Raw genomic sequence first — 143,272 nt, 5'->3', positions numbered from 1 at the left:
CCTTTCTGAAGGCACTGTGTGTACTGTACAATGAGGCCTATTGAAGTTTTTAGGATGGTTTTCCTGTGCCTGAGACACAGGCAAATGTATACACACGCACACACACAAATGTATACACACACGCACACACACACAAATGTATACACATGCACGACAACCATATCTCAGCATCCCAATAATTTAATTGAAATAACGTGGAAACAATGTTGATTCAACCCGTGTGTGCCAAGTGGGATGTCTTGATCTCAATGACCTGACTTGCTTAGGCATCTTGAACAAGAGTCCAGAAATCAAAATAAATACTATTGAAGTAGGAAAATGGGAAAACATGACTAAAGTGAATAAATGAACAACTAAATGTTTCTATTTTGAACAAAACACCATATGAGCCATCCCTATATGAGCAGTAGACAGAGTATGAATAGGAGCCTCTGGTCATTTGCTTCTCCTGACCCTGCACAGAGCTGTGGGCATGTGCCAGTGATTTGTGTCTATCCTACATGCATCCCTTCAGATAATATGTCCCAAGGAAAAGTTTGCCGCTGACCCAGTTCCCTACTTAGCAGAAATAACTGCAGTCTTCAGAGATGTTGCCGCAAGAGAGAGAGTGAGCTTATCAAACTACTTCCACCTCTCTCATGCTCCATCCACAGCAGGAAGGATATGTTTTCTTTTATGCATACAGGCTTCATCATCAGTTTTTTACTGCAGTTTGAATATTTAATTCTGAGTAGAACAAGAACTGATACTGTTCGAAAGTAATGGATGTGTCTACCAACTATTACAACCTGCAAGCTCCCCCAGCACAATAGCCAACAAACAACTAGGTCATGCAAGGTTTATGGATTCATTTGGCCTTTTTCCTGCTCCCTTACTAAATAATCCTGTATATTTAGGGTATTTTGGTCTATTCAGCCCCAGACGAGTGGCTGTGTCACAGGATTACTGAGAGAGAGCAAGACAGGACTTATCCCTGATATAACTTGTCTATCTCTATCTGTTTGTTTATGTGTGTGTGTGTGTGTGTGTGTGTGTGTGTGTGTGTGTGTGTGTGTGTGTGTGTGTGTGTGTGTGTTTGTGTGTGTGTGTGTGTGTGTGTTTTCATGCGTACATACGTTGGTACGCATGTGCTTGCTTACCTGTGTTTGCTTTCTGTTGTTGTCCTCTCTGTTGATTTGGCCTCAAATTCAGGTCACAGTACATCCCTGCCTTAGCCACTGTGACATCACGCCAGTGTGAGCCAAAAATCCTAACCTAATTAGGAGGAACCACATAACACCTTACATCAGTCTCTACATCCCAAATGGCACCCTACTCCCCAGTTGACTACTTTTGACCATGACCCATAGGTCTCTGGTCAAGAGTAGTACACAAAATAAGGTGCCATTTGGGACACTTAATGGCCTTAGTTGGGGCAACTTCAACATACTGTGTGACCAGACTCTCACTTTTTTCAGTTTCACCATCATTGCCCATATTGATTTTTATAATGAAAAGACTGTAGTCCTGTTTATAAACATGTTAGTATGTCTTTAGTATTCTTGGGTTGATTGTTTTATTCAGTGTATCAATCTTGTCTTTCTTGATACAATGTAGGTTTAAACACTAGAATAATTTATAATTTCCAAAGACCAATGCACCCACGTCCCTTTTTATGTGATCTGCGCAGGGTTGCTAGGACAAGTGATGTCACAGGCGAGTAACAGCCAGTCCACAACGGAGGACAATCCTACAGTGGGGAAGAAGCTTCCATCAAAATCCGTCTCCATCCTGCTTCATTTCGGGAAAGAGTACATTTTAAAAAGCAAGAACATAGTCTACGCGTTCTGAGCTTTTGGCAATAGCAATATCGTTGTGTTCTGAAAAAGACATAGGTATAAAAGGGATGGTGAAAGTTGGATTGTTACAGAAGGAATTTAATAATCTTCTATTATTCCGGGGAGGGGGGCGTCTGAATAAAGGAGTTTGTATACCAGCAAAGTAAGGTGATATTTGGGGTGGTTAGGTAACCAAAGAGAGCAAAAACACCCGGGTGGATTTTTCAAAACAACACATTCTGAAGATTGCTTCGTAAGAATAACATTGAACCATGGAATTAAGAGTGGGAAACCGATACAGGCTGGGAAGGAAAATTGGAAGTGGATCCTTTGGAGACATCTATTTAGGTGAGTAACGTTAGTTAGCTAAATTCTCAACAATATTAGCTACACAATAACGTTACCGTATGCTAGTTAGTTAGCTAGCTAGGTACTGTCAATTGAACATTTAATCTAGCTAACGTTAGCTACTGTACTAGCTACCAAACACCGTCACTAACCTGATAAACTAGCTTACCATCGCAACATTACGTTGTACTTTAACCATGTTGCTTGGATTGTGAATAACATAAAACAAGCTGTCAATTCTCAGCACCTCTTGTCCCTTTGGCAAACCAGTAACGTTAACTAGCTATATACAGTCAGTATGAGGAAATAACGTTAGAATAGCCACTAACCAGCTAAATTAGCTTGTCAAATTGAGATGCCTCTATCCAAGCAAAGCCCATGACAGTTTCACAAAACAACAGGACAGCTAAAGCCAAGCAGGAAGGCCTAATTGTCATTATTAATACAGAGATGACTACCTAGCTAGTCAATGTAATCTGGAAACTGCTTGATTGTTATTCATATGTCTACTAAAGGTTTGGTTTTCAAACAGCAATAGGCATGACCCTGCTGGATCATGGATGGATAGAGGCTTTAAAAAAAAAAAAAATTAAGTAGAGTTCACTTGACAGACATACTGAAGAACAAGTCACCCACCCCAACTGAGTTTGCCAGTATACATCCCATCTGTCAAATTTCAAGGGATGAAGGGCAGTTCGCTAGCTGCAGTAGAGCTAGCCAAATACCCTGTTCTCTGCTCTGCCCTCCAGGCAGTGGCACTTGCCCACATTAACTGTAACTGTTGTCATAATGCTGGTATGCTTCGTGGAGTCATGTTTTCCTATGCGTAATAGGGAGGAGTATTCCTATGTTAAATGCTAAATGGGTTTTTACAGGGCCTCAGAGAGTTTCTGAATTTGGTGTATGTCCTATCCTCATTGTATGCATTTTCAGGTGACTGTAGGAATTCCTCTGGTTGAGTTGAAGCAGGAGCACATCTCGTCCAGCAACAGGGTTTGACACAATTGTCCAACTTCTTGGCACTACTGTAGCACATGGCAGTTAGTGTATACAGCAGAAAGAGCTTATTGTTGATGGGGATGACATCTGCAATGTTTCTAACAGCCATGTCGTTGTTTCACAAACCGTCTGTCAGATGTTTAACGCCTACTACTGCCCTACTATGTCCTGTCTGTCTGTACTAGCCTGTCACGAGTCACAGCTCCAAACCCCATCCCGCCACCTCTTCCCCTTTTCTAAACAAATAGTTCTAAACCCCATGTAAGGCAAAAAGGCTGCTTGACTTGCTTCTCAGTTGCTTGTTGTTGGATGTTTTGTTTTGAAAGGGTTGGGTCATTTGGATACTGACTGGAAACATTTTGTGGCAAATGTTATTCCCGTCTTTGAGTTGTTAAATGCACTGTTTGTGCATTTTCGGGTTCAGAGACAATGACTGGGAAAAGTAGATGATTCCTATGTTCTTACATGGCTGCAGTTATGGTCGATATATGAATTATGTTGCACATGTATAAGTCATTAAACTTCTATAGTGCTTTTCATAGAATCTCAAAGCCCTTTAAGAACAACAAACAAGCAACATATGATGACAGGTCAACCAATCGAGGCCAAGTCAAGTATGCAGATGAGAAACCGCATGTCCAACTCCATTGAAGTTCAATGTTCCAACTCAACAGACATGAATCGTGTAGGGCTGAGTAGATGTTTTTAGAGGAGTAAACCTCTAAAAAGGTAATCCAGCCCACCCCACACACCACTGCTCCAAACCACTAAGGATATGGCGTGGTTGTTTCCTTTTGACACCCTAGCTGGATTGTATAACCAGGCCTAGAACATCTTTATCTCTCCTAGAGGCTGCCTGCATCTTCATTAAGCCTCTAGAAAATATTGAAACATTAAAACATTCTGACACCAATAGAACTATGTTGAGTTCATATAGTTTGAAGTACACATGAAGCACAATTTGTTCAAATGTGTTTAATTGCTAGAGCATACAGACTTGACTGCCAATTCTGTCGATTTTCTCAATGCACATGAAGTAATCCATGTTTTGGACGGCTAAACCGTTATGAATGATGTCAGTCCTAAGTGCCCATTGTAATAGGCTTTGTAATGGGACAGACAATATAATGTCAGCGAGGGGTGGATTTGCCCCCATCCTAGGTCACCTGTGTGTTCCTGCGTACTCCTCCGGTGTCAGTTTGGGGGGGCACACGCAGGTGTGTGGTGAACCGTCCTACACACACAGAGGGGAAGCTCCAGTCAGCTGTATTTCCCTCTCTGCTCTGCTCTCCAGTGTGGACTAATGCATTCCCCTTTATGTAACCACATGTATGATTCATTCCACATGTTATTGTGTGTGCGTGCATGGAGGTGTTAAGTAAAGTGCTTTTCAGGAGATGGTCTGAGTCATACATGGACTGTAAGCCTACTTTTGAAATGAAATGTCAGATATGAAAAGCTCCCCTGTTTCCCCCTACTAACATACAGTGCAGCAAATGTGCACATCTTCAATGCATTTAAAAAAAAAAATCTCATATTGCCCTTTTTTCCCTCTTTGTATGAAAAGGGCCTTTTGCAAGCAGCGCAAAGAGAAGTAGGCCCAGTACTAAAGTAACAGGCTAGGTGTGTTTTACATTGTAACTCTTCATGTTGAGTCTTATGTAACACCTTGGACCATTTTTCACATATTAAGCATAATTTCATGTTCCTGGGTAATGCTCTGCTGGCCCTTTATAGCTGCTCAAGTCACTCTGAATTTATGTTTTCACTGCTGCTGGGCAGGGTCAACACAAATGACCACAGCCACAAAGTCATAATAATGGCTATTTCTACAATTTATCTTCTTAAAATCTGATTTTAACCTTAACCACACTGTTGACCTCATGCCTAACTTTTTAAATTAAGACCAGAAAGCTAATTTCTGTTTATATTAATTTGTATAATATTGCCTATTTATATTTTTTGTCTCTGGTAACTAGTGACAACCACTGTGCAGGGAGGGATGGGCCCCGACTCACTCTCTACTCCCCTTCCCTGTTCTGTTGTCCCTTGTCTGTGCTCTTGTAGAATACTGGTTGAGGGGTGGAGATGATGTAGTTAATTATTCCTTGCCCACGAACATTCGACCACCCATCAGAGATGATTGCAATACAGTCTGCTTTCTCTATGATTTGCTTGAACTCGGTCGAACTTTGCATCCAGCAAGTTAGTAGATAAAGCCTGTCTGGTTGGAGGGGTGTATGCTGGGTGGAGAATATTCAGAAATCTCTTCCAATCTTATCTTGCCTGTGAGCATCAGAGCTGACCAAGTTGCATACACAGCTCGAGCAAGACATTCATCAGTATTTCTCTGACTATGTTCCTCCATTGAGTCAAAAAAACTTCTGATTCCAGGAGGACCATGAGCTGTTGCTATCGATAAGGTGTCTGATTCATAATTTTCACCTCGAATAGAAGTAGAGGGACTTGTCAGAGGTTGTGAGTGCTGAGGGAACTTTATGCACTTGGTCAGCTGATTCTGCATCTTTGTTGCATTCTTCACATAGGATTATGCACAGTATTTGCAAATGTACACAGCTTTGCCTTCTACATTAGCTGCAGTGAAATGTCTCCACACATTAGATAGTGCTCGTGGCATTTTCATGTAAATATTGGGATTTTCTTTTGTAAGATTTGTTTTATTTTTAAATGAAATATGTATGGAAACAGGTGAATTAACACTCCTCAGTTAGCAGGCTCAAGCAAGCTAAAACCCACATGGTAGCAAGAACTAACTAGCAGAATTTAACAATTTAGAACAATTTAGAAATGATTAAAACACACTTTTGCTGTAGGCTACTACTAGTTAACAAAAAATCATGTATGTCATATAAAAAATGTTCACCCCACCCAGTATTGTAATCAAAACTTACCAGAAAGCATGTAGTCCTTGGCTCAGACAGTGTAGTAGTGTGGGCTCAATAGCATCTCATTAGTGTTGAAGATCTTAAGAATCAGCTGTACATGTGTTGGAAGAATGAACTGTGCATGCAGAGGGTTGCAATTCCATTGAATTGGGGATAGTTTAACCAAACTTCTTCAATGAATTTAAGCAAAATTCCCGGGCTTAACTTCCCATGGAAAATGTCTGGAAAATCTTTGGAAATTTACCGGAAAATTTCTGACCCTTTGCAACCCTAGTCTGAATACTTGTTGAATGCACTGTGTATCCCCCGTCTGTGCTGCAATGCTCAGTCAGCAGGGACATGCACATCACAAGGGACCAGAGTTTCCCCTCCCTTCGTGGTCAGGAAAAAAACATCCAGGCCATAAACATTTCTAAGCATAAATCATGCTCTGTGAACCAAAATCAGTAATTGACTGCTCTCTATTCATCTCCATACATTTTTATCGATAGTCCTTCTCTTTGTCCCCCAGGCACAGACATCTCAGTGGGAGAGGAGGTCGCCATCAAGCTGGAATGTGTGAAGACCAAGCACCCACAGCTCCACATCGAGAGCAAGATCTACAAGATGATGCAGGGAGGAGGTGAGACCTGGGTCTAAACCATTATACATGGGCCTTGCTGTGGGCTATCAGTCCTGGTCAATCTCTCCCCACTCCTCTCCTATCTACCCCCTCCATTGCTCTCGTGCTCCCCCCACCCCACCTTCCCGCATGTTAATGTGGTTTTTCACATCGCTGGACAAGTAGGCAGTCATCCACATGAGTCAGTCAGTCCAGTCATGCCAGCCAGCAGCCTGAGAGAGTGGAGTCAGTGGAACCTGTCATCCGATCACAGAGCCAGAGAAACACCACACAGGAAATCACATTAAACCCAATAGAAAAATGTCATTTAAGTGAACTAGAGATGGGTTTAAAAACAGATTAAATAACCATGATTAAGTTGAAGTCATCAATTTGCTTTCCCACTTCTAACCTCCCATGTGTGTTTCTTCCATAACAGTGGGCATCCCTACAATAAAATGGTGTGGAGCAGAGGGAGACTACAACGTGATGGTGATGGAGCTGCTAGGCCCCAGTCTGGAGGACCTGTTCAACTTCTGCTCCCGCAAGTTCAGCCTCAAGACTGTCCTGCTGCTGGCTGACCAGATGGTGAGACACAACTGACGGAGCGGGTGTTCACCAACAGCATTAAATATTCCGCTCTTATGCTGACTATTAGGGCCACTTGTATCTTCTGAAGTTATGACCACTATATGCAATGAAATTTGCTTGCATGTTCGCTAGCTATTATTTGTTAGCAGATTAGAAGCGCAAAGTAAAGCTCTCCAGGAGGAGTAGTGTCCACTCATGCTCTTATGTATGTGAAAAAAACCTCTTTTTCAGATCAGCCGTATTGAGTACATCCACTCTAAGAACTTCATCCACAGAGATGTGAAGCCTGACAACTTCCTGATGGGCCTGGGCAAGAAGGGCAACCTGGTGTACATCATTGACTTTGGCCTGGCCAAGAAGTACCGCGACGCCCGCACACACCAGCACATCCCCTACCGCGAGAACAAGAACCTGACCGGCACGGCACGCTATGCATCCATCAACACACACCTGGGGATAGGTAGGTTGCATACACACACCTGGACATTGATCTCACACACACACTATTCAAACAGGGCCAGTGTGTAACTTTCTCCTTCCCTACCTCTCTCTACAGAGCAGTCTCGTCGTGATGACCTGGAGTCTCTTGGTTACGTCCTGATGTACTTCAACCTGGGCTCTCTGCCCTGGCAGGGCCTCAAGGCTGCCACGAAGAGGCAGAAGTATGAACGCATCAGTGAGAAGAAGATGTCCACCCCTATCGAGGTGCTCTGCAAGGGATACCCATGTAAGTAGTCTGATTTATCATTCCTGGTTTTAGCATAGTTGATTTGAACAAACACACTCCTACTCTGTGCTTAGGTATGGATATCTATGACAGTGTAGGATGGTCTTTGTCCATTTGATTGTCTGTAATGTTTCTGTACCTCTTCAGAGGCCATGCTATGACCCTGTAAAATAAAAGATGAAGTAATTTCCCTACAGGATGATAATAAAGGATTCTAACACTTTTCTCCCTCCTCACAGCGGAGTTCTCCACCTACCTGAACTTCTGTCGCTCTCTGCGGTTCGATGACAAGCCAGACTACTCGTACCTGAGACAGCTGTTCAGAAACCTGTTCCACAGACAAGGCTTCTCCTACGACTACGTCTTTGACTGGAACATGCTCAAGTTTGTGAGTACTGCCTCTATTCATTGTTAATTAACAATCTATTAAACATATACTGTTTTTATTGCACATCTTAATAATCCTCTTAACAATTAGCCAATGGTACCTCAGTGGCAGTTTTCTGATCTAGTCTCCATTTCTACCCCTCTGACTGCCCCTAATTCCAAGGGGGCCAACCGTGCAGCGGAGGAGGCGGAGCGGGAGCGGAGGGACAGAGAGGATAGGCTGAGACACGGCAGAAACCCTGGGGCCAGGGGACTCCCGGCCGCCTCAGGACGACCCCGAGGAACACAGGATCCGGCGCCGCCTACACCCCTCACACCCACCTCACACACAGGTTAGTGTCTCTCTCTCTCTCTCACACTTTGATATATGGTTTACATAATAATGTTATTGTCTCTTGTCATGGTCAGGAAGTACAGTGGGGCAAAAAAGTATTTAAACCACAGCCATCATGTTTCCCAGCATGCTCAATGCAGGTGATTTAAAAAAAAAAAAAAATTTTGTGGGGGGGAGGTTTTGTACATTGATTAATGTTGTGCTACTCAAATATAAATTCCATACATTTTTCTAAACTAATCCAATGTGTTACTTGGATGTATTGCACACATTACTGAAATGTTTGTCAATTTTAAATGCATTCGATACTCTCATATTTTAGTCTTCCCAACCCTGGCAGTCATTCTGAATAAAAGTTGAGTGAAAACAAATTCCTAATGTTGATGTTCCCACTCTGGCTGAATTCCAATTGGAATTACACATTACTTTACAAGCCATCGTAAATGTGAATTTCAGGCCTGATGTGGCCTGTAAACCATGTGTTTCTGGCCACTGTATTGGGGTAAAACTAGTCCCTCAACATAAGGCCTTATGAAGCATGTACAGTGGGGCAAAAAAGTATTTAGTCAGCCACCAATTGTGCAAGTTCTCCCACTTAAAAAGATGAGAGAGGCCTGTAATTTTCATCATAGGTACACTTCAACTACAACAGACAAATGAGGGGAAAAAATCCAGAAAATCACATTGTAGGATTTTTTATGAATTTATTTGCAAATTATGGTGGAAAATAAGTATTTGGTCAATAACAAAAGTTTATCTCAATACTTTGTTATATACCATTTGTTGGCAATGACAGAGGTCAAACGTTTTCTGTAAGTCTTCACAAGGTTTTCACACACTGTTGCTGGTATTTTGGCCCATTACTCCATGCAGATCTCCTCTAGAGCAGGGCTGTTGCTGGGCAACACGGACTTTCAACTCCCTCCAAAGATTTTCTATGGGGTTGAGATCTGGAGACTGGCTAGGCCACTCCAGGACCTTGAAATGCTTCTTACGAAGCCACTCCTTCGTTGCCCAGGCGGTGTGTTTGGGATCATTGTCATGCTGAAAGACCCAGCCACGTTTCATCTACAATGCCCTTGCTGATGGAAGGAGGTTTTCACTCAATCTCATGATACATGGCCCCATTCATTCTTTCCTTTACACGGATCAGTCGTCCTGGTCCCTTTGCAGAAAAACAGCCCCAAAGCATGATGTTTCCACACCCATGCTTCACAGTAGGTATGGTGTTCTTTGGATGCAACTCAGCATTCTTTGTCCTCCAAACACGACGAGTTGAGTTTTTACCAAAAAGTTATATTTTGGTTTCATCTGACCATATGACATTCTCCCAATCTTCTTCTGGATCATCCAAATGCTCTCTAGCAAACTTTAGACGGGCCTGGACATGTACTGGCTTAAGCAGGGGGACACGTCTGGCACTGCAGGATTTGAGTCCCTGGCGGCCTAGTGTGTTACTGATGGTAGGCTTTGTTACTTTGGTCCCAGCTCTCTGCAGGTCATTCACTAGGCCCCCCTGTGTGGTTCTGGGATTTTTGTTCACCGTTCTTGTGATCATTTTGACCCCAAGGGGTGAGATCTTGCGTGGAGCCCCAGATCGAGGGAGATTATCAGTGGTCTTGTATGTCTTCCATTTCCTAATAATTGCTCCCACAGTTGATTTCTTCAAACCAAGCTGCTTACCTATTGCAGATTCAGTCTTCCCAGCCTGGTGCAGGTCTACAATTGTGTTTCTGGTGTCCTTTGACAGCTCTTTGGTCTTGGCCATAGTGGAGTTTGGAGTGTGACTGTTTGAGGTTGTGGACAGGTGTCTTTTATACTGTGCCATTAATACAGGTAACGAGTGGAGGACAGAGGAGCCTCTTAAAGAAGAAGTTACAGGTCTGTGAGAGACAGAAATCTTGCTTGTTTGTAGGTGACCAAATACTTATTTTAAGACAAAATAAATTCATAAAAAATCCTACAATGTGATTTTCTGGATTTTTTTTTTCATTTTGTCTGTCATAGTTGAAGTGTACCTATGATGAAAATTACAGGCCCCTCTCATCTTTTTAAGTGGGAGAACTTGCACAATTGGTGGCTGACTAAATACTTTTTTGCCCCACTGTATTTGTTTCTCCTGTCTCTTTCTCTCTCCTCTAGCCAACATGTCTCCACGACCGGCATCCGGTATGGATCGAGAGAGGAAAGTGAGCATGCGGCTTCACCGGGGAGCTCCCGTTAACGTCTCCTCGTCCGACCTGACGGGACACCAGGACACCTCTCGCATGTCCACCTCACAGGTACAAGCTCGTCCCAACCCCAGATGCACCCCCTCGGCCCTCACCAGAACACCCCTGACCTCATACGACCACCGCCCATCATGACCCACCCCTCCAGAGGAATATGGAGAACAGAACCAATAAAATTGTCTATAGTCAAAACCTAAACAGGAATTTCTCTTGACTTTGGATCTCAATAAGGAGTAGCTAGCTGTAAGTCTAGGAGTGCATCAGTAAGGCCTGGCTTTATGATTCAAGACATGAATAAACATGAAGATGTTTATTGGAGGGAGGCACTTCAACTAGCTAAGTAAAGGGCCCTGGCTTTAGTCTGCCAAACAAGACTAAAGGAAAAGATGCACGGAAGGAAATTCACCCCAGGATTGAGGGTACTGAAGAGGACACTAATGAAATATCCCCACTCTCCTTAGGCAACATCGCCCTATTCTCCTTGGCGATCTCTTTACGTTTCCACCAGGTGATCATGAGAGTTGTAGTTTTTATCTCACACACATTGGTGTGTTATAGTAAGCATGCCATACTACAGACCCAGATCCAGTTGTCTGACTTGACCTATGGCCTTCTCTCTCCCTCCCCTAACCTCAGAATAGCATTCCCTTCGACAATCACGCCAACTAGATGCTCGCCATATCCTTGTGTGATGGCCCGATGGCCACACTGGGTGAGTCCCGCTGAGGCTGGCGCTGGGTTCTAAAGTACCAGGGATGCACGCCTCCAGTCCTAATGGGAAGTACTGTCTGTCTGCAGGCTCTCGTTCCTCTCTGATATACGCTATGAAAGGGAGTTGAGACAAGTAGCTTCAATGTTAACAGCTTATGACAAAAGGAACTACTTTTTGTTAGTCAGCTGGCCAGCCTATTCCCTTTCATAGCGTATTGATCATTCAATGAGCCTGACTTGCCAGGTCCTATTGGACCAGATGCCTCAGTTATTCTGATGCATCTGACACTGTCTCCCTTGAGAACTGGAGCGGTGCATTCCAACCTTGTGATAACAAACCAACGTGTGGAACCAGTGTTTCTGCTATTTCTGGCTGTTACCTTACCTAGCTCTGTGACCTATCCTCAGCACAGTGCTTGTGACTTGTTGCAGTGGTTGGACTGTGGTGATGCCTGTCTGACATTCTCCAGCATGTGACTGCATTGGTTCCTATCCTGCTCCTAACTCCCCAGTCTTACCTATAGAGGAGTGGGTGTGTGTGTCCTTCAAAACCCTTGTCTCCCTTGGCTTTTACCACTGCTCAATGCTGCATGGTTTTTCATAGGTCTCTGGAAATGATCACCAAGCTAAAGTTTAGATTTGCTATGTCTGAAAGCAAATACTGCATTTTGTTTTCTTGTTCTGATGAGTGAATGACACACCAGACTGAGGCCATGTGGCCCATCGCTGCTTGCCTTCATCTCTCACACTATGTATCACTCTCAGCATATCTTCTGCACTACATGGAAATACTGCTGTTTCTGCTGAGCAATGTGACAATATTAATCTATTGTCAGGCCTTCATGCATGATATGGTTTTGAAACTTCTGATGTTTCAAGTCTGGTATTTTTATTTCAACTTAAGTGCAGTGTTGTGTAGATCAAATTGATTAATGTAAGTATAGTTCAGTATATTTAATGATAAGATGGAGATTGCATGCAGAGAAGCGAGAGTAGAGATCCCCGCCTGCTGTAAATGTATGAGAGTATAAAAGTTGACCCCTCCCCTCTCTCTTCTCCCCTCAGTTGGTGTCTGGCATGATTCCTGGTGGCCTCCACTCTGCAGCGCCTCGATGAGACAAGACCCACAATGCCACTGGCACAGCAGAGGACTGCACCAAGCCTGGCTCAACCAATCGGCAGCCAGCTTGCTAACTACTACAGAAAACATCTGAAGACCACCTCTCTCCTGACCTGGCAGTGTCTGGTTGTTCCTTTCTTTCACACTAGTTATCTTGTTCCTTGCCCACTCGGTCTCTCTCTCCCTCTATGCTCTCTTTCTAGCTTTCTCTGTACTCTCTCCTGAACACTTACAATTGTTCGATAAAAAAACTTGGAAATAAGTACCACATCTGCGACCTCTTTTCCCAGAGACATTTTCCATGCCTGTGCAGAGACTGGTCTTCGCTGTGATGGCGATCTAACCGAGTTCTTTTAAGACTGAAACGATAAACGGAACGACAACTGCCACCGTTATTGCCGTGGTTACTACTCCTCATCCATGGCACTTTGTCAATAAAGACACTCATTTCTACTCCCACTGTACATTACTACATAATAAATCTGATATGAAAAGAGCTGATCCAAGATTGAGGCTCTGTTTTAAATGGGTCTTTTTGGGTGTACTCCTTTTCATTTGTACTTATTTACAGATCTTTTTTCTCTGACCACCAGCTGGTTTTCTATTGTTTTCACAGCTCTGGTCTGTAACTCTAAAGCCATTTGCAATACATACTATTTGCATGTTTTAACACTCTGCCTCCCTTTGAACTGCTGATATGTAGGGTTTTAACTCTAAATCACATCTGAAATTCTCATCTGTATTTCTAGATGGGGTTTTATGGTCAAAGTTGCTCAAGTTGTATATGTATAGGAGGGCCCCGTAAAGGTTTCCTTTTCTCCCCAACCAAGTCATTCTCTCATGGACTACTGTACAGATCTACTTGCTCATTTCCTGTTATTTGTAATATTTCTAAGCTGTGAAATACATGTAATATAGATGTTTACTTTTTGAGGTGAATTTGGGTTGGGTTTCTTAAATTGGGTCTGCTCAAAAGTGTGACATCACTGTCCTATAATCGGTCCAGTTTTGGGCTGTCATAATCATTGTCCGTGCCCAGGCTTGTGCTGCGTCTGTCCAAAAAGATGAAGTGCAGGATTGTTTTAGTTGGAGTGCCTCAAATTCACAAGAATTGAGAGCACTCACACAGAGACTTACCAGTGTCAGTTTAAAATAGCAGCCATTTAACAATGATTTTGTTTTATTGATTGTGAACTGACATTTTTATATTTTCTTATTGTCTCCATGATGTGAACACTGGTGTTATTTTTTACATGTTTTGAGAAATAAAATGGTGCTGCACTGATGTGGCTACAAGCAGAGGCACGTGCACTTAACTAAACATCTGTGTTTACTTTGTATCTCCTGATAAATTAACCGATTGACACTTCTCTTGGGTGGGCTATGGTCTTTGACGTTCAACTCAATGGTCGCGTTACCCTGTTCAGACGTTGCATGCATCAACCAATGATTGCGTGCCACATCGACTGCTGTCGGGCACGAGATCGCTATAACATCTGGTTAGCTGATACGTTAAATACCTATCCATGCTTTGTAAGATCTGACATGCGTCAGCAACACCTGGACAGAGTAACGTGCCAAATCTCTACTTGATCTTCAGCAAAGAGTGTGGAGCAAGAGTTTGGGATATTCAACTCAACCTCAGTCAGCAAAATTTGTATTTTTAGGGTCTGCAGAGCTGAATCGTTACCATGGTTCACTCCTATAGAACCATTTTAATGCAGGCCTGATTCCTGACTAGTCATTTTATCCTATGGTTTAACCCATGGGCAGTTTGGTCAATCACTGACTCACCCTTCTATGTGTAATTAACTAAGCTACCAGCTCTGAAATAATATTACTTTATCTCTCATTAGTATTTGCCACTGTATTTGTGTACTTTAAAAACTGTAAATAAATGAAGTACTTGTACTCTGTGTGCTTTCATTTTCAAATGTGGAAAGAAAAGGTATATATAGTTAATATATTTGATGTCTTAACCTGTGTGCAGACTACCACTAGACGCGCACACACAATTGCCCTACGCTGGACACCTGAGGGTAAGACCTAACCCGGGGAACCCTAACCAAAAAGGCCGCAGACCGGAAGCAGTGGGGCACTCTTGTGGATGCCTCAAGACAAAAAGAGGATGTAATAAATTAGTAAATGTCTATCACCCTATATTGGAGATGATCTCCTAGATCAGGGGTATTGCTCTGTTTTACCTGACACCTTTTGTTTTAGGTCTAAATGAGTCCTTGATTAGAGGGGAAGAATGAGAAAAAATATTTTTCATTATCATACTAAAATACAAACCATGCCTGTGTTGGCCAAGAGTGTGAGAAAGGGTTGTGTTACGCCCAAAGACCCTTAGAGGGCGGTATTAGACAGCCTTGAACGCTCTCAAGGGGTATACTACAATGCACAATCAATGCCTTAGCCAGCTTTGATAAACAACCAGAAATAAACACTTGATTTTCCTGCTTCGTTAAGAAAGTGTTCGGTTGTTGAGTCAATTAGACCGTGCCCATTTCAAGCTTATCGTTCAAAAAAATTCTAAAGTTATTTCAGAATATTCAGGCAAGTTAACTGGCAAGTTCAGGCAAGTTAACTCCTTGGTCTTGTTTTGTAGTACACCCCTCAGATGCTGTACCTCAGGGAGAAAAAAAAACATGATTCAGTCAACTGAGATACACTACTAATTGTGTTAATAATGGTTCTTAATCCCATTTGAAGTGATTAAGGGCCGTTGTTGATTTGGCATAGCGCTACCACCAATACACTACCCCCAGCTAGGGTTCTATACAACACAAATCTTGCCTAAAATGATTGGAGAGTTGGCCTAACATGTATGTGTGTTTTATTACATACCCATTAGAGCATTTGAAGAGTCAACCACCATTCAAGCACTTTCTCCAAAGAATATATGTATTAGGTTGGCATAGCAATACGTCAGGAAGCCAACTACACAGTATCTCAGAAAGATAGGTATTGAATAAATCCGCAGGTTTTACAATCAACAAATACCCAGCAGAGGGTGCTCATGGACATGATTATGTATTTGAGGTTTTGTGTCTGTATATCTAGAATTCATAAATACAAAGATCTCACACAGACAGGCAGAACAAGATACAATCAGAGGATAGGACAATACTGACTACACACAGTTTTACAAGTGCAAAGCGAACCTTTGCTCTGCTCTACAATGTGTGTTTGGCTGAGATAAGTGGTAAACTTGTGATCAAGTGACTTCATTGTAATAGAGAATTCAACAGTTGACAAAAATATCAAAGTACTAAACTCCCTTTTTCAGGACCCTGTCTTTCAAAGATAATTCGTAAAAATCGAAATAACTTCACAGATCTTCATTGTAAAGGGTTTAAACACTGTTTATCCATGCTTGTTCAATGAACAATAAACAATTAATGAACATGCATCTGTGGAAAGGTCGTTAAGACACTAACATGCTGAACCAGACTGGACAAGTCGCGTGCGCGAGCGTCGCTCTGCTCCACGCTGAAAGTCCTGCCTCTCCCATTTCCTCGTTGGTTTATAGAAGCAGGTACCCACGTGCCATTTCCTCATTGGTTATACCCCAGTGGGTGATTGAAAGACGAAATGTTTTGCCGGTTGTCTGGTAAAAGTGTAGATGCCAATCACCATAAGTTCAAAAGATGAAAAAGCCAAGAAGGAGGAGAGATGACTAGAAACGATTCGGTTGGCCGTTTTATGTGTGGATTAATTGTCAGAGTAGAAGACCTTGTGCGTTTAAGGTAAAATAACAACTCAATGTTTATATACCAGGACAAATTAGCTAGCAACAGCAAGCTAGCTAAATAGGACAAATTATTTAGCAAGTGCAAGCTAACTAGCTAAATTGCCATACATGTTTAATGCTTTTCAACCTGTCCCCAAATTAATGTAATTGGTTCCGAGTTTTTTGAAATTTTAACCTGCGTGTCGTGATCACGTTTGGTGTAGGGGGACAGCCGGTTTGGATTCCGTGTAACAGCTTACACACGGTAGGCAATTAAGGTCACAGTTATGAAAACTTAGGACACTAAAAAGACTCTGAAAAACACCAAAAGAAAGATGCCCAGGATCCCTGCTCATGTGTGTGAACGTGCCTTAGGCATGCTGCAAGGAGGCATGAGGACTGCAGATGTGGCCAGGGCAATAAATGGCAATGTCCGTACTGTGGGACACCTAAGACAGCGCTACAGGGAGACAGGACAGACAGCTGATCATCCTGGCAGTGGCAGACCATGTGTAACAACACCTGCACAGGATCGGTACATCCAAACATCACACCTGCGGGACAGGTACAGGATGGCAACAACTGCCCAAGTTACACCAGGAACGCACAATCCCCCCATCAGTGCTCAGACTGTCTGCAATAGGCTGAGAGAGGCTGGACTGAGGGCTTGTAGGCCTGTTGTAAGGCAGGTCCTCACCAGACATCACCGGCAACAACGTCACCTATGGGCACAAACCCACCGTCGCTGGACCAGATGGGATTGGCAAAAAGTCCTCCACACTGACGAGTCACGGTTTTGTCTCACCAGGGGTGATGGTCGGATTCACGTTTATTGTCGAAGGCATGAACGTTACACTGAGGCCTGTACTCTGGAGCGGGATCGATTTGGAGGTGGAGGGTCCATCATGTTCTGGGGCGGTGTGTCACAGCATCATCGGACTGAGCTTGTTGTTATTGCAGGCAATCTCAACGCTGTGCGTTACAGGGAACACATCCTCCTCCCTCATGTGGTACCCTTCCTGCAGGCTCATCCTGACATGACCCTCCAGCATGACAATAGCACCAGCCATACTGCTCGTTCTGTGTGTGATTTCCTGCAAGACAGGAATATCAGTGTTCTGCCAGCGAAGAGCCCGGAACTCAATCCCATTGAGCACATCTGGGACCTGTTGGATCGGAGGGTGAGGGCTAGGAGCAATCCCCCCAGAAATGTCTGGGAACTTGCAGGTGCCTTGGTGGAAGAGTGGGGTATCTGGTGCAGTCCATGAGATGCACTGCAGTACTTAATGCAGCTGGTGGCCACACCAGATACTGACAGTTACTTTTGATTTTGACCCCCCTTTATTCAGGGACACATTATTTCATTTCTGTTGGTCACATGTCTGTGGAACTTATTCAGTTCATGCCTCAGTTGTTGAATCTTATGTTCATACAAATATTTACACATGTTAAGTTTGCTGATAGTTTATTCTATTATTGGGTAATCAGCTCTTTATATCGCCATATTCAATTTCACAGCAGCCAATGTGTCAGGTTTAATAAAGAACTACTATACACTGACTATACCAAACAGAGAACCTTCCAAATATTGAGTTGCACCCCCCCCCCCCTTTTTTTTGCCCAAAGGAACAGCCTCAATTCGTTGGGGCATGGACTCTACATGGTGTCAAAAGCGTTCCACATGCATATGTCAAGTTGGCTGGATGTCCTTTGGCCGGTGGACTATTCCAGCGCTGCAGTTCTTGACACACTCAAACCGGTGCCCCTGGCACCTACTCTGTTCAAAGGCACTTCAATCTTTTGTCTTGCCCATTCACCCTCTGAATAGCACACATACACAATCCAGGTCTCAATTGTCTCAAGGCTTAAAAATCCTTCTTGAACACCTCCACTGATTGAAGTGGATTTAACAGGTAACATCAATAAGGAATTATAGCTTTGACCTGGATTCACCTGGTTAGTCTGTCATGGAAAGAGCAGGTGTTCTTAATATTTTGTATATTTCGTGTAAAAAATAGGTTGTCCTCCATATTACAAATCTGTGGGTTGGACTGGGCTGGGGTTTAGCTATGATGCTTAGCTATAATGTCACATTCTGTCACATGTTAAGGGATCCCCTTTTCAGATTTAAAAAGATCCTGACAGTTGTGACCAAACAAAACCCTGCACGTTTAGATACACCAACAATACAAAACAGTATTTTTGTAGACTCCCATCTGTAGACTGCCAATATTCTTACTCCACTTCTCAGCATAAACAGATGCTTCAATTTTTTTTCAAAACACTTGGTATTTGAAACAAACAGCATTCTAGCAGCCACATGACATGTTGATATCCTCCGTATTAGAACTGTCCATCTCAACGTGGTTTACCAGACAAACTCAGCTGTAACAAAGTCCTTACAGTTGAAGACAGAGAAATACATGTAAAATGAGGCTTAATTAACTTGTATAGATCTGTGTAACTCAGCAGTTCATGGAGTAAAATATATTTGTATTGCATCTTTGTTTGTATGTTAGGTTACTGGCTGAAGATGTGTTGTTCATTGAAAGAAACAAGTGATATTTATCTCAACATCGAGATGCTCTCATAACATTTCACCAAGCACTTAGACCTTACTGTAACAAGTCAAATGTACTCGGTAATATTTTACCCATACAAGTTAAAGGCCCAGTGCAGTCAAAAATGTGATACCTGTGTTTTTATATATCCATCTCCACATTAAGAGGTTGGAGTAATATTGTGAAAATTATGATAATGCCCTTTTTAAATGTAAGAGTGGTTTGAAAAGACCACCTGAAATTGCAGCCTGTAGTTTGGGTCTGCCTGGTGACATCACGAGGCAGTAAATTAGTTAGACCAATAAGGAGTTCCAAACCTCAACTAGATATTCCCCTCAGACAGTCCTAGCACAATTCTTGCTTGAGAATTTTCTCTTTGCTAAAGAAGCTATTTTTTCAATTTTTTATTTTCAATTAAGAATTTGAGCATGCGTCTCAGTCTAATGCTAAGCCTATTCTGGGTTCGGAAAACCAGCTTGATGTCTTAAAAACAATATTTTTTAACAAGGCAAGTCCATTAATAAGAACAAATTCTTATTTGCAATAACGTCCTACCCCGGGCCAATCACGGCCGGTTGTGATAAAGCCTGGAATCGAACCAGGCTCTGTAGTGACGCCTCTAGCACTGAGATGCAGTGCCTTAGACTGCTGCGCCTACAGAGATGTTTCTAGTCTTTGAAGAGAAGTCACTTCAAGATTAGGCAGTGACAAGTATTGGTTAGTTCAAAGTTTCGTGTGTACGCTATTAGGTGCCTGGAGTGCATGTGGGTGTGTGTGTGTGTGTGTGTACGTACTGTGGGCACAACAGTGTGTTTTTGGCAGTGCGATTCTAGATAACATTTAATAGTGTTCCTCCTGCTGTGCCTGCTGGTCTGTATTCAGCAAATTCTCCAGTTTTAAATCAACAGTGTTAAATTGAACACCGTTTCAGTGTCTATATGGGTCCACAGTTTCAATGGTAAATTAACACAGTGTACAGTGTAAAGCCTTATTTGCATACTTCGCAGGATGCCTTGCCTTTCGAGTGAATTGTAGAGTCACCACCCTGTATTTGTGAGTGACAGACATGGTTGCTGCATTCATTCATTTTTCAGTCCTGTGGCCTTCACCAAATGAGATCAAGTGAATGTTATCATTCAAATGTAATTCTTTATAACAATATAGTGGGGCAAAAAAGTATTTAGTGAGCCACCAATTGTGCAAGTTCTCCCACTTAAAAAGATGTGAGAGGCCTGTAATATTCATCATAGGTACACTTCAACTATGACAGACAAAATGAGAAGAAAATAAAAATCCAGAAAATCACATTGTAGGATTTTTAATGAATTTATTTGCAAATTATGGTGGAAAATAAGTATTTGGTCACCTACAAACAAGCAAGATTTCTGGCTCTCAGACCTGTAACGTCTTTAAGAGGCTCCTCTGTCCTCCACTCGTTACCTGTATTAATGGCACCTGTTGTTTGAACTTGTTATCAGTATAAAATACACCTGTCCACAACCTCAACAGTCACACTCCAAACTCCAGGCTGGGAAGACTGAATCTGCAATAGGTAAGCAGCTTGGTTTGAAGAAATCAACTGTGGGAGCAATTGTTAGGAAATGGAAGACCTACAAGACCACTGATAATCTCCCTCGATCTGGGGCTCCACACAAGATCTCACCCCGTGGGGTCAAAATGATTACAAGAATGGTGAGCAAAAATCCCAGAACCACACAGGGGGACCTAGTGAATGACCTGCAGGGGAGCTGGGACCAAAGTAACAAAGCCTAACATCAGTAATACACTACGCCGCCAGGGACTCAAATCCTGCAGTGCCAGACGTGTCCCCCTGCTTAAGCCAGCACATGTCCAGGCCCGTCTGAAGTTTGCTAGAGAGCATTTGGATGATCCAGAAGAAGATTGGGAGAATGTCATATGGTCAGATGAAACAAATAACTTTTCGGTAAAAACTCAACTCGTCGTGTTTGGAGGACAAAGAATGCTGAGTTGCATCCAAAGAACACCATACCTACTGTGAAACATGGGGGTGGAAACATCATGCTTTGGGGTTGATTTTCTGCAAAGGGACCAAGACGACTGATCCATGTAAAGGAAAGAATGAATGGGGCCATGTATCATGAGATTGAGTGAAAACCTCCTTCCATCAGCAAGGGCATTGTAGATGAAACGTGGCTGGGTCTTTCAGCATGACAATGATCCCAAACACACCGCCCGGGCAACGAAGGAGTGGCTTCGTAAGAAGCATTTCAAGGTCCTGGAGTTGCCTAGCCAGTCTCCAGATCTCAACTCCCTCCAAAAGATTTTCTATGGGGTTGAAAGTCCGTGTTGCCCAGCAACAGCACCGAAACATCACTGCTCGAGGAGATCTGCATGGAGGAATGGGCTTACAGAAAACATTTGACCTCTGTCATTGCCAACAAAGGGTATATAACAAAGTATTGAGATAAGTATTTGGTCAATAACAAAAGTTATTTTTCCACCATAATTTGCAAATAAATTCATTAAAAATCATACAATGTGATTTTCTGGATTTTTTTTCCCTCATTTTGTCTGTTGTAGTTGAAGTGTACCCATGATGAAAATTACAGGCCTCTCATCTTTTTAAGTGGGAGAACTTGCACAATTGGTGGCTGACTAAATACTTTTTTTGCCCCACTGTACATACTTCATAAGGCCTTATGTTGAAGGACTAGTTTTACCCCAATACAGTGGCCAGAAACACATGGTTTACAGGCCACATCAGGCCTGAAATTCACATTTACGATGGCTTGCAAAGTAATTTGTAATTCCAATTGGAATTCAGCCAGAGTGGGAACATCAACATTAGGAATTTGTATTCACTCAACTTTTATTCAGAATGACTGCCAGGGTTGGGAAGACTAAAATATGAGTATCGAATGCATTTAAAATTGACAACCATTTCAGTAATGTGTGCAATACATCCAAGTAACACATTGGATTAGTTTAGAAAAATTTATGGAATTTATATTTGAGTAGCACAACATTAATCAATGTACAACCCCCCCCCCGCAAAAAAATATATTTTTTAAATCACCTGCATTGAGCATGCTGGGAAACATGATGGCTGTGGTTTTGGTTCACAACATCGGTTATTAACAGACACTGAGGTTCTATTACACCACTCAGTGTCAATTTAACCCTTAGAGTTAATTTTACTCCAGAATCAAAACAAAAATGTTACCCTGAAAAAACACTAGGTAACACTGGCCAATTTGCTGTGTATATTAAAGCATACAACACATGTACAGCACAATGCATTCCATCTCTTCATCCCTCCCTCCGCCAGTGTGTGTATTCTTATGTTCGTCCCTATTGGTAGTGTTTAATAAAAGCTTGTCAGTCGCTCTAAAAATCAATTAACAAATATCCCTTCTCTCTCCATCACAGAGCTGTCTCTGGGTTTCCCACCCCTCTATTCTTTTCCACTCCCTATTTTGCCTCGGCGGCGCCACCCCTCACCCCCGTCGGCTGCGCCCTCTCATGCTCTCCTGCCTCCAGCAGGCTGTTGAGCTTATCCATCTCTATGGGGGCGCCATTCTCTAGATGGGCCTCAGGTTCATCTGGCTTCTTCTTGATGCACAGGAAGTTGCCCATGCAGATGACGATGGAGGCCAGAATGACCTCACAGCCAGCCAGCAGGAACACGTACATGTAGTTATGTGTGGCGTCCAGCAGACGACCTACGGGAGAGGAGAGGTATGAGAAGAGTTTATTACCTGTTATACATTCAAGGCATACACAGTTTATCACCAGCTAAAATGTCTATACTGGCTTTGATTGCTTGAAGACTTCGTTCAAAACCCTAATGTCATGTCCACACCCCGGCTCAACCCTAACATTACAAAAGAATGCAGTTTTGAAACTGCAGTCGACTGCACTCTAACTGCAGTTACACTGCTAAATTACTGCAGTAAAAACAACACAAAGGGGAAGTTATTTGTAGCATACTGCAGTTACACTGCACTCTTACCAATCTTTTTCGGAAGAGTATCCATAACTCTTGGACTTTGGGAGGCAAAAAAATAGAGCAAGCTAGCTAGCCTTTTTAGCTTCCCACATCTTCATGTGAAATTAATCAGATTTATAATTTACAATTATGCCCTGGCAAATATTCTTATGTTTGCTGGTTAAACCTAAAACAGTATCCCAGTTTGAAATGCTGCTTGTGTATTCAGTCCCATAATCAGCTGAAAATAGAAAGTCATGTTTTGGTCAGGCAGACAAAAGCACATGGCTAGCTAGTTGGCTACAGCAGGTTCTACAATTTCACAGTAGTGTGTAATCACCATTTATTACTTCTAAACAAAAACACCTTTTTGGGTGGATTCTTGTTGTTTGCTTTACTGTTTGAACAGTCGCTGAGATTATTTTGTTATCAATGCAAAATAGGCAACTGATGAATAGCCAATAAATAAGATCTAGGAAGCAAGTGACAACACTGCCCCCATGGCTGCAGAAGAAAGGATACTGCATGTCTCAATTTTCAGGTAGTTTAAAAAAATTAAAAATGTTTTTTTTAAGTGTCAAATGCCAGAGTGTATTACCAGGCCTTTTAGAAAAAACAACATTGTGACACTCCAAATCTTACGTGTGCGTAGATCTTGTTGTAAGCGTAAGCATAACCTTAACCCAACTTCACATCCACACCCCGGGCTCAACCCCAACTTCACATCCACACCCCGGGCTCAACCCTAACCCTAGCGTCACATCCACATTATGGCTCAACCCTAACCCTAGCTCCACGTCCACAGCCTGGTTGAACCCCAACCCTACGTTCACGTCCACAGCCTGGTTGAACACCAACCCTAGCTTCACATCCACATTATGGCTCAACCCTAGCTTCACATCCACATTATGGCTCAACCCTAACTTCACATCCACATTATGGCTCAACCCTAACTTCACATCCACAGCCTGGTTGAACCCTAAACCTAGCTTCACGTCCACAGCCTGGTTGAACCCTAACCCTAGCTTCACATCCACAGCCTGGTTGAACACCAACCCTAGCTTCACGTCCACATTATGGCTCAACCCTAACTTCACGTCCACAGCCTGGTTGAACCCTAACTTCACGTCCACAGCCTGGTTGAACCCTAACGCCAACTTCACATCCACAGCCTGGTTGAACCCTAACCCCAACTTCACGTCCACAGCCTGGTTGAACCCTAACTTCACATCCACAGCCTGGTTGAACCCTAACCCCAACTTCACGTCCACAGCCTGGTTGAACCCTAACCCTAGCTTCACGTCCACAGCCTGGTTGAACCCTAACCCTAGCTTCATGTCCACAGCCTGGTTGAACCCCAACCCTAGCTTCACATCCACAGCCTGGTTGAACCCTAACCCTAGCTTCACGTCCACAGCCTGGTTGAACCCTAACCCTAGCTTCACGTCCACAGCCTGGTTGAACCCCAACTTCACGTCCACAGCCTGGTTGAACCCCAACTTCACGTCCACAGCCTGGTTGAACCCCAACCCTAGCTTCACATCCACAGCCTGGTTGAACCCCAACCCTAGCCATAACCCTAATCCTAACACTAACCCAATCCTTCTCCCTGTGTACTGACCTGCTCCAGGCGGTCCGACCAGCACAGCGATAGCCTCCATGAGCAACACCAGCCCTAAAGCGCTGGAGAACTTCTTTGTGCCCACGATGGCCATGAGAACCTCGAACTGCAGCGCCCCCACCATCCCGTAAGAGAGCCCGAAGAAGATACAGAACACCACCAGACCAGGGTAGTCTGTCGCCTGCCAAAAGAGAAGAAACACCCTTGGTTATATAATTCACAACAACATAATATGACCAGAGAAATGACTGATGACCAACCATGACTGATTAATCATTCAAATTCTATGGATACAATAGCTCCGGGTCTCGAAGGCTGCAGAGTCCACAATAATACACTATATATACACAAAAGTATGTGGACACCCCTTCAAAATTAGTGGATTCAGCCATTTTAGCCACACTTGTTGCTAACAAGTGTATAAAATCGAGCACACAGCTATGCAATCTCCATAGACAAACATTAGCGGTAGAATTGCCTTACTGAAGAGCAGTGATTTTCAACATGGCACCGTCATAAGATGCCACCTTTCCAGTTTGTCAAATTTCTGCCCTGCTAGAGCTTTCCTGGTCAACTGTAAGTGCTGTTATTGTGAAGTGGAAATGTCTAAGAGCAACAAAGTCTTAGCCACGAAGTGGTAGGCCACACAAGCTCACAGAACAGGATCACAGAGTACTGAAGCTTATAAAAATCATCTTTCCTCAGTTGCAACACTCACTACCGAATTCCAAACTGCCTCTGGAAGCAACGTCAGCACAAGAACTGTTCGTTGGAAGCTTCATGAAATGGGTTTCCATGGCCGAGCAGCTGCACATAAGCCTAAGATCACCATATGCAATGCCAAGTGTCAGCTGGAGTGGTGTGAAACTCGCCACCACTGGACTCTGGAGCAGTGGAAACATGTTTGAATGATGAATCACTTCACCATCTGACAGTCCGACAGTCAAATCTGGGTTTGGCGGATGCCAGAAGAATGCTATCTGCCCCAATGCAATGCCAACTGCAAAGCTTGGTGGAGAAGGAATAATGGTCTGGAGCTGTTTTTCATGGTTTGGGCCAGGCCCCTTAGTTCCATTGAAGGGAAAGCTTAACCCTACAGCATACAATGATATTCTAGAGGATTCTGTGCTTCCAACTTCGTGGCAACAGTTTGGGTTCAGTATTACAATGCCGCCGTGCACAAAGCGAGATCCATACAGAAATGGTTTGTCGAGATCGGTGTGGAAGAATTTGACTGATCTGCATAGAGCCCTGACCTTCAACCCATTGAACACCTTTGGGATGAATTGGAACGCCGACAGTGAGCCAGGCCTAATCGCCCAACATCAGTGCACGATCTCACTAATGCTCATGGCAACAATGTTCCAAAATCTAGTGGAACGCCTTTCCAGAAGAGTGGAGGCTCTTATTGCAGCAAAGGGGGGACCAAATACATATTAATACTCATGATTGTGGAATAATATGTTCGACAAGCAGGTTTCCACATACACTATGTGTCAACACAGGAATGTAATCACGATACAACACAGATTAAATACTGTTTATGTATCGTTTACATCCCATAGAAATACATCCATCCATACAAATAATATGAATAAAAACAAGTTCCAGACTTACCTGTGAGCTGATCACATCGGTAATGCCATTAAAGAGTATGGCGAAGCTGAAGAGATACACAGATCTAGGCCGGACCCACTTCATCCCCGCAATCAGCCCACATGTGGGGCGGGCAAAGATATCGATGAACCCCAGGATGGTGAGGAGGAGGGCAGACTTGGTGTCTTCATTTCCCATCTCCTTGGCATAGCTCACCACAAACACGGGCGGCACAAAAAGGCCCAGTACCATGATGGACGCAGCTATGGCATAGATGAGGAAACCTCTGTCTTTAAATACACTAAAATCCAGGAGCTTTTTCTTAGGCTTGAGCTTTCTTTCTGCTTCGCCCACAGCCTGCAACTCCTGGTCCTGGGGTTTCTTGGGGCCCACCAGGGGCCTCATCAGGGCCCCACAGGCGCAGCAGTTGAGCAGCAGGCCCCCCAGGATAAGGAAGCCGCCTCTCCAGCCATAGTGGTACTGCAGCACCTTTGGGGAGAAATATGAAGAAAAACATGAACGATGAGCCGTAACTCTGATATGCCGCCAACACAGCATACAACTTCCCCTTTGTGTTGTTAATCCTTCAGAGTAGCACACGTCGCTCATTGTGTTCATATGCTTCTCCCTACATCATAATACTGATCTACAACTGCAGATAGGGAGACTGAAGAGGTGTAGTACCTGTCCCAGAGGAGAGAGGCAGCAGAGGGCCACAGGGCTCCCAGCAGCAGATAGTCCATTAGCTAGAGGCCTCTTCTCACTAAAGTAACGATTCAGCATGATCAGAGACGGCTGGAAGTTCAGCGCCAGGCCAAGACCTGGTAGACAGGGGGCAAACTGTTTTTAAAGTGTGTATGTGTGTGTGCCCACCAGTAAAGGTTGATGTGTGTATTTATTTACTAACCTGTTATAACTCCAGTACAGATGTAGATGTGTATGATACTGGTGGCCAAGGAGGCCAGGACCATTCCCAAGGAGGCAAAGAGCCCTCCCACCATCATCACTGGCCGACACCCAAACTTGTTCACCAGCACACTGCACAGTGGACCTACACACACACAGAGTATTGTACAGCTAACCTTGTGGGGACAGACAATTCAGTCCCATTCAAAATCCTATTTTCCCTAAAAAAACAACCCAGCGCTGAGTAAATAGTGGACAGAACACACATTGGGTTGAAGAGGTAGGGTTTCAGATGTTTTTGAAAGATGGGCAGTTCCACCACTGTGGTGCCAGGACAGAGAAGAGATTTCACTGGGCTGAGTGGGAGCTGCCCTTCCATAAGGGTGGGATTGTCAAGAGACCAGAGGTGTCAGAGTATTCAGGTTGGGGTGTAGTGTTTGAGCATAGACTGAAAGTAGGGAGGGGCAGTACCTCTTGCTGCTCCGTAGGAGGACATGGGAGAACTTGGGAAAGTTGAACACCAAGCAGCTTGCTGCATTCTGGATAAGTTGCAGGGGTATGATGGCACAAGCAGGGAGCCCAGCCAACAGAGAAATGCAGTAGTCCAGATTGGAGATGACAAGTGCCTGGATTAGGACCTCGCTACTTCCTGTGTCAGATAAGGTCCAAGTCTACAGATGTTGTAGAGCATGAACCTGCAGGAGAGAGTCACTGCTTTGATGTTTGCAGAGAATGACAGGTATGTTGTCCAGGGTCACAACAAGGTTCTTTGCACTCTGGGAGGGGGACACCGGTAGTTGTCAATTGTGATGGAGGTCATGGAGCAGGCAGGCCTTCCCTGGGAGGAAGAGCAGCTCTGTTTTGTCGAGGATGAGCTTGAGGTGGTGGGCCGACATCCAAGCTGATATGTCGGCCCAACACCTGCCAGGCACGCAGAGATGTGTGTTGCCAACTGGGTGTCAGAAGAGGGGAAGGAGAAAAGGGTGTCATGAGCATAGCAACAATAGGAGAGACCATGTGAAGCTATCAGAGACGAGTGATTTGGTGTATGGAGAGAAGTGGAGATAGACCACCACTAGTAAGAGTACGTGGAACAGAGAGAGTCAGCTTTGGCAGTGCAGAGACCCTCCGTGACAGAGGAGAGCAGTCTTGGTTGAGTGACCCGTCTTGAAGCCTGGTTAGGATACATAAGACAGCTCAATACAATCATTTAAAAATCCCCAATAAAAAAAAACATTCTCAGATCTTTCAGCACTCTGACGGAGTTGACGTTAGACACAAATTACACTTTCTTCAAGTGGTGTACACAATAGCAATTTTGTTTTTCCCTCAGTTGCTTAATGATTCTTAAACATAATTAAATGTAACATATTTTAACTTAATCTATCAGGAAGATAAGTTGACAGTTTATGGTTGAGGCCATGGTGATTCCAATATTGTTTGTTTAAATCTTTTAAAATATAGAGAACTTTACAGGCCATTGTTGCACTACATGTAATGAGGACATGAAGGGGTCCTTACGGTATAGCTGACCCTACTCATTCCTGATTGATGCTGATAAAAAAATAAAAAAGCAAATCTAAAAGCTCATTTCCTGTACATACATTTAAAAAAAATCAAAATGGCTTATGATGTGTTCACATTTCAAACTTTGACAATTACTTTCCCATTGTTCCTCAAATGCAGTGTATGATAACATTTGTAGCTCTATTTCAACTGTTGCTACATAAGACCAAATCCAAATGGTGAGTCACATATGCTATCTGGGGGCTGCGGGGGTGTGTGCTAGGTCAGTTAGTGGGGGGCTATCAATGGTTTGGCCCCTAGATGCACCTAACCTGCTTAATGTGATAATTGTGTGCTTTATGTTGTAAATATATATCTTAAACTTTGTGTGCTGCTATTTTGGCCAGGTCTCCCTTGTAAAATATATTTTTAATCTCAATCAGACTTACCTGGTAAAATAAAGATACAATTAATAATAAAAAGGTCCTGCCTAAATTGTGTAGACTCCGGAGGTAGTAACGCCCAGATCTGACACTTTCTCTAATCTCCTGCACCTTTTCCTTGTACTGGCTCATCGAGAAAACACTTCTGTTGGATATACTTACAAATTCCTGTGAGTGAGTGAGAGATAGATATATATCTATATATCTATATCTATATCTATATCTATATATATATATATATATATTCGTACCTGTGCCGTAGAGCATGGCCAACAGTATAGAAGAAATCCATGCACAGTCGCTGTATCCCACTCCGAACTCCCTGATCAACTCCTTGAAGAACACACTGACGGCCTTGGGGAAGGCGTAGGAAAACCCAGTGATGACGAACCCCCCGGCGAGCACTGCCCAGCCCCACCCTCCGTCTGGTGCCTTGACATCACTAGGCTCATCATCTACCACGGCTCCTCCCATGATCCTCTCTGCTAGCAGATTCCCTCAACAGTCTGTTCCGTCAACTTGGGTCAGAACTGAGAGAGAAAAAGAAACAAGGGAGGAATGATTTTTAAAAGAATGGCGGTGGAATATATTGCGGCCATTTTGTGTGTTTTTTGGCACCGATTTTAACTTTCTTAGTACATAATGTATCCTATGACCGAAAAGAGCTTCTGGACGAAGATTTCTACTGCAATGAGTCTGCGGTATAGGACATACTGCTCACCCCGGACCAGGTCCCAATACTACACACTCAGAAAGGAAAGAGAGAGGCCGACATCCAGGTACCCCGGTGAAACTACGGTGGCGAGTAAATAATCCGCCTCTACCCGCTCTTCTATTGATGAACGTAGAATCACTGGAGAACAGAACTGTAATAACCTGTTTCTCGTAAACTTGGCTGAACAAGGACAATATTCTAGCGTTTTTCTTCTATGCATCGGCAGGACAGAACTGCACCGTCAGGTCAGCTCAAAGTGGGTAGTGTGTGTTGCTTAACAGCTGGTGCGCAATCTCTAATATTATGAAAGTCTTGAGGTTCTGCTCGCCTGAGTTAGAATACCTCATGATAAGCTGTAGACCATAAATTTCTTTATATTTTTCGTAGCTGTCCATTTACCACCACAAACCGATGCTGGCAGTAAGTGGCACTAAGACTGCACTCAACAAGCTGTATAGGGCCATAAGCATAAATAAAATGCTCATCATAAAGAGGCAGCGCTCCTGTTTTACCAGTGATTTTAATGCAGGAAAACTGAAATCTGTTTTACCTCATTTCCATCAGCATGTCACCTTCGCAAATAAAGTTAAAAATATTATTATCACCACCACCTTTACTCCACACACACAGCTCTCCCTCACCCTTCATTTGGCAAATCCCTGACCCAGTCTGTAATATCTACATTTCAAGTAGACCACCAAAGTCCCAGTACCCAAGAACAATGCCAAGATAATATGTCTAAATGACCGTAGCACTCATCTGTAGCCATGAAATGCTTTGAAAGGCTGGTCATGGCTCACGTTAACACCCTGGACCCACTCCAATTAGTATACCGCCCCAACAGATTACACAATCTCAAATCGCACACCACACTGCCCTTTCCCATCTGGACAAAAAGGAACACCTACAGTACGTGAGAATGCTGTTCATTGACTACAGCTCAGCGCTCAACACCATAGTACCCTCCAAGCTAAGAACTCTGGGACTGAACACCTCCCTCTACAACTGGATCCTGAACTTCCTGATGGGACGCCCCCCAAGTGTTGAGTTGAGTTTACGCAACACATCCACTACGCTGAACTTCAACACAGGGGGCCCTCAGGGGTGCGTGCTTAGTCCCCTCCTGCGGTCCGATTCACCCACGACTGCGTGGCCACGCACGACTTCAACACCATCATTAAGTTTACAGTACCAGAATAAGTCATAATACCCTAAAACCGAAGCGGTCAAAACAGGGGAATGGTTCCAATCATTTTTCCAGCATAATTGTGTCCCCACCAAAGGTGATTTTAGAAACACTTAAAATAAGGGCTGCGTTTCGTGTAGGCTTACCTTGGCATGACGTTTTGATAGATATATTTGCCTGTATTTACCCCCCAAAAATGAAATGCAATGAGCTGCTAATGTGGCTATCATACAGAACTACAAATGCCATGTTGCTCTGGATGAGACTGCCGAATCAAGGCAAAGGTAAGAATCTCTGGATTAAACTTATGTTTACTAAATGTAGTTATGAATACATTGGCTACATTTAATTAAATTGACAATTCTGTGAAATGTCTTGGGTAAGTTTTTTAAAAATGTAACCTTTTAGCAACGGTGTCAGCTAAAGAGGACGTGCAGGAGCTTGCAGGGATTTGTAGTCCTGCATAATGTCTACTTGGATGCTGATTAGCATTTGAAATTAGAGTAAATAGAGCCGAAACTATTGATTAAAGTCCCCTTGTCCGAGAGAGACTTACACGATTATCAATACGTCATGCCAGGGTAAGCCTACACAAAAACACAGCCCTTATTTTAAGTTCTAAAATCCCCTATGGGAAAAATGCATGGTGGAAAAAACAACTGGAAACATTTTCCTGTTTGATCCCTAGGTTTTATGGGTATTAAGACACCTCCACTGTGGGGCTCGAATCCGAATCACATCGACAGGGCTTTAGTGGAGCAGGTTGAAAGTTTCAAGTTCCTCGGTGTCCACATCAGTAAGGATCTATTATGGTCTAACACCAACACAGTCGTGAAGAAGGCACGATAACGCCCCTTTCCCATCAGGAGGCTGATAAGATTTGGCTAGGACCCCTCAGATGTTCAAAAAGTTCCACAGCTGCACCATTGAGAGCATATTGACTGGCTGCATCACCACTTGGTATGGCATCTGCTTTGCATCCAACCGCATGAAATACAGAAATCTAATTTACATAAGTATTCACACCTTTGCAGGTGATTACAGCTTTGAGTTGTCTGTATCAACTTTGCACATCTGGATTTTATTCCATTCTTCCTTGCAGATTTCCTCAAATTCTTTTGAGTGAGACGCAATCTTCAAATCTTTTCACGGATTTTCAATGGGATTCAAATTTGGGCTTTGGCAATTTAACCTCTCTGGTACAAGTGGGACAGTAGCGTCCCACCTCGAAAACAGCCAGTGAAATTGCAGGGCGCCAAATTCAAAAACAGAAATCCCTCAAAAGTAGTATACACCATTTTAAAGATAAACCACTTCTAAATCCAACCAGTGTCCGATTTCAAAAAGGCTTTACTGCGAAAGCACACCATGAGATTTTGTTAGGTCAGCGCCTAGTCACCGAAAACCATACAGCCATTTTCCAGCCAAGGAGAGGGCTCACAAGTCAGAAATAGCAATTAAAATAATCACTAACATTTGATGATCTTCATCAGATGGCACGCATAGGACTTCATGTTACACAATACATGCATGTTTTGTTCGATAAATTTCATATTTATATCCAAAAATGTTTACATTGGCACGTTGTTCAGAAATGCATCGTCTCAAACAAACATCCAGTGAGTGCAGAGAGCCACATCAAATTACAGAAATACTCATCATAAACTTGTATAGATCAATGTTTAACATACATTTAAAAGATAAACTTCCTTAATGCAACCGATGTGTTAGATTTCAAAAAGACTATGGCGAAAGCACACTGCGATCATGTTTGGTTTTCTGTGGCTAGGCGCTGACCTTTCAGCCATTTTCCTACCAAGGAGAGGTGTCTCAAAAGTCAGAAATAGAGTTAAAAATTAATCACTTACCTTTACTGATCTTCATCTGATGGCACTCCCAGGACTCCATGTTAGACAAATGTTCGTTTTGCTCGATAAAGTCCATCATTTATGCCCAAATACCCCTTTTGTTTGCGTGTTTAGTCCAGTAATCAAAATGCACAAGCCACGAGCATAAAGTCTAGACGAAAAGTCAAAGTTCTTACAGTTGTATCATAAATCTTCAATAATATTCCAACCGGACAATTCCTTTGTCTTTAGAAATGAAAAGGAACGGAGCTTGCGCTCACAGCCGCACACGTGACAAAACTAATGGCTTTCAGCCAGACCCCTGATACAAACAGCTCATATTCGCTCCCCATTCACAGTAGAAGCCTGAAACAAAGTTCTAACGACTGTTGACATAGAGAGGAAGCCTTAGGAAGTGCAATCTGACACCATAGACACAGTATATTGGATTGGCAATCACTTAAAAAAACTACAAACTTCAGATTTCCCACTTCCTGGTTGGATTCTTCCCAGGTTTTCACCTGCCATATGAGTTCTGTTATACTCACAGACATCATTCAAACAGTTTTAGAAACTTCAGAGTGTTTTCTATACAATACTACTAATAATATGCATATATTAGCCTCTGGGCACGCTTTTCATCCAAAATTCCAAATGCTGCCCCCTACCCTAGTGAAGTTAAGGACTTTCACATTCTTGTTCTGAAGCCATTCTAGCATTGCTTAAGCTGTATGCTGCTTGAGGTCATTGTCCTGTTGGAACATAAATCTTTGCCCCAGTCTAAGATCGTTTGCACTCTGAAGCAGGATCTCATATTTGCCTCCATTCATTGTGCCATCTATCCTTACCAGACTCCCAGTCCCTGCCTCTGAAAAGCACTCCCATAGCCTGACGCTGCCACCACCATGCTTCGCAGACAGTAGGGATGGTGTTAGACAGATGATTAGTTGTGCCTTGTTATAGCCAGCCATAGTGCTTTGCATTCAGGCTAAATGGTTACATTTTTGGCTCATCAGACCACAGAATCTTCTACCTTATGATCGGTCTTTCTGCATACTCCAGGCGTGCGGTCATGTGCTTTTTCACAGGAGTGGCTTCTTCTGGGTACTCTACCGTAAAGCCCAGATTGGTGAAGCGCTGTAGAGACTTGTCTTTCTTGCAGGTTCTCCTATCTCAGCCAAGAAACTCTGTAGTTCTGTCAGAGTGGTCATATGGTTCTTGGTCACCTCCCTGACCAAGGTCCTTCTTGCCCGGTTGCTCAATTTGGTCAGACGGACAGCTCTAGGCAGAGCCTGTGTTCCATATTTTTTCAATTTCCCAATGGACACCACTGTGTTCTTGGAAACTTTCAACTCTAAAAATAGTTTTATACCCTTTCCCAGATATATGCCTCATCACAATTCCAGCTGAGATATACAGACAGTTCCTTGGAATTCATGGTATAGTTTGTGCTGACAAGCACTGTCAACTGTGGGACCTTATATAGACAGGTGTCTTTCTAAATCATGTCCAAACAATTTAAATTGGTCACAGGTGGATTCCAATCCAGTTGTAGTGACATCAAGGATGATCAACCAAAATTGGATGCACCTGAGCTCACGGGTGAGTATTGAGATCTGCATTTAATTTTCAATCAAATTTTTTTTTTTTTTATGTTGTTTTCACTGTCACAGTGTGTGTGCAGATGGGTGAGATTTAACATCCTAGATCTGAATGAAATATTCTTAAATACTTTTTTCTTTACATAGTAGAATGTGCTGACAACAAAATCACACAAAAATCAATTGAAATCAAATTTATCAACCCATGGAGGTCTGGATTTGTCACACAAAGTCACACAAAATTAAAGTGGAAAACCACACTACAGGCTGATCCAACTTTGATGTAATGTCCTTAAAACAAGTTAAAATGAGGCTCAGTAGTGTGTGTGGCCTCCACGTGCCTGTATGACCTCCTTAACATGCCTGGGCATGCTCCTGATGAGGTGGCGGATGGTCTCCTGAGGGATCTCCTCCCAGACCTGGATTAAAGCATCCGCCAACTCCTGGACAGTCTGTGGTGCAACGTGGCGTTGGTGGATGGAGCAAGACATGATGTCCCAGATGTGCTCAATTGGATTCAGGTCTGGGGAACGGGCGGGCCAGTCCATAGCGTCAATGCCTTCCTCTTGCAGGAACTGCTGACACACTCCAGCCACATGAGGTCTAGCATTGTCTTACATTAGGAGGAACCCAGGAGGGACCCAGGGCCAACCGCACCAGCATATGGTCTCACAAAGGGTCTGAGGATCTCATCTCGGTACCTAATGGCAGTCAGGCTACCTCTGGCGAGCACATGGAGGGCTGTGCGGCCCCCCAAAGAAATGCCATCCCACACCATGACTGACCCACCGCCAAACCGGTCATGCTGGAGGATGTTGCAGGCAGCAGAACGTTCTCCACGGCGTCTCCAGACTCTGTCACGTGCTCAGTGTGAACCTGCTTTCATCTGTGAAGAGCACAGGGTGCCAGTGGCGAATTTGCCAAACTTGGTGTTCTCTGGCAAATGCCAAACGTCCTGCATGGTGTTGGGCTGTAAGCACAACCCCCACCTGTGGACGTCTGGCCCTCATACCACCCTCACGGAGTCTGTTTCTGGCCGTTTGAGCAGACACATGCACATTTGTGGCCTGCTGGAGGTCATTTTGCAGGGCTCTGGCAGTGCTCCTCCTGCTCCTCCTTGCACAAAGGCAGAGGTAGCGGTCCTGCTGCTGGGTTGTTGCCCTCCTACGGCCTCCTCCATGTCTCCTGATGTACTGGCCTGTCTCCTGGTAGTGCCTCCATGCTCTGGACACTACGCTGGACAGACACAGCAAACCTTCTTGCCACAGCTCGCATTGATGTGCCATCCTGGATGAGCTGCACTACCTGAGCCACTTGTGTGGGTTGTCGACTCCGTCTCATGCTACCACTAGAGTGAAAGCCCCGCCAGCATTCAAAAGTGACCAAAACATCAGCCAGGAAGCATAGGAACTGAGAAGTGGTCTGTGGTCACCACCTGCAGAACCACTCCTTTATTGGGGGTGTCTTGCTAATTGCCTATAATTTCCACCTGTTGTCTATTCCATTTACACAACAGCATGGGACATTTATTGTCAGTGTTGCTTCCTAAGTGGACAGTTTGATTTCACTGAAGTGTGATTGACTTGGAGTTACATTGTGTTGTTTAAGTGTTCCCTTTATTTTTTTGAGCAGTGTATATAAAAGGCTGAATTCAGTCTAACATAATGTAGAATAAGGGGTGTGAATACTTTCTAAAGGCACTGTACCTCAATTACCTCTTACTCCTTCACGTCGACCTGGTACCTCTTGTATATAGCCACGTTACTGTTAATAATTGAATATCTATTATTACATGTTTTACTTTTCTATTATCTCCATTTTCATTCTCTGCATTGTTGGGAATGCAGAGAATGTAAGTAAGCGTTTCACTATTAGTTTGATGTGTACTTAAGTCAGCAATAATAGAGAAGAGAGGATCACATCAGGGTTAGACACTCAGGGTATGCAAATAAATTAACCTAATTTGTGCTCATCTAAGGATTACTCCTCTAGATGATGCATCATGGGTGAATAAACCCATTTACAAACTGGAACTTGAAAGTGTTTTGGTAATGAGACACGTCCACAGACTTTAAACTATATTTATTACCTACAATGTAAACTTCAACTAGTATACCACTTATGAACAATCTTTTAATCAAATAAATTAGGTTGGGGAAAAAAAAATACAATTGCGTAAAATGACCTGAATTTAATCCGGACGAATTTCGGTAATGAGAATTTGGGATGTACAAAATTTCAGGCAACAATGTAAAAAGTATTTTAATTGAACTTTCCTAAAAACTAGACATCTTAGTCCTGATAATGATTGTTGATTTTTTGCAGATGCATCATGGTTTTGTAACTCAATTTGCTAAAGACATACAAATAAAAAAATTGTAAAAACACTTTTTTAAAGGTTATGAGAATCACCCAATTACACAATCATTAATTTGTTAGGCTAGATATCAGAAATATTATCTGGCCCCATGTCATTTAGGTAAGATCATTTAAGATTTTCTGTAAGGTTCAATGTCTTATTGTAGCAGTCTGGTCCCATGCATTCATTTGGGGTAACAATTTTGTGTAGCAACTATGACAACCTCTGGTAAATAGTTACGTACTGTATACGTTCCTATTTTTAATAGGACACTAATAAAAAGGCCGCAGATATTGGCTAAGTGCATGGCTCCATATTTGCCCAGAGTTTAATGTCCTTGAGAAGGTCTGCCGAGTTAGTGCTTTGAGTGCGTCTCCTCTGCGCTCTTCTCACACAGCATGATATAGGAGAGTTTGCTTTTGCGCATGTATGTGGATAAGGTGATGCTTTCTGAGAGAGGGGACAGCTTGTCTGCACCAAAGAGTCAACAGTAAATCAACACAAGGAGAAATCCTGTCCAGTTCGGGCTCACCCTGCAGAAAGTCTGACTTGATGCACAAGTCAGACTTTCACCTCAATCATTCACTGATGTCAATGGGACATTTGTGAAAATTCAGATCTCAAGTTAGAATTCTATCAGCCATATAATCAATCATTCATATATCACCCATATAGTCCATCTGAGGTTAGCTACAAACAACAAGTGTCAATCCAGATAATGGAAAGGCACCCACAAGAGAATATTCAAGGACTTAGTTGCACGTCATTTGCAGCGTGCATGCTCACAAGCAAAGTCCTTTTAGCTTATCATTTCACTTCCTTTGAGAAAACCATGAGCATGGGCTGTACCGCAGCTTGCCGGCAGCTTTGTTATCGAAAAGGTGGCACTGTGTCCATTACAAAATACCCTGAACAAAAATGCAACATGCAATGTGTTGGTCCCATGTTTCATGAGCAGAAATAAAAAGATCCCAAAAATGTTCCATACGCACAAAAAAAAAAGCTCCTCTCAAATTGTGTGCACACATTTGTTTACATCCCTGTTAGTGAGCCTTCCTCTTTGCCAATACAATCCATCCACCTGACAGGTGTTGCATATCAAGAAACTAATTAAAACAGCATGATCATTACACAGGTGCACCTTGTGCTGGGGACAATAAAAGGACACTAACATTTGCAGTTTGGTCACACAACACAATGCCATTTGCATGCTGACTACAGAAATGTCCACCAGAGTTTCCGCCAGTGAATTTAATGTTAATTTCTCTACCAACATAATTTTAGAGTCTTTGGCAGTGTTCTACTGCAAACCATGTGTAACCACACCAGCCCAGGACCTCCAAATCTGGCTTCTTCACCTGCGGGATCGTCTGAGACAAACAACCCGGACAGCTGATGAAACTGGATTTGTACAACTGCACAGACTGTCAGAAACCATCTCAGGGAAGCTCATCTACGTGCTCGTTGTCCTCAACAGGGACTTGACCTAACCACAGTTTGGCTTCGTAACAGACTTCAGTTGGCAAATGCTCACCTTCGATGGCCACTGGCACGCTGGAGAAGTGTTCACTTCACAGATGAATCCTGGTTTCAACTGTACTGGGCAGATGGCAGACAGTGTGTATGGCTTCATGTGGGCGACCGGTTTGCTGATATTAACGTTGTGAACAGAGTACCCCATGGTGACGGTGGGGTTATGGTATGGGAAGGCATAAACTACAGACAATGAACACAATTCCAATTTAAATCGATGGTAATTTAAATGCACAGAGATGCCGTGACGAGATCCTGAGACCCATTGTTGTCCCATTCATCCACCACCACCAGCAGGCAAAGTTAATCTCCCTCGAAGGTAATAACCTGAAATATTCAAGAGACTAGCAAGCTGGTCCTGGATTTGTCATATGCATTGATTTAGGGAAAACTTCACCACTGATGGAACCATCCTTGACTTCGCCATCTATTGTTAATCTTTTGAATATGTCATATTTCACAGGCAGGAGCATGGATAAATGGAGAAGCCACTCCTTCACAACCAACTCACCCAGAACAGTGTGCTGACCTCTGTTGCTTGTGGGCCAGGCTTGTGAGTGGGGTTCATTAAGTAGGGTGACCTGCAAGAAGTGGCTGGGTGTAAATCTGTACGCAATGACTGAAGGTGGCTCAGAAAGACCATCTGCATGGGCTGAGGGCAATGGGACCTGGCTTTTCTCTGAGAGAATGTTGGTGCTCTGTCTATAAAACTCCCATAGAGAAGTGTATTGCTGATCTATCTACAGTGGGATTATTCACAGTAGAGGTCGACCGATTAATCGGAATGGCCGATTAATTAGGGCCGATTTCATGTTTTCATAACAATCGGAAATCTGTTTTTTTGGGCGCCGATTTACGATTTTTTTTATTAAAGTGGCAGCGCACGGTGAAGGCTCTGTGCAGATTTCACCACAAGTGAAGCATCTTTTTTTGTTGTTCCAGGCTGTAAGGGTTGTTTTCTGTCCTTGGTGGATGTTGTACAGACTTAGGGTTGAGGCTGACTCTGGACCTATATGTTAGAGGCCCTAGGTAAAGCTTAGCCAAACAGGTGAAGGGACTGCCTAGTAAATTGACATTTTTGCCTGCCCCAACAGGTAATGTGGAAGACCAGAAAACAGATGCAGGGGGCGGAGTGTACAGGCCCCAGAGCTGTGCTGCTGGGGAGCGCTCTGCTGGTTTGTGGATTTTCTATTGGTGTGAGGGGTTGGGGGTGTCCCTTGTCAGAATTGGAGCGATTTGCCATGCCTTTGGAAGCCTTTCCCATCTCCCTCTGGCCCAGCCAATACTTCCTGGGTCAATTTCAACTTGTGAGTGTGGAAAAACAAAATACAGCACACAGGTATCCTTGTACTCCCCACAATATTTTAGTGGTGTGGTGAACAGATCTGTCAGAGACGTTGTCAGAGTGATCATAGTGCACTCATGACCAGCACTCATAAATGTGCATGTCACATCTGAATGAGTGGGTACTTCCTCACTGAAGATACAAAATACTGATAGATGCTTTTCAGAATGGACTTTATTGTGCATTAACATCAGAAAGGGTTGTTATATGAACAAATTTGCATCTATAACAGCTGAGGTCAGATTGAGATCCAGTGCAGAACAGTTGTCAGATAACTGGCAGTAAGAACTCTTTAATATCTACAACCTATGACTAGATTTTGCCACTAACACATTCAGCAAGCCTTTTTTGTGCCAGCAACACTGCAGAATTCATAAAAAGAATCATCAAAAGTAGTCATCACATTTCAAAGCATTGCATCTGTAGCTGTAGCCAAGTGCCTGTAACTCTGAATTGGAACGAGAGGTGTGCAAGCATGCATGTCTACCGTATGAACTACTCCTGTGTCATGTGTAGCCGCCTGGCTCCCAACCAACAGGAAAACACACATACTTCTCCACTTGCCTCACCCCTCTATAGCAGTGTGCCCCGACCCCTCACGCACAATGCAGCATTCCGCAAGCCCAGACTATCAGCTCTCCTAAAATAAGACCCGGACATTTTCCATCTCAGGACAGACACACGGCAAAAAGTGGTGATAAAGCTGCAATGGGTATATTGTTGAAAGACTCAGACAATAACTTGATACTTATCTTTTAGCATTGAATGCAATGTATTGACTTAGAGTTGAAGTCAGAAGTTAACATTCACCTTAGCCTAATACATTTAAACTCAGTTTCACAATTCCTGACATTTAAATGCTAGTAAAAATTCCCTGTCTTAGGTCAGTTAAAATAAAGTGGTAATCCTAAGGATGTGAAATGTCAGAATAATGGTAGTGACTTATTTCAGTGTTTATTTCTTTCATCACATTCCCAGTGAGTCAGAAGTTCACATACACTCAATTAGTATTTGGTAGCAATGCCATTGAATTGTTTAACTTGGGTCAAACGTTTCAGGTAGCTTCCCACAATAAGTTGGGTGAATTTTGGGCCATTCCTCCTGACAGAGCTGGTGTAACCGAGTCAGGTTTGTAGGCCTCCTAGCTCACACGCTTTTTCAGTTCTGCCCACAAATTTTCTATGGGATTGAGGTCAGGACTTTGTGATGGCCACTCCTTTTGCCACAACTTTGTATGTTTGAGGTCAATGTCCATTCGGAAGACCCATTCGCCTGCCATATCAGTTTTGTTATACACAGACATTGTAACAGTTGAAAACTTTAGTATTTTCTATCCAAATCTACCAATTATATGCATATCCTAGCTTCTGGGCCTGAGAAACAGGAAGTTTACTTTGGGCACGCTTTTCATCCAGAGGTGAAAAGTGCCCCCTACCCTAGTGAGGTTAACTTCCTGACTGATGTCTTGAGGTGTTTCAATATATCCACATCATTTTGCTTCCTCATAATGCCATCTATTTTGTGAAGTGCACCAGTCCCTCCTGAAGCAAAGCACCCCCACAACATGACGCTGCCACCGCTGTGCTTCACGGTTGGGATGGTGTTCTTTGGCTTGCAAGCCTCCCCCTTTTCCCTCCAAAACATAACAATGGTCATTATCGCCAAACAGTTCTATTTTTGTTTCATCAGACCAGAGGACATTCCTCCAAAAAGTACAATATTTGTTCCCATGTGCAGTTGCAACCCATAGTCTGGCTTTCTTATGCCGGTTTTGGAGCAGTGGCTTCTTCCTTGCTGAGCGGCCTTTCAGGTTGTCGATATAGGACTCGTTTTACTGTGGATATAGATACTTTTGTACCCGTTTCCTCCAGCATCTTCACAAGGTCCTTTGCTGTTGTTCTGGGATTGAGTTACACTTTTTGCACCAAAGTACATTCATCTCTAGGAGACAGAACACGTCTCCTTCCTGAGCGGTCCCATGATGTTTATACTTGCGTACTATTGTTTGTACAGATGAACGTGGTACCTTCAGGCGTTTGGATATTGCTCCCAATGATGAACCAGACTTGGAGGTCTACACTTTTTTTTTCTGAGGTCTTGGCTGATTTCTTTTGATATTCCCATGTCAAGCTAAATGGCACTGAGTTTGATGGTAGGCCTAGAAATACATCCACAGGTACACTTCCAATTGACTAAAATTATGTCAATTAGCCTATCAGAAGCTTCTAAAGCCATGACATCATTTTCTGGAATTTTCCAAGCTGTTTAAAGGCAGAGTCAACTTAACGCATGTAAACTTCTGACCCACTGGAATTGTAATACAGTGAATTATAAGTGAAATAATCTGTCTGTAAACAAATTGTTGGAAAAATTACTTCCGTCATGCACAAAGTAGATGTCCTAACCGACTTACCAAAGCTAGTTTGTTAGAAAGAAAACCAGCCCCGTCGCCGACCACAATGTCCTGCTCCCAGACAAACTAAATTTTGCTCGCTTTGAAGACAATACAGTGCCAACGACACGGTCCGCTACCAAAATCTGCAGGCTCTCCCTTCACCGCAGCCAATGTGAGTAAAGCATTTAAACGGGTTAACCCTCGCAGTGCTGCCTGCACAGGCCGCGTCCTCAGAGCATGAGCAGACCAGCTGGCTGGTGTGTTTACGGACATATTCAATCAATCCTTATCCCAGTCTGCTGTTCCCACATGCTTCAAGAGGGCCACCATTGTTCCTGTTCTCAAGAAAGCGAAGGTAACTGAGCTAAATGACTACCGCCCCATAGCACTCACCTCTGTCATCATAAAGTGAGTTGAGAGACTAGTCAAGGATCATATCACCTCCACCCTACCTGACACCCTAGACCCACTCCAATTTGCTTACCGCCCCAATAGGTCCACAGATGACGCAATCACACTGCCCTAACCCATCTGGACAAGAGGAATACCCATGTAAGAATGCTGTTCATCAACTACAGCTCAGCATTGAACACCATAGTACCCTCCAAACTCGTCATCAAGCTCGAGACCCTGGGTCTCAACCCCACCCTGTGCAACTGGGTCCTGGACTTCCTGACGGGCCACCCCTAGGTGGTGAGGTTAGGAAACAACATCTTTACCCCACTGATCCTCAACACTGGGGCCCCACAAGGGTGCGTTCTCAGCCCTCTCCTGTACTCCATGTTCACCCATGCACGCCTCCAACTCAATCATCAAGTTTGCAGACGACACTACAGTGGTAGGCTTAATTACCAACAGCGACAAGATGGTCTACAGGGAGGAGGTGAGGGCCCTCGGAGTGTGGTGTCAGGAAAATAACCTCACACTCAATGTCAACAAAACAAAGGAGATGATCGTGGACTTCAGGAAACAGCAGAGGGAGCACCCCCCTAGCCACATCGACGGGACAGTAGTGGAGAGGGTGGAAAGTTTTAAGTTGCTCTGCGTACACGTCACGGACAAACTGAAATGGTCCATCCACACAGACAGCGTGGTGAAGGCTCAACAGCAGATGTTAATGCGGGTGTAACGAAATACTTGTGCTTCTAGTTCTGACCCTGCAGTAATATCTAACAATTTCACAACAACTACCTTACACACACAAGTGTAAAGGAATAAATAAGAATATGTCCATAATATATATGGATGAGCGATGGCCGAACGGCATAGGCAAGATGCAGTAGATGGTATAGAGTACAGTATATACAGATGAGCAGTGTATGTAAACATTATATAAAGTGGCATAGTTTAAAGTGACACATTTATTACATCCAATTTTTAATTATTAAAGTGGCCAGAGATCGAGTCAGTGTGTAATATTAGTGATGGCTATTTAACAGTCTGATGGCCTTGAGAGAGAAGCTGTTTCAGTCTCTCGGTCCCAGCTTTGATGCACCGCTACTGACCTCGCCTTCTGGATGATAGCGGGATGAACAGGCAGTGGCTCAGGTGGTTGATGTCCTTGATGATCTTTTTGGCCTTCCTGTGACATTGGGTGGTGTAGGTGTCCTGGAGGGCAGGTAGTTTGCCCCCGGTAATGCGTTGGGCAGACCACACTCCCCTCTGGAGAACCTTGCGGTTGCGGGCAGTACAGCCCGACAGGATGCTTTCAATTGTGCATCTGTAAAAAAAATTGTGAGGGTTTTAGGTGACAAGCCAAATTTCTTTAGCCTTCTGGAGGTTGAAGAGGCTCTGATGCACCTTCTTCACCATACTGTATGGGTGGTCCATTTCAGTTTGTCAGTGATGTGTACACCAAGGAACTTGAAGCGTACCACCTACTCCACTGCAGTCCCATCAATGAAGATAAGGGGGGTGCACCCTCTGCTGTTTCCTGAAGTCCACGATCATCTCCTTTAATGACAGTGAGTGAGAGGTTGTTTCCAAGCACCACACTCACCTCCTCCCTGTAGGCTGTCTCGTCATCATTGGTAATCAAATCAAATTTTATTTGTCACATACACATGGTTAGCAGATGTTAATGCGAGTGTAGCGAAATGCTTGTGATTTGATTTGATTTGAAAAAAACGTACTGATGGTGAGTTGACGCTGATCTTATATTCAGTAGTTCTTGTCGGCTGTATGTAAAGAAACCTAAGATGACCTGGGGTACTAGTGTAAGAAATAACACATAAAAAAACAAAAAACTGCATAGTTTCCTAGGAACGCGAAGCGAGGCGGCCATCTCTGTCGGCGCCGGAAGTAACTGGCCTACTGTTGTGTCGTCTGCAAACTTGATGATTGAGTTGGAGGCGTGCTTGGCCACACAGTCATGGGTGAACAGAGAGTACAGGATGGGGCTGAGCAAGCACCCTTGTGGTGTCCAAGTGTTGAGGATCAGCAGAGTGGAAGTGATGTTTCCTATCTTCACCACCTGGGGGTAGCCCATCAGGAAGTCCAGGACCCAGTTGCACAGGGCGGGGTTCAGACCCAGGACCTTGAGCTTAATAATGAGCTTGGAGAGTACTATGGTGTTGAATACTGAGCTATAGTCAATAAACAGCATTCTTACATAGGTATTCCTCTTATTCCTTATGCTTCCAACACCCTACTGTAAGCAGGGTTCAGATTTTAGCATCAGGGCTCTTAACAAACCCCCCTTTTACAGAAGACACCATCTTCCAATAACTTGTGTAGTGTAATGAAACCATGAGTATTGAAGCAAGGGGTATGCCGTTCCCAGCTATTTTGCCACTCTACTCAAAATCCAAATACACAAAAATGGCCTAAGAAATAGGTTAAAATACCAGAGATTCTCACGTGACACGTTATATTAAGCAGTATTATTGAGCTATATCAGCCAATAGGGTTGACGTAGTTTGAAAGCGCAGTTAGGGAATAATGTAATTTTAGGAGCAGGCCAATTTGTAAGCAGAGTAAAATACATGTGTTATCAATATTCCTTTACATAGCCTATCATAAAGGAAGTTAAAGACAACTGCGCCATGCTTCTCCGCCATATAATCTATGCTATTTAATTGAGACCACGCGTAAGCACACTTGATCTCGCATTCCCAACAAAATAGAAGGTAGGCTACAGAACATACATCAGCAAGTATTAGGCTATTAGCGTTTGTGAATATTGCGACAGAGGAATAGTCTACAAAACAGTCTCGAAATAATATTTCATAACTTTGATAGGAAAGGGGACAATTTGCAGGCAGACACAAATACATGTTATTAATATTTATTTCCAGTCAATGTCGTAACCTAAACTATAGCCTATCATATTTAGGAAGTTAATTTCCATGGAAACACAACTCGGTGTGCTTCTCTGCCCATGAGTATAGTCGACAGGCTATTTAATTGAAACCACGCAAAGGCACATTTGATCTCAGGCTAGTGTACAAGCAGCATTATCCCATGGGAGTTTGTGAATAATAAAGCAACAAAGAGGTGCTTAAATTACAGCTGTCTCCCAAAATTATCAACGGGTATGACACTTTAATCATGCCAATGTTTAATTTTTTTTTACCTGTTGTTCTTACCTGACGAAGCTTTGTCTGTAACGTCTTCTGGTCTGGACCATGCGTTCACGCCTCCTCATGTGAGTATTTATTTCGGCACGGCTGCGATTTTCTGGAAACCCATTTGCGGTGACTAATGCCACGTTCAAAACAACTGGGAACACGGACATATATACAAGGTCAAGTAATGACGCCATGAGCTCTAGAAAGAGGCCCAAATTCCGGAGTTGGAATTCCGAGTTGGATGACCGTTAAAATACATTTTCCCAGTCGGAACTAGTTTTTTTCCGAGTTCCCTGGTTTTTTTTGAACGCACTGAGGTCGGAAATGTCTAATTCCGAGTTCCCAGTTGTTTTGAACGCTGCATATTGCAGCGTTCAAGTGTTGGTCGGAAAAAGATTTCTGCGCATGCAATTAAATAAAATAAACTATTATTATTATATTTGTTTTATGTAGCTACTGCCCACTTTGCTGCCTACGTAGCTGCTGCTCATGCCTCGATCAGTACGACAGCATCATTGCATCACAACGGCACAATAAATTCTGCAGTCAAACTAAATTATGTAATCCACCATTTGAAATAAAAATCAAAGTTTATTGGCTGTGTACACAGATTTGCCGATGTTCTCGCAGGTGCAACAAAAATGCTTGTGTTTCTAGCTCTTAACAGAAAATCTCTTACACAAAATCCCACAAAACAAAATTATGAAGAAATAGCAGAATGAGCAATGAAAAAAAAAACGGAATATATATGTATATACATATATACTGAACAAAAATATAAATGCAGCATGAGCTCAAATAAAATATCCCAGAAATGTACCATAGGCACAAAAAGCTTAATTCACTCAAATATTGTGCACAAATTTGTTTACATCCCTGTTAGTGAGCATTTATCATTTTCCAAGATAATCCATCCACCTGACAGGTGTTGCATATCAAGAACCTGATTATTACACATCAAATCAAATCAAATCAAATTTTATTTGTCACATACACATGGTTAGCAGATGTTAATGCGAGTGTAGCGAAATGCTTGTGCTTCTAGTTCCGACAATGCAGTAATAACGAGCAAGTAATCTAACTAACAATTCCAAAAAAAACTACTGTCATACACAGTGTAAGGGGATAAAGAATATGTACATAAGGATATATGAATGAGTGATGGTACAGAGCAGCATAGGCAAGATACAGTAGATGATATCGAGTACAGTATATACATATGAGATAAGTATGTAAACCAAGTGGCATAGTTAAAGTGGCTAGTGATACATGTATTACATAAGGATGCAGTCGATGATATAGAGTACAGTATCAACGTATGCATATGAGATGAACAATGTAGGGTAAGTAACATTATATAAGGTAGCATTGTTTAAAGTGGCTAGTGATATATTTACATCATTTCCCATCGATTCCCATGATTAAAGTGGCTGGAGTAGAGTCAGTGTCATTGACAGTGTGTTGGCAGTAGCCACTCAATGTTAGTGGTGGCTGTTTAACAGTCTGATGGCCTTGAGATAGAAGCTGTTTTTCAGTCTCTCGGTCCCAGCTTTGATGCACCTGTACTGACCTCGCCTTCTGGATGGCAGCGGGGTGAACAGGCAGTGGCTCGGGTGGTTGATGTCCTTGATGATCTTTATGGCCTTCCTGTAGCATCAGGTGGTGTAGGTGTCCTGGAGGGCAGGTAGTTTGCCCCCGGTGATGCGTTGTGCAGACCTCACTACCCTCTGGAGAGCCTTACGGTTGAGGGCGGTGCAGTTGCCATACCAGGCGGTGATACAGCCCGCCAGGATGCTCTCGATTGTGCATCTGTAGAAGTTTGTGAGTGCTTTTGGTGACAAGCCGAATTTCTTCAGCCTCCTGAGGTTGAAGAGGCGCTGCTGCGCCTTCCTCACGATGCTGTCTGTGTGGGTGGACCAATTCAGTTTGTCTGTGATGTGTATGCCGAGGAACTTAAAACTTGCTACCCTCTCCACTACTGTTCCATCGATGTGGATGGGGGTGTTCCCTCTGCTGTTTCCTGAAGTCCACAATCATCTCCTTAGTTTTGTTGACGTTGAGTGTGAGGTTATTTTCCTGACACCACACTCCGAGGGCCCTCACCTCCTCCCTGTAGGCCGTCTCGTCGTTGTTGGTAATCAAGCCTACCACTGTTGTGTCGTCCGCAAACTTGATGATTGAGTTGGAGGCGTGCATGGCCACGCAGTCGTGGGTGAACAGGGAGTACAGGAGAGGGCTCAGAACGCACCCTTGTGGGGCCCCAGTGTTGAGGATCAGCGGGGAGGAGATGTTGTTGTCTACCCTCACCACCTGGGGGCGGCCCGTCAGGAAGTCCAGTACCCAGTTGCACAGGGCGGGGTCGAGACCCAGGGTCTCGAGCTTGATGACGAGCTTGGAGGGTACTATGGTGTTGAATTCTCACATAGGTATTCTCACATAGGTATTCCTCTTGTCCAGATGGGTTAGGGCAGTGTGCAGTGTGGTTGAGATTGCATCGTCTGTGGACCTATTTGGGCGGTAAGCAAATTGGAGTGGGTCAAGGGTGTCAGGTAGGGTGGAGGTGATATGGTCCTTGACTAGTCTCTCAAAGCACTTCATGATGACGGATGTGAGTGCTACGGGGCGGTAGTCGTTTAGCTCAGTTACCTTAGCTTTCTTGGGAACAGGAACAATGGTGGCCCTCTTGAAGCATGTGGGAACAGCAGACTGGTATAGGGATTGATTGAATATGTCCGTAAGCACACCGGCCAGCTGGTCTGCGCATGCTCTGAGGGCGCGGCTGGGGATGCCGTCTGGGCCTGCAGCCTTGCGAGGGTTAACACGTTTAAATGTCTTACTCACTTCGGCTGCAGTGAAGGAGAGACCGCATGTTTCCGTTGCAGGCCGTGTCAGTGGCACTGTATTGTCCTCAAAGCGGGCAAAAAGTTATTTAGTCTGCCTGGGAGCAAGACATCCTGGTCCGTGACTGGGCTGGGTTTCTTCCTGTAGTCCGTGATTGACTGTAGACCCTGCCACATACCTCTTGTGTCTGAGCCGTTGAATTGAGATTCTACTTTGTCTCTGTACTGGCGCTTAGCTTGTTTGATAGCCTTGCGGAGGGAATAGCTGCACTGTTTGTATTCAGCCATGTTACTAGACACCTTGCCCTGATTAAAAGCAGTGGTTCGTGCCTTCAGTTTCACACGAATGCTGCCATCAATCCACGGTTTCTGGTTAGGGAATGTTTTAATCGTTGCTATGGGAACGACATCTTCAACGCACGTTCTAATGAACTCGCACACCGTATCAGCGTATTCGTCAATGTTGTTGTCTGACGCAATACGAAACATCTCCCAGTCCACGTGATGGAAGCAGTCTTGGAGTGTGGAGTGCAACTTGTGCTGTGGATAATACAAGGCAACTCTAAAATGTGCAGTTTTGTCACACAACACAATGCCACAGATGTCTCAAGTTTTGAGGGAGCGTGCTATTGGCATGCTGACTGTAGGAATGTCGACCAGAGTTGCCAGAGCATTGAATGTTAATTTCTCTACCATAAGCCGCCTCCATCGTTTTTGAGAATCTGGCAGTACGTCTAACCGACCACGTGTAACCACACCAGCCCAGGACCTCCACATCGGGCTTCTTCAACTGCGGAATAGTCTGAGACCAGCCATGAAACAATGTATGGGGTATTGTAGTTTAGCATCGTATCTGACTACAGTGGGCAAATGCTCACCTTCGATGGCCACTGGCACACTGGAGAAGTGTGCTCTTCAAGGATGAATCCCGGTTTCAACTGTATTGGGCAGATGGCAGACAAGCGTGTATGGTGTTGTGAAGGCGAGCGGTTTGCTAAAGTCAACGTTGTGAACAGAGTACCCCATGTTGGCGGGGTGTTATGGTATGGGCAGGCATAAGCCAAGGACAATGAACACAATTGCATTTTATCAATGGCAATTTGAATGCACAGAGAAACTGTGACGAGGCCCATTCTCGTGCCATTCATCCACCACCATCGCCTCATGTTTCAGTATGATAATGCACCGCCCCATGTCGCAAGGATCTGTACACAGTTCTTCCATGGCCTGCATACTCACCAGACATGTCACTAATTGAGCATGTTTGGGATGCTCTGGATCAACGTGTACGACACCATGTTCCTGTTCCCGCCAATATCCAGCAACTTCGCACAGCAATTGAAGAGGAGTGGGACAACATTCCACAGGCCACAGTCAACAGCCTGATCTACTCTATGTGAAGATGATGTGTCATACTGCAGGAGGCAAATGTTGGTCACACCAGATACTGACTGGTTTTCTGATCCACGTCCCTACCTTTTTTTAAGGTATCTGTGACCAACAGATGCTTACTGCTAACCTACAAAGTATTACATGGACTTGCTCCTACCTATTTCTCGAATTTGGTCCTACCGTACATAACTACATGTATGCTACGGTCACAAGACGCAGCCCTCCTTACTGTCCCTAGAATTTCTAAGCAAACAGCTGGAGGCAGGGATTTCTCCTATAGAGCTAAATTTTTATGGAATGGTCTGCCTATCCATGTGAGAGACGCAAACTCGGTCTCGACCTTTAAGTCTTTACTGAAGACTCATCTCTTCAGTAGGTCCTATAATTGAGTGTAGTCTGGCCCATGGGTGCAAAGGTGAACGGCAAGGCACTGGAATGATGAACCTCCCTTCCTGTCTCTGCCTGGCCGGCTCCCTTCTCTCCACTGGGATTCTCTGCCTCTGACCCTTTTATGGGGGCTGAGTCACTGGCTTACTAGTGCTCTTCCATGCCGTCCCTAGGAATGGTGCTTTACTTGAGTAGACTGAATCACTGACGTGATCTTCCTGTCCATTTTGCGCCCCCTCGTGTAGTGGAGATTTCCGTTGGCTATACTCAGCTTTATCTCAGGGTAGTAAGTTGGTGGTCTGTTGATATCCCTCTAGCGGTGTGTGGGCTGTGCTTTGGCAAAGTGGGTGAGGTTATATCCTGCCTGGTTGGCCCTGTCCAGGGTTATTGTCTGACAGGGTCTCAGAGTCTCCGACCCCCCCTGTCTCAGCCTACAGTATCTATGCTGCAATAATCTATGTGCCGGGGAGCTAGGGTCAGTCTGTCCTATCTGGTGAATTTCTCCTATCTTATCTGGTGTCCTGTGTGAACTTAAGTATATTCTCTCAAATTCTCCCATATCTCTCTCTTTCTCTCTTGGAGGACCTGAGCCCAAGGACAATGCCTCAGAACTACCTGGCCTGATGACTCCTGGATGTCCCCAGTCCAACTGGTCATGTTGCTGATACAGTGTCTGCAGTTTTGCCTGTGGCTATGGAACCCTGACCTGTTTACCAGAAGTTCTACCAAGTCGTGTTGCTGCTTCAGTTTCAACTGTTCTGCCTGCGGCTGTGGAACACTGACCTGTTCATCAGACATGCTACCTTGTCCTGGACCTTCTGTTTTTGACCCTCTCTCTCGCTCCCTCCCTATTTCTCTCTCTCTACCGCACCTGCTGTCTCGACCTCTGAATGCTCGGCTATGAAAAGCCAACTGACATTTACTCCTGAGGTGCTGACCTGATGCACCCTCTACAACCACTGTGATTATTATTTGACCCTGCTGGTCATCTATGAACGTTTGAACATCTTGAAGAACGATCTGGCCTTAAAATGGCCATGTACTCTTATAATCTCCACCTGGCACAGCCAAAAAAGGACTGGCTCTGCCAATAACAGCTCATTTTAAGTTTTCCCCTTCCCACTCTGACCACTCCCAGATAGTCCTAGCTAAATTATTTATTGAGTAATTGCTCTTTGCTAAGAGGCTATTGTTGTTTCTTTTTGACCATTTTAACTAAAAACAATCATATTAAGGTAATAATTTTTCCCCAGAAATTATTTGATTTTGAGATTTAAAAATGCTGCATTGGTCTTTAATGTTATATCTTTCATACCTCCGTACTTACCTTAGTTGTATGCGCAAAGCATCATGGGTGTTAAATGTGGTTATCACTGCATTATATGTTATGACCCCTATGTCCAGACTACGCTCTGCGAATTGGACCCCGCAGACACTAGGTTACCCCTGACCCCAATTAATTTTTATATACAGTGCATTCTGAAAATATTCAGACCCCTTGACTTTTTTCACATTTTGTTATGTTACAGCCTTGTTCTAAAATTGATTTAAAATATATATATTCTAATCAATCTACACACAATACCCCATAATGACAAAGGAAAAACTGTTTTTTAGATATTTTTGCAAATTTATTTTTAAAAAACGGAAATATGACATTTCCTTAAGTATTCAGACCCTTATCTCAGTGTTTTGTTGAAGCACCTTTAGCAGCGATTACAGCCTTGAGTCTTCTAGAGTATGACGCTACAAGCTTGGCACACCTGTATTTGGGGAGTTTCTCCCATTCTTCTCTGCAGATCCTCTCAAGCTCTGTCAGATTGGATGGGGAGCGTTGCTGTACAGCTATTTTCAGGTCTCTCCAGAGATGTTCGATCAGGTTCAAGTCCGGGCTCTAGCTGGGCTACTCAACGATATTCAGAGACTTGTCCCAAAGCCATTCCTGTGTTGTCTTGGGTGTGTGCTTAGGGTCGTTGTCCTGTTGGAAGGTGAACCTTCGCCCCAGTCTGAGGTCCTGAGCACTCTGGAGCAGGTTTTCATCAAGGATCTCTCTGTATTTTGCACCGTTCATCTTTGCCTCAATTCTGATGAGCATTGACTAGCCTCCCAGTCTCTGCTACTGAAAAACATCCCCACAGCATGATGCTGCCACCACCATGCTTCAACGTAGGGATGGTATTGGCCAGGTGATGAGTGGTGCCTGGTTTCCTCCAGATGTGAAGCTTAGCATTCAGGCCAAAGAATTAATTCTGGTTTCATCAGACAATAGAATCTTGTTTCTCATGGTTTGAGAGTGTTCAGGTGCCTTTTGGAAAACTCCAAGCGGGCTTTCATGTACTTTTTATTGAGGAGTGGCGTCCGTCTGGCCACTACAATAAAGGCCTTATTGGTGGAGTGCTGCAGAGATGGTTATCCTTCTAGAAGGTTCTCCCATCTCCACAGAGGAACTCTAAAGCTCTGTCAGAGTGACCATCGGGTTCTTGGTCACCTCCCTGACCAAGGCCCTTCTCCCACGATTGTTCAGTTTGGCCGGGCGGTCAGCTTTAGTGTCACGTATACTCCCTCTCCCGCCTCTAGGTCATCAGGCTGCTGATTATCCCACACACCTGTCACCATCATCAAGCGCACCAGCGCTCTTGACACTCACCTGGACTCAATCACCTCCTTGATTATCTCCCCTATATCTGTCACTCCCCTTGGTTCTTTCCTCTGGTGTTATTGACTCAGTTTCATGTCGGTGCGTTGTTTGTGATTTGTGTTTAACGTTGTATTTATTAAAACACTCACTACAATACAGTACCAGTGAAAAGTTTGGACACCTACTCATTCAAGGGTTTTTATTTATTTCTACTATTTTCCACATTGTAAAATAATAGTGAAGACATCAACACTATGAAATAACACACATGGAATCATGTAGTAACCAGAAAAGTGTTAAACAAATCAAAATATATTTTCGATTCTTCAAAGTAGCCACCCTTTTCCTTGACAGCGTTGCACACTCTTGGCATTCTCTCTTGCAGGTTCATGAGGTAGTCACGCAGAATGCATTTCAATTAACAGGTGTGCCATGTTAAACGTTCATTTGTGGAATTTCTTTCCTTAATACGTTGGAGCCAATCAGTTGTGTTACAAGTTATGGGTGGTAAACAGATGATAGCCCTATTTGGTAAAATACCAAGTCCATAAAAAAAGCTAAAATAAGCAAAGAGAAACGACAGTCCATCATTACTTTAATTATGACATGAACGTCAGTCAATCTGGAAAATGTCAAGAACTTTGATGGTTTCTTCAAGTGCAGTCGCAAAAACCATTAAGCGCTATGAAAGAACTGCCTCTCATAAGGATCGCCACAGGAAAGTAAGACCCAGAGTCACCTCTGCTGCAGAGGATAAGTTCATTAGAGTTAACTGCACCTCAGATTGCAGCCCAAATAAATGCTTCACAGAGTTCCAGTAACAGACACATCTCAACATCAACTGTTCAGAGGAGACTGCGTGAATCAGGCCTTCATGGTCGAATTGCTGCAAAGAAACCACTACTAAAGGACACCAATAAGAAGAAGTGACTTGCTTTGGCCAAGAATCACAACCCTTGGACATTAGACCGGTGGAAGGCTGTCCTTTGGTCTGATGAGTCCAAATGTGATAACAGCCGTGTCTCTGTGAGATGCAGAGTAGGTGAACGGATGATCTCCGCATTTGTGATTCCCCCCATGAAGCATGGACGAGGAGGTGTGGGGTGCTTTGCTGTTGACACTCAGTGATTTCTTTAGAATTCAAGGCACACTTAACCAGCATGGCTACCACAGCATTCTGCAGCAATACGCCATCCCATCTGGTTTGGGCTTAGTGGGACTATCATTTGTTTCTCAACAGGACAATGACCCAACCCACACCTCCAGGCTGTGTAAGGGCTATTTGACCAAGGAGAGTGGAGTGCTGCATCAGATGACCTGGCCTCCACAATCATCTGACCTCAACCCAATTGAGATGGTTTGGGATGAGTTGGACTGGAGAGTGAAGGAAAAGCAGCCAACAAGTGCTCAGCATATGTGGGAACTCCTTCAAGACTGTTGTTAAAGCATTCCTTGTGAAGCTGTATGAGAGAATGACAAGTGTGCAAAGCTGTCATCAAGGAAAAGGGTGGCTACTTTGAAGAATCTAAAATATATTTAGATTTGTTTAACACTTGTTTGGTTACTTCATGATTCCATATGTGTTATTTCATAGTTTTGATGTCTTCACTATTATTCTACAATGTAGAAAATAGTAAAAAATAAAGGAAAACCCTGGAATGAGCAGGTGTGTCCAAACCTTTGACTGGTACTGTATATTTTGTTTGGGAATATATAAACCACATAAATACTACACTTTATGATATAACAATACAATACTTACTATATAATTCTGTATTAAACTGTAGAATACTATAGTACTGCAGTATCCCTTGATCATGTGTAGTACTTAGTATAGCATTTGGTAGTATACTGTAGAATACTATTGTAAATACTACAGCATTATACACAAAAAAACACTGTAGTAAATACTACAGAAATACTACAAAAAAGTCTACAAAAAATTTTTTTTTGGAACTATAGTAAATACTACAGTATTTAATTTGTCTATACCCTGCCCATTCTCTTCCCCTATATACCAATTTGTGCCACCTGTAAGTGAGAAACCTACATGCCATGTATAGACCATACTGTGTTCCCTATACTTACAGAAAAGAGCAGAAGCTCTGAACTCTCCATTCAGAACCCAGTCCTACCTACTTAAAGGTTATGAAATGTGCTCTATCAGTATTTCTCCAGTAGGTTTCCTCAAGGAGAAAGCCTCCCACTTCTATATCAAAGATAACAACAAAAAACACTTCAGTAAATACTACAGTATACTATACTACAGTCCTCAAAAACTACACTAATTACTAAAGTATACTACAGACCGCAAAAACACTACATCAAATAATACAGTATACTACAATCAGCAAAAACACTACAGTAATTACTATAGTATTTACACTGAGTGTAGAAAACATTAGGAACACCTTCCTAATATTGAGTTGGACACTCTTTTTCCCTCAGAACAGCCTCAATTCCTCAGGGCATGGACTGTACAAGATGTCAAATGCATTCACAGGGACGCTGGCCCATGTTGACTCCAATGCTTCCCACAGTTGTGTAAAGTTGTCTGGATGTCCTTTGGTCGGTGGACCATTCGTGATACACAAAGAAAACTGTTGAGCGTGAAAAAATTGTTGCAGCTCTTGACACACTCAAACCGGTGCGCCTGGCACCTACTACTGTACCCCGTTCAAAACTTTTGTTTCTCTCATTCACCCTCTGAGTGGCATATCCATGTCTCAATTGTCTCAAGGCTTGAAAATCCTTCTTTAACCTGTCTCCTCCCCTTCATCTACACTGATTGAAGTGGATTTAACAACTGACATAAATAAGGGATCATAGCTTTCAACTGGATTCCCCTGGTCAGTCTATGTCATGGAAAGAGCAGGTGTTCCTAATGTTTTGTACACTCGGTGCACTACTCTTTTTTTTAACTACAATATGTATATTATAGTAAACAGTAAATACTACAGTGAATACTTCAGTAAAGTCCGCAAAAACACTACAGTCACATTTTTGATTGCACTGGGACTTTACATACTCACCACATTTGGGAGAAGACAATTTCCTTGCCCCAAGTACTTTAAACAATGTATTAACATAAAGTTTTTCAGTATAAAGGACTTGGATTATGTTTTATCACTGATATACTATACAATCATGGACCATGAAAACATAGGTGTAGACATAATCTTTGGCTCCCTAGCTGAAAATGTTCAGGGCCCCAAACTGTACAAGTGTACCAAGTTTCATGCTTTTATGAAAAGTTAAAAAGTGCACCTAAATTGTGCAGATATCTCCTGGACCACATTTAAATCTTGCTTGGTAGTATGCCAGAAGAGATTAGCAGTGAGTGATGTTTTTGTACTTTTTGAAAAAAAAAAACATATTGTTTAGTATGATTGCATGCATGTGATTTCAGCTTTAGTACAGTCCTGCCTTCAGGACTATGTAACCAGTTTTATAAAATTAAAAACTTTCCAGTGATATGTTTCTCTTGAATTCTGATTTCTGTCAGAAGACATGTTTCCACAGGTGAGGCACACCCACCAAAAGACTGAGCAGATGGGTAAGTGTGTGTGTGAGAGAGCCCACTGTTTCTTACTTTAAGTCAGCACTTTCTAGTATTATGTGTGTGAGTGAGTGAGGGAGGGAGGGAGAGAGAAAAGAGATAGCTGATGAGAGTGACCTCTGGAGGAAGAGGTGTAGTCATGGTGACGCATGTGACCACAGGCAGGTAGAGTAGGTCAGGTGAGTCCGGTGAGTTCCAGGCAGGTGTATTGGTTTCCTCTGTCATCAGCTTCCTTCGTCTCTCTGCATGGCAGCAGCACATAACTTCTCTGGCTGGCTGTCAATGAAGAACCTCATTTAATCAGTCTCAATCTCTATCCAAGTATGGTGAATGCTTTGCGTACATTTGCTATAACAATACATTACATTACACAGCAATGAACATAATGTTTTCTCTTGTGCCTGCATAGAAGAGAGCCATAGCAGCTATTTGATAAAGTAATCTGAACCCATTAAAGACCTAAACAAGTTTGTACATAAACATTTTTATTATAACATTTTGTAGTAGCGGAACCTTTCGTTCTTCACAAACACATTTTCTACACGGACGAATTACACAGACGGACAACGCTGGTGTTTCCATAGAAACAGCGGGAGAACTCAAATTAGCATTTTAACAAAGTGTTGACTGCAAACGATAATACATCTATAGCTAAACAACTCTTTATAAGAGCGACATTAGTTAGTTGCATGCTGTCGAGGTACGTTAGCGTTAGAAAACCAGCTGCTAGCTTAGCCCTCCTAACGGTAATGTAACGCTAGATAACGCGTTACTTAGCGAGCAACGTCTGCTTTCATTTCGGAAATTGTGTGTGTAAAGTGTTTTCACGGTGCAGTGTGTGCATTGACCCTCTAGACTTTGATGTGTGTGTGTCTTCTCTAGCCATGCAGGCTAATGATGGAGCTGACCTGGACACCCAGTTGGCATGTAAGGAGAAAGAGTGGAAGGAGCTCCAGACCCTACGGGTCCAGCAGCAGGATGTGTCCCTCCGTGATGCCCAGGAACAGCTCTCTCTCCTCAGGGAACGCTTCCAGCAGCTCAAGGAGGACTTCTGCTTTAACCTGGCCGTGCTGGAGGAGAGAGACAGAGAGCTGGAGAGATATGACGCCATGGCTGCCCGCGCACAGGCCACAGAGACTGCCAGGTCAATCATTCAATCAAATGCATTTTATAAACCCCTTTTAACATTGTGTGTGAGAGAGAGTAATGTTGTGTTATTTGTTATGTATCCCGTGACCCCCTGGAATACATTGACTATTGTCACTAAGAGGACTATTCCAGCTTTAACATGTGACTTTCCTTATTGAAGGCAGGAGGAGTTGAGTCAGTTACGTATCCAGATAGCCAAGCTGCAGGAGGAGAGGGAGAGCGAGGCAAGGGAGGTGAGACACAGCCAGCAGAGAGCTGCCGAACACAGGCTGCAGCTAGAGAGGCTCCAGAGGTGAGTGGGATGGGGTTAAGGGCAGGGGAGTGGGGTACAGATGGGATGGTTGCCCCAATTTTATTCCAATTCAAAAGACACAAACAAAGCTCTTTTGGGGGCTTCTTTTCCCTCACTGTATTCCAGTAATTGTCACTGACTGACTGTAGTTAGAGGACAGCCTAACGATCATGCTGAGAGAAAAATGCTGGTCTCTAGCCTCAAACAAAGATGTCTATTAAAGCTGATGATTACCCTAGATTGTTGTACACATTAAATGATGCCCCAACCCCACATTTATCCCCACGGTGACTCACCAGGCCCATCTGTATGGGTTATATTTAGACGGGAGGACCCATTGACTCCGTCAATTAAGTTAGTATTATGGAGTATCTGTATGTGTGGGGTACAGAGTAAAGGTCGACCGATTAATCGGAATGGCCAATTTTAATTAGGGCCGATTTCAAGTTTTCATAACAATCGGAAATCTGTATTTTTGGGCGCCGATTTGCCGATATAATTTTTTAAAATATATTTTTTTATACCTTTATTTAACTCGGCAAGTCATTTAAGAACACATTCTTATTTTCAATGACTGCCTAGGAACGGTGGGTTAACTGCCTCGTTCAGGGGCACGACGACAGATGTTCACCTTGTCAGCTCGGGGGATCCAATCTTGTAACCTTACAGTTAACTATTCCAACGCAATAACGACCTGCCCCTCTCTCGTTGCACTCCACAAGGAGACTGCCTGTTACGCGAATGCTGTAAGCCAAGGTAAGTTGCTAGCTAGCATTAAACTTCTCTTATAAAAAACAATCAATCATAATCACTAGTTAACTACACATGATTGATGATATTACTAGATATTATCTAGCATGTCCTGCCTTGCATATAATCTGACTGAGCATACAAGTATCTAAGTATCTTACTGAGCGGTGGTAGGCAGAAGCAGGCGCGTAAACATTCATTCAAACAGCACTTTCATGCGTTTTGCCAGCAGCTCTTCGTTGTGCGTCAAGCATTGCGCTGTTTATGACTTCAAGCCTATCAACTCCCGAGATGAGGCTGGTGTAACCGAAGTGAACTGGCTAGCTAGTTAGCGCCCGCTAATAGCGTTTCTAACGTCACTCGCTCTGAGCCTTCTAGTAGTTGTTCCCCTTGCTCTGCATGGGTAACGCTGCTTCGAGGGTGGCTGTTGTCGTTGTGCTGCTGGTTCGAGCCCAGGGAGGAGCGAGGAGAGGGACAGAAGCTATACTGTTACACTGGCAATACTAAAGTGCCTATAAGAACATCTAATAGTCAAAGGTTAATGAAATACAAATGGAATAGAGGGAAATAGTCCTATAATTCCTATAATAACTATAACCTAAAACTTCTTACCTGGGAATATTGAAGACTCATGTTAAAAGGAACCACCAGCTTTCATATGTTCTCATGTTCTGAGCAAGGAACTGAAACGTCAGCTTTCTTACATAGCACATATTGCACTTTTACTTTCTTCTCCAACACTTTGTTTTTGCATTATTTAAACCAAATTGAACATGTTTCATTATTTGCTTGAGGCTAAATTGATTTTATTGATATATTATATTAAGTTAAAATAAGTGTTCATTCAGTATTGTTGTAATTGTCATTATTACAAAAAACAAAACAAAAAAAATAGTCCGATTAATCGGTATCGGCTTTTTTGGTCCTCCAATAATTGGTATCGTGTTGAAAAATCATAATCAGTCGACCTCTGGTACAGAGATGAGGTAGTCATTAAAAAAAATAATGTTAAACACTATTATTGCACACAGAGTGATTCCATGCAACTTATTATGTGACTTGTTAAGCACATTTTTACTCCTGAACTTATTTAGGCTTGCCATAACAAAGGTGTTGATGCTTATGGACTCAAGACATTTCAGCTTTTCATTTGTAAAAAATAAATAAATGAAAATACATAATTCCACTTTGACATTTTTGGGTATTGTGTGTAGGCCAGAGACCAAAAATCTCAATTTAATTAATTTTACATTCAGGCTGTAACACACTAAAATGTGGAAAAAGTAAATGGGTGTGAATACTTTCTGAAGTCACTGTATATGGCATTTAGTGCACAGTTTATATTATAGGCTGTAATTTAATTTTAAATTATTATTAAGCTTTCACTATTATTTCGCTACAGTTTTCGGCTCTGTTGTATACTCGGTTCCAGTGTAACTCAGTTGGTAGAGCGTGGCGCTTGCAACATTTTGTGGGTTCGATTCCCACAGAGGACCAGTACGAAATAAGTATTCAAATGTATGCAATCACTGCTCTGGATAAGAGTGTCTGCTGAATGACTAAAATGTAAGTGATTTGAACTGTGTAACTCTTTTAGCCTCATAGCAGGCAAAACACTTAGCCTGAAATATGTGCAAGCCCTCTCCATGGTTCCTCCGTGTTCTCAACTTTGAGAGGTAATCTAGTGTCGTGGTGGTTTCAGTGACTGGTGTCTGTGTATTTCCTGATGCCATGATGGCTTTTGCATCCGGTGTGTGTGTATTTGCCAATGTCATGATGGCTTCAGGGTATGGTGTGTGACTGTGTGTGTGTCATCTTTCTGTCACTCAGCGGACAGGCTGGGGACCTTCAGAAGCAGAGAGCGGAGTACGACGGGATGAAACGAGATCTCCAACGCAGAGTCCAGGAGGTGGAGGGACAGCTGGCTCTACAGAAGCAGGTACACACACACTTGGCAAGGGGCTTTTTTATGGTGCTCCTGAGTGGCGCAGCGGTCTAAGGCACTGCATCTCAGTGCTAGAGACGTCACTACAGCCTGGAATCTAACCAGGGTCTGTATCACAACTGGCTGTGATTGGGAGTCCCATAGGGCAGGGCACAGTTGGCCCAGCGTCGTTAGGGTTTGGCCGGGGTAGGCCGTCTTTGTAAATAAGAATTTGTTCTTAACTGACTTGCCTAGTTAAATAAAATAAAAAATATAAGGGAAGTGGGAGGGTGCAGTGGTAGGCCGCTCTTCTCAAATTTGAACAGAAGAGTCGCCTTTCCCTGTGGAAACCACATGCAGACAAGACATTTAAACCAGATCAGCCAGATGGGCGATATCTTTACAATTACAGTCTGGACAAAAAAGCAGTTAATCTACCCGGATTAAAATAGTAAATCACCAATTAGACCAGCCCTTAGTAAACTTTTGGAAAAAATTGTTTTACCAGAAACAATGTTGTTTCACTGTAAACAGATTAACAACAGACTTTCAGCATTCTTATAGGAAAGGGCACTCAACATGTACGGCACTGAGACAAATGACTGATGATTGGAAATTGATAATAAGAAGATTGTGGGAGCTGTATTGCTAGACTTGATATTATCAATCATAATCTGTTGCTGAAAAAATTTATCTGTTATGGCTTTACATCCTCTGCCATATTGTGGATTGAGAGCTACCTATCTAATAGAACACAGTCAGTGTTTTCTTTAATGAAAGCCTCTAACATAAACCAGGTAGAGTGTGGAGTTCCTCAAGGCAGCCGTCTCGGCCCTCAACTGTTCTACATTTTTTTACTATTGACCTATTAGTGTTGAATAAGCCTGTGTGTATATATATATGTACGCAGATGACTAAACATTATATACGTCAGCTACCACAGGAAGTGAAATCACTGCAACCCTTAACAAATAGCTGTAGTCAGTTTTAGAATGTGTTGCTAGTAATAATCTAGTCCTCTCTCTCTCTCTCTCTATATATATATATATATATATATATATATATATATATATATAAACTAAAAGCATTGTATTTGGGACAAATCATTTGTGAAACCCTAAACCTCATCTAAATCTAGTAATGAATAATGTGGCGATTTACCAAGTTGCCGAAACTAAACTGCTTGGTGTAACCCTAGATTGTAAGCTGACATTGTCAAATGCTGCAATGAAGTATATAGGCAAATTACAGTTGGCTCAGAACAGAGCAACGTCAGAGCAATGTACACGGAGGGCTAATTTATACAGCATGCATATCAATCTCTCCTGGCTCAAAGTAGAGGAGAGATTGACTGCATCACTACTGGTCTTTTTGATAGGTATTGACGTGTTAAAAATACCTAACCGTCTGTTCAATTGGTTAACACACAGTTCAGTCACTCATACATACCCCACGAGACATACCACCAGAGGTCTCTTCACAGTCCCTAAGTCCAAAACAGAGGCTAGGAAATGCACAGTACTATATAGAGCCATGACTACATGGAACTCTTTAACCTCAAGCTAGCAGTAAAAATGTTTTAGATCAAACGACACCTCACGGCACAACGCGGACTGTGAAGAGACACACACACTCCACACTCACTCACACATGATTATTATGTAATAATGGAGCAATGTAAATTTGTATAATGCACAATGTTTTGTTTGATGTGCTGTTTAATATCTGTTTGGACCCCAGGAAGAGTATCTGCTGCCTTGGGGATCCTAATAATATACTAATACTATACCAACTGCCTGCTAAACCTCTGTGTGTGTTTTTATGTATACGTGTTTGTGTTTGAGCATACTTGTGTGAGTGTGGTATTTCAGTCTAAACTCCGTGGCATGCAGCGTGTCCTGCTGCTGTCTGTTGTCCTGGCTCTTTGCTGTGTCACTCGATCTCTAGAGAGAATACCCCCCTTTGAGCAGCACTGTATGTGTGTGTTAGTCTGACTGTGTGTGTGTGCGAATGTGTGTGTTTGTGTGTGATTACCCCCACAGCCCCACCCAAATCTGTAACGTAAGGAGAGAAGGTGCTAACACCTGCTGTGATGAATGAGGCTGGCTTGTCTGCTAGTTTTGGCTCTGTGTATGGCGTCTGGAATAGGTCAGCTGGAAATATACCTTTCAGGGATGTCTGTCTGGGATATTTGGAAGCTTCATCAGGAATTCATCATCCTCTCTATCCCTCACATGTTCAGGAGATGATGACAGACTTTGATAATGAGATGAGGCAGAGAGAGCATGAGTTCAACCTGAGGATGGATGAGATGAGAGCCGTGGTCCTGTCTCACGAACTCAGGGTAAGGAGCAGGTGTGTGTGTGTGTGTGTGTGTGTGTTTACCTACCTCCAGGTAAAACTGCTGAGTAAGATGGGAAGATATGTGCTGATACTTTATGTGCGTGGGTGCGTGCCTCTCCCCAGGTGAAGCTGCTCTCTAAGGAAACAGAGGTCCACTCCCAGGCCCAGGCTCAGGCTGTGGAGGCCCTGAAGGCCTCAGAGGATCTCTGTCAGCACACACACACACAGCTACAGCACAGACACTGGGAGATAAAGGACATCACTGCCGTCAAGGACGCAAGGTGTGTGTGTGTGTCCTACCACGTTGACTTAGAGTTATTCATGCCAACGTTATTTCCCATCGTTTCCCATGTCTTAGATAAAATGTGATTGTCATTTCTCAGGATAAAGGAGCTAGTGGACAAAATAAAAGCTCTACAGACCAAGATGAAGAGAGAGGAGGAAGTCTACAACAAGAAGTGCGTCCTGCTATACAAATTCAACATAAGACCGCAAAGACAAACTACCAGCATATCAGCAGTAGTCCTAGACTAATGGTAGTCTAATGGTGAGTCTTTTGATGTTCCTATCTATAGGCATGAGCAATTGGACCGGGGAGTGCGTGAGAGAGAGGCTCAGCTGGATGCGTTAAAGGACGCTCACAGAGAACAGCTACGACAGGCGGAGACACATAGCGGTCAGCTACAGTCAAAACTGGAAGCCATGGCAACACACACACACAGGACCCAGAGAGACCACGATGACACACTGCGAGAGAGAGATCAACAGATAGACAGGTGAAACACTGTGTGTGTGTGTGTGTGTGTGTGTGTGTGTGTGTGTGTGTGTGTGTGTGTGTGTGTGTTTGTGTGTGTTTGCACGTTCTGCATTAGCTGTCTGTTTTTTCTGGGTGAGTGTGTATGTGCTTTATTTAAGCGTGTGTCTCTGGTCCAAAGCCCTGGATGATCACAGTGTTTGCACATGCTCAGTGAGTGAGAGGGAGTGTGTGAGACAGTGTGTGGGCATACATTACTCTGAAGCTGTCTGTCAGGAAGCAGTGATTATGTAACAATGTGTGATAGGAAAAGAGCCTCCAAGGCCCGCTCTTAAGGGGATGAAACACACAGAACATTTAGCAATCATCACACTTGATCATAAATGACTCTTTACAATATACAGTGAAAATATACAAGTGTAGGATCTTAATTAGATCACCCTGTTGCAGGAGAACTTTCCAGGAAATTCTAAACTTGTAGTGTATTTGAGGTTTAAAAAAGCTTCTGAAGTCTGTAATTTCCACTTTGAAATCAACCCTTACAAAAATGTACATTCATTATAATTCACGTAATAATTCACCTTTCCTTTTGTTGCAAAAAACAGCTACCATTTTGTAACACAACACTGAATAGATTCATGGCTCTCCTCCAGGATGTTCAAGGTATTCTTAATAAAAGGAGGTGAACACTTTAGTGTTGTTTCGGTAGGACAACTTCAACCTGTGTGTTATTGTGTTGTGAAGGCTTCGTATGGAGCTGGAGACGACTCGTAGTGGCTGGGACACGTACATCACTCAGATCTCTAAGGAGACGGTTTTTAAGGACACAGAACTGCTAGCCCTGCAGGAGATAGAAAGCAAATTACGGACCGAACTTGATCGGAGCAGGGGGGAGACAGAAAGGTTGGTTTGTGTGTCTTTTTTGCAGGTAAAGGGGTTATTTGTATACGTGTGTATGGCTCAGGTGTTAACACTGTGTGTGTGTGTGTGTGTGTGTGTGTGTGTGTGTGTGTGTGTGTGTGTGTGTGTGTGTGTGTGCTTGTTGTTGTTGCTTGCTTGCTTTGCTTGCTTGCTTGCTTGCATGTGTATCCCAGGTACAAGCAGCAGCTGTTTGTGGGTGTGGAGCGAGAGAAGGCTCTAGAGCAGAGAAGAATCCAGGTGGAGCTGGAGTGGCAGAGACGCTGCGAAGACAACAAGACTGAACACTACTTGCACAGTGAAGAGTTAATACAGGGCCTGACACAGGCCAGAGACCAGGTGAGATTCTCCATTCCTCATACAGGTGTACTCACATACAGGTACAGTTGAAGTCGGAAGTTTACATACATTTCAACTCAGTTTTCACAATTCTGACATTTAATCCTAGTAAACATTCCCTGTCTTAGGTCAGTTAGGATCACCACTTTATTTTAAGAATGTGAAATGTCAGAATAAAAGTAGAGAGAAGTATTTATTTCAGCTTTTATTTATTTATTCACATTCCCAGTGGGTCAGAAGTTTACATACACTTTTCAGTTCTGCCCACAAATTTTCTATAGGATTGAGGTCAGGGCTTTATGATGGCCACTCCAATACCTTGACTTTGTTGTCCTTGAGCCATTTTCCCACAACTTTGGAAGTATGCTTGGGGTCATTGTCCATTTGGAAGACCCATTTGCGACCAAGCTTTAACTTCCTGACTGATGTCTTGAGATGTTGCTTCAATATATCCACACAATTTTCCTCTCTCATGATCCCATCTATTTTGTAAAGTGCACCAGTCCCTCCTGCAGCAAAGCACCCCCACAACATGATGCTGCCACCCCCGTGCTTTACAGTTGGGATGGTGTTCTTCGGCTTGCAAGCCTCCCCCTTTTTCCTTCAAACATAATGATGGTCATTATGGCCAAACAGTTCTATTTTTGTCTAAGGTCTTGGCTGATTTCTTTAGATTTTCCAATGTTGTCAAGCAAAGAGGCACTGAGTTTGAAGGTAGGCCTCAGAAGCTTCTAAAGCCTTGCGATAATTTTCTGGAATTTTCCAAGCTGTTTAAAAGGCACATTCAACTTAGTGTATGTAAACTTCTGACCCACTGGAATTGTGATACAGTGAATTATAAGTGAAATAATCTGTCCATAAACAATTGTTGGAAAATTACTTGTGTCATGCACAAAGTAGATGTCCTAACCAACTTGCCAAAACTACGTATAGTTTGTTAACAAGACATTTATGGAGTGGTTGAAAAACAAGTTTTAATGACTCCAACCTACGTGTATGTAAACTTCCGACTTCAACTGTATATAGTACCAGTGGTGGAAAAAGTACCCAAATGTTATACTTGAGTAAAAGTCAAGATGCCTTAATAGAAAATTACTCAAGTAAAAGTGAAAGTCACCCAGTAACATACTACTTGAGTAAAAGTCTAAAAGGTGTTTGCTTTTAAATATAGTTAAGTATTAAAAGTAAATGTAATTGCTAATATATAAGTATTAAAAGTATAAACCATTTAAAATTCCTTATATTTAGCAAACCAGATGGCACAATGTTCTTGTTTTTTAAATATTTACGGTTAGCCAGGGGCACACTCCAACACTCAGACATAATTTACAAATGAAGCATTTGTGTTTAGTGAGTCCGTCAGATCAGAGGCAATAGGGATGACCAGGGATGTTCTCTTAAGTGCATGAATTTGAGCATTATCCTGTCCTGCTAGCCATTCAAAATGTAACGAGTACTTTTGGGTGTCAGGGAAAATGTATGGAGTAAAAAGTACATAATTTTCTTTCGGAATGTAGTAAAGTAAAAGTTGTCAAAAATATAAATAGTAAAGTACAGATACTCAAAAAAACTACTTAAGTAGTACTTTAATGTATTTTTACTTAAGTACTTTTCACCGTTGTATAATACTAGTGAGCCCATATACCAGTGCAAGTCGAGGTAGAAAGATATGGTCAAGATCGGTAGAGGCCTCTCATCATCATCAGTTCATTTTGATTCTGTATTTCCTGTTGACCTCAGGCTAGTGCGGAGCTGAGAGAGAAGGAGAGAGAACTACAGGACATGGCGGTACTACTGCACACTGTTACCAAGGAGAGAGACCAGGCCCTGGGTCTGCCAATCAGAGAACAGGTGAGAGACCAACTAAAACACAGGAGAGGGATGTCATCCAATCATGTTGGAGCTGTAACTACTTGCCACAGAGTTAAAGGTGAGAGTGATGGGTTACAGTGACAGGACTGGCCTGTTATGAGAGAGAGACAGAAAGAGATAATAATACCTAGATGTCCTACTGCGGATCTATTTCTGTGTGCAAAAGAGAAATGTTCTGTATTACTAACCCCTTCACCCCACAAACAGTGTTGATACAACAGCTATTCTAAAAATAGCACTTGAGTCCCACTTGTAGTTGGAGTAGGGTGTTAGACTACAGTACTGTGGGGGGGTAAGAAGGGGAGGGAACTGACTTTACCCAAGAAACCCTAGCCCTTGAGTGATGTTACCACAGCTATTCTGAAGAACAGCAGGAGCCCCACATGTGTCCTGGATAGTGAGAGAAAGGGAGTAGGGGGGCATGACTGATACGGTGTCCCCTCACCCCTGTCTTTAGGCTGGTGGTTAATCTTTGGCATGTAAAGGTCTTTAAATAGTGCAGCCTTCTGACAGAATGGCTGCACCCTCTTTCTCACATTCTGACAGCCACTCCAACAGACTACAGCCACCCTTACGCTTTCACATTCTGACCAAGCTAACAGACAACAGCCAAACCACTGATCATTAGGGCAGACTGCTGGGAGTGGGGGGAGAGTGATAGAATATGGGAGACAGACACAGAGAAATAGAGACAGAGAAAATAAGCTGTTACCAGGCCAGAAGTGGTAGCCTTTCAACAGCCCTCGGCTCCTGTCAACACCACCTCTATTACCATTTGATTAATTGCCAAAGTTACACGGCTTATCTGGTTTATACCCTCCTCTTCCTCCTCCTGGCCTGGTGCTACTGAGCTTCCTGGTCTGAACTTAATCGCATACTGGACCTTCTTCTCCCTTATTTGTCCTACTCTTCCTCTTCTTCAGATGGGCCCTTTTTCAGGGTGTACTCCAGAAATAGTACCCTAACTTTGACCTCAGAAAACATTGATTTCTTTCATTCATTATTTTCTGTGTTCTATCAGTCAATACTTTCTCTGTTCTCCATTCAATAGTTTATTGTTCCTTTATTCAAAGGTTCTACTGTTCTGTTTTCCATTCTTCAGTGGAGTTACTTGGCTTTCTTCAATGCCCAGATTCCTCTCTTATCTAAAGCGACTTCTTCCATTCTATCATATGGACTCTTGCTCACAACAACACACACACACACACACACACACACACACACACACACACACACACACACACACACACACACACACACACACACACACACACACACACACACACTTGAGTGTTATCTCTACCCTTATGATGCCCCTCCATTCCTAGAGGGGGGCTCTGGTCCCGTCCACAGCCTTTTTTAGGAGGTGCCCTTTCCTTGAGCAGCCCAAGTGGTCTGATGCCAAGAAACTGAAGATCTTTTACAACGCTGTGTACTACTCCCTTCACAGAACAGTGCAAACTGTCTCTAACCAGAATAGAAAGAGGAGTGGGAGGCCCCGGTGCACAACTGAGCAAGAGGACAAGTACATAAGGGTGTCAAGTTTGAAAAACAAATGCTTCACACGTCCTCAACTGGCAGCTTCATTAAATAGTACCTGCATAACACCAGTCTCAACGTCAACAGTGAAGAGGCGACTCCGGGATGCTGGCCTTCTAGGCAGAGTTGCAAAGAAAAAGCAATATCTCAGACTGGCCAATAAAAATAAAAGACTAAGATGGGTAAAAGAACACAGACACTCGACCGAGGAATTCTGCCTAGAAGGCCAGCATCCCGGAGTTGCTTCTTCACTGTTGACGTTGAGCTTGGTGTTTTACGGATACTATTTTATGACGCTGCCAGTTGAGGACTTGTGAGGCATCTGTTGGTATGGTCACAGGTTTTGAGTTAATAGTGCGTGCATTAAAGTATGTTTTGAAGATAAAAAACTGATTGATATATATGATGGTTTAAATGTTTGCCCGCCATCAACCAACAACTACAATCAGAACCTTACCTCCATCTAGTGGTCATTGGTTGAAACTGCTCACAGCCAGATATTATTGTGTATGCATCTGTGTTTATGTGAGTGAGTGTGTGTGTGCATATATGAGTGTTTGTGTGTGCGCATGCGTGCGTTCATGTCTCTGTGTGTGTGCGCGTGTATTTATTTCTCTGTCTGTCTAGCTATCTGCACTGCAGGGCCACAGACCTGGTGGTGGTGTCTCTGTAGGAGAGCTGCCCTCCGACGAGATCCATCGGCTGCAGCAGCAGAACAGCAGTCTGAGGGCTGTCATAGCCCAGATGAGGAGGGACATGGAGGATCTCAGCCAGCCTTCTCATCCTCCAGGACCCCCTGACACCTCCACCCAGATCCCTAAAGGACCTCTACCCCAGCTTCCAACACAGAACTCAGCCAAGCCAACTGACAGCACTGCACAGCCCAGCCTGGCAGGTATAAACACACAACCCTAGACGGCCCAGACAGTCCTGGATCCACCCACACCTCAACCCCGACCTGTTGACCACTCGCTAAAGCACCAGGCCAACAACTGTCAGCACCAGCATGTCCCACTGCTTACTCTGTGTTGGCTCACACCGACACCCCTTCCCACCTGCACCACAAACAAATCTACTATGCGTGCATCCCTAACCCCATACATCCCTAGCCCCCCATCCATTCACCTCCCACCACAAAAAACACCTGCACCCTACCAGAGCCTTAAAAAGCACCCTATCACCATCACTACCCCCATCATCCTGCTGGCCCCTAACTAGCTCAAAGCCCAGACCAACAGCTGTCAACACTAACCCGTCACACAGCCAGGTGCAGACCTGTAAGGAGTATATTAATGTCAACATAAAGTTAAAGTGTAATATGAGTTTTTATGGTTACAGCTAGCTAGTAATGGACTGGCTGTGGAGGCATAACCCTCGACCTTTAGGAAATAGAGAAGGGTAGTAATATAATCATAACTCAGTCACACACTGAGAAATCTGTGTGTGTGTGTATTGTTTGTTTGTTTGTTTATCAGTGGTAGGTACCCCAGAGTATACCCAGGTTCTAGAAGAGGAGGTAGCAGAACTGAAGGCCAGGTGTAGGTGCTTAGAGGACCAGCTAGAGGGCTCCACCAGACCCCAGAACACCGCCACGGTTACCCCGGCAACCACACTCATCCCCATCGCCCCCGACAACGCATACCTCCAGAACCACATCCGCTCCCTCAACGAGACCATCGGTAGGACGACATTTCAATAATATACAATATAATGGTACTAGGACAGAGATAATGGTATCACTTGTCACACCTTATAAAGTTCTGACCAGAGATCTGAGAGTGGTGGTTACTTGTGTTTCAGTCTACTGCTATGCTGAGTATTAAAATGAGCAAAATAAGTTTTATTTTTCATTCAACAATGATTATAGGAATTTGACTTGGTGTTGAAATATAAAAAGAGATAACAACATAAAACTCATAGCCATTGTCTATGTAATGTTTACTGCAGGTGGCCAGCGAGTAGAGAAGGTGGCCAACACAGCAGCTCTGAGGAAACAGGAGGTCAGGGTAGCTCACCTGGAGGCTGCCCTGGCCTCGCTCACCAAACAGGTACTGACTCTCTTCATCCCAAATCAGCCCTTCTGTCATTTAAACTGCAGGCACTGTTGTATTCAGGCAACGGTTGGTGGATTTCAAAACAGTATTAGTAGTCATTGTCCACCCGCACGCCCCCTCTTTCTCGCTCTCTCTCACGCTCTCTCCCCACAGTGCCACACCAAACAGATGGAGGGGGAGGAGCTGCGTCTGGAGCTAGCCAATCAGAAGAGGAGCTGGTCATCTGAGGAGAGAGGACTACGTCAGCGTTTGGTTGTCGTGGAGATGGAGCTGGAGGAAGTGAGGCGGGAGAAAGAGGAGTACCAGAAAGGAAGCATCCTCAACAACCTCGAAACTGTTGCCCTGGGTAACCAGGTAATGCCAAGTGACAGCTTGCCTCAAACCTAAGACTTTTAATCAACCCTAAACAAACAAAGATAGTAGACAATGAATGTAAATGGCAAAAAACATTTTTTTTGGTGATTTAGTTCAACTTTACTGGAATCCTCTGTCAGATAGCCCACAAAACACTATCGTAACAATGACATTTGAGGTCAGGGTATTTGTCAGCTTATTATAACAGATTTTACACTGCCATTACACAAACTTTTGTTGTGGCCAGGTGTCTGCACTGAAGATTGACATCGCCAGCAGAAGGGATCCCATCGTCTGTGAAGAGGTAAACCATCTCAGAATGAATGACAAGACATAGAGCAGTGGTTCCCAAACTAGGGGTTATGACCCCATGTGGCGTTGCCTGATATGAAAATGTCGTCGCGGGATAATTTTTTAAAATCCTGAAGAAAAATATGTGTATAATTTTGTATAGAACAAAATGTATAATCGTATCGTTTTTGTGTCTCGAAATCATTATGTAATCTAAAAATCTAAATGAAACTTATTCAAATCTAAAAGATACAATTCAACCAGAGAGCACCCTTAGATCATGGGAAAGGGATGCACTTGTATTTTTATTTAATTTAACTTGACCGTTGCAGTGAGTCTATGTTCCATGGTTTTGATGTGTCTGTTGTGTCCACTTGTCCATATTAATGTTGGAAACAAGCAGCCCTATGTTTTCACCCAGAATCACATTTGTTTATTTTTCAAACTATAGCACACAATATTTCACATAAAGCAGGTTTTTAAAGGACTAAAGAGTTTAGTGTGGTTCATGTTTTTCTTTTTGCCATGGAAAATCTGGTACTGTATTACCGTGCTAATGGTATCATGACAACCCTGGTCCATATACACCCATCTTTCCCTCCCTCCCTCCCTCCCTCCAGAGTGAAATGGTGAGGCAGCTCCAGGAGGAAAACCTGTGTTTGAGGCAACAGCAGCTGTCCCTGGGCCTGAGGTCCGGTGGGGCAGGCGGGTACGGGCCAGGGTGTGGGGGGGTACAGGGGGATAAGCTCAGTGCCCCTCTCAATGCCCATCTCCTTCAGTCCAAACTGAAGCAAGCAGTGCAGTGTATCGCCCGTCTGACCAGGGACAAACAGCAACTGATTGAGATGGGCAACAGGCTTCGGGCACAACTGACCGACGCTGGACTGGAGGGTAGGACTGACGCACAGGAGGCTGCTGAGGGGAGGACGACTCATAGTAATAGCCGGAACAGAGCTAATGGATTGGAATCAAACACATGGAAACCATGTGTTTGATGTATTTGATACTATTCCACTAATTCCACTCCAGCCATTACCACACACCCGTCCTCCCCAATTAAAGTGCCACCAACCTCCTCTGGACTGACGCTACTGTAGAAACACATACTAACAGCATTGCCATTCACAATACCATACCAGAGAATTAAAAGATACAACACTTTAGTTTACTCCAATTAGGGTAAGTATAGTAGGGTAGGATGGTTAGAGTAGGGAGAGAGGGAGGGTAGGGATGGTTAGAGTAGGGAGAGAGGGAGGGTAGGGATGGTTAGGTTAGGGAGGGTATCAATGGTTAGAGTAGGGATGGTTATGGTAGGGATGGTTAGGGTAGGGATGGGTAGGTAGGGTAGGGATGGTTAGGGTAGGGATGGGTAGGTAGGTTAGGGATGGTTATGGTAGGGATGGTTAGGGTTGGGATGGTTATGGTAGGGATGGTTAGGGTAGGGATGGTTAGGGTAGGGATGGTTAGGGTAGGGATGGTTAGGGTAGGTAGGGTAGGGATGGCTATGGTAGGGATGGTTATGGTAGGGATGGTAGGGTAGGGATGGTTATGGTAGGGATGGTTAGGGTAGGGATTGGTTATGGTAGGTAAGGTAGGCATGGTTAGGGTAGGGTGATAGGGAGGGGATGGTAGGGGTGGTTGGGTAGAATAGGGATGGTAGGGTAGGGATGGTTATGGATGGTTAGGGTAGGGATGGGTAGGTAGGGTAGGGATGGTTATGGTAGGGATGGTTAGGGTAGGGATGGTTATGGTAGGGATGGTTAGGGTAGGGATGGTTATGGTAGGTAGGGTAGGGATGGTTATGGTAGGTAGGGTTGGTATGGTTATGGTAGATAGGGGAGGGATGGTTAGGGTAGGGAGGGAGGGATGGTTAGGGTAGGGAGGGGAGGGGAGGGATGGGTAGGGTGATAGGGATGGTTAGGGTAGGGAGGGGATGGTTGGGTAGGGTAGGGATGGTTAGGGTAGGGATGGTAGGGTAGGGATGGTTGGGTAGGGTAGGGATGGTAGGGTAGTGATGGTAGGGTAGGGTAGGGATGGTTAGGGTCGGGAGGGTCGGGTAGGGGGGGATAGTATATAGGGGAAAAAGTATAATAAGGGAGATTAGAAATTATGCGAACAATTAAATTGATAGACTAGGTTCTATCTGCAATATTAAAGCCAATCATATTGCAAATGGCTGCTAGGCTATATAGAACAGATATCACATAACCAATACTGCATGATGACAGCTTAATCCCCCAGACTATGAATCTATTTTTAATTAGTCCGTGATAACAGTCTAATGTACACTCATTTGATTGGCCATGTTATGATAACGGTATAATGTAAACTCATTCGAATTGGCTTTGCAGGGAAAGTGTAAACAGGAAGTCCAGCTGGTGTGGTCCGGCTGTGTTGTGATTGGTCGGGTGGTGTGGTAGTGTTGACAGGGACAGGAAGTATTCTCTGCCGTGTTGCTCTTCCACCCCGCCGGTCACCCTGATCCCTGCTGCCGCGCGGGATTATGGGTGATTCAGCAGAGATCACACGCAGCCCCAGGGGCCGGAGGAATAACACAAACACCCTGGACACCTCTGCTCTCCCTCACACACACACACCAATGGAGGCTGCTGATGGGAGGACGGCTCATAATAATGGCTGGAATGGAGTGAATGGAATGGTAGCAAACACATTCACACCATTCCAGCCATTACACTTCATTACACTCATTATTATGAGTCATTCTCCCCCCGCAGCCTCCACTGACACACACATACGTATACAGATTTCTCTCCTTGCTATTTTCTTACACTTATAACTCTCTTGTTATTTCTCTCTCTTTCAGTTCTCCAGTCTGCTCCCAAAACCTCTCTAAACCCAGTGTCTATGGAGCCAGAGAGAGACCCATCTAGAGACACCCAGCACCAGCAGGGTCGGCTTTCTGCCCTAGAACAACTGCAGTACCAGCTCACCACACAGGTCTGATCACTTACCCCTTGATGTCAATGAGACAGTAGTGTGAAAGCTACATTGTCATATCTCAGGTTAGGACTGCAATGTAGATCCTCCAACTGCTCTTAAATTCAAGCAAAACTAAATGCATGCTCTTCAAGCGATCGCTGCCCGTACCCGCCCGCCTGTCTAGAATGGCAGACTAATACTTTTTTGCCCCACTGTATTTCACTGGTCACCCCCCAAAGTCAATTGCTCCTTTGGCCGCCTTTCCTTCCAGTTCTTTGCTGCCAATGACTGGAATGAATTACAAAAATCACTGAAGCTGGAGACCTATATCTCCCTCACTAGCTTTAAGCATCAGCTGTCAGAGCAGCTTTCCGATCATAACACCTGTACACAGCCCATCTGTACATATCCCACCCAACTACCTCATCCCCATATTATTATTTTTTTTGCTCCTTTGCACCTCAGTATCTCTACTTGCACATTCATCTTCTGCACATCTATCACTCCCATGTTTAATTGCTAAATTGTAATTATTTTGCCACTATGGCCTATTTATTGCCTTACCTCCCTAATCTTACTACATTTGCAAACACTGTATATAGATTTTTTTCTATTGTGTTATTGACTGTACGTTTGTTTATCCCATGTGTAACTCTGTGTTGTTTGTGTCACACTGCTTTGCTTTATCTTGGCCAGGTCGCAGTTGTAAATGAGAACTTGTTCTCAACTGGCCTACCTGGTTAAATAAAGGTGAAAAATAAAATAGAAAATGATCAGTACTCTGTGTGACCATCAGAGGGAGCACCAGAGTAAACCATGATTCTCTTCAGGAGCTGCAGTATGCCCAGAGGGAGCAGAGGAAGGGGGCTCCTATCATGGTGAGGCCTCTCCTCTCAGAGAGCAAGAGTGGAGACAGAGACAGGGTCATCAACCCCTGGGGCCAGGGGCACAAGGACACAGACAGACATGAGGTAATAACAGTAATGTCTGTCTACAGTGTCAGATACCACCTGGCCTGAGGACCAATACTGCAAGAGCTTGGCTTCTCAACTCACTTCAATAGACAGAGTTGATGTCTTGCCATTTATCCCTCTGCCATTTTCTGGTTGCTAAAATTCTAATAGTTCACCTAATTTCAGTTTATGTGACTAGAAAGCAAGTATAGTGTAGAGAATCATTGTACCATCTAAACTGCTGTGAAATATATTTTCAATAACCAACAATGTTGTGTTTTCAGCTGCTTGATAATAAAAGATGCAAAAATGAAACTTAAGAACGGGACGCATAGAAATAGTCACATAGAACATATCTGCTGCTTCTTAGACTTGCTTTCAATGAGAGAGACATGTGTTATAGATCTGTCAATGTGAATTTGGTCCGTCCCCAAAAAGTTACATATTGCATTATTAACTATAGCAACAGAGAAAACATAGCACTGGTATCATACTCAGTTTAAAATTATGTGCAAAATGTAATATTACTTATTTACACCTGAGTAAGAAGTTGTTAACTAAAACAAAGACAGTGTCTTCACTTCATCTTCTCTCCTCTTCCTCAGCGTCCTAGGACTAAAGAGAACACCCCACCTATCAGCCAATCCCAGAGCTCCCTGCAGCTGGACCTCGGGTCACGAACCGCTTCCAGCCCGTCAGGTCCTCTACTGCTGTCGTCGGTGGCGACGGAGGGTTCACTAAGGGAGGTGTGGCAGATACTAGACAGAGGTCTCAGCCCCTCCATACTCACACCCCAGGAGAGCTGTTCTGAGAGAGGTGAGAGTTTACCTGGAGACAGTGAGGTGAAGGTATTTGTCTAATTACTTGTCAGTGCTCTCCTTTCTCTCTTTCTTTCTTTCTTTCTTTCTCCCCCCCTGTGAGTCACACCATTATAAACCCACTGGTGTGTCTGCATTCTATTGGCCATTTAGCACTTAGCGGAGTATCTGGTACAGGAAGTCCAGTATCACTCTTTCATGACACACACACACACACTAATAACTAGGCCTCAGACCGAAAGGCTATTTGTATGAGATGATGATAATAGTGTTTATCATTTCACCTAGCTGAGGTTAAAGTAAAGACAGAGTTGCAGTCTGGCCACAGAGGAGGAGGGAGGTTGCCCAACTGGTGGCCTTGTATCTGTCCCAAATAGCACCCTTTTCCCTATTGCACTACTTTTGACCAGAGCCCTATGGGTCCTGGACAAAATGAGTGCACTACATGGGGAATAGGGTGCCATTTGGGACGCACCCTTGAGTCTGGGGCCAGATCACAGCGGTGACAGGGTGAAGGCTCTGACCAGGGACTCTGTTCTGCACTGGGAACAGTTTCTCAATCAGTGGACAGGGGAGCCACTCATGGGTTAGGTCTGGCTCTGTTGACACTGGTGTTGTTTGCAGAGCCCACGGCACTGGCCAGGCCTGGCTGGCACCAACACAGCCACCGCCTGCTAGAAGAAGTGCTGAATGATAGCCTGGATCTATTGCTGCGTGTTCGTATGTGTCTTGCCTCAGCAGCAGCCGCTGCAACAGGTCACAGACAGTAGTGAAGGTCATCCAACACAGTGTCCATCTTTCAGATTGGATTTAGAACAGAGGCATTGCATCACAGTTGGCCCAGCAGTAGACTGCCAAGGGTTTCCACATTATGCTGAGTAAACGTTGAGAAGAACACACAGGGCTCTCACGTGTGAGGAGAATGGGGCTGGGGGGGCATGCAACAAGTGTATACCATCAGAGACTTCAACAAAGAGGATTGTGGTATATACCAATATCATAATTGCTGGGTAAATGAGAGGAAAGCAATCTTTAGACGCATTGGTATAGATAGGCAATCTTTAGACGCATTGGTGAAGATAAGGAACGTCCATAAAGGTGTCCAAGTTGAATTGTGTTGTTACGAACACATACTTACTTAGTATTTAGTACTCTGTCAGGAGAGGGGATAATGGTAACCATGGTGTTGTACAGTAGTATAGATAATGGAGATGTTGGTGCAATAAGCCTCTGCCTCTCTGTGTCTCTGTGCGGTGGAGAGAGATTCAGATAAGCACAATGTGAGCTCTGTCTCTAGGCAGCCATGCAGGCGCTCTGCACCGCAGTCACTTTCGGTGGCAGTCCCTTAGGCCTCATCCTCGCAGATGCTTTCAGTGCTGCCCGGTACATTGTATTCAACCTCAAATACCTTGCAGGGGGTTGGATTTCACAGCCAGCAGACTTTTCATTGCTAACATTTTGAAAGGCGTCTCAGGTTGGAAATAATGTCCTTGATCAGGCAGCACTGAGTGAGTGTGTCTGTGTTTCTCTGTGGGAATAAGCCCTCATTCACTGTCTGTTTGGAACTGAGGGAGACAGGCACTGTACTGCAACACACAGTCTCACTCACTGTCTCATTCTGCCCATGAAACAACCTTTTACAAGGCTGGAATTGAATTTCTACACATCTGCACCCAGGTGATGGTGAGCTGAATGAACCTAGCCCTGGGGACCAGGCAGTGCGGGTGAAGGGGTGCAGAGCACCTGTCCTGGAGAGGATGACACCAGCCAGGCCGTCTGCCACCGCCAGGAAGACCAAGACTAGTGCGAGGGGGGGCAAGATCAGGAACTACAATATCAAAGACTGATGGAGACTTTCTGGTAGGCTAACAGAATTCAACACAATTGGTAACTGTTGGTACCTGGTACCAAATGTTGCCCTGTGGTGCTTGATTTAACGAATACCAACATACTTAGTAGGTAGAAATCACAAGTAAATACCTTGTCATTTCTGTACTGTAAACTAGAGTGTTACTATAATATCAGAGGCTAATGCAGAAGGTAATAGATATTGCGTGGGTGGTGCCAGGCTGGTTCTGCTCTAGCCAGGCTAGTTTGTCTTGGCATGGCCACCAGGGGAGTGGTGCTGACAGCAGATCCAGTCTGGCACCCAGATTAGGTAGATAGTAACTATCTGCTCAGGCCAGGGGGAACCACTTGGCCTTACACCTCAGGAAAGAGAGGATTCATTGAAGTTATTACTGGGCTTCCTTTCACTGATGCTCACACTGAAAAGCACAATTTTATACCTTCTCATGTTTTTCTCTCACCATGACAAATCAACTGTTAGGTGCTCTTGTTGTATGGGTCCTGAACAGGCCTTGATATCTGTGTTGATTTTTATACCAAATCATGAAGTTGTGATTGTTCCAATAAAACATTAATTCAAATTTAAAATTTTTAGAAATGTTCCTTTATTGAAAAAGTGTTACAGCAAACCAGAATTGTTACAAATTTGACCTTGAAAAGGGATCTTATGAAATATGAATTAACACATTATGTACATATTTCCACATGTTTTCTACAGATTATCTTGGTTAGTAAATAAGTACAGTCCAAGATATTTACAGAACAGTACAAAGTAAGTTGTAGTTTTTCTCTACATCATGCCATCCTCCACATGCCATTTTCACCATTGAACTCAAGTAACCCCAACAGTCAGGCAGCATTTCTGATTACATCACCATCCTTGCTGCCCTGGCAACAAGCTCCTCCCCTCCCTGTCATCACATCACCCTATCTCCTAGCAACACCCTCACATCCACGCTGATTGGAGGTGCCCACACACCCCTGCTCTGTGATTGGTTCATTTTCACGTTTGTAAAATATCACAACTATGATCACAGCTGGCACGATTTGGGTGTGTGCTACCTGGTTTGTCAGCCTGACTGTACATTCGCCATAATAATCTATTTCAGGTGGGTTGATATGGTTGCTCCTCAAGTACAACCTACAGAAGAAATGCCTACTGAATGCCTACTGACTAAAAACATACATGAATAAGCACAAACTATTTTATAAACTATAAAATACGTATTTAGTTATTTATGAACATTTATACTCATAAGCATTAACATTCATGAACATTTACATGTTTATGTATAAAGCATTTATAAGTAATTATAAACATTTTATAATGACTTATTGGTGGAAGTTTTTATAAACTATTACCAAACCTCTTGTTAAACAATATAAACGACTGTGAATACTTGGGTGCAATAAAATAAATGAGTATCTTTCTATACATGCAAAACAATGGATATACAATATTTCAATGATTTAAAAAAAATAAGAAGTTATAGATGACTCCTTCAATTCGTACAGGTGATCGAACACATGCATTGATAGATATATCATTTCTACAACGTCAACCACAGGTGACCATGCAGTTCATACAAATTATATTCAACATAGTGTTGGCCTAATCTGCACTAGTAGACTTCCAAATGCGTTACACATGCTGTAAAGAATACATTAATTCATCATTAATAGGTTAGGGGGGAATATTTACCTTGTGTAGGCTAAATCCACCATTATTTAATGGTATATCCATCTCCAATAAATTGCATTGTCAAAAATCATACATTTGTGAATAAAAAGGGGAAAAATCTAATTGATCAAGATTGTCAAATGTGTTTCCCAAAGTCCATGGACTATTGCATGTGTCCTCCTTTCTGCAAGATTTCGAAATTAGTTATTGTTCAATCAGTGTGAAATCTGAACACAGCTCAGACCTGTAAGTGATGGTTCTGCGCTTTGAACTTGAGTGATGAACTTGGACTTGGCTTTGAGCTTTATCAATATAATGGGGCGGGGGAAACCGAGCTAGGCTCCCGGTGCACTCGCACATAGGATACATCCAATGCTATCCGAATGTACTACAGTAACCTTTCCATCGCTTTCTTCCGTTTTTTTCCGAAACTACAGCGTTCAGCGAATCACCCCATCACTGGCTGAGACTGTGAGCCCTGCCTCTTTTCTCATTGGACTGGACAGCCTATCAAAGCTGTCAGCCCATGTGGCGTGGCCGGGGAGAGCATGTCAGACATTTAAATTAAATAGAGAAAGGGAATCAAAGAAGCGAGAGAAATTGGAAGGGCTAGGCAGGGAACGGGAAGAGCTCGCGATTCCTCCCGAACAACTGTAGCACGGACACATCACAGGCAAGCGCGCTCTCACCGACGGAAGATAAGGGATTATCGAGGGAATTTTTGATAACGTTAACTGTTTCTTTACTAATATTTCTCTCATTTTGGTGGTTTCTACAGATATTAAAACACCTAATTACAGGTAAGTTGTTCTGATATTGCTAGACTAGCAATGTTATAGCTTCTTCATCAAGTTAGCCGGTGAGATGTTCCCTTATGATGACCGGCGTCGTAGCAAAAACATAAACGAACTCAACATAGATTTCCTCGATATCAGCTGGCTTGTTTTTTTAATCAATTACTACACTTTCTCGTTACAATGTTCATGCATTGTAAGAGTTACATCAGCTAGCTGACTTATTCTCAAAAATAGTGACATTTTTGCTAGGCTAGGTAAAGATTTTGGTCGCCATCCCCTACTTAGATGTTGCTTCCTCTAACCAATGGTTGCGTGGAACGTCATCGGCCGTGTAATCGACTGAAAGACTGCTGTAACATGTGGAGGTTAGCTGCTACGTGAAATACCTAGCCAAGCGTCTTAACCTGGCAGGCGCCAGCCTGGGCAGAGGAACGCTCTCATAGGTTCAGGCGCAATTTCAATAGTGATGCCTGCCATTGCGAAGGCTAGCAGTTGAGTTGCTATGTGTTCATCACTACCTGGATGCCAACACGTTTTAATCAATTAAATGGCAGTTCATCAGTGAATAGTAGTTATGTTTGATGATGCTTGGGACACCTCTATTATTGCCGGCTAGTTATCCGTGTGTGGCGTGCTTGTGTCCCAGGTCTCAATTTGGGAGTAGCAGGAGATAATCGAGCGTAGTTTATAAGTATTGACCTATAGGGCCCAGTAACAATGGTTTGATTAGCTATGCCAACATCAAAGGGTCATTCATTCATACCCTCTTAGTCTAATTGCAAGACAGTAATTTGATGAGTCATATTGTAAAACTCATGCCTGTATCCGTGTCTCTGAAGACAATCACTTTCACTCAGCCACAGTCACCTTCTGAACTTCACTTAAAGGGAACTTCGTGTGGAAGTATCTTTTGGTATTTGTTTAATTAGTCCATATCTTAAACTTGATTGCTGAATTGCAAAACATTTTAGGACGTATCAACAGTGGACTAATGAAACCACAAATACCAAAATATAGTTTGAGTGGTATTTTCCTTAAATATTTCAAATAGGCCTTATATTTGAAATAGGCCTTGGCTAGTCCAAAAGGTTTAGCATGAATCTGAGGTTTTGTGCCTTAGACTTGGAAAAGAGAGCACCTAATCTAACCACTAGTCTCTGGACCTTGTGGGCTCAGGGTAAGAGTTGAATACCCCTTGCTTACCCAGACTAGTATCGCATTAGAAATGGACATCAATGTTTGGTGAGCCTACCCATCCCAGCACCAGCCAGGACCCTAGCTCTCTTTATACCAGGACTCTCCAACCTTGTTCCTGAAGAGCTACCATCCTATAGATTTTCACTGAAACCCTAATCTAGCATACTTGATTCTAATAATTAGCTGGTTGATAAGCTGAATCAGGTTAGTTACAACTGGAGTCAGATTGAAAACCTACAGGAGGTTAGCTCTACAGGAACAAGGTATAGTCTCCCTGAGTGAACGGGCTGGTGCTTTTTTTGCCTACTTGACAGGTATGTCATCGAGGCCCAGGATGAAATGTCCTGGCTTCTGGAGATGTATGTAGTCTTTAACTTCAGCTGTATTTGTCATACATGTTATTGCTATGTATAACAACTCCAGGTACTTTTCATGTGTTTTAGTATCTATGTGACAAGTTGAGCCAAGTCAATTACTAGTATGTTCTATTTGAGGCAGGTGATACTATGCTACCCTGGTTGGTGTATGCCTTAGATTTGAACAGATAATTTTTTATAGATTGTCAATCAATACAGTTCCATTGTAATCTGTACAAGAATACCATTATTATCTTCCTGTACAGATGTTGGTCTGTGTCACTCCCTCATAGGTTGAGTTATTATATTACACAAAATGGCTGTGGAGGACAGCGGGAGACGGGAGGACAGACAGAAAAAATGACAGACTGAGTGAGCAGGGGAGAGACAGATGCACCAAGAGACGGAGAGAGAAACACACACAGGAAGGCTGTGTGCTTTGTCATCCATGGCATGGTGTCACTGTACAGTAGTTGTCATTGTGTTGCATAAGTAGATATCCAACACATGTAATCAATCAAGGCCCTGCTTTACAGTGATGAGATTCAGGTCAGGTAGATGATAATCCACCTTAATCCCTGTAGGTTTACTAGGCTACTTTACTAACCTGCTCCTACCCAGCCCTCTATGGCCAGGCAGGGTGATACTCTATAGGCGGAGGAGTGAAGGGTGATTCTCATGAAACTGGCGCTTGACCCAAATAATTCCTCTTGGATCACTAAGATTAGATCTGTATTTTTCTATTTCAGAAATGTTTTTTTCATCTTCCAAACCTGCTTATTCTTACCATAATCCACCAATATTTTGGAAATATTAAGAAATGTAATTTATATTTTAGCAATTTTGGCTTAATCTGATAAAGCATAAAGAAAAAAAGGCACTAAGTACATTGAATGTGGTTTATACACCCATATTTCTTGACCACTCCTACTTAATCACATAACTGACGTTAGTTACCAGCACACCCATTGACTATACATTAGAATTAATTTATTATCATTACCGAAATTAAGGTTCTCGTTACCTAAACTGACCTAAAATTGATGTCGTAACGACAAATGTGTGTTTTGATAATGAGCCCCTTAGAACAATTTGCAAGTAATAGGAGATGGCAAGTTGGTACGGTAATGGTTCTTTACGTTTTTTCCAATTTGAGCTTTTTTGTAATTTTGGTAAAGAGGGTGTTTGAGAATAAGATCCTCATTCTGAAGGCATATAAGTGAAGAAATTCAATAAACTTGTGCTCGTCTAAGGACGATGATGATCTCGATGATGCATAATGTGAATTAAACTTTACAAAAAAACATTTTTTACAGCAACTTGAAAAAGTTTTAGGGTAATGAAAAAACATGTTCACAGATGGTGTTTTTGCGTAATAAATAGTATTGTTTAATGTAAACTTCAACTAGTATACAATTTGTATGATTTATGGACAGTACAGCACGTATGCGTTTATATATAAAAATTTAAAAAATGTATTCAAATAAGTTTGGCTTTTCTAATGTAGAATTGTATAAATTGACCTGAGAATTTAATCTGGACACATTTTGGTAATGAGAATTTAGTGGGAAAATGTTCAAAATTCAGGTGAAAATGTAATAATAATAAAAATAAGACACTGTGTCATAATCAAGGCAAGGCCTTCAGATTGATAACCATGATGCATCTGCAACAATCAATTATCTAACTCAATTTGCTACTGCCATGTTTTTTTTTTAACTGCTATGGCATCCTGATACTCTTACAGATGCATGGCCACTGCTCACAGGATGCTGACTTCTCAGCCAATAACAATACCAGATGTGCAGGCGTTTGTTCCAAGGCAGCACTAACAAACATGATCTCGGCCTGAAATGACATAACCTCTCTTTCCATGTGTACTACACACTTTCGAGTTAGACAGGTTTGTATTTATCATTGGCTAGGCATTCAGACTTTAGTCTTCTCCTAGCTAGGTATTTAACTGACAATGTGCCCTAGGCTTGTAGAATGTAGGTAAATAATGCAAGCGACTTCAATGGCTAATTTCTCTGAACAGAGAACCCCACTCCCCCCACCAGATTCATAATGAATACATTACAAAGGATGAAGAAGCAATGGGTGTACTCCAAGCAGCAGCTCCATACTAGTCAGACATAGAGAACTGATGCTGTATACTGGTTGTTGCGGTGGGATTGGTCTGGGGGGGGGTCCGTGGTTGGCTTTTGATCATTTTATTGGATTCCTCATGTCTTACTCATTGTTACGAAGATTTATGGCCCAAATCCGATGTTATGTATTATATGAATCGTGTAAAATAAAGGGCCAATTTGGGTGCATCAAATTATATTTCAACAAAGTAATGTTTCAGGAATGCTAATTTTATGTTTCTAACTACAAAAACAATTTCGGAACAATCTGAGATGGTGGGGGTTATGAAATGACCCTATTGTATGTTACAGTGGGGGGGGGGAGTATTTAGTCAGCCACCAATTGTGCATGTTCTCCCACTTAAAAAGATGAGAGGCCTGTAATTTTCATCATAGGTACACTTCAACTATGACAGACAAAATGAGAAAAGAAATCCAGAAAATCACATTGTAGGATTTTTAATGAATTTATTTGCAAATTATGGTGGAAAATAAGTATTTGGTCACCTACAAACAAGCAAGATTTCTGGCTCTCACAGACCTGTAACTTCTTCTTTAAGAGGCTCCTCTGTCCTCCACTCGTTACCTGTATTAATGGCACCTGTTTGAACTTGTTATCAGTATAAAAGACACCTGTCCACAACCTCAACAGTCACACTCCAAACTCCACTATGGCCAAGACCAAAGAGCTGTCAAAGGACACCAGAAACAAAATTGTAGACCTGCACCAGGCTGGGAAGACTGAATCTGCAATAGGTAAGCAGCTCAGTTTGAAGAAATCAACTGTGGGAGCAATTATTAGGAAATGGAAGACATACAAGACCACTGATAATCTCCCTCGATCTGGGGCTCCACGCAAGATCTCACCCCTTGGTGAGAAAATGATCACAAGAATGGTGAGCAAATATCCCAGAACCACACGGGGGGACCTAGTGAATGACCTGCAGAGAGCTGGGACCAAAGTAACAAAGCCTACCATCAGCAAGGGCATTGAAGATGAAACGTGGCTGGGTCTTTCAGCATGACAATGATCCCAAACACACCGCCCGGGCAACGAAGGAGTGGCATCGTAAGAAGCATTTCAAGGTCCTGGAGTGGCCTAGCCAGTCTCCAGATCTCAAGCCCATAGAAAATCTTTTGGAGGGAGTTGAAAGTACGTGTTGCCCAGCAACAGCCCCAAAACATCACTGCTCTAGAGGAGATCTGCATGGAGGAATGGGCCAAAATACCAGCAACAGTGTGTGAAAACCTTGTGAAGACTTACAGAAAAAGTTTGACCTCTGTCATTGCCAACAAAGGGTATATAACAAAGTATTGAGAAACTTTTGTTATTTTCCACCATAATTTGCAAGTAAATTCATTAAAAATCCTACAATGTGATTTTTCTGGATTTTTTTTCTCATTTTGTCTGTCATAGTTGAAGTGTACCTATGATGAAAATTACAGGATCTCATCTTTTTAAGTGGGAGAACTTGCACAATTGGTGGCTGACTAAGTACGCCGTGTTATTGGGAAGGTGGGCGACTCTCAGTTCCATTCAAATATATTTTGTTGAGTTATCAGGGAATGTAGCTATGCTTCAGTGGATGGACACACTGGCTAAAGAACTCACTGGACTCTGTATTCAGATGCTACACACAGACACACACTGCTGCCAGTCATCTGGAGTTATGAAAATATGCTGCAATCACAGTAACCAATCGCATGATGTTATCATTACAGAGGAACGGAGCGAGCAGTCCCTAGTTTTTAGTTAGCCCATCGGACAGTGAGAGTTAACGTAGTTAACCAATTAAGAGTGGTGATGATGTAGGCCCACACTGGCTCACTGTCCAATGGGCTTACTTTAAATCTGTAAGGTGTTCTTCAATGTTGGTCCTATGCACCCGCAGGGTGTGCACTGTGCAGGCTTTTGTTTTATCCCAGTTAACAAACCTATAGCCTTTTAGCCTATGAAGTGCGTGGTAATTTGAATTAATGCGGACCAGAACAAAAGCCCTGTAGCCTTCCAGGTTTGAAGAGCGAGGAGTGCTGTAACACTCCTATTAGGGGGTCATCAGTACTGTAGGGGCTCGGTTCCACCAGCTGTATTGTGTTGGTGCCCCTGCTCTGTGTGAGGGCGCTAACAGTAGGCTGCTGTGTGTTCAACTAGGGAACCGTTAGCTACAACTTGGAGTAGAGAGCTTCACTGCATCGATCAGTGAACTGGGATAAACTGATTGGCCACTCCCCTGCCGTGTCATTGGTTGGCTGGCCTGCACGGAATGGCCTGGCCCAGGAACGAAGGTTCTGGGCTGGATGATGAGTTCACTCTCACACTACTGTTCATGCACTGCGACTACACACAAACATGAACACACACGGAGTATCTCCTCTGCTTCTCTTAATCAGATGCAGATCTCTGCTTCCCAGCCCAGTCTGCTGTCGCCTGAGGTGAACTGGCTGGTTGACTTAGAAAGCACCTTTTTATAATGCTGTGCTGAGCATGACTTTGTGCTAAAGAGGCTTTCGGGGCTCGTTTCCACAGACCCATTCAGTGCTGCCTGGTCAAGCAGTCAAAATCTATTGTTGTCAGTGTAAGACCCCTTGCAGGGGGTGAGGGAGTTGACAGACGCAAGCTACTGTCTGTCAAAGTGTGGGTGCAAGCAATTAAATGTTTCTGTGGGGAATGGGAATTCTCCCATAGGGTCGTTTTGTCTAGACTTATGTCGCCCCCCCCCCACACTCTTTCTCTTTCTTAATTTCTCTGAATTCTTTCGGTCTCCTTTTCTCTCCCCTACTTAGTTCACAATTTTCTCAGGCTGTAGTTTTCTAATTTGTGATACTGCTGCCATCGTGCACCAGTTATTGTTTAAGAAACTACAGTAATGTGCATAAATAAAGGGTAAACTAAATGAACCTCTAACTAGGATTGTGACAATACGAGTAGCCTATATCCTCTTTTTTTTTTCATGGCAACAAAAACAATACGAAGCAGACCCAAATCTTTTTCAAATATCGTGTGCAATATAGCTTGGAAAGGAAACAAATGTGACTGGGTGACATTGTTTTTGGTTGCCCGAAAATGCTAATTCACTATTTACACACACAGTGTTATATATTGCCTGCACATAGGCAAGGAATCAGAAAGATCTGCACTGAACATCTTTGTATTTTTGTTGCTATCAGTCAAATAAATTCTCAGAGAAGGCTGATCTACCCTGACTGCCATAGTCTTCACATTAAACAATGGGGAGGAACCAGAAATGTCAGTTAGACTACTGGAAATCGTTGTGGTTTCACTTAAATAAATACATCAAATTAACCTGCCCAATTGGGGAAACCTCAGAGCATGCTCAACTTGCATGACTGCTTAGTTCACTTGACCCAGGCGATAGGACAACCCTTTTATGTCAATCCCTGCTTCTAAGTATCGTGATACTGGTATCTTCTCAACCCTACATCTAACCCAATCTCTCACTCTTCTCCTCTCTCCTCCCACACTAGCCCTTTTATTCCCAGGATGGACGAGATTGTTGTAGCCGGGATATCGGGCCGGCTTCCTGAGTCAAACAACCTCGAGGAATTCTGGGAGAACCTCTTCAATGGGGTTGACATGGTAACAGAAGATGACCGAAGGTGGAAGCCAGGTGAGCCCCCGTGACCTTTCCATGACCTGGATGTGATTATGACCCATAAACATCAGACATGTTGCGGTTTTTATTTGTTTCTTTGAACTCTGAAAGGACTCACAACAAGCTTTGAAAATCTGACTGACACACAAGCTACCTTGCATCACAGTGTAATCTACATCTACAACTGATGAGTAGCTTGTATCATAAATTGTGTTGCAGTTTTGAACCAAAACATACATTGTAGACCAATATTTCATTCGAACATCTGCCGTAAATGATGTGGGTGTACTGCCTAGTCATGGAATGTTACATCAACCACATGCCTAGCATTTCCTAGCATGACCTGGTTAGCTATACTTTTTTTTTGCATCACCATCAATGTGAGCAGGTTAATGAGTAGAATGCTGAATGCTTCCTCCAGTCTTTACTGGCCTGTTTGTCAGTCATTCATATATATTACTCAGCAAAAAAAGAAACGTCCCTTTTTCAGGACCCTGTCCTTCAAAGATAATTCGTAAAAATCCAAATAACTTCACAGATCTTTATTGTAAAGGGTTTAAACACTGTTCCCCATGCTTGTTCAATGAACCATAAACAATTAATGAACATGCACCTGTGGAACGAACATTAAGACACCAACAGCTTACAGACGGTAGGCAATTAAGGTCATAGTTATGATAACTTAAGACACTAAAGAGGCCTTTCTACTGACTCTGAAAAACACCAAAAGAAAGATGCCCAGGGTCCCTGCTCATCTGTGTGAACTTGCCTTAGGCATGCTGCAAGGAGGCATGAGGACTGCAGATGTGGCCAGGGCAATAAATTGCAATGTACTGTGAGACGCCTAAGACAGCACTATAGGGAGACAGGATAGACAGCTGATCGTCCTGGCAGTGGCAGACCACGTGTAACAACACCTGCACAGGATCGGTACATCCGAACATCAGACTCGCGGGACGGGTACAGGATGGCAACAACAACTGCCCGAGTTACACCAAGAACGCACAATCCCTCCATCAGTGCTCAGACTGTCTGCTATTGGCTGAGAGGGGCTGGACTAAGGGCTTGTAGGCATGTTGTAAGGCAGGTCCTCACCAGACATCACCGGCAACAATGTTACCTATGGGCACAAACCCACCGTCGTTGGACCAGACAGGACTGGCAAAAAGTGTTCTTCTTTGAGGAGTCGCGGTTTTGTCTCACCGGGGGTGATGGTCGGATTCACGTTTTTTGTCGAAGGAATGAGCGTTACACTGAGGCCTGTACTCTGGAGCGGAATCGATTTGGAGGTGGAGGGTCCGTCATGGTGTGTCACAGCATCATCGGACTGAGCTTGTTGTCATTGCAGGCAATCTCAACGCTGTGCATTACAGGGAAGACGACATCCTCCCTCATGTGGTACCCTTCCTGCAGGCTCATCCTGACCCTCCATTATGACAATGCCACCAGCCATACTGCTCATTCTCTGTGTGATTTCCTGCAAGACAGGAATGTCAGTGTTCTGCCATGGCCAGCGAAGAGCCCGGATCTCTCCCGTCTGGGACCTGTTGGATCGGAGGGCTAGGGCCTTTCAGCCAGAAATGTCCGAAATTGCAGGTGCCTTGGTGGAAGTGTGGGGTAACATCTCACAGCAAGAACTGGCTAATCTGGTGCAGTCCATAAGGAAATGCGCTGTAGTACTTAATGCAGCTGGTGGCCACACCAGATACTGACTGTTACTTTTGGTTTTGACCCCCCCCCCCTCTCCCTTTGTTCAGGGACACATTATTCAATTTCTGTTAGCCACATGTCTGTGGAACTTGGTTTGTCTGTTGAATCTTGTTATGTTCATACAAATATTTACACATGTTAAGTTTGCTGAAAATAAATGCAGTTGACAGTGAGTGTTTCTTTTTTTGCTGAGTTCTATACACCTAGATGGTTGATGGGGGGCGCTGTGTTGAAGCCACCATGCCGTCATCTTGGCATTCATCAAAACAATAGGAGCACGTTCCTAATATTGAGTTACCCCCGCCCCTTTGCCCTCAGAACAGCCTCAATTCTTCGGGGCATGTACTCTACAGGGTGTCAAAAGGGTTCCACAGTGATGCTATGTTGAGTCTAATGCTTCCCACACAGAACTGTTGAGCATAAAAATCCTTCTTAAACTCGTCTCCCTCCCTTCATCTACACTGATATTGAAGTGGATTTAACAAGTGACATCAATAGGGGATCATAGCTTTCACATGGATTCATCTTGTCATGGAAAGAGCAGGTGTTCTTCATGTTTTCTATACTCTGTGTATAATTTTTGATTATGTGAGCTAAACAAAAAATATCTAACTTTTTTTAAACGTTTAATTTTTTATAACTAATGTTCTTGTCCCCACTACAACAAAAACATACTTAGATACATTTAATATTGTCAATTTATTTGAAATACTGTAGAATTCCAGACTGCTCCTACTATGGAGGACTGCTCCTACTATGGAGTGCCAATGTGGCTTTGAACCCTCTCAATGGCCGATACATAGCATCATTAATCCAGATGCTATACACATCATTGATCACAACCCACATGAACCCAAACGAGCGCTGGTAGCCGTTAGCTGTACGATGAGCCTCTGATGTGTAAGAGGTGCTCTGTAGTCGCTGAAGGTGTCTTGTCAGTGCTCTGCCCTGCTCTGCTTGCTGTTGCTTTTCACCACCTGGCTGAGGTGCTGGGCTGTTGGCACTGCTACTCCTTGGCTTGTCTTGTTTAGCTTCTCTCTCTCCTTCCTCTTTATTTCTCGTACTCTTTCTGGCTCTGCCTAATTCACTCAGTTTTTCTTTCTTGCTCGGTCTCTCTCTCTTTCTGCCTTTCTCCCCATATTTTTCTTCTTAGCCCCATCTCACCTTCCTAGCTGTCTCGCTCTCTTAGTCCCTCGTTTGCTTGGTTTCTCTCTCTCTCTCCTCTGTTTCCTCTCTGTGAATAGCACCTCTCATCAGTCAGTGCCTGGCAACCAGCTAAAGCTCGCATTCATGTACTAAAAGGCTCCGGGCAAACGGCGCCCCTAAGACCACACACCACAGGAGAGGTGGGAAAAGCAGGGATGGAGGGAGGAGAGATTAAGTTAAGGAATGGAGAAAATAAGGGAGGAGAGGAAAGGCCCTTGTTTGCTGTCTGCATAGAATTACTGAGAGGAAGGAGTAGTCCTGCTTTAGATTGTGTGTAAAATGATTACTTGAATTAATATGTTCACTATTACATTCATGGGGGAATTATCCAGGTTATCCAGTCAGTCAGTGACTACAGGTAGAACACATGCTCTCTGGGGAAACCCAGTTATCCGGTTATTTATCCCTCAATGCTCCACGTGTCATTCCCATTCATTCCCAGGTCTGTACGGTCTTCCAAAGAGGAACGGCAAGCTGAAGGACATCAGTCGGTTCGACGCAGCGTTCTTCGGGGTCCACCCCAAACAGGCCCACACCATGGACCCCCAGCTACGCCTCATGCTGGAGATCGCCTACGAAGCCATTGTAGACGGAGGTGAGGAGCGGGGTGATGAGGGGTGGATGGATGAGTAGATTTTATTTGGGAAAACTGTGTAAAGATACCAAGTCAAATATATTTGTTTATTTGGATCCCAATTAGCTGTTACTATCACAACAGCTACTCTTCCTGTCATCCACACATTTAGATTAGATTACGCACATGTCACAAAGTTAATGTTTTAACGTTTTTATAGACCTGTGTGTGTGAGATTCATTGGTGTAATGTGTGTGTGTGTGTGTGTGAACAGGTCTGAATCCGACGGAGCTGCGTGGCAGCAGGACAGGCGTCTACATCGGAGTGAGCGGCTCGGAGGCGGGCGAGGCCTTCAGCAGAGACCCCGAGGAGTTGCTAGGATACAGCATGACTGGCTGCCAGCGTGCCATGTTCGCCAACCGACTCTCCTATTTCTTTGACTTCAACGGTATGATCTCATCTAACACGGCAGTGGGTTCTCTCAAGCACTTTTGTCACATGGTATCAATTTTTATTTTATTTTTTATTTCACCTTTATTTAACCAGGTAGGCTAGTTGAGAACAAGTTCTCATTTACAACTGCGACCTGGCCAAGATAAAGCATAGCAGTGTGAACAGACAACACAGAGTTACACATGGAGTAAACAATTAACAAGTCAATAACACAGTAGGGGGAAAAAAAGAGTCTATATACATTGTGTGCAAAAGGCATGAGGAGGTAGGTGACTAATTACCATTTTGCAGATTAACACTGGAGTGATAAATGATCAGATGGTCATGTACAGGTAGAGATATTGGTGTTGAAAAGAGCAGAAAAGTTAATAAAAAATAAAAACAGTATGGGGATGAGGTAGGTAAAAATGGGTGGGCTATTTACCGATAGACTATGTACAGCTGCAGCGATCGGTTAGCTGCTCAGATAGCAGATGTTTGAAGTTGGTGAGGGAGATAAAAGTCTCCTACTTCAGCGATTTTTGCAATTCGTGCCAGTCACAGGCAGCAGAGAACTGGAACGAAAGGCGGCCAAATGAGGTGTTGGCTTTAGGGATGATCAGTGTGATACACCTGCTGGAGCGCGTGCTACGGGTGGGTGTTGCCATCGTGAACTGAGATAAGGCGGAGCTTTACCTAGCATGGACTTGTAGATGACCTGGAGCCAGTGGGTCTGGCGACGTATATGTAGCGAGGGCCAGCCGACTAGAGCATACAGGTCGCAGTGGTGGGTGGTATAAGGTGCTTTAGTGACAAAACGGATGACACTGTGATAAACTGCATCCAGTTTGCTGAGTAGAGTGTTGGAAGCTATTTTGTAGATGACATCGTCGAGGATCGGTAGGATAGTCAGTTTTACTAGGGTAAGTTTGGCTGCGTGAGTGAAGGAGGCTTTGTTGCGGAATAGAAAGCCGACTAGATTTGATTTTCGATTGGAGATGTTTGATATGAGTCTGGAAGGAGAGTTTACAGTCTAGCCAGACACCTAGGTACTTATAGATGTCCACATATTCAAGGTCGGAACCATCCAGGGTGGTGATGCTGGTCAGGCGTGCGGGTGCAGGCAGCGAACGGTTGAAAAGCATGCATTTGGTTTTACTAGCGTTTAAGAGCAGTTGGAGGCCACGGAAGGAGTGTTGTATGGCATTGAAGCTCAGATAGCACAGTGTCCAAGGACGGGCCGGAAGTATATAGAATGGTGTCGTCTGCGTAGAGGTGGATCAGGGAATCGCCTGCAGCAAGAGCAACATCATTGATATATACAGAGAAAAGAGTCGGCCCGAGAATTGAACCCTGTGGCACCCCCATAGAGACTGCCAGAGGACCGGACAGCATGCCCTCCGATTTGACACACTGAACTCTGTCTGCAAAGTAGTTGGTGAACCAGGCACGGCAGTCATCAGAAAAACCGAGGCTACTGAGTCTGCTGATAAGAATATGGTGATTGACAGAGTCGAAAGCCTTGGCAAGGTCGATGAAGACGGCTGCACAGTACTGTCTTTTATCGATGGCGGTTATGATATCGTTTAGTACCTTGAGCGTGGCTGAGGTGCACCCGTGACCGGCTCGGAAACCACATTGCACAGCGGAGAAGGTATGGTGGGATTCGAGATGGTCAGTGACCTGTTTGTTGACTTGGCTTTCGAAGACCTTAGATAGGCAGGGCAGGATGGATATAGGTCTGTAACAGTTTGGGTCCAGGGTGTCGCCCCCTTTGAAGAGGGGGATGACTGCGGCAGCTTTCCAATCCTTGGGGATCTCAGACGATATGAAAGAGGTTGAACAGGCTGGTAATAGGGGTTGCGACAATGGCTGCGGATAGTTTCAGAAATAGAGGGTCCAGATTGTCAAGCCCAGCTGATTTGTACGGGTCCAGGTTTTGCAGCTTATCTTAATCTATCCCTAACGCTACAGTCTCCTGAATTTTGTCTCCTCTCTCTGTCCCTCCAGGCCCCAGCACAGCCATCGACACCGCCTGCTCCTCCAGCCTACTGGCTCTGGAGAATGCCTTCAACGCCATTCGCCACGGACACTGTGACGCCGCCCTGGTGGGCGGGGTCAACCTGCTGCTCAAGCCAAACACCTCTGTGCAGTTCATGAAGCTGGGCATGCTCAGTCCGGAAGGAACCTGCAAGTCCTTTGATTCCTCAGGTAAGAGAGGGAGAGACCTGGATCGTGTTCAAAAAAATCGCAAAGTACAGAACTAAATGTTGAAGATAAAATGCTTCTCATGCTAAAAACACACCCACATACAGCAGCACTATTTCCTGGTCCGACCCTGAAAGCGCATTAACGTTACTTCCTGGTGCGCTCTTCTCTGTGTTCCCCCAGGAAACGGTTACTGCCGTTCGGAGGCTGCGGTGGCGGTACTGTTGACCAGACGTTCCATGGCTAAGAGAGTGTATGCCACGATACTCAACGCTGGTAACAACACTGACGGATACAAGGAGCAGGGTGAGCCGACACCCCATTATATAACACACCACGGAGGGTACCTGCCCTGTCTGGAATGAAACCCTAGACATAGCCCCTATCCCCAAGGCACTGAGGCAGACCTCAAAAACCTAGGATTGTATCCTGGTCTGATATACATCTCCAGCCCCTAACCCTTAACTTTCCCCAGATCTATAAGGATTTGATGACTCTAAGCAACATGGTTATATTTCTGCATAACCCTCTGGTAGGTTACATATGGTTGCCACTATATTTCTCACACCAACGTGTTGCCTGGCTTACGTAGGTGTCCTGTACTGTAAATGCCAAGCAGTAGCTCAGTAGAAATGTTATTTTTGTGGAGAAACAATTCAGTTGCATTTCCTATAATGTCTTTTGGCCTATTGCCCAATAGGTTGTGAGGCCTCACTGACCCACTACGCACCCCTTGGAGAAATAGCACCACTTTTTAAATCTCTATTCAATTGTAACATGCTACACTAAATGCGTTACTTTTATCTAACGTGAGACACTCCTATTAATTTAAACGAAACCTGGGCATACGCAGCATGGCTCCATGAGAGGCTTGTGTTACTCAGCATAAAATTACACTCTGGTTCTATTTTCAAGAATTTGACGTGTGACTCGCGCCCGAGAACACTTGATAAATTAGTGGCTTTGCTCACTCTGGCAAAAAGTTCCACGTCCAGTGTGGCAGCTAAAAACCCTGTGTTTTCCTGACGTCCCCGTGGAGCCCCCCTGTAATCTGTTTTCCTGACGTCCCCGTAGAGCCCCCCTGTAATCTGTGTTTTCCTGACGTCCCCGTGGAGCCCCCTGTAATCTGTGTTTTCCTGACGTCCCCGTGGAGCCCCCTGTAATCTGTGTTTTCCTGACGTCCCCGTGGTGCCCCCCTGTAATCTGTGTTTGTGGTGTAATCTAGCTAATACCCGGCCAGATACAACTCTTTTTGAAATGTAGACCCATTAATGTGGTGTAATCGACACACACACACACACACACTAACCTTTCCCCCAATCACTCCTCACACACTTAGCACTGCAGGCATGTGTTCATATACGACCTAGCTGAAGAGGAGACACATTCTCTGGAGTGTAACACTGGAACACACACACACACACACACACACACAACGTTTTAGGATGTTCAATACCACACTTTACTCCCATGCCCCCTCCCTCTGCTCTGCCCAGTTTGTCTGTCTTTCTGTCACACACAACAATAAACACACTCCCAGACTGGTGATCCAGTCACAGCATACCAGCCTGCAGTATTTACCAGTCAATTTAAAGTGGATGACTAAGGTACAAGGGCGCCATGAGCTAATGACCCTGTAAACAGTGACATAGCTCTTAGCCACTCCGGGGAGATGTTTCCCAAGGTACAGATCTAGGATCAGCTTTCCCTCCATCACCCCTAGCCTTTACCATTAGTGTGGAAAATGCTAAACTGACTCGAGATCAGCGTCCAGGGGCAACCTTACACTTCACCGCTCTTAGCCACTAGTGGTAGTGCACGTTGGTGACATTTGTTATACCAAATTACCTAAAAGTAATCTGAATGGCTACAAAATAATTGTTTAAATGAAGTGATGTATTGATTGGTGTGTTCTTCCCAGGTGTGACGTTCCCCTCAGGTGAGATGCAGCAGCGGCTGGTACGTTCTCTCTACCAGGAGGTCAACATCACACCTGACCAGGTGGAGTACATTGAGGCCCACGGCACTGGGACCAAGGTGAAGACACACACACACACCTATCTATCTATACACACACACACACACACACACACACACAACACTTGATTCATTGTTGTTGGATCATATCACCACCACACCCAATAACGTAATGTTCTGTGGAATGTGTTCTGTCACATTCCTCCCCCTGATACATCTGGTTCCCTCAGTATTTGTTTCACCTGGTGACTTCCGTCCTTTCTCCTCCCAGGTCGGCGACCCGCAGGAAGTGAATGGCATTGTCAGTGTATTCTGTCATTCAAAGCGTGACCCACTGCTCATTGGCTCCACCAAGTCCAACATGGGCCATCCAGAGCCTGCCTCTGGCCTGGCCGCGCTGGCCAAGGTAAGAACTGGAATGGTCTGGGCTAACCTCCGTACAGGACAAAAAAGTATTCTAAAGTCCCAATATGTGCAGGCAAGCCCAGCACTAACACACTTCTTTCTGTCTCTCTCTCTCCCTCCATATTTTTCTCCCTTTCTCTCTTTCCTTCCATATTTTTCTCCCTGTCTCTCTCTCTCGCTCTCCCCCTCTTCCAGGTTGTGTTGTCTCTGGAGCGAGGTGTGTGGGCTCCCAACATCCACTACAACAGCCCCAACACCGACATCCCTGCCCTTAGTGACGGCCGCCTCCGCGTCGTCAACGAGCCCATACCAGTCCGCGGCGGCATCGTTGGCATTAACTCTTTCGGATTTGGCGGCTCTAACGTTCACGTGATCCTCCGCCCCCCTGGTTTCAACACACCAAAAAGCTTTAAAGTGCCCCCCAAGACCCCCTCTGTGTCCTCTCAAGTACCCAGGCTCCTCCAGGCCTGCGGCCGCACAGAGGAAGCTGTCTCCGCCCTCCTCAGCAAGGGGAAGGAACACTCTGGCGACGACAACTTCCTGTGTCTGCTGAACGAGGTGTCTGGGGTACCCACGGCGGGGATGCCCTACAGGGGCTACACTTTGATTGGCTCCAAGGATGATGTCACAGAGGTGCAGAAGACTGACGCCACGCCTAGACCGTTGTGGTACATCTGCTCAGGTAAGAGAGAAGACGGGTTAGGAGAGAAGAGTTTATTCAAGCCTCAGCCTAATGGTTAGTGTTAGGATTGGGGGTTAATGTGATCCAGGATCTGTAGTTAAGGGTAACTTCTACCTCGAATGATGAAAGCAGTGGTTTAGGAGAAAGGTGTGTGTTAACACTTGTGTGTGTATCTCAGGTATGGGCACCCAATGGGGTGGGATGGGCCGCAGTCTGATGCAGCTGCCAGAGTTCAGGGAGTCCATCTTGCGTTCGGACATAGCATTGAAGGACACGGGGATGTGTGTGTCCAGTCTGCTCATGGAGGCAGATGAGAGCACCTTCGAGGACACCGTCCAAGCCTTCGTAGGCCTTGCCGCCATACAGGTACAGCAGAGCAGCCATCTTAACTAAGGTTGGGGGGGGGCACTGAAACCAAAAAGCTATGGAAATAGGACTGTATTGTCTGTTATTTGCACAGACAAAAAGCACACAATGCCTCTGACATATCAAAGGCAATCATGAAGATGACCATTTAAGATGGTCCTGTGTGGCTGTTGGTAGAGCATGTGAGAAATGTATGCACGCGTGACTGTAAGTCGCTTGGGATAAAAGCGTCTGCTGAAAGGCATATAATATTTATATTATTGTAGTATGCTCATAAAAGTAACGTCTGTCTGTCCCCCTCTCAGATCGCCCAGATTGACCTGCTCCAGAAGCTGGGTCTGCAGCCGGACGGCATTGTGGGCCACAGTGTGGGAGAGCTGGCCTGTGGCTACGCAGACGGATCCCTCAGTCACAGTGAGGCTATCCTGGCAGCCTACTGGAGAGGGAGGTCCATCAAGGAGGCTAACCTGCCCCCCGGGGGCATGGCTGCAGTCGGTAAGGACCAAAAAGAGAGGGTGTTTTGTTTTGAATTGCCAGATACCCCCCGGTACTCTACCCTGCACCTTAGACTGTTTCCCTATGTACATACAGCCATTGAACACTGGTTACTTTAATCACGTTTACATTTCACCCACTTTATATGTATACACTGTATTCTAGTCATGGCTCAGCGTATATAACTTTTTGTATTTGTAACTGTTAATTTTTATTGCTAGGTATTACTGCACTGTTGGAGCACCTGACAACATCTGTGTATCCACCAATAAACTTTGATTTGGGTTCATTTGTGCTGTGCTCGCTGAGCCACTTTTTTTTTTTCTCCCCACCCTCTCTCTCTCTCCTGTCTCTCTCTCTCCTCTCTCTCTCTCTCTCAGGGCTGACATGGGCAGAGTGTAAGGCTCAGTGTCCCCAGGGTGTGGTTCCAGCCTGTCACAATGCTGAAGACACCGTCACCATCTCTGGCCCTGCGGTAACACATTTTGGTTCAAATCCTTGCATCTATCAATAGCTTAATGCGCCATTTTTAAACACCCTTTTTTTAATACTATACTATTGAGACCAATTCTGTCTGTAAGCTACATTTTGTCCTGTAAAAGCCTGACACTGACACGGTGCACTTGTTTTCTGTATGCAGGAGGCAGTGAGTAAGTTTGTATCAGAGCTGAAAGAGAGTGGTGTGTTTGCCAAGGAGGTTCGTAGTGCTGGTGTAGCCTTCCATTCTTACTACATGGCCTCCATCGCTCCCGCCCTGCTGGCTGCTCTCAAGAGGGTAAGATGATGTTTAAGGTTTTGGGCTGAGCCACACAGTCAAACACTTAAAAAAAATAATAATAATAATAATTCAGGAAAGGAATTGAAACTAAATGCATGGATTGAAAAAACAGACTGCTTTCCACCTGCCTGGGAATAGAATTTCAAGTCATCCGCTGCCAAATATACTGAATCCCCATCTCCACTCTCTTTGTAGGTGATCAAGGAGCCTAAGCAGAGGTCTGCCAGGTGGATCAGTACATCTATCCCCCAGAAGGACTGGGACAGCCCGCTGGCTCTGTACTCCTCAGCAGATTACCATTGTAATAACCTGGTCAGCCCTGTCCTCTTCCAGGAGGGCCTGAGCCTGGTGCCTGATAACGCTGTGGTTGTGGAGATAGCACCACATGCACTGCTGCAGGTTAGTATACACAGAATGTAGAAACAAACACAAACACAGGATGGCCTGATAAGACTGTGGGGTTCAAGACCACACCACACACTCTGCTCACACAGGCTATAGAATTGTTTTGACCTTTATTTAACTAGGCAAGTCGGTTAAGAACAAATTCTTATTTAAGAGACCGCTGCGCCACTCGGGAGCCCCAAGAAACACACACACACCAACCTCTGACAAAAATGCAGCATACTTACTCATCATTACTGTGTGAAACCTTGCACTGTCTCCCCTCGCAGGCGATCCTGAAGCGCAGCCTGAAGCCCACGTGTTCCATCCTGCCCCTGATGAGGAGAGGCCATGCCAACAACCTGGAGTTCTTCCTCTCTCACATTGGCAAGGTCTACATGAACGGGTCAGTACCTGCTGCTGACACGCCACGCCTCTGATGATGTCATCATTATGCAACTGATTCTATTCTCAACCTACTGTAGCTTAAACACATAGCTTTAACTGGTATTGTGCATATTATTTTCCCAATGCTGCAAGATGGCCTTCACACCTTACTTTGCCATTCTTTTACTCTTATAAACTCTGTTAGCCCCTAGTACAAACTAAAACATGCATGTCAAAAAGCTATTTTTGGGTCAGATGTCTCAATACCAAGCATCTCTCCTATGTGTCCAGGATCAACGTGGACAATAAGCAGCTGTACCCATGTGTGGAGTACCCAGTGCCCGTGGGCACCCCTCTGATCTCCCCCCTGGTGCAGTGGGACCACACCCAGACCTGGGATGTCCCCAAGGCTGAGGACTTCCCTGCTGGTTCTGGAGGGTCCACCTCAGCTACCATCTATAACATTGGTGAGAGATGTACAGTGCCAGTCAAAAGTTTGGACACACCTACTCATTCAAGGGTTTTTCTTTTGACTATTTTCCACATTGTAGAATAATAGTGAAGACATCAACACTATGAAATAACGCATATGGAATCATGTAGTAACCAAAAAAGTGTTTAACAAAACAAAATATCTTTTATATTTGAGATTCTTCAATGTAGCCACACTTTGCCTTGGTGACAGCTTTGCACACCGATACAGTATAGACACAGAATACACAGACAATAACATAGTTGATCTCCTCTCCCCGCAGACATGAACCCAGAGTCTCCAGACTACTATATGATTGGCCACTGCATCGACGGGCGTGTCCTGTACCCAGCGACGGGTTATCTGGTACTGGCCTGGAGGACCCTAATGAGGAGCCTTGGCGTTGTCATGGAAACCACCCCTGTCACCTTCGAGGACGTCACCATCCACAGGGCCACCATCTTACCCAAGACCGGTGAGGGAGGGAGGGACGGACGGTGAAGGGAGGGGAGGAGTTTGATCATTGGTTGTCTGTCGCATCAAGGGTGTCTATTTGGGTTGTCAATCTTTTACTGTGGTTCATTTATGACCTTTCTTCAATGTGCTTTGTCTCGCTCCCTTTTCTCTCTTACTCCTTCCCCTCTTCTCGCTGTCAGGTTCAGTCCAGTTGGAGGTGCGTCTCATGCCCGCCACCAGTCGATTTGAGGTCTCCGAGAATGGCAACCTGGCTGTCAGTGGTACGCATACTTTATACTCTCCTATAAGCATCCAAGATAAATGTTTGATATGTAAAGGATGGTTTCTATGTGCTCTGTTACATGGTAGTAGCTAGTGTATGTAGACTCATTCAATCTGTTACATATTATAAACTGGGTGGTTAGAGCCCTGAATGCTGATTGGCTGACAGCCGGGGTATATCAGACTGTACCATGGGTATGACTTTTTTGTTTTCTTTTACTGCTCTAATAACATTGGTAACCAGTTTATAATAGCAATAAGGCACCTCAGGGGTTTGTGGCATATTGCCAATATACCACGGCTAAGGGCTGTGTCCAGGCACTCTGCGTTGCGTCGTACTTCAGAACAGCCCTTAGCCGTAGTATATTGGCAATATGCCACAAACCCCTGAGGTGCCTTATTGCTTAAATAGCGTATACAACCATTCAAGGTTTATGACATAGTAATAGAGAGTATAAACTCTACATGCTTTCTCCTTGGTCCTCCTCAGTCAGTCCTCAGTCAGTCACCATACTTCTCTCTGTGCAGGCAAGGTGAGCATTCTGGAGGATGCTGCTCTGGACTCATTCCACTCGGAGATTGGTAAGCCTGTCACCGGGGACGATGGTGACCCCAAACTGCGCCTGACAGCCCATGACATCTACAAGGAGCTCCGTCTCCGTGGTTATGACTACGGCAAGACTTTCCAGGGCATCCTGGAGTCCAACAATGCAGGTGTGTGTGTGTGTGTGTGAGAAAAAGTTAAACCATTGTGAACCTCTTTATGAAATAGTTGCTTCCCAGTATTAAGTAGGCTAAGGTGGCTAGTTGTAGATTGTACTATGTTATTGGTTGACTGGTTTCCCTCTGCTCTATCCTTGACTCTGACTGTAGGTGACAGTGGGAAGCTGCAGTGGACCGGTAACTGGGTGACCTTCCTGGACACCATGCTGCAGATGATCGTGGTTGGCCTATCAGGACGCAGCCTTCGCCTGCCAACGAGGATCCGCTCTGTGTGTGTCGACCCCACCGTCCACCAGGAGAGGGTCACTGAATACGGAGAGGCTAAGAAAGGTATTGAAATAAAACATGTACACAGGCCCACCACAAACACTTGACTCACTTAAGGATGCGGTTGAATTTTTTTTAATACTGTTTTTCTATCTTCTCTCCATCACCTAGCCGTGGTCGTCCACGTCAACCGTTGCCTTGACAACATTGTTGCCGGCGGAGTGCAAATCTGTGGTCTCCATGCCACGGTGGCACCGCGTCGCCAACAGCAACAGAGCCCGCCCACCCTGGAGGAGTTTTTGTTTGTGCCCTACCTAGAGACAGAATGCCTGTCAGCCAATGAGAAGTTGGGAAACCAGCTCAAGAACTGCAAAGGTTAGAGTTCATGTTTGTTGGCTACCTTTATCATCCAAACAGTGGGAAGTCATTTTGCTTTTCAGATTCAATGTTTAAAATCACAGTTAACATTTTTAATAATAGGTAGCCATCTATTTGTATTCTCTCTTTCTACAACGCATACACAAAAAAAAAGGAATGACTGTCCTTACATCGTGAGACTATGTAAACAGAGACATTGCAAATCTGATGTCAAAGAAGGCAGATATTACTTGACATTTTGTTAGTCTAAAAAGGCCATAGTACTAAATTGATTACCCTCTGTCTGACCCTTGGTTCATGCATCTCTCCAGGTCTGATCCACAAGCTGCAGAAGAAGCTGGCTCCTCAGGGCGTTAAGCTCTCCATCCCTGGTCTAGGGGGGGTGTCTGGCCCTGCTGTCCCCAGCCCTGAGTCCGCTGAACCTGGCTTGCTGCGGCTGCTGTCCCTGCTTTGTGGTCTAGAGCTGAACGGTAACCTGCGGTCAGAGCTGGAGCAGACTGTTGAGAAGGAGAGGGGTTGTCTCCTCCAGGACCCCCTGCTACATGGTCTACTGGATGGCCCAGCCCTCAGACACTGTTTGGACACAGCCCTGGAGAACACTACCCCCGGGAAGATCAAAGTCCTGGAGGTGAGAACAAAGATGTGATACAGCAGAGGTCATGAGCGCTCGCTCTCACGCCCTCCTCTCTAACCCCTGCTCTGTCTCGCCCCACCTCAGGCCCTCTCCAACGACGGCCATCTCTTCTCCCGTGCCGTGCCCCTCCTTAACATCCAGCCCATGCTCCGCCTCGACTACGTCGCCACTGCCGCTACCCTCGACCTCCTGACCCCCCACCAGACCACCCTGGATGCCATGGGGGTCACCTCAGCCCAGTGGGACCCCCAGCAGGGCCCTGTCCCCGGGGGTGCGGTCGGTGGGGCCGACCTGGTGGTGTGTAACCACGCCTGGGGTCCCCTGGGGGCCGGGGCTGAGGTGGTGGTGGGGAACCTGGCCTCGGGGGCCAAGGAGGGGGGCTTTGTGATGCTCCACACCCTGCTGAAGGGAGAGACGCTGGGGGAGATGGTGGCATTCCTCACCTCCAAGGACAGTCAGAACAACCAGCAGAGACTGCTCTCCCAGGTCAGTTACACTGCAGTAGAAAACTGATACCCAGATGAATCCTTAGCCCCCCAGCCTCCCTTCAGATATTAAAGCAGGGCCACACATTACACTATTAGCTTCAGTCAGTGTTTAGTGAGTGAGGATACATATAGTCTCATTTGTGACATTTTATTACCTATGATGTCTAATACTGTCATTGTTCTCTTCTCTAGACTGAGTGGGAGAAAGCCTTCTCTGATGCGTCTCTCAACTTGGTGGCTGTCAGGAAGTCATTTTATGGCTCTGCCTTATTCCTGTGTCGCCGTCGGTTACCCAGCAAACTGCCCATCTTCCTGCCTGTGGACAGCATGGACTACCAGTGGGTGGAAACACTCAAGGTGAGGGAAATGTCTATGTCTCTGTGTTAATAACTCCTTAATAAGTGCTTATAAGCCCTTACAGCACTCTTCCCCCAGACAACATTGGCTGAGCCCTCAGACTCTCCGGTCTGGCTGACTGCTACCCAGGGTCACTCTGGGGTGGTGGGCATGGTCAACTGTCTACGCCAGGAGCCCGGAGGCAGCCGCATACGGTGAGACTAAAGCCTGGTCTGACAAAAAACCTTGGCTCTTCCCCTTGACACTTGATCTGAAAGGATTGGATTGGTATTGGCAGTTTTAAAAGCACAGATGTATATATTATAAAGGTAATCGCTCCATCTTGCTCTCGGGTAGGCTGTGAATCATACAGTGAGTCAGACTAATGCTGTACTTCTCTCTCCTCATCTCTATTCTCTCTCTCCAGGTGTGCATTTGTATCCAATCTGTGTGAGTCTTCTGCGGTGCCCACCCTGCAGCCTGCCCATAATTCCATGCGGTCTGTGCTGGAGGGAGACCTGTGTATGAACGTGTTCAGGGATGGACACTGGGGAGTGTTCAGACACCAGCTCATCTCTCAGGGTACGACAACCACACCACCATCTCCCCTCTCTCTTGTTCTTGCTTTAGCAAGATCTCAAAAGTTACACCCAATGAGATATCTTGAGAGAACTTTCACACATTCAGTCATTGCATAGGAGCTTGATGATAAAATTGCAGTGAAAAGAAAGTGCTTCCCTAATGATAAACACTACATTTTCTGATAGTCACAGACTAGCCCTAGGCTCAAGAATATGCTGATTTAAAACGTTCATCTTGGACAATAATGGATTCCAAATCTTCTGTTGATCATGCTGCAAAGCTTAATACCTCTTTCTCATTCTCTCCTCAGATCTGAGTGAGGAGTTGACAGAGCAGGCTTACGTTAACGTGTTGACCCGTGGTGACCTCTCCTCGCTGCGTTGGATCGCCTCGCCCCTCCGCCATTTTGTGGCGAGCAGCCCCCATGTGCAGCTGTGTCGCGTCTACTACAGCTCCCTCAACTTCAGAGACATCATGCTGGCCACCGGGAAACTGCCACCGGACGCCATCCCAGGTAAGGAACGCACACACACAGACATGTCCTCTAGGAAACTGCCTCTGAAGCTATACCAGTAAGGAACACTGTCTTTTACACACACATCTGATTTCCCTCTGTAGGTGACCTGGCCCTACAGCAGTGCATGTTGGGTATGGAGTTCTCGGGTCGTGACCCCAGCGGTCGGCGTGTGATGGGGCTGCTGCCTGCTAAAGGCCTGGCCACCTGTGTTGACGCTGACACACGCTTCCTCTGGGACATCCCAGATGGCTGGTAAAACAATGCGCCTACCCCAAATCACACCCTATTCCCTACATTATGTAGTGCATTTGAGTAAAAGTGCTTGCCTACGATCAGTTTTGCCCTTCAAAATAATAATGAATAAAGGGGGTGAACTGATCCTAGATCAGCATTCCAATACTTTGTGAATACAGGCCCAGAGCCAAAAACAACCTCGTAGTGAGACACTGTTTTGGGGTCTTGACTAACAGACTGAGGGGCGTACTACAAACCAGCATCAATGAGTTATCCGGCTAACTTTTATAAACAACCAGAAATAACTATTAAAGCTAAACTTATTTATGTGTGTTTTGGTTGTTGTCGATTAGACCATGCCCATTTCAAGTGTATACTTCGGAGAGAGAAAAGGTGAAGTTATTTCTGTAAATTAGATCCCGCTTTGTAGTATTCCTCTTTTTGTTGATGTTTAGCTTTCTGACCAAGTTATTGTTGTAAGTAACTTATGTTCTCGCTCTCTAGGACCCTGGAGCAGGCAGCGTCGGTGCCGGTGGTCTACGCCACAGCCTACTATTCCCTGGTGGTCCGAGGCAGGCTCCGCCCAGGGGAGAGTGTTCTCATCCACTCAGGGTCAGGGGGCGTCGGCCAGGCTGCCATCTCCATTGCACTCAGCCAGCGCTGTAGGGTCTTCACTACTGTTGGTGAGTACCAGAGACCTGTAGGTACACACACACACACACACACACACACACACACACACACACACTCGGCCTGTTAATGTCAGAATTGTCAGTGCATTTAGCCGTAGATGTCTTTCTGTAACCCGTGTTTTGTGTTCTTTGTCTCAGGTTCAGCAGAGAAGCGTGCCTACCTACAGGAGCGTTTCCCCCAGCTCACCTCGGAGTCCTTTGCCAACTCTAGAGACGCCACCTTCGAACAGCACGTCCTGCTACACACACAGGGAAAAGGTCAGACACACAGACACGCTTTAAACATCAGCTCCTATTCAAACTTGCCTCACTCAAACACACAAAACATGCCAACTATACAACATGATACGCCACTCACTCACATGTTCTTGTGTATCCTGTCTGTAGGAGTGGATATGGTGTTGAACTCCCTGGCTGAAGAGAAGCTGCAGGCCAGTCTTCGCTGTCTGGCTCGACACGGACGCTTCCTGGAGATCGGCAAATACGACCTGTCCAACAACTCCCCTCTGGGTCAGTACACCGCATTGCAACTGCTCTCCATGGCAGCCATTTTGTGTCTGGCATCTCCATGGCAGCCATTTTGTGTCTGACTCACTGTGCCACTGCAGCTGTTCTAATGTCTGACATGAGTCCCTGTTTCCCTCAGGTATGGCTCTCTTCCTGAAGAACGTGGCGTTCCATGGGATCCTATTGGATGCCCTGTTTGAGGAGGGGAACAGGGAGTGGGAGGAGGTGTCCCAGCTGCTGAAGGGGGGCATTGTGGGAGGTGTCGTCAAGCCACTGAGGACTACGGTGTTTGAAAGAGACCAGGTGGAGGAGGCCTTCAGATACATGGCCCAGGGAAAACACATCGGCAAAGTCCTGCTGCAGGTCACTTACTCAACAACTCCCCCTCTTCCATATTCATTCACGCTTTCTTTTACTATCTCCTCAACTCTCTCTTTTAGACCGGCCCATTTATTATAACACTGTTATTACCACTTATTATACTCTTGATACATGACGGTTTATTACAATCCACTTGGTGTGTGTTGGGTCTGACGTGGTGGCAGATACCCTAGAGGATAAGAGCGTTGGGCAAGTAACCGAAAGCTTGCTGGTTGAAAAATCTAGGAAAGGCACTTAACCTCTAATTGTCTGCTAAATTACTCAAATGTAAATGTGTGTCTCTAGGTGCGTTCAGAGGAGAAGGGTGGTGGTACTCAGGCGGTGGGCTCGCCCCTCTCCCTCCCCGCCATCTGCCGTACCTTCTGCCCTGCGTCCCACTCTTACATCATCACCGGGGGACTGGGCGGCTTCGGCTTGGAGCTCGCTCATTGGCTGACGGAGCGAGGCGCCCGCAAACTGGTGCTCACCTCCAGATCGGGCATCCGCAACGGTAAGCGATAAGAACTCAGAACTTTATTGTAGCACACCAGCAAAGCCATTGTGGTGTTACATTAGCTGCACACTTGTTGTTTGTGATAGTCCAGTCACTTTTAATGTCGGTTCATGTTGCTAGGTTACCAGGCGAAGCGCGTGCGTGAGTGGCAGGGGATGGGTGTGCAGGTGCTGGTATCCACCAGTGATGTCAGCACCCTGGATGGGGCGGAGCGACTCATCAACGAGGCCTGCAGGCTGGGGCCTGTGGGAGGAGTCTTCCACCTCGCCATGGTAACGCCCCCCCCCACCTGTACACTGTTGCTTTTTGTTTTCACCTGTCCCTCTCTCAACTCCCATACCTCTCTCACCTACCTACCTCACTCACCCACTTGCTCGCTCACCTACCTACCTACCACTCTCTCACCTACCTACCTCACTCACCCGCTCGCTCGCTTACCTACCTACCTCTCTTTCTCACCTACCTACCTACCTACCTACCTACCACTCTCTCTCACCTACCTACCTCTCTCTCACACCTGTGCCTCCCACCTCTCTTGCTCTCTCACCTGTCTTTTTCTCCTTTCTATGTGTACCAGGTGTTGAAGGATGGCATGTTGGAGAATCTGACTCCTCAGCTGTTCCTGGATGTCAACAAACCCAAATACAACGGAACCCTCCACCTGGACAGGTAAGACGATACACACATGCATAGCAGTTAGCTTAGAGATCACTCCTCCTGGTGCTTCTGTACTTCTGCTGAGATTTACCAGTCTTTCCATGATAAGGATCTGTCAATATCCAATGTTTTGGAGGAACAGAAAATCCAAAAGCAGTCAAAGGTAATCAAAGGTTTTCCTTCCTCTCTCTCTTTCTCAGGGTGACCAGAAAGCTGTGTCCAGACCTCAGCTACTTTGTAGCCTTCTCCTCTGTGAGCTGCGGCCGCGGCAACGCCGGCCAGAGTAACTACGGTTACGCCAATTCCGCCATGGAGCGCGTGTGCGAGCAGCGACGCCACGACGGCCTGCCCGGCTTGGCCGTCCAGTGGGGCGCCATCGGCGACGTGGGCGTTGTCCTGGAGACCATGGGCGGCAACGACGTGGTGGTCGGCGGGACTCTCCCGCAGCGCATCACTTCCTGTCTGGAGGTGCTGGACCGCTTCCTGTGCGAGCGGCGTCCGGTGATGTCGAGCTTCGTGCTGGCAGAGAGGAGCGTGGTGAAGAGCGAAGGAACAGGACAGAGAGACCTGGTGGAGGCTGTCGCTCATATACTGGGTAGATCCCTCATCACCAATACACCTCCATACAACTAACCCTATAACAAACCCCAGACAGAGACCTGAGGGGCGTACTAGAAAGCAGGATCAAGGAGTACGCCAGAACCTTGATGAGCTTAAAATGAGCATGATCTAATTGACTGAACAACAAAAACACATTTGTATGTCAGTTTAGCTTTCTTGATGAACCAGAAAAGAAGTCGGTTTTTTTCTGCTTGTTTATCCAAGGTAGCTGGCTAACTCATAGATCCCGCTTTGTAGTATATCCCCCTAGTGGAGGCTGTGCCTCACATACTGGATAGGACTAGAGGAAGAGAGATGTCACTCATCACCTGTACCCCTCCACCACCATGTAACCAGCTCTAGATTCTTCCTGAAGTTGCCCCATCACAGCTGATGGGTGGGCTGCTGTTGTGTTTATATCAATAGATTTGAAGCTGGTTTGGTTGTTTTCATTCCATGTGTAACTCCCTGGTTATTTCTCCCCTGTCCCCTCTAACCTTTTCAGGTGTGCGTGATGTCAGCAGCCTAAATGCTGACGCCTCATTGGCTGATCTGGGTCTGGACTCTCTGATGGGCGTGGAGGTGCGTCAGACACTGGAGCGCGATTATGACATCGTCATGGCAATGAGGGAGATCCGACAGCTCACCATCAACAAGCTCCGAGAGCTGTCCAGCCAACCGGCGGGAACAGCAGGTGTGTGTGTGTACACAAACACTGTAAGCAATAATGACTTTGTATAGTTAGGAAGCGTATGTGTGTCATGGACTTACGTGTACTTTTTCTCTCTCTCTCTCTCTCTCTCTCTCTCTCCCTCCCTCCGTCTCTCCAGAGTCCTGTCAGTCTCCAGTGAAGAAGGGAGGTGTGCGTTCTCTGTTGGAGTCGGACCTCAGTTTGATGCTGGTCAACCCAGACGGTCCCACGGTCTCACGTCTCAACGAGGTGCAGAGTGCTGAGCGCCCGCTGTTCCTGGTCCACCCTATAGAGGGCTCCATCGCTGCCTTCCACACACTCACCGCCAAGCTCAGTGTGCCCTGCTACGGCCTGCAGTGCACTAAAGGTACACACACACAGGAACAAACTCCCTTCCTCTCTCTCGCAATCATACTGATTCTCTCTCTCGCGCAATCATACTGATACTCTCTCTCTCTAAAGTTGTAAACTTGATCTTAATGACAAACTATCGCCCCCCCCCCTCTCTCTAGCTGCTCCTTTGGACAGTATACAGTCTCTGGCTACCTACTATGTGGAGTGTATACGTCAGGTAAAAAAGATACTATCAACTTAATTAGTATTTATATATTTACACACATGATAGATAATTACAGTGATTTTTATCAATAACAGCCTGTGCTTATGTTTTATTTGTGTAGGTGCAATCGGAGGGTCCGTACCGGATTGCCGGCTACTCCTTTGGGGCCTGTGTGGCGTTTGAGATGTGTTCTCAGCTACAGGCCCAGGGTAGAACCGTAGACTACCTCTTCCTCTTCGACGGATCCCACTCCTACGTCGCCGCTTACACACAGGTGAGACCTTATGCAAGCATATTGATACTCACACACACACACACACACAGGTGAGACCTTATGCAAGCATATTGATACTCACACACACACACACACATCGGTGATACGCATGTGTCTGTACATACTGACACACACACACACAGATGAGGTTACGCTGTGTACTCTGACACATACACATATCCTCGTACTCAGTTCCTTCACAGTGAACTCTACTTGAAAAGAGTCCGTCAACGTATAAACTCAGAACTAACCATAGGGTCATGTGTAGCGTTAACCTGATGTTTGTATTCTATTTGCCTTTCAGAGCTACAAATCCAAGCTGACCCCCGGTAAAGAGTCTGAGGCAGAGACTGAAGCGCTGTGTGCTTTCATCCAGCAGTTCACTGGCATCGAGTACAACAAGGTACAACACTTTACAACCGCAGATAATGGCCTCTACTCATACTGTACTCACTGGCTATGGCATAATATTAAACTAACATTATACTTGAGTCTGGTTCAATGTATAATTCTCACATGTCTTGTTCTGCCTCTTTTACCTCTCCTGCTCTCTCTGTCTAGTTGTTGGAGACCCTCCTCCCTCTGTCGGATCTGAAGGCCCGTGTCAACATGGCGGTGGACCTCATCACCTCCAGCCATAAGAACGTCAGTAAAGAGTCCCTGCGATTCGCTGCCGCCACCTTCTACTACAAACTCAAAGCTGCCGACGGTTACGTCCCGGCAGCCAAATACCACGGCAACGTCACCCTGCTCCGCGCCAAGGCCAGCAGCGACTACGGAGACAACCTGGGGGCTGACTACAAACTGAGCGAGGTGGGTATACACTAACACGCATGAACAGGCACACGCACACACTGCTATAATAACAGGCTTTGTTCCTCTTCAGGTGTGTGATGGTAAGGTGTCGGTCCACGTCATCGAGGGAGACCACCGCAGCTTCCTAGAAGGCGAGGGGGTGGAGTCAATTAGTAGCATCATCCATAGCTCATTGGCCGAGCCACGCGTCAGTGCCCGGGAGGGTTAGACCAGTCCCGCCCCTCCCAGCCCTCTCCCCCAATAGCACCAGGTTCTCCTATCCCCAAACCTAAACCCCATTGGGCAATACATATAATGGACGCAACCCCCAAACTATCAAAGCTCGTAGCTCGCTGCCACAGAGTATGTTCCCATGGGAACAAACAACGTGCTGTAAGTTTGTGCTCTACCAATAAGGTCCTCGCTCTCTTTTATTTGTAATTTTTTAAAATCTTGTCTCTTTATCATGTTTGGAATGTTAGAATAAAGTTAGATGCTCAACTCTGTACTGGTAATCAATCCTGCTACAACTGGAAATGTGCTGGCTCAACCCTATAGCTAGCCTAGCATGTGAGCCTGGCTGTGTTGCCAACTGATTGTAGCCTAGCCCTAGATAACCTACCTAGCTGTTGTGTTATGATACTGCTCAACCCACCAGTCTGCTAAAGGGTGTTTCGTGAACTTGGTAATAAAGGTGTGTTGTGTGGACTCGGACCCTCTACCTATGCACATGCATGTTTTATCTCATGCCAAACCCTAGCAGTGCCCTAATGATGCAGACTATTCCACGTGTACATAGCCTCCTGTCTCACCTGTCTAACACCTGTTCAAGCTCTGTACCTGTTACCAAGTGACATTGGCTTAGGAGGAAACCATTGTTACATGGTTGTCTTTGTTTGGGGTTGTTTTGTATAAAGGGTTTGTTTACCAGCATTGGTCATAAGTTCTGATCCCAATTTTTGTTGATTTCAAAGTTGTTTGCAGTGACTGTTGTAGTGTTACACTGATCTTAAGGTAGGTTCACACAGAGAAATGCATTAACTTCCCAACATGAGAACTAAAGGGGTTACTGTAGCAACACGCAGGAAAATGGCTAAAAGTATCTGACTGGCACCATATTTGATCAAGTTAACTTTTTAACTATTCAGCTGTTTACTGGAAATAAGACTCCCTGTATCTGTCTTTCCATTTAAGAACTGAAATACTTTTTGAAAACAACAGTATTCTTCTGGGTTTAGATCTGGGTGTGTTGCCTTTCCTGTGTGAGTACACCTTTTTAAGAGGACTGATTTGATATCTACAGGTCACATTTCTATGATCTTGGCTTCTTTGACAAAGTAATTTAAATTGCTGCTATTTTAAAAAATGTATGCTGTTCTATGTAACTGGCTACAATGGATTGCTTAATCATACAATTAACCTTTGTTTTTCATTTCCTTCAATGTTCCTTCAAAATGTTCTAATGTTCCTGAAATATTGTTACATAAGACTAATGTTTAAAATATTTTGAATATTACTGCTGTCCACATGCAATGCTTCAAAACGCTTTGGCACTTGTTTGAAAGGAAATCGAGCAATGAAACATCACTTGCATGGCACTACCCAAATACTGTTATGTGAAATCTATGGTGTTCAGGAGGGCACAATGGAGTAAAAGGCTTTGCAAACTAAAATTCTTTATTGGATAAATTCAGCTCGTACCTTCCTGTTCCGAAACATTTTCTCCCATTTCGTGCCCACTGAATACGATCCGATTCACTGTCTCGCTGAAAAAGTAGTCGTTTGTCCAAGCTTCCATTTTGTTTGTGATGTCATGTCAGAATGCAAGTGCCGTTGGGTGTGGAATCATTGACCTGAAGAACGGCCTTGTTGTTGAGTAGGTAGAATTTACCTCGAACCACTGGTCCAGGAACATATATTTTACTGTCTGCCTAATGGTTCATGTTTGGACTGTAGGCAGGATAATCTGATCCTAGATCTGTGGTTACAAGGCAACTTTCTACCTTCAGCTGTTTTTGACTCCCATGACCTTTGCTGACCCCTGAAGGTCCTTCAAGATCAGGGGTCCAATCGCAGAATGCAACAGACTGACCTCTGAGACTACTAATGAGGTCTATGAAGAGTCGGGTGGCTTTAATTTGAGCATGGTGATTGGCTGCAGTAAAAAGGAGGGAATTGACAGTGCTCCTTTTTTTTAAGTTTGTTTTTCCCTGTATTTATTGTATTAGTCCAAATAAAGAGCGATCACTAACATCCTGCCTCAGTGTCTGCCTGGTTTCTATGTAAACGTATTGAGGCAACTACAACAGGTCCTGATAGTTCTCTGCAAGTGGTCTCCTTAGCTTGTTCAACTCACCATAATCTTCAGGCAATCATAAAATACTCCTGGCCTTTCACACCTTAATGTTAATCCCTGTGTATAACTGACCATACATTCCTTGTTTATTTTTTTATTTAACCAGGTAGGCTAGTTGAGAACAAGTTCTCATTTACAACTGTGACCTGGCCAAAGTAAAGCACAGCAGTTTGACACATACAACAGAGTTACACATGGAATAAACAAATACAGTAAACATACAGTGGAAAAAATAAATCTATATACAGTGAGTGCAAATGAGGTAAGATAAGGGAGGTAAGGCTATAAATAGGCCACGGTGGCGAAGTAATTACAATATAGCAATTACACACTGGAATGGTAGATGTGCAGAAGATGGATGTGCAAGTAGAGATACTGGGGTGCAAAGGAGCAAGATAAATACAGTATGGGGATGAGGTAGTTGGATGGGCTGTTTACAGATGGGCTATGTGCAGTGATCTGTGAGCTGCTCTGACAGCTGGTGCTTAAAGCTAGTGAGGGAGATATGGGTCTCCAGCTTCAGTGATTTTTGCAGTTCGTTCCAGTCATTGGCAGCAGAGAACTGGAAGGAAAGGCAGCCAAAGGAGGAATTGGCTTTGGGGGTGACCAGTGAGCTATACCTGCTGCAGCGGGTGCTACAGGTGGGTGCTGCTATGGTGACCAGTGAGCTGAGATGAGGCGGGGCTTTATTTCGCAGAGACTTGTAGATGACCTGGAGCCAGTGGGTTTGGCAATGAGCGATGAAGCGATGGCCAGCCAATGAGAGCGTACAGGTCGCAGTGATGGGTGCTCTTTGGGGCTTTAGTGACAAAACAGATGGCACTGTGATTAGACTGCATCCAATTTGTTGAGTAGAGTGTTGGAGGCTATTTTATAGATGATAGTGCCGAAGTCGAGGATCGGTAGGATGGTCAGTTTTACGAGGGTATGTTTGGCAGCATGAGTGAAGGATGCTTTGTTGTGAAATAGGAAGCCGATTCTAGATTTAATTTTGGATTGGAGATTCTTAATGTGAGTCTGGAAGGAGAGTTTACAGTCTAGCCAGACACCCAGGTATTTGTAGTTGTCCACATATTCTAAGTCAGAACCGTTCAGAGTAGTGATGCTGGACGGGCGGGCAGGTGCGGGCAGTGATCGGTTGAAGAGCATGCATTTCATTTTACTTCAATTTTAGAGCAGTTGGAGGCCACGGAAGGAGTGTTGTATGACATTGAAGCTCATCTGGAGGTTAGTTAACAGTGTCCAAAGAAGGGCCAGAAGTATACAGAATGGTGTCGTCTGCATAGAGGTGGATCAGAGAATCACCAGCAGCGAGAGCGACGTCAGTGATGTATACAGAGAAGAGATTCGGCCCGAGAATTGAACCCTGTGGCACCCCCATAGAGACTGCCAGAGGTCCGGACAACAGGCCCTCCGATTTGACACACTGAACTCTATCAAAGAAGTAGTTGGTGAACCAGGCAATGCAGTCATTTGAGAAACCAAGGCTGTTGAGTCTGCCAATAAGAATGTGGTGATTGACAGAGTCGAAAGCCTTGGCCAGGTCGATGAATACGGCTGCACAGTAATGTCTCTTATTGATGGCGGTTATGATATCGTTTAGGACCTTGAGCGTGGCTGAGGTGCACCCATGACCAGCTCTGAAACCAGATTGCCAAGCGGAGAAGGTACGGTGGGATTCGAAATGGTTGGTAATCTGTTTGTTGACTTGGCTTTCGAAGACCTTAGAAAGGCAGGGTAAGATAAATATAGATCTGTAGCAATTTGGGTCTAGAGTGTCTCCCCCTTTGAAGAGGGTGATGACCGTGGCAGCTTTCCAATCTTTGGGAATCTCAGACGATACAAAAGAGAGGTTGAACAGGCAAGTAATTGGGGTTGCAACAATTTCGGCAGTTAATTTTAAAAAGAGAGGGTCCAGATTGTCTAGCCCAGCTGATTTGTAGGGGTCCAGGTTTTGCAGTTCTTTAAGATCATCAGCTATCTGGATTTGGGTGAAGGAGAAATGGGGGAGTTGCTGTGGGGAGTGCAGTGCTGTTGACCGGGGTAGCGGTAGCCAGGTGGAAAGCATGGCCAGCTGTGGAAAAAGGCTTATTGAAATTCTCAATTATAGTGGATTTATCGGTGGTGACAGTGTTTCCTAGCCTCAGTGCAGTGGGCAGCTGGGAGGAGGTGGTCTTATTTTCCATGGACTTTACAGTGTCCCACAACTTTTTTGAGTTTGTGATACAGGATGCAAATTTCTGCTTGAAAAAGTTAGCCTTAGCTTTCCTAACTGCTTGTGTATATTTGTTCCTAACTTCCCTGAAAAGTTGCATATCACGGGGGCTATTCGATGCTAATGCAGAACGCCACAGGATTATGCAATCAGACATACTGTACCTCTAAATGATGTCTTTTGTGTCAGATAGAAGGTACCAGTAGAAAGTCCCACAGCAGCCAGCTATAAGGACCATCTGTCACGCCAAATTCAGTAGGTCATAGGTCTTTCTCTGCTTCTGAAGTTAATATGGACGCTTCGGCAGAGGGTGTGTGTGTTCCTTTGAGGTTTAGTACAGGTGCTGTGAGTGAGAGTGATAAGATGTATGCACAAGACTGTTAGCTGCTTTGGATAAAAATGACATTTATTATTATTATTATACAAACATTAGGATCACCTTTCTAATAGTGAATTGCCCCCCCCAGCCCCACTTATATCTAGTTGGCTACAATACCCTGTTCAAATGCCCTTACATTTTTGTGTCTTGCCCATTCATCCTCTGTGGCACACATACACTATCCCCTTCATCTAGACTGATTGCAAAAGATTTAACAAATGACATCAAAGGGATCAAAGCTTTCACCTGGATTCACCTGGTCAGTCTATGTCATGGGAAGAGCAGGTGTTCTTAATGTTTTCTACACTCATTGAATAATATAAGAACAAGACATTGACACTGGAGATGCATTGACCTTTCAGTCCACCGGGGGGCGATCTAGTGCTCAGACATACTGCACTACTTTTGACCAGGGCCTGGTCAAATGTAGTGCACTATGTAGGGAATATGGTGCAATTTGGGATGCACACCTAGGGCGGTGACAATCATAGTGGAGCAGCACGTTGTTCCTCAGATAATGACCACAGCCTTGGATGTTTAAAGACTGTTACGATGCAGAGTGAGTGAGAATTCTGCATATGCCCTCACTGGCCTCTGTTGGTGTTCATAATTTAAATAAAGTCAATGAACTGTCCTATCCTGTGACAGGTGGAATTTAACATGAAGCGTGTGCATTAATAATCCCTCATTTCAGTACCTGGTCCAGACATCCTCATAGGCGACAGAATAAGACAAAAATGTATAATTTATCAGCTTCAGAAGAAAGGTCTTGCAAAGGAGCAAGGTAATTCTTCTATCCACGGCCACAGAGTTGAAGTAAGGACGAGTTTACAACAGACCTGCACATTAGGATTGGTCTTCCTCAACGATGATGAATGATATATATTGGTTTTATGATGCTATCTGTGTTGGGTGGATGCGTGGTGGCCTAGGACAAGGTAATGATGTTATGCTGAATGATTATGAGACGACCGCTTCAGAGCTCGTCTCACAGAGGATCAGTCACAGATCCATGTCTTTTTAGTCCCAATCTACTGTAACACACTATATCTAGACTCCATCTCTCTCACTCTTTCTCTTTCACTCTTTCTCTCTCTGCCACTTTTGCTCTCTGCACCTCTCTCACTCTTGTATATCTAGTCTATCTCTCTCTCACTTTTCCTCTTTCCCGGTCTTGCTTTCTCGATCTTCTTTCCTTCTCTCTGTCATTCTTTCTTCCTCTATTATTTCCTTCTTGGTCTCTCTTCCTTTCTCTCTCGCCTCAATTCCTCTCACTCATTCCATTGGAGATCTTCAGCACAGGTCAATGAGCTGATGTGTGTCTGGGGTGGGACCAGAGCAGGCTGTTGGATGGTAGACTTGCTCAATTCTCTCATGAACACCGCCCCTATACATCAACATTCCTTTGTTTTGAAAGTGCATAGATTGGTGTGATTCTCTGAATGGAGATGAATTACCAAAGGTGATCTTCAACTAGTTATTCATTTGGATAAGGTTAAAGATTCTCTCAGGGGACCCTATATAAACTTTAGGGGACCCCACATGGGTCCCTAACCTCAAGTTTGGGAACCACTGTATTGCTAACCTTTCTTTGCTTACATCCTCTCTGGCTCCTTTGCCTCCTGCATTTCAGCCTGCATCACCACTCTCTGTCTCACTACTCCCTGTAAAGCAAAGTTATTTTGTTATGAGAACTTAAGTTACCTTTTGTTAAGATGATAGTTAGTCTAATTTCATTCAACTGCTCCTGCTAAGGTCAGGCTCCTTGTAACGTTAGCTTTTAACTTCATCCTTCTAGCCAGCTAGTTATAGCTAGCTGGCTAACAGTAGCCAGAGCCCTTGAACTAGCTAGCTAGCCATCTGACTGAAATATCATCGACTATTTACTAGATTTTATTTATTTTATTTATTAGGATCCCCATTAGCCGACGCCAACGGTGACAGCTAGTCTTAATGGGGTCCGACACATAACGAAAAATACATTACAGACAAAAGACTTTACAATTTACATACATTTAAAAACGTTAACATGGGGTGTGTGTGTGCATCTATCAGTTCTACGTACATATCAGTACATACACACAGCAAGTAGGTCACATGGGGGAGAGGCTTTGTGTGGTGAGGTGTTGCTTTGATTGTTTTATGAAACCAGGTTTACTGTTCACTTGCGCAATATAAGACGGAAGGGAGTTCCATGCATTCATGGCTCTGTATAATACTGTACATTTCCTTGAATTTGTTCTGGACCTGGTAACTGTGAATGACCCCTGGTGGCATGTTTGGTGGGGTACGTGTGTGTGTCAGTGCTGTGTGTAAGTTAACTATGCAAACAATTAGGAATTTCCAACACATTGTTTCTTATAAAAACAAGAAGTGACAAAATCAGTCTTTCCTCAACTCTTAGCCAAGAGAGACTGACATACATAGTATTAATATCAGCCCTCTGAATACAATGAAGAGCAAGACGTGCCGCACGGTTCTGGGCCAGCTGCAGCTTAACTAGATCTTTCTTTGCAGCACTTGACCATATGACTGGACATTAATCAAGATAAGACAAAACTAGACCCTGCAGGACTTTCTTTGTGGAGTGTGGTGTCAAAAACAAGAACATCTCTTTACTATGGACTGACCTCTCCCCATCTTTACAACCATTGAATCTGTTTTGATCATGACAGTTTACCATCTCAGGCAACACCAAGTAATTTAGTCTCCACAACTTGTTCAACAGCCACACCATTTCTTACCAGATTCAGCTGAGGTCTAGAACTCAGGCAATGATTTGTTCCAATTACAATGCTCTTAGTTTTAGAGCTGTTCAGGACCAACTTATTACTGGCCACCCATTACAAAACAGACTGAAAATCTTTGTTAAGAGTTTCAGTGACTTCATTAGCTGTGGTTGCTGATGCATATACAGTAATGTTGAATTATCAGCATACATGGACACACATGCTTTGTTTCATGCCAGTGGCAGGTCATTGGTAAAAATAGAAAAGAGTAGAGGGCCTACAGAGCTGCCCTGCGGTACACCACACTGTACACACATATTTGACATTAGAGAAGCAGCTTCCATTAAAGAAAACCCTCTGAGTTATATTAGGTAGATAGCTCTGAATCCACAATATGACAGAGGTTGAAAAGCCATAAAACATATGTTTTCTCAACAACAGGTTATGGTCAATAATATCAAACGCTGTACTGAAATCTAACAGTACAACTCCCACAATCTTCTTATTATCAATGTCTTTCAACCAATCATTAGTCATTTGTGTCAGTGCTGAGTGCCCTTCTCTATAAGTATACCTAAAGTCTGTTGTTAATTTGTTTACTGAGAAATAGAATTGTATTTGGTCAAACACAATTTTTTCCAACAGTTTGCACTCTTGGGTAGCGTAATGACTTTGTCTTCCCTCCAGGCCTGAGGACAAAGACTTTCCTCTAGGCTCTGTTTAACGATATGACAGATAGGAGTGGCTATAGACTCAGCTACCATACTCAGTAGCTTTCCTTCTAAGTTGTCAATACCAGGAAGTTTTTCATTGTTGATTAATAACAATCATTTTTCCACCTCTCCCACACTAATTTTACAAAATTCAAACTTACAATGAGTACGATGGCTCACTTTTCGTTGTTGACATTTCCTGCCTAAGTTTGCCCACTTTACCAATGAAGTAATATTAAATTAACTAGCAACATCAAATGGTTTTTGTGATGAATAAACCATCTCAAATCAATGAAAGATGGAGTTGAATTTGTCTTTCTGCCAATCATTTCATTTAAAGTACTCAAAAGTGTTTTCCATCATTATTTCCGTCATTGATCTTGGCTTCATCATACAGTTTCTTCTTATTTTTGTTGAGTTTAGTCACACAATTTATCAATTTGCAGTAAGTCAGCCAGTCAGATGTGAAGCCAGACTTATTAGCCACTCCTTTTCTCTTTCAACCATACAGTTTTTCAATTCTTCATCAATCCATGGAAACTTAATTCTAACAGTCAGTTTCTTAATTAACAGGTGCGTGTTTATCAATAGTTGGAAGAAGCAATTTCATCAATTCATCAAGTGCAGCGTCTGGATGCTTCTTATTAATCACATCAGACCAACTCATATTTTTAACATCATCCACATAATAGTCACAGCAAAATCTTTTGTATGATCTCATACACTATTTTAGGGCCAGCTTTTGGAGCTTTGGCTTTGCTGGATATAGCCTCTATTGTGATCACTGCATCCAATGGGTACAGATTTAGAACAAAGTTCTCCAGTATTAGTAAAAATGTGATCAATACATGTGGATAATCGTGTCCCTGTAGTGTTTGTAAACACCCTGATAGGTTGGTTAATAACCTGAACAAGATTACAGGCACTGGTTACAGCAAGAAGATTGCTCTTGATATGACAGCTTGATGAACACCAGTCAATATTCAGGTCCCCAAGAAAGTAGACCTCTCTGTTTACATCACATACACTATCAAGCATTTCACACATATTATTTAGATACTGACTTATCACTTGGTGCCTATAGCAACACCCCAAAAGAAAAGGCTTTAGATGTGTCAAGTGAACCTGCAACCACAACACTTCAATAACACTTGACATAAGATCTTCTCTAAGCATTACAGAGATATGGCTCTGAATATATACAGGAACACCTCCCCATAAGCAGTTCTGTCTCTTCTATAGATGTTATATCCTTATATTGCTACTGCTGTATCATCAAATGAATTATCTAAGTGAGTCTCAGAAATACCTAATATATGAATGTTATCTAACATTAGCAAGTTATTGATTTCATGAACCTTATTTCTAAAGCTACATATATTAATATGGGCTATTTTTAACCCTTTCCTGGGTAGCTTATCAGAGGTAGACATAATATGGAAAAGATCAAACAAAGCAAGAGAAAAAATATATACATTCAGCAGTCCATTAATCAGTTGGTGTGTGTAATTGTGTGTGTGTGCTGCGGGGTTGAAGCTATGAACCCATAGGCTTGGCTCTCTCGTCCCTTCCAGGTTTTTGGGATGGAGGGTGGACAATGAGCCTGTCATAGCGGATATAAGTAATGTCCCCACGCACTCTGGCAGCTTTCATGGCTGGGATAAGTTCTTTCCTATTCTGGCACACAGCTTCAGGATAGTCCTTGTTGAGGAAGATGTACATTCGTTCCTCTCAAGTTCTTGGTTCTTTCCAGAACAGCTACCTTATCCTTGAACCTTGACCACTATTGGCCTGGGCCTGTCACCTGGGCCGGTGGTGGGTTTTCCAGTCCTGTGTGTGCCCTCCACCTCAATCTTCCTGTGGTTCATCTTCAGTTTATCTGAGATTATTTCCCTCACTTTGTCCTAAGACTCTGTCCAGGTCTCGTGGAGTTTCTGCAATTCTGTCCAGAACCATGTTGTTCCGCCTTGATTGTCCCTCAAGATTATCAGATTTTTCTGTCATTATCATCATAAATCCACATACAGAACTGATGTCCTCTCTCAATGTCCTCTCTCAATGACTTACAGATTGCTGTGAACTTGCAGTTCTCCTGTTTAACTCATCGAGCTGCAAACTGTTCTTCAGGTCCTGGACCACCAGTATTTGGACACAACACATGAAGCAATTTTCTTGTTGCTGTAACAACTGCTTTTAGAACTATTTTTGTTTGTTTAAAAGATCCTTCACCTATGATAGAGAGACACCACTGTCCTCAACGGTACTCCTGCCGGCTTTGGTCTTTGTCACGGTAGCAACGAACATTAGGTTACACTGTTACTCCTCGCAGTTCCGGACATGGTAGGTCGCAGGGAAGATAGGAAACCACAAACAGCAGGGATCTACACAGCCACAAGCCCGGGATAATCCGCAGTCCCAGCCACAATGGCTAACAGCTTCGGGCTGCGTTCAAGCCCTCAAGAAAACTCTGCTAGCTTGATAGGCGACTAGCTAGCAGTTGGGCTAGCTGCTACGCCAAGCAGTTCCTCAGACACGGCCTTGGTCGGCAGGATCACTGGACAGATAGTAGTGGTCCCAGCAACTGATGCCAACCGCGTTGCAGGATCCAAACTCAAAAGGTAGCCAGCTTGTAAACAAACTTTTTCAAGACTTTGAAAACTTTCCATAACAGCAAACCTTCCAAAACAACAAACCGGGCTCGACCTCATTTCGATTCAACAGTGAATTGTTGTGCATATATGCTTGTACTCTCTGAGAGTCGTGGTTTTTCTGTTTTATGTGAGGTCTGTTGACAAGGCAGGGTTCGAGGGACGTTAAAATAATTGCCTTATGTCCATCTTGCAAAGCCACTGTCAGCGGATTCCACTTGCCAGCGTTGGTCTGACCTGAGGTCGTTTGTTCAACATCTCGGCCTGTGCGGTGGGCGGTGTTTGCTGCTGGGCACGTGGTGAATGAATACTCTGATAACAAGGCAAATGTGGGAGGAACAGGCGAACATAAAGAGTATACCTGAGTCGTGATTGCACTCGTTAGCATAGGCAGATTAGAACTCAGATCAAGAATATTAGAGTTCTGAACGTTGATCAATATGAGGCGGAACACACTAATAAGTGGGTAAATAAAATAAAATGGTGACAAAAGCTATTTCACAAATGAAAAGGTGCATAAATGGTGGTTACCCTCCACTACAGTTGTGGCCAAAAGTTTTGATAATGACACAAATATTAGTTTTCACAAAGTCTGTTGCCTCCAGTTTGTATGATGGCAATTTGCATATACTCCAGAATGTTATGAAGAGTGACCAGATGAATTGCAATTAATTGCAACGTCCCTCTTTGCCATGCAAATGAACGGAATCCCCCAAAAACATTTCCACTGCATTTCAGCCCTGCCACAAAAGGACCAGCTGACATCTGTCAGTGGTTCTTTCGTTAACACAGGTGTGAGTGTTGACGAGGACAAGGCTGGAGATCACTCTGTCATGCTGATTGAGTTCGAATAACAGACTGGAAGCTTCAAAAGGAGGGTGGTGCTTGGAATCATTGTTCTTCCTCTGTCAACCATGGATACCTGCAAGGAAACACATGCTGTCATCATTGCTTTGCACAAAAAGGCAAGGATATTGCTGCCAGTAAGATTGCACCTAAATCAAACATTTATCTGATCATCAAGAACTTCAAGAAGAGTGGTTCAATTGTTGTGAAGAAGGCTTCAGGGCACCCAAGAAAGTCCAGCAAGCGCCAGGACCATCTCCTAAAGTTGATTCAGCTGCGGGATCGGGGCACCACCAGTACAGAGCTTGCTCATGAATGGCAGAAAGCAGGTGTGAGTGCATCTGCACGCACAGTGAGGTGAAGACTTTTCGAGGATGGCCTGGTGTCAAGAAGGGAAGCAAAGAAGCCACTTCTCTCCAGGAAAAATATCAGGGACCGACTGATATTCTGCAAAAGATACAGGTTGCTGAGGACTGGGGTAAAGTCATGTTAAATTTCAGTGATGTTAAATTTCAGGCGCAGATGCTCCGATTTCAAAACGATTTGGAGCACAGTTGAACAGTTAACAATGGACTAATTTGAAAAATGAAACCTGTACTTTTCAGTATTTAAAGCTCTAAATCGCAGAGCATTTAATAAACCAAACATATTTTCCTGTGGTGTTGAGGCTGAGCAAGACCTTCGATAGGCTAGTAGACTGCGGAAATAATCGTGGAGTTAATCATTGTTATAGCCTGATCGCTTTATATCATCTGGACCGTTGCTTTTCCTATGGCTAAGCAAGCAAGTGGTAGCATTTGCTTTTTGTCCATCTCTATAACAAGGGTTCGGTCTATATCCTCACATACCCCCTCAATTCGAACCCTGCTTTTAACCATAAGACATGCCCACATGTATAGCCTAAGGATTGTGTGGTGACAGTGATTGTGCATGTTAATCTGGTAAACTGGGAAGTGGGGGGAAAATTAGGTCAAATCATGACATCAGTGATTTTCAGGTCAGAGAAAGACGCTGAATTGGAATTCCGATTTGGATGACCATTCAAAAAAAAGAAAATCCAGTCTGCTGTTTTTTTTCAGAGTTCCCAGTTGTCTTGAACACACTGAAGTCGGAAGTCAGAGATTGCCGACTTTCGAGTTGTTTTGAATGCGCCACTAGAGACCTAGGCTACCCCTTGTTTCTGAATAGGGCTACCGCCAACAAAGAAGCCCTTGTGTCTGTATTGATGTGAGAAATAGGCATATCTACACAGTAATGGTGACTGGCTGTGATATCAACTAGCCTAATAAGTTTGTATTGAGGTGATAGCCCTATTTGTGCTAAATCAACAAATGAAATGAATTAGATTACTCTGGCAATGAAAAATAGTTTTTGAAAATCACGAACATGTAGACGTTTGTCAGCCGTTCATGGTGAGATCTTTAATAATAAACTAAACTAACACGTGACGTGTAACACATGTAGACATTTTTAAGGCGTTCATGGTAAGATCATTCATAATAAACTTACACACAAACTGACACGCGACGTGAACACTACGGCTACATGATGTGTGCGTGTCACGTGACGTGAACGTGTCATGTGACGTGAACGCGTCAGCAGTTTGACGCCTTAGAGGCAAACTTGTCTCCATTGACAGTCCATATTATTCATAGTGGTATTTTATGGCGCTAGGAAGACATTAGGTGACTTTGTGAGAGTTATCAGTAGTTAACAAGGCTTAATTCTGGCATGAATCACCCCCCATACGTTCTTGATCCACACAGGAAAATGTTTAACATGACAAGAGAAAACAGCAGGGTCACAGTTCTTCGTCACAGTTCTTGACACACTCATACCGGTGCGCCTGGCACTTACTACCATACCCCGTTCAAAGGCCTCCCCATTCACAGTCTTCCCCATTCACCTCTGAATGCCACGCATATGCAATCCATGTCTCAAATGTCACAAGGCTTTCAAATCCTTATTTAACCTGTCTCCTGCCCTTCATCTACAATGACTGAAATAGTTTTAACAAGTAACTATCAACTATCAATAATTATCAATAAGGGATCATAGCTTTCACCTGGATTCTCCTGGTCAGTCTATGTCATGTCTATACAATGGAAGCATTTCGCTACACCCGCAATAACATCTGCTAAACATGTGTTTGTGACCAATTAAAAATGTGATTTGAAAGAGCAGGTGTTCCTAATGTTTTGTACACTCAGTGTATATACAGTGTATATACAGGGATCGGAACTTAAGGATTTTGGGCACTGTCTTATATAAAGGGATCAGCAGGAAAGGAGCAGGTCATAAGTATTGGTTTGGAGACCGTGATCGGACCTGGAGTCCGATCACACTTGGTGGTCTTTTTCTGGCACAATAATAAACTGACTGTCACATGTGTCCCCTGCTCCTCCAGAGTAGGAGTGTACCTGAACTATAGGGCAGGAACTCTGTCCTTCTACAGCGTCTCTGACACAATGACCCTCCTCCACAGAGTCCAGTCCACATTCAGTCAGCCACTCTATGCTGGGTTCTGTGTTAATGATGGATCTGTGAAGATACTGACACAAACACAGTGATGAACTTAGATAAGAATACAGGCATGCTGTTCAAGGATTTCAAGTTTAATTTAAAATCCTTGAATCAATTCATTTGAATATGAAGAATTTCATTCCAAAACGCTATATATCCATTTTCTGAAATGTTGGTAAATGAGTGTTTATTGTTTAAAGAACTTATGAAAGATGTTTGTGTGTTTTTTTCACAAACTAATCATTGTATGTGGCTGGTTTCATTTCAGAGAGACAAATAATAATTTGTTGTTGCAAAATGTTATAATACGTAGTAAGACATAGTACTGCTAGGTTTTACACAGTCAAATGTGACAAAATGTCACGACTTCCGCCTAAGTCGGTCCCTCTCCTTGTTCAGGCGACGTTCGGCGGTCCACCTTTCATTTTCCATTTGTTTTGTCTTGTTTTCCCGCACACCTGGTTCACATTCCCTCATCAGACTAAATGTATATTACCCTCTGTTTCCCCCAGGTCTGTGTGTGGAATTGTTCTTTGTGTAGGGTGTTACGCTACAGGCTGGCTTGCGCTAGGTTTGTTTCAAACCTAGGCCTGTTTGTTTTGTTTAATCCAGTTCATGTTACCGTGGTTGTGCTTTGTGCTGCCTGGCCTGTGCCTTTGGGCCAAGGTGTATATTAAAGTTCTCCTGTTATCACCCATCTCTGCTCTCCTGCGCCTGACTTCCCGGCAACCAGTCACTCACCCCGTTACACAATTATTATTTTTTTATTAACTACTGTGCAAATGATACATTTGTGACATCACTTTTTTTAATACAAAAAATGAATAAACACAGTAATATGGGATCTGTATGTAGAACCTTTACATTTGACATTTTTGTCATTTAGCAGATGTTCTTGTCCAGAACGACTTATAGTTAGTCCATTCATCTTAAGATTGCTAGGTGAGACAACCACATATCACAGTCAACTATACAGGATACTAATATTCTATTCCAGCTAAGCAATGGATATATAGGATTTTGCAACACAACCTACTTTAATACACATCTAAAAATCCATTTTACAATTTGAGAACAGTAATATTTTACACACACAATAAGACATTATTTCTAATGGAAAAAAACTGAAAAATTGCTGGACATAGCGTTTTGGAAATGAACTCTTCATATGTTACCAACTTAAACTTAAATGTGAATATGAATAATCAAGAGTGTCTTGTCGCTGTGAATTCTTATAAAAGGGGTTTTATATAAAACTCTTAAGAGTTCATCAAGTCTTCCACAGTCAGCATTAGCCCTCCATCATATACAGTTAATGGTTATATTGGAGCAGCGATTGGATTGTACAGGGTAGATATAGTTTATTTGTTGACTGTGATCACCATCACAGTCTAATAATTATTGGATCAATCACTGTGTGTAGTGTAGTAGGAGTTGGAGTAGAAGTAGGAAGAGGAGGGTATTTCCACTGAGAGGTCATTGCACTCCTCTGGATATTACTGTAGTCATGGGCCCTTTCTCCTTTCTGTTGTCGAGAGATGAACCTGCAAGTAAGCTTTTTATTATACTGTGTACATCACGTGTATCCTGTGCATATGACAAATACACTTTGATTGGATTTATTTTGATTGGATTTATTTTGATTGGATTTCCTCATCCTCCCGTCCTCTCCTCCCATCTTCTCCTCCCGTCCACTCCTCCCGTCCACTCCTAGCCTCCTTTTGAAAACATCAGAGGGAATCAAGGAGAAGAGGTGAGGAGAAGAGACGTGGAAACAATGGGCCGAGAGTCAGGGCCGAGAGTACTTAGCCCCTTTGAACAGAGTGCCAGCCGTAATTTGTATGTAGAAATGAGCAATAATGAAGGCTATCAGTCGACTACTGGCAGGTGATCCCTATACACACCACGCCGACAGTAAATGAACGAACGGCAAATGAACGCCCCCCCCCTACTGTACAGGCCGACAATCGGTCTGGTGAGTTTTCGCCTTTAAACTAGCTCTACCACAGACAGCGATGGATTCTCACTGAGCTCAAGCCACAGCTGTTACAGCCCTCGAACAAAGGTACGTCCACTAAGACCAAGGAGACGGATAGGCCTAACACTTGAGCTTTGGCATTGGAAGTTTTTTCATTATTCACCTTATGAATGGGTTGTCATTGCAAGTGAGAACTTGCTCTCTTAAAATAAATGCATCCCGCTCTCTCATTCACATGTATAGAAGTGAGTCATTTACTTTCTTTCGCCCTTATTTTCCTTTGAATGGCAAAGAATTGAGTCATGTATCTTTCATTCTCTCTTCCAAGCAGTTTGGAGACATTAGCGTCTGTAGCCTTACCCCCAGGCTTCATGTAATAGATGCATGGATCATCATCATACCGCTAAATAATGCAGCAATAATGATTATTACCCTCAGCTTGTCCTCAGTTACAGTTTTTCTCAATTGCTAAAACACAATTTCAAAACAGCCTCAAAACAGTTTTACCTGTGTTCAAAATCAAACACTGCTCTCGAATCATAAACAAAGTGATCAAAATGATTTACACTCTCAAGCAGTCAGTAAACAATACACCGAAAAATAGAAAACACATTGTTCAAAACATACAATTTTCAGGGAGAAGTACATTTTTAAATCTAAATAAATATTCACATTTTTCCATCATTGTCTTTTGATGAGCGAAAACATGTTCTATCAAAGTAGCTCAAAATTGATCAGAAATTACTACTCTGCTTTGCTCTTTGCAATTTTGTTTTCTGTTCTTCCTCCTCCTTGTACCCCTATTTTTACAGTACTGTACCCGGCATCTCACAATCTTGTCCTTTGTCTCTGTGATGCTGTAATTCTTGTTCTTTGTTGATATGAACCTGCAACCAGTCTAAATCTATTGAGCAGTCAGTACTGTTAATAAATGGAAAGCACAATGTTCAGGGCCATACAATTTGTCCATTGTACAGTATACAGCCTACAATGCACTGTACTACAGTATCCATTCTCAGACTTTCTCCTTCCCACTTTCAACAACCTGTTTGCTCTCTGAACTGGCTTATATTGGTTGTGTCGCATCATTTGAAACAGGTTAAATCAATTTTGAGTGGTTGTGTTCAATCAATGACATATGTTCTCTATTTGTATTTGATTGTTGCCACTTGTGTTTACCAGTATGGATGACATGTGCATTAGAGTGCAGAATGTGTTTCGAGAATGAGAATGTGTTTTGCTGAAAAGTCTAAGTGAGATCTGCAAATTGTGTTTTACCATGTGAAATGGTTTAAGGTATTGACAGACTGCATAATTAGCTAAATGAGTCCAGGCAACTGAGAACTTTGTTCAGCCAATGGGTTTTAGTGTTTTAGCAATTGAGAAAAACTGTAATAAAGACCTTGTGATAATCCACACTTTGACTCCATCATGGTTATGGATATAGAGGTGTGTGTGTGGGTGTACATGATGAGCATGTGTGTAGAGATGTGTGTCAATGAAGCAGAAGCGAGTTGTGATAAGGTCGCCTTTCCTGCGACTTCAAAATCAGTCACCCTCAGAATTTCCACTTGGCCTATTGGTTAGGACTTTGGTTTCTCCCATTGGAGGCCGGGGTTCAGATCACAACTGTGACATCTACTTAGGTTCTACAGTATAGAAGTGTGTTTGCCCGTCTGTGTGTCCTGGACTCTCTCTCGTTCTTTCCATCTCGCTCGCCAGTGAGCTATATAATTTAGGTTTCATCATTATTATTCTCTCAGTAGTGTGGATGAATGTAAATCACAGTTTGATCAGACCAGCTTTCAGAATCGTACATTTTGTACATTTTATCTTTGGATGAGAATTGAGTCATGATTGTCCTCCCTGGTAAATAAAGGAGAAAAAAAATTGAATCAGGTGAGAGCACTACCGGTAGGATAAACTAATTCCAGATGGTGGTTTGATTGGTTGAAGAACCTCCTTTGGGCCCCTCTGACAGCAGCGGTAGCCGCTGCGCTAATGTCCAAGTCATCAGATATTGTTGGGTAATCATGATTACCAGATCTGTTGGGTATACTGTACACACCCAGCTATTACCATTGAGCAAAGATCAATCTGAAAATGGAATCTGATCTCAATATGTTGACGTTTCCTTCCCTTTTTTGTATTGTTATTTCCCTGGCACGGAGAGGGTGTGTGATTAGGATTACTGAGTCAGTACCTGGTCTTGCTCCTGACACTAACCTTTTGGTAAATACTTTCCAATGTGTCAAGTAATTATCTATTTGTTTTCTCATGATTTGGTTAGGTCTAATTGTGTTGCTTTTGGCATTTGGTGTCCTTGGGATCTGTGGGGTCTGTTTGTGTTTGTGTTTGTGAACAGAACCCCAGACCAGCTTGCTTAGGGGACTCTTCTCTATGTTCTCTCTCTCTCTCTCTCTCTCTCTCGCTACTGGGATTTCCTACCTTTCAGGTGCATCTGTTTCTCCAACCACTATCCCTCCCCTCTCCTCCCTCTCCCATCCTGCACAGCCAAGTATCCAGTGTTAAATTAACACTGAAAGTGTGAACCTGTATAGACACTGGAAAGTCTGTTAATTGTTTGGCATGGGTCATTAGATCCTCAAAAGGTTTTACAGCTGCACCATCGAGAGCATCCTGACGGGTTGCATCACTGCCTGGTATGGCAACTGCTCAGAATCTGACTACAAGGCACTACAGAGGGTAATGCGTACTGCCCAGTACATCACCGGGGCCAAGCTTCCTGCCATCCAGGACATCTATACCAGGCGGTGTCAGAGGAAGGCCCTAAAAATTGTCAAAGACTCCAGCCACCCTAGTCATAGACTGTTCTCTCTGCTACCGCACGGCAAGCGGTACTGGAGCGCCAAGTCTAGCTCCAAGAGGCTTCTAAACAGCTTCTACCCCCAAGCCATAAGACTCCTGAACAGCTAATCAAATGGCTACCCAGACTGTTTGCATTGTCCCTCCCCCGCCCCCCTTCTATGCTGCTGCTACTCTTTGTTATCATCTATGCATAGTCACTTTAATAACTCTACCTACATGTACATATTACCACCTGCACATTGACTCTGTAATGGTACCCCCTGTATATAGCCCTGCTATTGTTTTTTTACTGCTGCTCTTTAATTATTATTCTTATCTCCTACTTTTACAACAACAAAAACATCTAGGTATTTTCTTAAAACTGCATTGTTGGTTAAGGGCTTGTAAGTAAGCGTTTCCCTGTAAGGTCTACTACACCTGTTGTATTTGGCGCATGTGACAAATACAATTTGATTTGATTCAAAGTAACACTCATTGGCATTAAATAACCACAGTGTTGGTATTAATAACCAGAGTTTAACCAAAACCACACCCATCATAAACATATTTCCCAGCATGCTCTATTGCAAGTTGATTTTAAAAATGTTGGTCTCAATATCTATATTTATGCATCTACATGGATTGATTAATTAATGTTATGCTTCTCAAATATAATTGACATTAATTTTCTAAACTTATCCAATATGTTACTTGGATTTATTGCACCTGTTACTGAAATAGTTGTTCCAGTTAGATGTTAATGTAGTCTCATATTGCAGTCTTCCCAACCCTGGCAGTCAATCTGAATGCAGGTTGCAGATGATTAAAAAATTCAGAAAGTTGGAAATCTCCACTCGGACTGGATTTACCAGACACGTTGTGTGAATAACCCAACATGTTGGGTTGTTTGGATAACCCCGCATGTTAAAAAAAAATCACTTTCCTTCTGGGTTGACCAAGCAGCTGGGTATTGTTTAATGTAATCCCCTAAATCAAATAATTCAAATCAAATGTTATTTGTCACATACACATGGTTAGCAGATGTTAATGCGAGTGTAGCGAAATGCTTGTGCTTCTAGTTCCGACAATGCAGTAATAACCAACAAGTAATCTAACCTAACAATTCCACAACTACTACCTTATACACACAAGTGTAAAGGGATAAAGGATATGTACATAAAGATATATGAATGAGTGATGGTACAGATTGGCATAGGCAAGATGCAGTAGATGGTATCGAGTACAGTATATACATATGAGATGAGTAATGTAGGGTATGTAAACATAAAAGTGGCATTGTTTATTAACGTGGCTAGTGATACATGTATTACATAAAGATGGCAAGATGCAGTAGGTGGTATAGAGTACAGTATATACATATGAGATGAGTAATGTAGGGTATGTAACCATTATATTAAGTGTCATTGTTTAAAGTGGCTAGTGATACATTTTTACATCAATTTCCATCAATTCCCATAATTAAAGTGAGCTGGAGTTGAGTCAGTATGTTGGCAGCAGCCACTCAATGTTAGTGGTGGCTGTTTAACAGTCTGATGGCCTTGAGATAGAAGCTGCTTTTCAGTCTCTCGGTCCCTGCTTTGATGCACCTGTACTGACCTCGCCTTCTGGATGATAGCGGGGTGAACAGGCAGTGGCTCGGGTGGTTGTTGTCCTTGATGATCTTTATGGCCTTCCTGTGACATCGGGTGGTGTAGTTGTCCTGGAGGGCAGGTAGTTTGCCCCCGGTGATGCGTTGTGCAGACCTCACTACCCTCTGGAGAGCCTTACGGTTGTGGACGGAGCAGTTGCCGTACCAGGTGGTGATGCAGCCCGATAGGATGCTCTCGATTGTGCATCTGTAAAAGTTCGTGAGTGCTTTTGGTGACAAGCCGAATTTCTTCAGCCTCCTGAGGTTGAAGAGGCGCTGCTGCTCCTTCTTCGCAACGCTGTCTGTGTGGGTGGACCGATTAAGTTTGTCCATGATGTGTACGCCGAGGAACTTAAAACCTACTACCCCATAGGTTATTTTCCCCATAGGTTATTTTCAGGAGGTGTGGCTTTTAGATAATTATTTTTGTCTGTGAGAGTAAATGTCATTCCTGTTGATCATGTTAAGTTTGAACGCTGCAATTAAACATTTTCCTTTAATATTATTTCACGTTACGTAATTAAAAAATATAATTTACATATTGCAACAAAGTGGTTACTATCCCATTGGGGATATCACATTCATACACTTCTGTAAGCTTCATTAAAGCTAAGAAAGTGTCAGTGTTCAACCATAACATGTGATAACAATTCAACAGCACAGATTAATTGGAATGACATTTACTCTCAAGGCTGGCCAAAAATAACTTCCTGAAAGCCACGCCCCTACTAAGCTAAGCCTCCAGTCTTCTGATCTGACCCGCTGGGTCATATCTCAATAACCCAGTATCAACAAACCAACTGTTTATTTACTTATTTTTCTACAACCCAACTAAGTGACCCAATGCCTGCAACCCAGCAGTTGGGTCACCCAAACAACCCAGTATTTTTTAGATTGAAAGCCCTCAAAATAAGGCCGTATGAAATACATATTGTATTGTGTTAGATAATCACATTTTAACAATAACATGTTCATTTAGGATTGCACTTGGTGAAGTCCATAGGACTGAAAATGGATGTGTGCAACTAACAAATTCAGTCATGGTAGCTAATGTTACAATTCACTCGTAAGGCAAAGCATTCTTGGAAATGTGCAAATTCAACACTGTCTATATATGTCCACACTTCCAGTTTTATTTTAACACTGGGGAATTTACTGTGTGTCTTTCATCCTCTCCATCTTCTTCCAGAATCCTGTGTGTCTTCATCAACTTCTCTCGTTCCTTCCATTTGTCCTTGCTGTAAAAGGCACGGCTTAAGGGCTCTCTGAAAATATCTTCCTCCATGCCAAGACACAGGTTGTCCTCTATAGCCACAAAGCCTAAAGGGGAATTTGACAAGAGACACATCTCCAAGAGCTAGAGAGAAATTACTTTTCCCCTTTGAGTGAAAAAAAGCACCACTCGACTCCATAGAGCCTTGTCCTTTGTTCTAAAAATGAGCTCTCTCTCTCAAGTCAGGGCTTTATTGGCATGGCAAACATGTATTTACATTACCAAAGCAAGTGAAGTAGATAATAAACAAAAGTGAAATTAACACAATAAAAATGAACAGTAAACATTACACTCACAAACGTTCTAAAAGAATAAAGACATTTCAAATGTCGTATTATGTGCAAATAGTTCAACTACAAAAGGGAAGATAAAAAACATACCTTTGGTTTGTATTTACAATGGTGTTTGTTCTTCACTGGTTGCCCTTTTCTTGTGGCAACAGGTCACAAATCTTGCTGCTCTGATGACACACGAGGGGTTTTCACCCAACAGATGTGGGAGTTTATCCAAATTGGGTTTGTTTTCAAATTCTTGTGGGTCTGTGTAATCTGAGGGCAATATGTGAGAGGGGCAGTCACACTGGTCAGGTATTCTGCCACTGTGTACTCTCTGTTTAGGGCCAAATAGCATTCTAGTTTGCTCAGTTTTTTTGTTAATTCTTTCCAATGTGACAGGTAATTATCTTTTTGTTTTCTCATGATTTGGTTGGGACTAATTGTGTTGCTGTCTTGGGGCACTGTGGGGTGTGTTTGTGTTTGTGAACAGAGCCCCAGGACCAGCTTGACTGACCGAGAGACTTTAAAACAGCTTCTATCTCAAGGCCATCAGACTGTTAAACAGCCACCACTAACATTGAGTGGCTGCTGCCAACACACTGACTCAACTCCAGCCACTTTAATAATGGGAATTGATGGGAAATGATGTCAAATATATCACTAGCCAATTTAAACAATGCTACCTAATATAATGTTTACATACCCTACATTATTCATCTCATATGTATACGTATATACTGTACTCTATCATCTACTGCATCTTTATGTAATACATGTATCACTAGCCACTTTAACTATGCCACTTTGTTTACATACTCATCTCATATGTATATACTGTACTCGATACCATCTACTGTATCTTGCCTATGCAGCTCTGTACCATCACTCATTCATATATCTTTATGTACATATTCTTTATCCCCTTACACTTGTGTCTATAAGGTAGTAGTTTTGGAATTGTTAGGTTAGATGACTTGTTGGTTATTACTGCATTGTCGGAACTAGAAGCACAAGCATTTCGCTACACTCGCATTAACATCTGCTAACCATGTGTATGTGACAAATAACATTTGATTTGATTTGAAAAAAAGCTTGCAAGAGCCTCCAGGTACATTTTTCTGTAGGTGTTGGCTTTGTTATGGAAGGTTTGGGAATCACTTCCTGACCTCACAACCATAAAGGGCAATAGGTTATTTAACTAATTCAAGTATTTTTAGCCAGATCCTAATTGGTATGTCGAATTTTAAGTTCCTTTTGATGGCATTGAAGGCCCTTCTTGCCTTGTCTCTCAGATCGTTCACAGCTTTGTGAAAGTTACCTGTGGCGCTGATGTTTAGGCCGAGGTATGTATCGTTTTTTTGTGTTCTAGGGCAACAGTGTCTAGATGGAATTTGTATTTGTGGTCCTGGCAACTGGACCTTTTTTGGAACACCATTATTTTTGTCTCTCTCTCTCTCTCTCTCTCTCTCTCTCTCTTTCTCATCCTCCTTCCTTCCCCTCTTCCTCCTTTCCCTCCCTCTCTTCCCTGAGGACAGGTTTCCATCTGTGAGTGGTAAATTAACCCTCCAAGTGGCTGTTTAGAGCAAGTGGAAAATGGATTAAGGTCGGTTTGCATCCATGAACGTAATTCTAACTCATCCACTTCTGTCAGAAGGAGAGAGAGAGAGAAAAAAAACTTTTGTTTTTGTCTGTGTATCTTTGGGAAGTAGAGGTACAAGTAAAGATTTATGAAGTAGGAAATGAAGATACCACACTTCCTGGAATATGTCTGATTCCCAGTAAACTCTAGCCTGTCCCTGTACCTTCTGACAGTTAATAATGTGTGCTGAAGCTGCCTCTGTATACACACTCGCCTAAACGCCTGTATCGTTTAAGTTCTATGAAATTGAGCTGGTAAATCCTGCAGGCAACACAACAAACTCAGAAGCATGTATTAACGTTCTTGTGGAAGCTGATTTTTTAGTTCCACTGAGAGAAACTCAAGGGAAACCTGTATGTTCTCTATTAGTTGTGGAAGATTACATATAATTATTTCTGCTGGCCTGATCATGATGCAGGGTTCCCATTTCATATGATGAGCCTCACATTATAACACAAGGACCTTTTATAAGAAATGTGCAATAAAAATGTCATGAATTACAGAGTTTTTTTCGTCAGATGTTTCCAGGGAGGAGCTGGACAGATTGACACTCATGCACACATTCATCCCATGACAAATTGAATCCTTTCATTTCATTGTTATCCATATGTTTATTCATATATTTCATGAACTCGTAAATTCCTTTGTGTGTATGTAGGCGAGGAGGAGGCTCTTGGAAAGCTCTCCTAAGAGTCATTCTGCCTCTGACTCTCTTCACTTCTCTGAAGGGGAGGAGACCTTCTGTCCTTCCGTCTGTCTGTCCATCCATGTACCGACTTCAGGGGCAGACTGGAGACTGGCCATCTGGCATTTCGAGTAAATGCCAGATAGGCTGGTCCATATTTTGTTGCACAATGATAATTATCTGGCTGATAATGGGAGCCACAAGGAAAAAAATATGCTTGTGTGGGGGCTTTGAGAAAACATTTTTGGACCGGTGTGGGGCCTCAAGGAGAAAAATGGTCCGGTTTGTTAGAAATGCCAGGGCCGATTTCTAGTGCCAGTCTGCCCCTGACCCACTCCTTACAGGAGATGAGACCCATGGGGGGCTGAGGATTAACACAGTGATTGCTGTAGGAGAGTCATCATGTTCAGTTGTGATGAGTTTCCAGCTCCTAGGGGTTTTGAAGATGTAGCCCAAACCATTGTCAGACAGCCATTTCACTAATCTCAGTATTTAGTCGTTATTGTGTCTAGGGTTGCAAAATTCTGGGAACTTTCAATACATTTCCCAGTATTCCCGAAATCCCAGTTTGATGATTCCCGTAGTCAGGAGGGAATAAGCAGGAAATCCTGAATCCTCCAACCAGGATTTCTGGAAAACCAGGTAATTTATTGAAAGTTCCCGGAATGTTGCTACCCTAATTGTGTCATTTTTTTATTGTGGTCTTTTTGTCAAAATGTCCTCTGCTATTGTTAGAAATTGCTTAGATATACTAAAGAATAAAAAGTATGTGGGGTTGAATATCTGTCCTTCAGTTTCCTTTCATTCAAAAACATATAATGACGACAATGTCCTCTCTCTCTCTCTGTCTCTCTCTCTCTCTGTCTCTCTCTCTCTCTCTCTCTCTCTCTCTCTCTCTCTCTCACTCTCTCTCTTTCTCTCTCTCTCTCCCTCCTCCTCACTTCATCCCTATCACATTATGTTAACCATTAGCACCTAGCAGTAAGTACATTACATGGGATATTCCTAATTCCTCTTTTCACACTCTCTCTCACACCTCCCCCTCTCCAGCGTAAACCAATATCGCCTGGGCTGGATGTACTGTACACATCTGTCCCCTCACGTGGAAAGGAGGAGAGTACAGGAGAAGCAGAGGAATGGAGCGGATAAGGGCATTCTTTGAAAGTGTTTTTTGTAACAAGATATTTGAGATTTGTCATTTATATTTTCAAAACTCAAAATACTTCTCTATACCATTTTTTTTTTTTTACAGTTCAAAATTTTGTGGCCTCCTTTCACCCTGCATTGGTATCAAAATTCTGATGGCATTATGGTGTGATAAGAGCGTCAGCTAAATGACCAAAATGTAAACGTACATATGAACAATTACAAGGCTGGGCATTATTCTATATCTGCCCCAAAACAAGGCCACTTGTTATTTTTAACATGCACATTTACAATTTGGTCATATAGTAGAGGCTCTTCTCCAGAGTGACTCACAGTTAGGTCATTCAACTAAGGTTGATTTAAAAAATATATATATAAAAAACATCACCGTCTTAGGATGGTAAGTTGGTGGTTGAAGATATCCCTCTAGTGGTGTGGGGGCTGTGCTTTGGCAAAGTGGGTGGGGTTATATCCTTCCTGTTTGGCCCTGTCTGGGGGTGTCCTCGGATGGGGCCACAGTGTCTCCTGACCCCTCCTGTCTCAGCCTCCAGTATTTATGCTGCAGTAGTTAATGTGTCGGGGGGCTAGGGTCAGTTTGTTATATCTGGAGTACCTCTCCTGTCCTATTCGGTGTCCTGTGTGAATCTAAGTGTGCGTTCTCTAATTCTCTCTCTCTCGGAGGACCTGAGCCCTAGGACCATGCCCCAGGACTACCTGACATGATGACTCCTTGCTGTCCCCAGTCCACCTGGCCGTGCTGCTGCTCCAATTTCAACTGTTCTGCCTTATTATTATTCGACCATGCTGGTCATTTATGAACATTTGAACATCTTGGCCATGTTCTGTTATAATCTCCACCCGGCACAGCCAGAAGAGGACTGGCCACCCCACATAGCCTGGTTCCTCTCTAGGTTTCTTCCTAGGTTTTGGCCTTTCTAGGGAGTTTTTCCTAGACACCGTGCTTCTACACCTGCATTGCTTGCTGTTTGGGGTTTTAGGCTGGGTTTCTGTACAGCACTTTGAGATATCAGCTGATGTATGAAGGGCTTTATAAAATAAATTTGATTTGATTTGATTTGATTCTTAGCAATTAAAGTTTTTTTGTTACCGTTATTGAGAATGTTGTTGTAGTTAAGGCCTCTACTTGCAAATGTATTTTTAAAATACAAAATACTTAAAATACCTGTATTTTATCTAAATGCAATACTTAGTAAAAATATCTATTATTTTATTTGAATCATTTGGTCTGTCAGGTATTTTGTATTTGTAACAAGATACTTTTAGATGTAGCTTTGCCCATCTCTGGTCATAACTAGGGACTGGAGTTTTTTTTCTTCTGACCATGTCACCAAACCAGTAAAAACTCCAGGTCCTGAATAAAGCTATATCAATGAGGACAGAGAGTTTTTCCTGGTCTGACATTTTAGGTTCTTATAACTCAGAAATCCTTCCATTATTGTTTGCTCTGATGAAAGGTTTAGTATAAGGCTACAGACTAAACCTTTTACTATTCAACAGACCAAATCATGTGGAATGTTTTCAGAGTTTTTCAACGAAGCGAAGCAATGAAAGGACATGGTTGGAGTTGTTGATCAGACATTCAACACAGTCCTCGAAGGTTCACCTGCGCTCTCCCTCTTTCTCTCTCTCCCTCTCTCATTTGAAATATCTTCCTCTCTCTCTCTCCTGCTTTATTTTTTTAGCTATCTCTGTCTGAAACTGAAGACATCTTGTGGCTTCTAATCTCTATCACAGGCAGACAGTATTTGTTGTTGCTATTATTGTGAAAGTTGAAAGTTATATTGTGTCCAGAATGTCTTTTAAGATTATACTGACTCAAAGAAAGTGATATTCAAAGTCTGAGTGGCATTTCACTTAACAGCAAGTGTTTGGCTATATTGAGCCCCTTGGCATTTGAAATGGAGATTTGTAATTCAGGTTGTGTCTAGAGACAGAGTTGACATAATTATCAGTCTAGGGCTGTTAGAAACAATATTTGATTTGATTGAATAGATTCCCATGTGTTTGTAAAATCTGCAAGCCAATCCTTAACTGAAAGAAAAACAAAGCTATGTCCCTGCCTCTGTTGAAATAAAAAGCTGAGGGATGGACCTGGAGAAATGTAACCAGTCAAATGCATAGACAGAGCTATGGATGCAAATCATGACCATCCAATATATCACAATTATAGCTCTAAGCATTTTTTGAGGGTATACAATGTTTGTTTACATTTACAAAACAAGCTTATATTTTGGGTTCTGAAGGGATAGGACAATTGTAGGATCTTAATTTGAGCTAGTTTGCTACAGCAGGAAATATAATCCTGCAGCAACAGGAAATGTAAATTATGTGAATTATAATTAATGGACATTTTTGTACGGGTTGATACATTTTTCAACCCGTACAAAAAAGGGAAAATCAAGTCTTATATTTCAGAGTGGAAGCCTTTTTAAACCTCAAATAGACTACAAAGTTGCATCTCCATGTTTTTTATCAACAAAGGACTGATCAAATTTAGATCCTACATCTGTATAAATTATATTTTTCAAGAATCATATACACATACACACAGTTTATATATAAACTCAGCAAAAAAAGAAACGTCCTCTTACTGTCAACTGCGTTTATTTTCAGCAAACTTAACGTGTACATATTTGTATGAACATAACGAGATTGAACAACTGAGACATGAGCTGAACAAGTTCCACAGACATGTGACTAACAGAAATTGAATAATGTGTCCCTGAACAAAGGGGGGAGGGTCAAAATCAACAGTCAGTATCTGGTGTGGCCACCAGCTGCATTAAGTACTGCAGTGCATCTCCTCCTCATGGACTGCACCAGATTTGCCAGTTCTTGCTGTGAGATGTTACCTCCACTCTCCGGGCTCTTTGCTGGCCATGGCAGAACACTGACATTCTTATCTTGCAGGAAATCACGCACAGAACGAACAGTATGTCTGGTGGCATTGTCATGCTGGAGGGTCAGGATGAGCCTGCAGGAAGGGTACCACATGAGGGAAGAGGATGTCTTCCCTGTAACGCACAGCATTGATTGCCTGCAATGACAACAAGCTCAGTCAGATGATGCTGTGACACATGACGGACCCTCCACCTCCAGAGTACAGGCCTCGTGTAACGCTCATTCCTTCGACAAAAAACGCGAATCCGACCATCACCCCTGGTGAGACAAAACCGCGACTCGTAAGTGAAGAGCGCTTTTTGCCAGTCCTGTCTGGTCCAGCGACGGTGGGTTTGTGCCCATAGGTGACGTTGTTGCCGGTGATGTCTGGTGAGGACCTGCCTTACAACAGGCCTACAAGCCCTCAGTCCAGCCTCTCTCAGCCTATTGTGTACAGTCTGAGTACTGATGGAGGGATTGTGCGTTCTTGGTGTAACTCGGGCAGTTGTTGCCATCCTGTACCTGTCCCGCGGGTGTGATGTTTGGATGTACCGATCCTGTGCAGATGTTGTTACACGTGGTCTGCCATTGCGAGGACGAACAGCTGTCCATCCGGTCTCCCTGTAGCGCTGTCTTAGGTGTTTCACCGTATGGACATTGCATTTATTGCCCTGGCCACATCTGCAGTCCTCATGCCTCCTTGCAGCATGCCTAAGGCATGTTCACACAGATGAACAGGGACCCTGGGCATCTTTCTTTTAGTGTTTTTCAGAGTCAGTAGAAAGGCCTCTTTAGTGTCCTAAGTTTTCATAACTGTGACCTTAATTGCCTACCGCCTGTAAGCTGTTAGTGTCTTAATAACCGTTCCACAGGGGCATGTTCATTAATTGTTTATGGTTCATTGAACAAGCATGGGAAACAGTGTTTAAACCCTTTACAATGAAGATATGTGAAGTTATTTGGGTTTTTACTAATTATCTTTGAAAGACAGTGTCCTGAAAAACAATGTTTATTTTTTTGCTGAGTTTATATACTACATACAGTATATATATATATATATATAAACTTTTTATTTTACCAAATGGGGCTATATATAATTTTCACATTGCCCTGTGCATACAAATTGCCATTGATAAAATGCAATTGTGTTCGTTGTCCCTAGCTTATGCCTGTCCATACCATAACCCCACCTCCACCATGGGGCACTCTGTTCACAACATTGACATGAGCAAACCGCTCGCCCACATGACACCATACACATGTCTGCGGTTGTGAGGCCGGTTGGACAACTGACAAATTCTCTAAAACGACGCTGGAAGCGGCTTGTGGTAGAGAAATGAACATTAAATTCTCTGGCAACAGCTCTGGTGGACATTCCTGCAGTCAGCATGCCAATTGCACGCTCCCTCAAAACTTGAGACAGCTGTGGCATTGTGTTGTTTGACAAAACTGCACATTTTAGAGTGGCCTTTTATTGTCCCCAGCACATGGTGCACCTGTGCAATGATCACGCTTAATCAGCTTCTTGATATGTGACACCTGTCAGGTGGATGTCTTATCTTGGCAAAGGAGAAATGCTCACTAACAGGGATGTAAACAAATTTGTGCACAAAATTTGAGAGGAATAAGCTTTTTGTGCGTATGGAAAATTTGTGTGATCTTTTATTTCAGCTCATGAAACATGGGACCAACCACATGTTGCGTTTATATTTTTGTTCTGTGTAGTAACACCTCACCAGCACAGGCTGATGATGTCACAATGAGTGGGTTGACATACAGTACACACAGGGATTAAGGCTAGGTCACTAATGGTGAGTTCTATTGTGTTATTCTGACCCTCTCACATCGGCTGTCTCGTGTCAGGTCCTTCGTCATGCTAGAGTGGCATTTTTATTAACCATTCACCCACTGAAGTTGTTTTTCATTGAACAGGAATAGCCATTACAAATGCTCAAGTACAGTTCACGCACAGGTAATTGGCCACTTGATATTCCGCTGTGTTGTGCATTTTTTATTATTATCGCTTTTTTTTGTCTTCCGAATGTAATGGTTGCTAAGAGAAATCATGCTATCCTAATTTAAATAAACATTTCTAGGACCATTTTGAATCTGTAGAATGCCTATATGATCCAAAACAGATAAGCCTATAGTCTATATGTTGTAGGCTAACTACAGTATATACAGTGGGGCAAAAAAGTCTTTAGTCAGCCACCAATTGTGCAAGTTCTCCCACTTAAAAGTATGAGAGAGGCCTGTTTTCATCATAGGTACACTTCAACTATGACAGACAAAATGAGAAAAGAAAATCCAGAAAATCACATTGTAGGATTTTTTATGAATTTATTTGCAAATTATGGTGGAAAATAAGTATTTGGTCAATAACAAAAGTTTCTCAATACTTTATTATATACCCTTTGTTGGCAATGAAAGAGGTCAAACGTTTTCTGTAAGTCTTCACAAGGTTTTCACACACTGTTGCTGGTATTTTGGCCCATTCCTCCATGCAGATCTCCTCTAGAGCAGTGATGTTTTGGGGCTGTTGCTGGGCAACACGGACTTTCAACTCCCTCCAAAGATTTTCTATGGGGTTGAGATCTGGAGACTGGCTAGGCCACTCCAGGACCTTGAAATGCTTCTTACGATGCCACTCCTTCGTTGTCGGTGTGTTTGGGATCATTGTCATGCTGAAAGACCCAGCCACGTTTCATCTTCAATGCCCTTGCTGATGGAAGGAGGTTTTCACTCAAAATCTCACGATACATGGCCCCATTCATTCTTTCCTTTACAAGGATCAGTGGTCCTGGTCCTTTTGCAGAAAAACAGCCCCAAAGCATGATGTTTCCACCCCCATGCTTCACAGTAGGTATGGTGTTCTTTGGATGCAACTCAGCATTCTTTGTCCTCCAAACATGACGAGTTGAGTTTTTACAAAAAACCTTCTATTTTGGTTTCATCTGACCATATGACATTCTCCCAATCTTCTTCTGGATCATCCAAATGCTCTCTAGCAAACTTCAGACGGGCCAGGACATGTACTGGCTTAAGCAGGGAGACACGTCTTGCACTGCAGGATTTGAGTCCCTGGAGGCGTAGTGTGTTACTGATGGTAGGCTTTGTTACTTTGGTCCCAGCTCTCTGCAGGTCATTCACTGGGTGTGGTTCTGGGATTTTTGGTTCTGGGATTTTTGCTCACCGTTCTTGTGTCATTTTGACCCCACGGGGTGAGATCTTGCGTGGAGCCGCAGATCGAGGGAGATTATCAGTGGTCTTGTATGTCTTCCATTTCCTAACAATTGCTCCCACAGTTGATTTCTTCAAACCAAGCTGCTTACCTATTGCAGATTCAGTCTTCCCAGCCTGGTGCAGGTCTACAATTTTGTTTCTGGTGTCCTTTGACAGCTCTTTGGTCTTGGCCATAGTGGAGTTTGGAGTGTGACTGTTTGAGGTTGTGGACAGGTGTCTTTTATACAAATAACAAGTTCAAACAGGTGCCATTAATACAGGTAACGAGTGGAGGACAGAGGAGCCTCTTAAAGAAGAAGTTACAGTTCTGTGAGATCCAGAAATCTTGCTTGTTTGTAGGTGACCAAATACTTATTTTCCACCATAATTTGCAAATAAATTCATTAAAAATCCTACAATGTGATTTTCTGGATTTTTTTCTCTCATTTTGTCTGTCATAGTTAGAGTGTACCTATGATGAAAATTACAGGCCTCTCTCATCTTTTTAAGTGGGAGAACTTGCACAATTGGTGGCTGACTAAATACTTTTTTGCCCCACTGTATACGCTGGGTTGTTTAGCAACAAAACCAATATGTGTGCAACTTTGGGACAAAACTGTCAACTCCAAAGTATTATTGACAACGTGAACTATATTTAGTCTCCAAATGTTTTTTGAAAACAGAAATACATTTACATTTACACTTGTGTCTCAAATACAACCTTACAGGTGTTGGTTAGCTAGCTAGTGATTTTTCCCCTCCATTAGCATAGACATGACATAAGTAAAAACATCTTATAACAAAACATGGTTTCAAGAACAAGATACAACTAGCTGAAACATGGCAGCTTCTTGTCATTGTTGCTAGCTATCTGACCATTCAGAATCATAACACATGGCCTTCTGCACCATCAAATACATGTGCATATAAGTAAATAGCCCAGTGCACATCATTTTTGTGATGTTGTCAGGCAACCCGTCTATGGGACAAGGCCCAGGTAAAATGGATACTCAATATAATCTGTGGTAACAATTGTGTGTCTATCAGATGGTGCCCGAAGATCCGATTTCAGGGCCTTGGAGAGACACCACAACGGTACGAAAATCGCTAAACAAGACTCCACCACGGTTGAAAGCGTCACACAAAGTGGACCCTTGTGGATTCTAAATGAGTAGACTGAAAAGTCTTTCCGTGGCCCCACTTGCATTTGCATATAATACAATTATTTTTCTATGCTTACAGTCATGAAAGATTAAATTGCATTGAATTGCATTAAT

The 143,272-nt window shown here is 43.7% G+C and overlaps 4 protein-coding genes across 15 annotated transcripts; 3 read left to right on the top strand and 1 right to left on the bottom strand.

The window, feature by feature from the left end:
* The first annotated feature begins 1,686 nt into the window (after nucleotides 1-1,686).
* On the top strand, nucleotides 1,687-14,683 carry csnk1db (casein kinase 1, delta b). 6 transcript variants are annotated; one of them, XM_024388083.2, is made up of 11 exons: nucleotides 1,687-2,165; nucleotides 6,582-6,692; nucleotides 7,111-7,259; nucleotides 7,494-7,722; nucleotides 7,819-7,989; nucleotides 8,229-8,377; nucleotides 8,540-8,708; nucleotides 10,853-10,992; nucleotides 11,403-11,449; nucleotides 11,578-11,653; nucleotides 12,718-14,683. In XM_024388083.2, exons 1-11 carry the CDS (start codon nucleotides 2,090-2,092, stop codon nucleotides 12,766-12,768), a joined length of 1,368 nt encoding a protein of 455 aa, XP_024243851.1. In that variant the 5' UTR covers nucleotides 1,687-2,089; the 3' UTR covers nucleotides 12,769-14,683. The 6 variants fall into 6 exon arrangements, with proteins under 6 accessions (XP_024243851.1, XP_024243850.1, XP_024243853.1 ...); XM_024388082.1 differs by having other exon boundaries at nucleotides 8,522-8,708; XM_024388085.2 differs by lacking the exon at nucleotides 11,403-11,449 and having other exon boundaries at nucleotides 8,522-8,708; nucleotides 11,583-11,653.
* Nucleotides 14,684-22,031: 7,348 nt separating this feature from the next.
* slc16a3b (solute carrier family 16 member 3b) lies at nucleotides 22,032-45,897 on the bottom strand. Of its 5 annotated transcripts, none has more exons than XM_024388078.2 (7): nucleotides 45,667-45,897; nucleotides 29,363-29,641; nucleotides 27,164-27,307; nucleotides 26,941-27,077; nucleotides 26,278-26,745; nucleotides 24,661-24,841; nucleotides 22,032-22,773 (listed from the first exon to the last, which is right to left on the bottom strand). In XM_024388078.2, the coding sequence occupies exons 2-7, from the start codon at nucleotides 29,583-29,585 to the stop codon at nucleotides 22,523-22,525; spliced, it is 1,404 nt and encodes a 467-aa protein (XP_024243846.1). In that variant the 5' UTR covers nucleotides 29,586-29,641; nucleotides 45,667-45,897; the 3' UTR covers nucleotides 22,032-22,522. The 5 variants fall into 5 exon arrangements, with proteins under 5 accessions (XP_024243846.1, XP_024243845.1, XP_024243847.1 ...); XM_024388077.2 differs by having other exon boundaries at nucleotides 45,680-45,896; XM_024388079.2 differs by lacking the exon at nucleotides 45,667-45,897 and adding an exon at nucleotides 43,598-43,649.
* An 11,146-nt stretch (nucleotides 45,898-57,043) lies between these two features.
* ccdc57 (coiled-coil domain containing 57) lies at nucleotides 57,044-78,203 on the top strand. Of its 2 annotated transcripts, XM_024388076.2 has the most exons (21): nucleotides 57,044-57,177; nucleotides 57,360-57,621; nucleotides 57,787-57,918; nucleotides 60,499-60,607; nucleotides 62,835-62,936; nucleotides 63,059-63,216; nucleotides 63,319-63,393; nucleotides 63,511-63,711; nucleotides 64,434-64,592; nucleotides 64,784-64,946; nucleotides 66,687-66,797; nucleotides 68,985-69,252; nucleotides 69,833-70,036; nucleotides 70,305-70,405; nucleotides 70,565-70,765; nucleotides 71,013-71,069; nucleotides 71,677-71,947; nucleotides 73,881-74,014; nucleotides 74,827-74,967; nucleotides 75,555-75,765; nucleotides 77,445-78,203. In XM_024388076.2, the coding sequence occupies exons 2-21, from the start codon at nucleotides 57,362-57,364 to the stop codon at nucleotides 77,612-77,614; spliced, it is 3,228 nt and encodes a 1,075-aa protein (XP_024243844.2). In that variant the 5' UTR covers nucleotides 57,044-57,177; nucleotides 57,360-57,361; the 3' UTR covers nucleotides 77,615-78,203. The 2 variants fall into 2 exon arrangements, with proteins under 2 accessions (XP_024243844.2, XP_042162088.1); XM_042306154.1 differs by lacking the exons at nucleotides 75,555-75,765; nucleotides 77,445-78,203 and having other exon boundaries at nucleotides 74,793-74,851.
* A 1,580-nt stretch (nucleotides 78,204-79,783) lies between these two features.
* Nucleotides 79,784-112,269, top strand: LOC112224492 (fatty acid synthase). 2 transcript variants are annotated; one of them, XM_024388075.2, is made up of 44 exons: nucleotides 79,784-79,969; nucleotides 80,075-80,096; nucleotides 87,262-87,404; nucleotides 90,748-90,900; nucleotides 91,154-91,327; nucleotides 93,322-93,522; nucleotides 93,703-93,825; nucleotides 95,441-95,556; nucleotides 95,768-95,902; nucleotides 96,097-96,583; nucleotides 96,762-96,949; nucleotides 97,255-97,444; nucleotides 97,825-97,919; nucleotides 98,085-98,219; nucleotides 98,418-98,621; nucleotides 98,897-99,012; nucleotides 99,285-99,460; nucleotides 99,749-99,940; nucleotides 100,122-100,202; nucleotides 100,732-100,917; nucleotides 101,077-101,256; nucleotides 101,365-101,568; nucleotides 101,883-102,199; nucleotides 102,290-102,691; nucleotides 102,886-103,050; nucleotides 103,129-103,244; nucleotides 103,457-103,611; nucleotides 103,922-104,125; nucleotides 104,230-104,380; nucleotides 104,867-105,045; nucleotides 105,193-105,312; nucleotides 105,442-105,564; nucleotides 105,701-105,924; nucleotides 106,228-106,432; nucleotides 106,556-106,707; nucleotides 107,013-107,104; nucleotides 107,293-107,687; nucleotides 108,198-108,386; nucleotides 108,523-108,750; nucleotides 108,896-108,954; nucleotides 109,064-109,216; nucleotides 109,521-109,619; nucleotides 109,778-110,029; nucleotides 110,103-112,269. In XM_024388075.2, exons 3-44 carry the CDS (start codon nucleotides 87,278-87,280, stop codon nucleotides 110,238-110,240), a joined length of 7,581 nt encoding a protein of 2,526 aa, XP_024243843.2. In that variant the 5' UTR covers nucleotides 79,784-79,969; nucleotides 80,075-80,096; nucleotides 87,262-87,277; the 3' UTR covers nucleotides 110,241-112,269. The 2 variants fall into 2 exon arrangements, with proteins under 2 accessions (XP_024243843.2, XP_024243842.2); XM_024388074.2 differs by having other exon boundaries at nucleotides 79,784-80,096.
* The last annotated feature ends 31,003 nt before the right edge of the window (nucleotides 112,270-143,272 follow it).

This window comes from Oncorhynchus tshawytscha, linkage group LG25 (assembly GCF_018296145.1).
Source record: "Oncorhynchus tshawytscha isolate Ot180627B linkage group LG25, Otsh_v2.0, whole genome shotgun sequence".
NCBI classification, from domain to species: Eukaryota; Metazoa; Chordata; class Actinopteri; order Salmoniformes; family Salmonidae; genus Oncorhynchus; species Oncorhynchus tshawytscha.
This window is presented reverse-complemented; position numbering and strand designations above follow the sequence as displayed.

Bases quoted from the DNA above. Each gene is read 5' to 3' on its own strand.
- csnk1db (XM_024388082.1), top strand. From the start codon at position 2,090: ATGGAATTAAGAGTGGGAAACCGATACAGGCTGGGAAGGAAAATTGGA. The intron at 2,166-6,581 runs GTGAGTAACGTT...TTTGTCCCCCAG, and splicing joins CTTTGGAGACATCTATTTAG to GCACAGACATCTCAGTGGGA. The intron at 7,260-7,493 runs GTGAGACACAAC...CCTCTTTTTCAG, and splicing joins TGCTGCTGGCTGACCAGATG to ATCAGCCGTATTGAGTACAT.
- slc16a3b (XM_024388078.2), bottom strand. From the start codon at position 29,585: ATGGGAGGAGCCGTGGTAGATGATGAGCCTAGTGATGTCAAGGCACCA. The intron at 27,078-27,163 runs GTTAGTAAATAA...CCTGTCTACCAG, and splicing joins CTGTACTGGAGTTATAACAG to GTCTTGGCCTGGCGCTGAAC. The intron at 22,774-24,660 runs GTCAGTACACAG...CCTCTCCCGTAG, and splicing joins GGTCGGACCGCCTGGAGCAG to GTCGTCTGCTGGACGCCACA.
- ccdc57 (XM_024388076.2), top strand. From the start codon at position 57,362: ATGCAGGCTAATGATGGAGCTGACCTGGACACCCAGTTGGCATGTAAG. The intron at 64,947-66,686 runs GTGAGATTCTCC...TGTTGACCTCAG, and splicing joins TGACACAGGCCAGAGACCAG to GCTAGTGCGGAGCTGAGAGA. The intron at 70,037-70,304 runs GTAGGACGACAT...TGTTTACTGCAG, and splicing joins CTCCCTCAACGAGACCATCG to GTGGCCAGCGAGTAGAGAAG.
- LOC112224492 (XM_024388075.2), top strand. From the start codon at position 87,278: ATGGACGAGATTGTTGTAGCCGGGATATCGGGCCGGCTTCCTGAGTCA. The intron at 95,557-95,767 runs GTGAAGACACAC...TTCTCCTCCCAG, and splicing joins CCCACGGCACTGGGACCAAG to GTCGGCGACCCGCAGGAAGT. The intron at 98,220-98,417 runs GTAAGATGATGT...CTCTCTTTGTAG, and splicing joins TGCTGGCTGCTCTCAAGAGG to GTGATCAAGGAGCCTAAGCA.